The sequence below is a fragment of the Myiozetetes cayanensis genome, unplaced genomic scaffold (genome assembly GCF_022539395.1).
Source record: "Myiozetetes cayanensis isolate MyiCay16 unplaced genomic scaffold, myiCay2020 scf2-11, whole genome shotgun sequence".
NCBI lineage: Eukaryota > Metazoa > Chordata > Aves > Passeriformes > Tyrannidae > Myiozetetes > Myiozetetes cayanensis.
In genome coordinates, this window is record NW_026087411.1 from 25,469,369 (window position 1) to 25,586,564 (window position 117,196).

General features: G+C 37.6%; 4 protein-coding genes across 9 annotated transcripts; 3 read left to right on the forward strand and 1 right to left on the reverse strand.

The window, feature by feature from the left end:
• The first annotated feature begins 217 nt into the window (after positions 1-217).
• PLEKHH2 (pleckstrin homology, MyTH4 and FERM domain containing H2) lies at positions 218-52,155 on the forward strand. Of its 3 annotated transcripts, none has more exons than XM_050314490.1 (31): positions 218-1,905; positions 2,537-2,795; positions 3,894-4,023; positions 16,796-16,858; positions 17,864-18,013; positions 18,474-18,557; positions 20,057-20,138; positions 21,931-22,113; positions 23,802-24,790; positions 25,790-25,865; positions 26,330-26,424; positions 27,054-27,198; positions 29,378-29,514; positions 30,570-30,680; positions 30,940-31,026; positions 31,549-31,707; positions 32,363-32,443; positions 34,937-35,116; positions 35,931-36,039; positions 36,140-36,252; positions 38,405-38,584; positions 40,060-40,157; positions 40,628-40,805; positions 42,733-42,888; positions 43,861-43,958; positions 44,342-44,483; positions 45,216-45,361; positions 46,706-46,835; positions 47,709-47,795; positions 49,485-49,622; positions 50,878-52,155. In XM_050314490.1, exons 3-31 carry the CDS (start codon positions 3,901-3,903, stop codon positions 51,058-51,060), a joined length of 4,503 nt encoding a protein of 1,500 aa, XP_050170447.1. In that variant the 5' UTR covers positions 218-1,905; positions 2,537-2,795; positions 3,894-3,900; the 3' UTR covers positions 51,061-52,155. The 3 variants fall into 3 exon arrangements, with proteins under 3 accessions (XP_050170447.1, XP_050170445.1, XP_050170444.1); XM_050314488.1 differs by having other exon boundaries at positions 2,537-2,768; XM_050314487.1 differs by lacking the exon at positions 2,537-2,795.
• A 4,508-nt stretch (positions 52,156-56,663) lies between these two features.
• Positions 56,664-76,930, forward strand: DYNC2LI1 (dynein cytoplasmic 2 light intermediate chain 1). 2 transcript variants are annotated; one of them, XM_050314495.1, is made up of 13 exons: positions 56,664-56,786; positions 57,628-57,745; positions 58,896-58,930; positions 59,337-59,406; positions 60,388-60,476; positions 62,431-62,617; positions 64,858-64,926; positions 66,298-66,375; positions 67,327-67,403; positions 67,752-67,822; positions 68,219-68,316; positions 69,522-69,614; positions 75,861-76,930. In XM_050314495.1, exons 1-13 carry the CDS (start codon positions 56,773-56,775, stop codon positions 75,924-75,926), a joined length of 1,065 nt encoding a protein of 354 aa, XP_050170452.1. In that variant the 5' UTR covers positions 56,664-56,772; the 3' UTR covers positions 75,927-76,930. The 2 variants fall into 2 exon arrangements, with proteins under 2 accessions (XP_050170452.1, XP_050170453.1); XM_050314496.1 differs by lacking the exon at positions 56,664-56,786 and adding an exon at positions 56,871-57,013.
• A 72-nt stretch (positions 76,931-77,002) lies between these two features.
• On the reverse strand, positions 77,003-92,951 carry ABCG5 (ATP binding cassette subfamily G member 5). Of its 2 annotated transcripts, none has more exons than XM_050314493.1 (13): positions 92,637-92,951; positions 91,843-91,964; positions 91,260-91,396; positions 90,953-91,051; positions 89,884-90,016; positions 88,381-88,520; positions 87,270-87,399; positions 84,720-84,933; positions 84,252-84,457; positions 83,279-83,417; positions 80,800-80,985; positions 79,030-79,142; positions 77,003-77,898 (listed from the first exon to the last, which is right to left on the reverse strand). In XM_050314493.1, the coding sequence occupies exons 1-13, from the start codon at positions 92,777-92,779 to the stop codon at positions 77,702-77,704; spliced, it is 1,959 nt and encodes a 652-aa protein (XP_050170450.1). In that variant the 5' UTR covers positions 92,780-92,951; the 3' UTR covers positions 77,003-77,701. The 2 variants fall into 2 exon arrangements, with proteins under 2 accessions (XP_050170450.1, XP_050170451.1); XM_050314494.1 differs by lacking the exon at positions 92,637-92,951 and adding an exon at positions 92,154-92,374.
• Positions 92,943-106,225, forward strand: ABCG8 (ATP binding cassette subfamily G member 8). Of its 2 annotated transcripts, none has more exons than XM_050314491.1 (13): positions 92,943-93,272; positions 94,679-94,783; positions 95,517-95,673; positions 97,602-97,840; positions 98,230-98,362; positions 99,441-99,710; positions 101,566-101,731; positions 101,825-101,917; positions 102,237-102,436; positions 102,564-102,640; positions 103,982-104,249; positions 104,808-104,935; positions 105,438-106,225. In XM_050314491.1, exons 1-13 carry the CDS (start codon positions 93,198-93,200, stop codon positions 105,573-105,575), a joined length of 2,049 nt encoding a protein of 682 aa, XP_050170448.1. In that variant the 5' UTR covers positions 92,943-93,197; the 3' UTR covers positions 105,576-106,225. The 2 variants fall into 2 exon arrangements, with proteins under 2 accessions (XP_050170448.1, XP_050170449.1); XM_050314492.1 differs by having other exon boundaries at positions 92,944-93,251.
• The last annotated feature ends 10,971 nt before the right edge of the window (positions 106,226-117,196 follow it).

The following is a 117,196-nucleotide window of genomic DNA, read 5'->3' on the forward strand; positions in this document are numbered from 1 at the left end:
GACCGTAAAAATTGCTGTCATCAGGCAAAGGACATAAAACGATCTTGTGTGCTTTAATGTTGTTTGCTGCACGCATTTGACACTGGTCAAATGCAGATGCGGATGAGCCCTCAGCTGTGCCATTTCCCTGGGAAGCCGAGCAGGCAGTAATGAGCTGGGAGCCATCAGCCTGGCCCCTGAAATCAGGGGGGCACGCGGGGGTCTTTGCCTGGGAGTGGAGTGGGGGGGCCCTGGCTGACTATGTTGTTTCACAACAAACTTCTCTGGGGACCAAACTTCTCAATATCTAGGAAGCAGTAGAATGAGATTTCATAAATGAGATTTTGAAGGAAGTTTTGAACAGTTTAGGCTACAGTTTGTCTGAACACAGAATTATGCAAAATGAGTCAAATGGAAAATAAAGTTACCAGTGTTTGGAGGTGAGTAAGGGCCCCGGCCAGCAACAAACTTGAGAATGACTTCCTTGATTCCTAAACAGGTCCACTTTGTATCTCATCATTTCCCTTCTCCAGTCCAACCTTTATGGCTCCAGAAAAATTTGTAAGTGTCGATGAAAACGTGGAAGAAAGGGACCTGAAATTCGAGAGGTATAGTCCAAATGCATTTGGGCTGGTGAACATTTTGCGATGGTGAGGTATATATTTGTGCAAACCCATGCCTGTTGAAACGGAAGAACTTAGCAAGCTTTCTCCAGCATAGAAAGGACATCCAGAACATATGGACAGAATGTGAAGCATTTAGTTAACAAAACACTCAGTTTTGTTAAAAAGAGAGGAAAACACTTGACAGTACGATAAGGAATATGTAAATTTTTTAACATGCTTCAAAAAGCTAGAACACTGTTCCCTCCTTCTCCCTGTAGTGTATTTTGATAATTTCCAAGCAGACGGCAAAGAAAAGGAAATTATATCAATGCCTCTGGGGAGAATGTGACATTCTGACTTCTTGAAGCCTAGAAAGAGGTTTATAAACTTAAAAAATGAAAATGATGAATTTAATCTTTCCAGACTTGTCAAACTTGTCTCAATTAATTTTTGATGACATAATTAGAACTTAAGGCTTTAATGTGTGCTTTTTTAGTTTACTTTTCAAAAGATTTAATTTTTAAAGACTCGGGGGATACAGAGGGCTTTGCGGTGGGAACTGGAGCAGGAAGAAGGGGTGGACTCTGAGTAGGTTTGAGTGCTGATTCAGAGTACTCTATTAAGCCAAGAGAGATGAACTCATTTTTTTCCTCCCTTGGGGAATCGGACAAGAAACAGGAAGTCATTGATTCTAAGTAAGATCATTCACTCTGCAATTGTAAACAGTGTATTATGTGCCTGTAAATATTTTCAGAACCCATTGGCTTGTTGGAAAATGCGAAGTAAATTATTACGATGTCTAGCAAACAACCCACCATAAAAAAAAGGTTATTTTCAATCTTTTTATCTGTAATGTTTATACAGTGGAATATTAATTAGCTTGGACATTGAGAAACTACTTGGCTGGACACACTGTTCACTGCCAGAAATCCATCTACTCAAATGTTTTGTCTGTTGAAAGACAAACATTTTTAACTCCACCCTGTAATATTGTGTCCTACCGAAACGCAAAAATTCTTTCATTACTTGATCCGTTTGGGTTTTCACTGCCACAAACACTGAAATATCCCACTGTTAACCAGATGTTGGCTGCGTCCCTTTTTGTCTCATGTAGCTAAATAGACAATCTAATAGCAAACTGCCACTCCTCATTACTTAGGAGAGCAGCGTCCAGGCTGTCTGTCCAGATCAACCTGCAGCTGAAACTTTTTCTTCCCTCTGTCAAGTAGGAGAAGCTGCTGCTTGGAAGTGCCACCTTTTCCCTTTGAACAGGGGGATTCTGCATAAGGAGAGAAGAGCACGGATTAGGGACAGGACAACGGTGAGCAACTTGCTTCCCTGACAGTCAAAGGAATTTTCTGCCAAGCTTAAAAGATGGGAGGGGAACGGTAAAAGACACAATAGGTGTCTTGGTCACCTCGAAGGATAGCAGTTGAAATGCTTGTGTACTTAAAATTTAGAACTCGAGTGTTGTAGGATTGGCTCAGGAAACTATCTTAATAACATGCATAAATCCTAGTGATTCCGTGGGGATTCCCAAGTGGGAGATTCCTGAATAGGGATGGTTGTAACCTCTGGCTTAGCAGCTTGAATCATAGTTTGCAGGACCAAGAGGAAGAAAGAGCCAAGAATGGAGCAGTTATCTTCAGACAAGTGAATGTGGTGAAAAACTGACAAATTTTATTCAGTTTTTATTTCCTAATTTTTCTTCTAACTTAAGATATGGAGTGAAAAAAACAAGGAAATTAGGGTATGGGACAGGAAAGATTTTGAGCCAGCTTTTCACCTGTTGAGCTATGATGAACTTGAGAGTAATGCAAGACATGGGAAATTTAGAGGAGAACTAGAAAATATTACTGTAGTGAAGTGAAGGACTTTTTGGAATCTTGCTCATGACTTTGATCTGTCTTGTGATGCTTTGCCTTTACCTTTTTTCTTCCTGTTGTCAGAAGCAGTGGAAAAGATAAATGCATAGGTCCAGCTCCAGCTGAGGAGTATCAGCTGGGGCTACCTCCTCCAACGAAACTAGGCTTCTGAAGGACTGGAGAAGTCATGAGAAGGGGAGCTCTCCAAGTTGTTACATATTAATCCATGCTAACTGTGTCAAGACTTGCAGTATGGAGATCTGTATTACACATGATTTTCCTTCGTCACACTGAAAATAGTGGCTACTTGCCTTTCCTTGTGAGGATCTTACTGTTCATGGCATAGGTGACAAACATGCAATATAACCTTATGTAGTTTTTTCTTTGTTGTTGCCTTCCATATGCCTTCCACTGAATGGAGTTTTTATATCTGTTTGTAATTTCTGAGATAAATTGGGTACTTAGATGCTATTCAGGCTTCATTTTCAAAGCAACACTTAAGTGTTCAAAGCTCTGCAAAGGCTGGGGCCTTTACTTAGCAAGAGAACTTCTTGGACTGAATGGTTACATTCAGCCATCCACTTACTCTTTATTAAACTGTCTACAAACATTTGGAACACAGCAGAGCCCAGCCCTTCTGCTTGCACACAGATGATTTTCTTGGCTTCTCTGACTCAAACCATGATGAGCCAGCTCTCATCCTGAATAATTTTTCCAGTACTGCTTGTCCAGAAGGGCACTGAGATTAGTTTCCAGAAGGCATGAGCAGTTAAATGGGGATAAAAGCACAGATTTGAAACCAAAACATGCATGAACTAAGCTGTCCTGAGATCTGCAACACCTAATGCAAAGGGATTGTTTTTCGTGTGTGGGGTCTGTTAGGAACCATTTGCTCACCTGCCTTTGCATTTGGAATCAGAAGCTCCCCTTTGCATCTCATTAAGGATATTCAATTTTAAACCAAATTTGATTAGGCATTAAGAATTTTAAAACACTTTAAAAAGAGTCATCTGCCAAACATTAAACTTGCATAAAACCAAATGTTCTACTAACACACAGGCAGTTACACCTATGTAAGGCATTTCCTAAGCAAAAGCTCAGTTCTCTGCAAGCCTCTGTGTAAGAAAGGATATATACAGTAACTTAAGTTAAAATCTGTAAAGTGTCTCTGCTTATCAAGGAAAACTAATTGCAGCCCCAGAATTTTCAGAGAAATTAAAATGTGATAAATCAAAGTATTAACAACAAATATTTCAGAGTTTGATAGTTATGGATAGGACTTTTGTAAACTAGTGTATTTTTACTAAATTTTATGAAACTGTACATATATAAAATTTGTGCACTTAAGATTTATATAAAATAGGTTAGTATGCATAGTAAAAAAGTCAGGCATTAAATACATACTCAATTTGATATGGGGATTTTTTTCCCTTTCTTTTTCCAGCATAAATATGGCTGAACTTTCGGAGCCAGAAGGTACTGTAAACTGGAAGGAAAGATGTTTAACTTTGGAGTCACAGTTAATGAAATTTCGTCTCCAAGCAAGCAAGATCAGAGAATTGTTAGCGGAAAAGGTGGGTCTCATCATATGAATTTTAATGCTCTATAAATTATTTTATAATGGGGACTGCTCACATGTCGTGGTTTGAGATTACAAGTACTGAGATTTTTTCAGAAGGCATTTTAAAACAAAATACATGGAAAACAGGTATGTTTTAATGCTGTAAAAGAATTTCACACATCAGAATTGCCAGAAAGAAATGTTCATTTTCAAATAAGAGCACACTGGCAACTCTTCTGCAGAAAAAAAGATGTATCCAGTAATCACTTTTACAACATTGAAGTTAATATTTAACACATTTATTATTTAAGATTTAGGACACAGAAATCATTGCAGAGAAAATCCAGTAATATTATTTTCCCCAGTATTTCTGACTGAGTCATGTAATTTACCAGATTTTATTTTCCTATAATAAGACACCTCCGACTACGGCTTATCACCTGAGTCTGGGGACCCAGGAAGTTGGAAAGTATTGTATCATTTAATTTGAAGAATATTGTTTAAATATATACTTAATTGCTATTAGAAAGCAGTGTAGTTAGAAACTCTAAACTGTTTACCTAATCTTGCAATTTTGCTGTATGGCAAACCCTCATTGAAGAGGTGTTGCAGAATATTAGGTTTTGAAAGAACAATTAGCTGTTTAAAAGCCATCCTTTGAAATTTCATTTAAGAATAAAAAAAAAGAATAAAAAAGGACTAAAAAAGAATAAAAAAAGCTACTTGTGTCTTTCATTCCAGTTTGCAAGGCTCACAGATAACCTAATAAGTTACTATCATCAGTCTTGGAGGAGAACATCCATCAAAGAGTACAATAGTGGCTGCTGTAACACTCCACAAGATTATTGGATGCTTACACAGTTGGAGCTGTTAGGTCATACATATCTGTTCTGTCTCTTTACCCCGTTTGGATCACTGCATTTCGGGATTCGGGATGGAAGTCCAGTGGCTAAACAGTGGACATGACTTTTCTGGGAACCTTCCAGCAGCCATAACTACCATGTTTTATGTGGCTGCTGCTGATTATAGTTTTGGCAACCAAAAAGTTAAGATTCATGAACAGCCCTTCACAAAACAATTTGAGTTTAAAGAACAATATTTTAGAAATTTGAATGCTTTCTATTTGACTTTTCACTTTGTTCCTTTACAATTTTCATTTACAGGCTGTTAACTGCTAGAAATATCCCCTTAAATTAACAGAAATATATGCATAATCATATAATTTCAAATATTGGCATTAAAAATCCCCAAACAAACAGAACAAGGGGGATAAAATCACAAATCTTCAGCACTGTGCCTGAAACAAAGCACTCAAAGGCAAATTACGCTCTCATATCTGTCATAAACATGACTTGAGAATAGTTTAAAAAATTTTAAGCACTTGTCATGTTACTGCCCTTTTGTTTTGGTTTGCCTTATCTTTCTCAGAAATTTTAGAAAAAGTAAAGTGTTTACAGGAATTACAAATGGGAGAAACATTTTCTGGCAAAGACCACAGGTCCACCAAGTATTCAGTTGGGATAATTTGATATGCTGTTCTGCAGAGCAGAGCATTAGCAGACTTCCTGAAAAATGATCCTTCTCCTTACTTTGTCACTTTGACTTCATGATATGAATCTTTCACTCACCACCTGGAGTTCAGCAGGGATATGCATCCAAGACTGGTTAGAGCTCAACAAAATGAGATGATATTCATTTGCAAACTTAGCAATCTTGAAGAATTCAAAACCAACCATGTTCAAAAAAGAGAACTAAAGTGTTTGTATGTATTTGCGCGTTGGTTTTGTTTGCCAGTAATCCAGTGGTTATTTTTTCCACATATTTAGTTTTTCAAATGACACAAACAATTCTCAGTATTTGTTAAAGGAAAGATAGACTCACAGTAATTTGAAATTAAACTGCATGGAACTGTTTCTCACAAATATATTTGAGAAATAGCAAAGTGAATAACGAAGTTCTGATTGGCCAGTACTTGATGATCATCCTGATACTAATGATGAGAACAATACAGCTGATGTCAGCTTTTATAGGTACTTCCTAGTACCTATTTATTACCTGTTACAGAATGAAACAAATTGGCAAAGCACACAAATAATTCTGACTCTCACTTTGATTAGCACAGGCCTTTATTTGTGGTTTTGTTTACAATCATCTCTATGCTATGAAATGTGTACTAAAACATTGAACAATAGCATCAGACAGTGTTGCACTTCAAAATAGCAACAGAAATCACAGTACTGTGGCGTGACAGACATAAAACCCTGTGGGTATTATACTATGTAATTGTTGTGTAAGAATGATATTGTGACAAACACAGGTACTCTCTACAGGAAGGTAAGAGAAATGAATTGGTGATAATTCTCTAGCCTTTCTCTGCATGTGTTTGAGAGATATCTCTTCAAGACAGTGAATCAGGAAAAGGAGTTTGCATCCTATTTACGCTATGTGTAGGGATTTTCAGAAACTGCCACTGAGTTTTGCCACTTGTATTTGCTGTATAACTTAGTCTAAAATGAGATTTAAATAAGGGATTGTTTGAATCTATCTATTTCCAATATTTGTATCTGTGACCTGTGTACTTCTGTAAATGTATTCAGGTTGTGGATTAATTGAAGTACTCTTCTTACACACTAGAAATTAAAGACTTCACATAGTTATCTTATTTAATATTGGCCCTGCAAATAAATGAGCAGTCAATATGAAAAGTCTTGAGTATGTTATTCCAGTAGATGTGTTCTGATTTAGAAAAACAAACTATTTACTGGTTTTGTAAGTTTAGTGAGTACTAATCTTTGAACCTTCGTGGTTGAGGAGGTTGAGAAATTTGCATTGTAAATGTGTTTCTGCAGTCTGGCAGAACTTAAACTTTTTAGTGAACTTGGGGAGAAGAAGAGAGAGAAGCAACAGAATACACAGTGTTTTCAGAAAACGTAATCCATTCACTGTTGTTTATTTGTTTGAGTTTTTAATATTTTTTCATTTTGCCAAGTAAAGAGTCTATATTTATAAATCTAACGTGCAAAGAAAGAGACCTTGTTGGAGTTTTAAGCAGAAGCTGCTGCTGTAAGTGGGAGAGGTCTTTACAGGAATTTAAGGAATGATGTAGAAAGTATCCTAGTATGCCAAATTTAGGATGGCTGTGCAACTGAGTTTTAAGCAGAAGCCTTTATTTTAATGCAGCTTGAGTCTTACGTATATGAAGAGTTTACTAAAAAAAAACTTTTTTGAATAAAAGATTACAATATTATACTGAAAGTTAAGCTTCCCGCTGGCATTTCAAGTCATAGGAAAAGTTACTGACCTTCATTGTTTTCATTTTTCACCTAAAATATGTGTGCAACATCAGGTGTAAAGTTAATGTTCTTTCTACTGCTAAAAAATTCTTTTAGTGGGAGAACTACATCACTGTGTTAAATTCCCACTTGACAGCCTCCACTGAATTTCTTTTTCATGAGACCCTGCAAGGACTGAATATGGCACTAACCCAAATGTTGCATTATGGGCTGTCCAGTAATACTCAGCATTCACATGAACATCTCCCAAGTTTGTTTCCTTCAGTGCTGAGGGTCATTATGTTGTGCATTAAGTTATTTTCATATGTATATTGGTTTGTTTGCTTTTAACCTTCCATTTGGATATTCTCAGTATACATGCTCAGCTGGCAACCAAGTGTGTAGACGATAAATGCCATAATATTTATACTTTCTGTGCAGTTTATGAAAACAGAATGATAACCAACTTTTAGGCCAAATACTATTTCTTACATATTCCAAAGCATAACACATTTCAGACTTTATCTTACAAACCAACAGCTAAATCCAGGTCCCACTGTATTTTTATTCATTTCACAGTCCTATTTATGGTATATCATTTGACCTTTGAAAATGAAGCAGATGCAGTATGTTTTGTGATCTCTGGCATGACAATTTCATGTTTAATGTTTTCAGAGGCAAAGTCTATAACATATTTGACTTATACAGTGATTGCTAATATGAAAATTGTAAAAAAAGCACAATGAGTATTTCCATTCAAGAGATTTTGAAGGGTAAGCTAAAAGGGAGCAAAGTACTATTGAAGCAAAATTATTCAAATGAAAGTTATTTTTCAGTATTTCATTGCTCTTAAAAGACTTCTTGTGATAGAAAATACATTCAGATGCAATTAAGAAGATATAGGAGAAAACAACAAGAGTTAAAGAGAATAAAAATTTCTATGGCTAGAGTTTTAGGTCTGTTTACACCTTTTTAATAGCTACGCATTTTTCTTAAAGTTTCATTTTTATGCCATGTCTATTATTAAGTTTATGATATGCCTTTTTATAACAGTAGAGGGGGTTTTTTGTTGTTTTTGTACATCTTAAAACTACATTCTTTCTGAGGAGGCTGGAGATGAAAAAAAAAAAAAAAGAACTCAGGAAGCAATAAATTAGCCTTTCTTGTAGGGGCCTGGCTGGGTAATGGCATGAAGAGCACAGCCCTTGCTGTGAGGCCAGAGGATTAATATCTTCCCTCAGGTGGTATGGAGATAAGGTCATCAATTCTATTCCAACCCACCTGAGATGGGGAAGTTTGTGGAAGCTGTTGATAGTGGGCAGCCACCTGTGCAGATTCTTAGCTGATCTAATATTTGTTTAGCATTTCATTTTTAGAAGCTACAAGATGTTTTTTCTACATTTTTCATGGTAGGAACTATTTTTGCTCTTAGAAATGGCACATTTAATTTTCATTCCCTTGGCAAGTATTTTCAGACTTTAAATATCTGTTGTCTTCAAATTGCAATGCGTAGCCTTATGTATACTTCTAGAATCTCTTGCTCCTTCAACATCTTTTTCCTGAGTGTCCTATACCCTTTAATTTCATTAATAAATTCAGTTTCAGTCAAGTTTTCAATTTGTAAAATGTTGGCAGTGAGTGGTACCTTTGATTCTTCAGCCATCCTCTCAGGCAGTGGCATGAAGACAGGGCCCTTGTTTCAGATGAACATTCATGTTGTGACTCTAATCAGAAGTCCCAATTCAGTGCGACAGAGCTATAGAATTTTCACAGTTGCAGTACAGTGATCAATACAAAACCAAGCAGATCAACAAGCAGTTCTTGATAACGTTTCTCTTTTTCATTTTAAGCACTATGTGAGATTTCTTTTTCCTTTGCTCACCAAAGTGCTTCGTCCCTCCTTGCTAAACTATCTTCACTTTTTTCAAGATTTTGGATGTTAGGGTAGTGTCTGTTTGTGCTAGAGTGGTGGTCTACAGAATTTATATATGATTGTGTCTCTGCAATTTAACTATCAAGACAAGATCTTAGTTGGAAAAGATGAGAGCCAGAAAGAGTGAACATTCCTAGTGTTTTACCAGGCTTAGGAAAGTCCTGTGACTGATGTTGGGAAAAGCACAGTTATTAAGCCAACATCGCATGCTGCTCAGATGTCCTTCACTACACTCACTGCCTCTGCAAATCCCACTGCTGAATTTAACTTTTCAAGTCTGTATATTTACTGACAGCTGTCCTAGACTACCAGTTCTGGAAGAGTTCCCTCCCAGGGCTTTTCTGTTCTATATTTTTAATTTATACAGTTTCCAGAAGAAATCATTAATTTTACTACAATGAGCTCCAATTGGGTTTTTCATATGTACTTTTCACCCACTTAATGGCCACTAGGAAAACCTTTTGAGGAAAATCATTCTTAAAATCATGCTGAAAGAAGTAAAATATAACTCAGTGGTAAAACTGGTCTCATCATGGAGAATGACAGAAATTTTGAGCCTGATCATTTTGGAAACTGGGCAAATAGAGACTGATAATTTTTGGAAGTTTCATTTTGTTCCAAGGAAAGAAAGGCTTTTGTGCTAAGCACAGTTCATCTGAGTGAGCCCAAGTGCTAAAAAGGAGAGTTAAGAGAGACTTGCAGTTAAGAAGTGCCTTTTGCCTGTTTAGGGGAACAGTGCCAGAAGTTGCTGTAGTTAGAAGTAAACATGATTGTGATGAAGACTGTAGAACTATTAGCCATCTGCAGAAGCAGCAGAAGTGTATATGTCTGTGTGTGCGTTTGTGTAGACTTACATACCTATATATATATATATATAACTGACATCAAAGAAACAAATTGTTTTTAAACTCCATATATCAGTGTGACAGGCAAAGATAAAATGGAGTAGGTTAGATGGCAGATTTGCATAGGAATATGCAAATGTCCTATGACACTGCTTTGATAATGAGATGAATCTTAGCCTTTTCCCTTTTAATTGGTATGAAAAATGAAGAAGATGGGAGAAAAAGAAACATGGGAGAGAATTGAAAAGTGGCAGCTTGCAAACTAACAGACTGTGAGCGCTAAGCTGTGTGTTGCAGTAGTCATAACCTAGCTGGGTGTTCAGGTGGGATTTGAAGGCAAAAATAAGGTTGTAACTTTTGGGATTTAAACCAAATAACTAAATCTTTCATCTAAGGATTTTTTTTTTTCATGTAGGAAATAATAGCAAACAGTAAAATTTCATATATTATGAACCAGTAAACTAGTCAAGAAAATTCACCATGCTTGATCTGTGAGTAGCCTAAGGAACATGTGAGCCCCATGGTGACTCGGCCTTTAGCATTAGCCCTTTTGGGGAGATCTGTGGCAAAAAGAAGATTAGCTACAGAAAGTAATTCTTCATTTTGATGACTAAAAAACTGAGTAATATTTTCATAGGTTTTGTCTTGTTCTAGGGAAAAGATATTGTGACAAAATAGTCAATTTCATTTTTCGCTGAAGGCATATTTAGTTTTATAGATATAGGTGAGTCTGAAGTATCTTTTCCTAGATTTATGTGACAAAATATATTTCTATTAATTAGTTAAAATGCAAAGCTGTTCTATTAAAGATAAGTCTTTCTAATTATTGTATTTCCTTTGGGATAAAAAAAAATCAACCAGTAAAGAACAAAGTATTTCTTCCCCAGGGCATGTGCTCATTCCTCCTGTACAAGGTATCTTCTTGTTTACTTTTCCTGTGAAATACTAGTATATTTATTTATACATCTCTTGTTTGTTAGATGTTTCATCTTTAGGTGTTCAGTGGCTTAATGTCAGATTTTGAAGTTTGTTGTAGTTTATAAAGATTTAACACTGCCCTTATGGAAAATACATAATACATAAAAGAGAAATGTCAAGACAGAAGGAATAATGTTTGAAAATATGAATGTAACGTACCCAGCTTTTTAATAAATGAGTTACAGAAGTAGGTGGAATATTACTCTATTTCCCCAAACTAAATCACCAAAAAAGAGACCTTTTTGTAAAAAGAGTAAGTAATGCTTCTAAAACAGTTTTGCCATTGCTTTTAACTAACAAACACATGCAAGGCTTTATACATGTATGGATTGGGTATAACATATTTTAAACCATGAAAACTGGTGGTTGTCATAGTGACCGGCAAGCAGATCACTTGCTTTTAAGGAGTACTGACTTTTCCTGTGGAAGTTCATAGATTTGTTGAAATATTTGGGTCTAAACCTAGGAGTATAGAAACAAAAAGGGACATCTTGGTCACATGCAGTGCTCCGGAATAGCTGGCAGGCATATTCTTTAAACCATTTATAAACTTACCAAGCATAAGATAAAAAAAAGCCAGATCTTTTCCCTTTATAGCTTCTTTCTTACTCAGTGTGAAAAATTAGGATCTTCTAATTGCCAGTCTATGTTTATTCATTACCAGTTTGTATCTGCTTGCACCTTTGAAAGACAGTTGTCAGGTGTGTTTATCCCTCAGTTGCTTCTCCTATTTGTTTATTTATAGAGGCAACCTTATACTCATGTTTCTTTGGTTTTGCTAAGTCCTATATGGTGTGAGGACTGAATCACTGAATCTAAAAATGGTCAGATTTACTACTCTTTTTCTTATGTGGAACATTATTTTTCAACCACAAGTAGTTTGGGATTTTTTTTTTTCAGATGAGAAGAATTGAAAATTTGAAATGCAAGGAAAAAAACCAGACTCTAAACATACCATTCTGAAATCAGTGGAAGTTCTGCACTTTATCAATAGACAGACTGTATTTCTGCTTCGGACACATTAGGTTTTAACTCATTTTTCATTTTGAAAACTTAGACCTATTATCAGCATACAGAGAAGAGAGGTTTTTCTCTTTGTTCATTAGTGATCGTATTTTTCCTATATTTATTTATTTAAAAGATGTCCTATATTTATTTTATTTAAAAGATTTCTAAAAAGTCTATGTGATGAAACTGTGATGTTTATTGTATTAAAAACTAGGAGACAGTGTATTATGCACTGATTATAATGTAAACTTCAAGTGTGAATGGGACAAATCGTTATGTCAAAAGTTGACTTGGGTAAAAAATTAGGGGTTTGTTCTTATACATAACATACATTTACAATATATATATATATGCATACAAAAGGAGTATTTTTGAAATCTATGAGTGATGATTTTTGAGTTTATACCCTTTAGTGATTTCATGCAATACGTGCTTTAATCAAATGAAAATTTCTTTACTTGCATAAAAATATATATGCTAAACATTTCTGAATACAGTCAAGAAACTTACAGGTGACCTTTGAAAAAGAATCATTGTATGATTTGCCTTTGTATTGTTCAGAATTCCCAACAACTATATGTTGTGCTTCAATGCCCAGACCTCCAAGGCAGTACACCTCTTGGTTTTTATTGCTGCCATGTTTCTTCAAAGGATTCAGTATTTATTCATGTGTGGCATTTCTCTGTTCATTTTTTGAACAAAAATAGCTCAGTTTGATGAGTGTCAGATGTAGAGTGGTTATTTCCATAGTAAGTTTAAAAACAAATCTGTTTCTAACAATAGATACTGTTTTCTATAGTTTAGATAATTGATGCAGCATGCACTAATGCATTTTTTTTAAAATTGTAAGAGGATTTTTCACCTAAAGACAGAAGGAAAAAACATTTATTCTTTATATTTAAAACTCTAAAATCAAACACGGTATATATTATGACTGGACATCTCTGGATTTCTTAATCAATTTTGGGAAGAACATGCACCAATCTCATGTGGGTGACAAGAATATTCCTTATAAGAGGTTTGTTGAACTGGGGCATTATTTAAGTTACCTCATCCAGGAAATCATAGAAAATTAAGCTTGAATATACTTCACTTGCCAGATGTTATCAATGCCATGATGGCCCTGCATGTTTCTCCTGGGAAGCCAACTTTATGTCTGTTCACTTTACAGACTGTGGTTCATTCAAGCAATGTCTAGCCTACCAGCTGATATGTAACATTTCAGACCCAGCAATGCTGGCAATTTCTATAGATGTATCTAGAAAAGAAGTTGGTTGGACAGAGGTATAATTTAAATTAAAAATTTTCTGGTTTTCAAATCGTGTTCTGTATAAAGTCAGAGTTGGTCATCAATATTCAGGATGCAGCCATAGGTAAGAGTTCATCTGCATACATAGAGCACATTTGGCCTTTGCCTCTAAATGTGGATATGACTGCAGCTACTTGCCACTTCCATTGTGAGTTTAAGTTGAGGTTTTTTTATTTTTATTTGAGGATAAGCTATCAATCCATGGTCTGAAATTGTCTTCATAGTCATTGGGTAAGGAGGATTTACCACTGCATTTCATTCTTGATCAGTTCAAAGCATAACTTGATTTAAACAATTAGCTATTAGCCCAGTCACAAATATTCACCTTCTCTCATTTCTCACTACTGAGAAGTAGTGCTGTGATCATTGTTATTAAACTCGCACAATTTAAGAAGGTTTTAGGTGAGGTTTTGTTTGTGAAGAGAAATCCTTCCTTTGGAACTAGTTCCAGTCTTTTGCCCTACAAGTTTTATAGCTTTCAGAATATCCTAAAGCAATAATTTTTTCTGTTTAACTTTGCAGACCTATAAAGAAGCAAAGCAGTCAGAGTATAGATGTAAATTTAATTTTTCAGGCAAAACCATTTTGTGGATTGTTTAGAGATTATTTATGCAAATGGGGGTAATATATTTTTTAAGTTTCATTATTATTACAGGACTCTGCAAAACAAATCCATATAAACTCTAAATAAAGAGAAAATCAGGACTCAGTAATTATTATGTATCATCAAATTATTGAAATGCTGGCCAATTTAACTTCACTAGAAGTGCTCACATTTGGTAACTACAGTATTCCATTCTTGCTGAATAATATAGATTCCTTTCTTTTAACAGGAGTCTCCTAAAATAAATTCAAGACCCTTTAGAAATGTTGCAAATAAAATCTCACGTTTAGTTGTTGCCAGGAAGCTGATTGATGTATCTGTATGGTGAGACCATGCAAAGCTTCTTAGCATACCTTCTTGAAGTAGATAACTATAAAAGAAGCAAAAATAAACCTTGTTCTTCCATTTTTAATCTCTGAATGACCCTTCCCTTAGTAATTCTCTCAGCTTCTTTGGCTCCTAGCTTTACATTCATCTTAGCAACAGCTGTATTCAAATCATATTCTTTGTCTACATGAATATGCTATTATGTTCCTGGTCCTGTGCAACAGTATATATACCCAGAAAGAGGTGCATTGTGTCATTTCAGTGTGCAAACATGGGAGGAACTTAGGTCTTTAGTGCACTGTATGATGCAGAATTCGAACTGCTGTGTAGAAGAGCAGCACTACTGCTTAATGCTTGTACAGTGACTCAGTGATAATTAGATACTGCTAGAGAGACTAGCTGTTTTCAGGTTTAAGCCAAGTTGGAGCTAGTTGAGCTGCAGTGGCAACAGAGTGAACTTGGCAAACAACATTTTCAAGTTTTCATTTCATTTATTAAATCTGTCACATTTCTGATACTACCTTACAGGTGAAATTACTTTTACTTACGGGACATAAATGAATTGTCAATCACATTTACAAGTTGTTTGCCTGTAAAAGTTGATGAAAAACTTTCTATTCATCAGTGATGAACTTCACATTATAAATATCTGAAGGAGTTTTCTGTCATAATATTCTAGAGTATCAAGAGTCATAATATTACAGAATATTTGTTCCATATTGATATAATAGCTGCACGTGGTTTAGCATAGTGCTTTTACTGCATTAGAATGTTAGTTGACCATATATGCAGAAATAACCTCAATTTCTGAATCTTCAGCTCACTAAAAACTGTCTGAAAAACTATATTAAATTGAGTCTTGCAAACCTCACTCCTACTTGAATGTAAAACCAGAAAAGGCAGATGGACAGCAACCTTAGAATTCAAAATTCTAAAAATTAAACTCAAAGTTAAAATCTCCATGTGAGGTCATATAAATATGAAATTAAATACATGTGGCCAGAGAGGAACAAAGAAGGCTTATCTCCCTGTCCATCTGCCTGGACTGTAAGTACATGAATGACTGGGAAGATCATATCCTAAGAACTGTTCTTGCAAAACAACTCACCGGGGACCCGACCATAACCATGTGGATTGTGAAATGTTTGTTGCTCTTGCATCAGTGGTGGTATTATGATGTAGAGTTTGGTTTTTTGTATTGTATGAGAAAGTATTAGAAAGCCAGTCACATCTTTTTTTTGGGTTAGTGAAAACCCATTTTCTCCATCTTCAGTTATTGATTGATAGAAAATGGTGAGTCCATGTCTTTGTCTGGATGAGGTGCTGAAAGTTCCATGTGATTGACAACATAATTGGCAAGAGAAAAAAAAGAGATGGAGAGTGAAAAAGAAACTGAAAGATGCCAGAAATAAAGTAAAAAACAGGACAGGGTGAAACTGATTGTTTTAAAACCATTCAGTAAAGTGGAGAAGGAATAAACGGTTTTCATTTGCATTATTTGTATCGTATCCTTTTCTATGAACAATTTTCAATCTGAATATTGAGTGTGCCATATTAATTATTTGATGTTTCATTCTCTTAAGATGAACTGAGGTCTCAGCTAGGTCTTTCCTGAGAGCCAGTAAACCCTTTAAGTCATGGAGTACCTTATGTACTTTTAAGTGTTACTTCAGTTAACAGTTACACAGTTTACTTTTTTAAAAAGTCACCAAAATCAGACTTAAAACATAACAAAATATAAACAAAGTATATCTTTCTGGCCTCTTCTGCTCCATATTCCAATGGGAAGGCCTTCCAAATAAATAATGTAAAATGCAGGGGGTTTCCAAGGCCCTGGGCAAAGGTTGAGCCTGTGATTCATTAGGCAACATTATAAAATAACAGACCAGAGTCTCCCCCCACTCAGAGGTGACCTGAACTCCTCCATGTCACACTCTTTTCTGTCTTCATCCATGGCTCCTGTGGAGCACCTGACTCCACCGTGACCCTTCTGCCACATCCTGCCTTCATCATGCGGAGGGTGGGAATGTCTGGGACAGGCCTCGTAGCATATTTGTCCAAAGGGCTCCATTTGTCAAGTTCAGAAGAATTAGTGTCCAAATTGTGTAATGTGCCTAGTACGCTTTACTCCTGCCAATTTTGGAAGGATATAAAGGAGCTCACTACTTTCTAAGACTCTGAGCCCACATGAAGAAAGTTTCAGGGCTATTGACAAAGGAATTTCTACTCTTGATGGCAGAGAAAAAAAAGAACAGTATGTCATATGGCAGCCACAAAATTATACTATGAAGAAAACTTGATTTTTTTTTTCTGTAGAAGAGTTTTTACAATGTTTTAATACAGCCATGATGATGAATTCTTTTCCCAGTCCAATGCACTGTTTATCCTATTTTTATGCTCCTGCCCACAGCCTATTCTTTCCTTTTTCAAAACAGTCCATGAAAATACCTTTTTCTGGCAACGGGCAGAAGGCATGGCCTTTTAACTATATGTTTTTATATGTCTACAGATGCAGCAGCTTGAGAAACAAGTTATAGATGCTGATCGTCAAGCAGAGAGAGCATTTCAGCAGGTATATATATTGTAAAATATCACTAGCTAATGTGTGTGATACTGTGTGCATGAAGTGAAATTCAGAAAATTGCTATTTCTTCTCAAAAAGGAGAAGACAGTTTCTTTTATGTCTGTTGATTTGTCTTAACAGAGACTTTCTAACACCTTTCTTTGTTTGCTGTCCAGTTCAGGTCAATAAAGTCAAAGCTAACATCACAAATCAAAAACAGATACATGTAATGAGCTTCTTCATTGATGCATCATGAGACTTTGATATGTCTGCACATGGAAAACAGTGACCTATTCTAGATGATCTGTAAGAAAATAAAACAAGGATATCCAGTACAGGTTCTAAATAGGACTATTCTATGTTGTTTGTTCCTCTTGTAGAAATTACATCATCTAAAGAATGAGATCATGGCTAAATATTTAACCAAAGTTGCTTTCCAATTCCAAATGGCAGATATATCTAGTGTAGACATTTTATGAATATATCTCTGGTATTCCCAAAACATTCTTCATATCTTACTCTGAGACAGATAGAAACTGAAAATTTTAAGAATAAAAATGTTCATGTACTAATTTGGAGTTAGAAAACATTCCTGACTACAAGCCAAGTACTTTTAAGCCATTTTTTAGAATGCTGCTGATAACCTGCTGGGTTTTTTTATAGTGTGCAATTGTTTATTTATTAAAACATTGTTTATGAAGCCTAACTACAGCTCCCTGTAGATAAATTGCATTCTTCCCATATTGGCATTCTAAAAGTGTGTGTTACAAAACTAGAAGCCTCTTAACAAAATCTGTATAAGGTCTTCCGGTGTTTTGCCAGTCCTGTTGGTATTAGATGCATAGGGAGACATAATGAACTGTTGAATTTCTTCTCAAATAAGCTTCAAAACATTGCAGGGTTATCTTGAATCTGAGTGTGGAGGCAATTTTAGCGGTGTGTTTTGTGTTTAGGTTACTATCTTTGACTTGGAGTATTATGTTTCTTAAACTTTATATTTGACTTTCCAAATAGGTGCAGGTCATGGAAGAAAAATTAAAAGCAGCAAATGTTCAAACGAGTGAATCAGAAACCAGGCTGTATAAGAGATGTCAAGATCTGGAGATCCTGATACAAGATAAAAATGACATAATACAAAAATTGGAAAAACAGCTTGAAGAACAGGTTAGAAATAATGGTGTTACAAAAGAGGAACATCAATTCCATTCTTAATTACACAAAAGGAAAGTAAAATTTAAGATCAATAGAGGACAGAAAAGTTTAACATAATTTCTGTTGTTTGACTAAAGAGGTTCCCATGAGAAGTATATAATTTGAATAATGTTTATTTATTTGGAAATTGTGCTCTGGCTTCCTTTGAAAGAACATCTAACTTTTAAGAGGGGAAAGAGGTTCTTCCTCTTCACTGTGTCCCCTGAAGAACTTTCATTTTTCCTAGAGGAAAGAGGAACATGAGCCTCTGTGAAGGCCCTGTTCCTTATTTTTTGAAAATTGTTGTTGCAATTTTGCATATTGCCCATGAGCCTGAATTACTGCAAGCAATCTTAGGATTTGTGTCTGAAGATACTACTCAGGCAGACTATATTACTCAGTGAAAAATACGCTTTTGTCAATTTTTTTCCAGAAGCAAATAAGACTGCAAGAAGCAAAAATCATAGAAGAAAAAGCAGCTAAAATAAAAGAATGGGTGACAGTCAAGCTCCATGAGGTATAACTCTTGCTACAATACTTACACAGAAAATATAATGGTGTGACTGGATATCCTTTAGACTTTTTGTTGTGAAAGGCCTTTGTGCCGTAGTAAAATAGAAAAGCTTCCCAGTTTCATTGACCTATACGGTTATTTGCTTGAAAGGGGAAAATTAAAACAATGGCACAGAGACTAAAGGTCCATGTCACTTAAACTCTGATGTCTGATTTGGTCAGCTAGTATGTCTGGGTCTTCTTTATGGAGAAAGGGCCCAGAACTGCTCTCTGGAAGGTCAACTTCTCCACTAATTGAGAGAGCTTAGCTGGCAAACTTGAGCTTGCTCAAGCAGATGCCTGAAGTGTGAATAATCCCCAGAAAGCCGACCAGCTCTGCTGGGACCTGGCAGAAAAAAAGGACTCAATCATTTTTTTTATTTCACAATGCCCACAGTACTCTTAGTCATGAACAGTTTCAGAGGCACCAGCTCTAGTCTCAAGAGACCTGTTGTGTCCCTTTTTTCTCTGCTGTGGTAAGATAACCATGTCTTAGCCCTGCCTAAGGCTGTCAGTTTTGGTGTGCAGCTGTGCTTTCTCCTCCCTGTGTATAGAATTTAAAGTTGCCCATAAAAGTTAAAATCCTACTCTGTTGTGGTTAACTGGAAGTTATACTCACTCTAGTTGAAAAAACAATTGAATTATTGCTTTCATAGTAAGAAAATAGAAGTAACATTTACTTTTAGCCTGTGAGAGGAGTTTTTGAAATAACTTAATAAAAATGCCATTACATTTAGCTAAAATTACCTTGAAAAAGTTTGGACAAAATCAAGTATGATTCAAACTATTTACTTAGTTTGAAACATGGAGAATCTCAAGCTAGTTTCACATATGTGACTGTCACTCAGTGGGAAGTAGAATTGATGGTTCCCCTCTGTGTCATACGGGATACTGAGATTCAAGTCCCTGCCTAATTTGAAGCAGGAGTTTGAATCAACATCTTTTACCTCCCAGTAGTGGTCTGCAGCAATGCATTGTTGGTTTTAAATTCCTTTAGAAAGACTTTTGCTCTGCTCTGTATAAAGTTTGTTGGCACTTTTTTTTTTTTTTTAAATTTTTGCTGTGGGACGGTAGGAGGCATTAGAACCATCGTTCCCTCTAATTCCTTTGCTTGCTCTTGGGTTTGCCAAGTGGCACAGAAGTTTGCAATTCTAGCCCTCTGCTTTTATTAAAAATTCCAGTGCAGATTTTTGTCTTATTTATTAAGGATTTTTAAAGGAGTCTTGGGTTTGCTTGGTTGTGGGAATGATTTTAACAGAAGTTGAGCAAATAATCATTGCAGGGAATTTCATTGTTTGGAATAAACAAATGCCTAGACTGGCATTAAGAGAAGTAGCAGAGAGGAGGTTACTATTTGAACTAGTTCTGTCCTGACATAGGCAGAAATTCAGAGAAAATCTAAACAATGTAATGACTTTAAAAATTGTTTCACTGATGGATGAGATTACATTTATGTGCTTTTAGTTAGAGGTGGAAAATCAGAACCTTCGCTTGATCAACCAAAAGCAAACCAAAGAGATGAAAACTGTACAATCTAAACTGCAAGGTAAATGTACAAATCTTTTAAAAACTTCTCTCTACATGGCATACTTCTTTCTATTCCCTGTTAATCTGTGCATCTACATGACTGAAGATATTCTGTGAAAACACAAAGATTTTAGATGCTATGAATTGACATGACGAAGGGTGTTAGGAAGGAATAATTAAAGTTTTTATTGAAAAGACACACAGACAAGCCCCAATTGTTTTTTGTTGGGTGAACGGATATCTCTGTAATTTAAGAGGTTGTGCAAGTAGTAAGATTTTACTGGATTAATGACAGATCTTTGCTTTCACTTCTTCATAGCTAGGTGGTCTTATCACTGTTAAGGAATATATGAATGTCAGTCTGCACCTGCTTTTCCTAGCAAATGGTCAATTGGGAATCAGAACTAATCACATTCTTCTAATTACTATATTTGATTACAGTGACCCAAAATCTTAATTCAGCCACAGTATTACCAGGTTTCTCCTCAAGTAGATATAGTAAATTTAAAAAATTATAAAATGCAAACAGAAGAAAGAGAAATATCCCCTCCACAGAGCATTATTTCAGATTGAATCAGAGTTTAGAGTTGAATTTTATTTGCCACCATGTTGCCTCTTCACCAACTTTCTTAAGTCTGTCTGAAGGTTCACACAGGCCTCTCCGTACTTGATTGATTGACAATTTACTATAATCTGAAAATTTTGTTAGTTTGCTCTCATCTCTTGATAATATATCTCATATATACATGTAAATACACAGATATTTAGAAACGTGTGCAGATATGTGTGTGTATGCACACATACTATGCATAATATATGAAAATTTAAATATTTATAAAATACATACATATACAATATGAAGCTTTTAAATTAAGTTGCACCTTTCTTTTAATGGATAACCTAGACTGTTTTGCTTCTTTGTTATTTTGTGGATCAGTAGCAATTCTGTACACTTCAGCACTTTACAACTACAGTCATTCTCTTCTGAGAGATCTATTCAAAGGCTTTTTGAGTCGCTAAGAAATTGTCAGCTGGTTTTCAACATGCAGTTACAGAACAGTTACTCAAAAATATTAAGAAATTTATTGCTATTTGCAATGTCCATGCAGGTGACAGGCTATAAATTATATACTGTTTTAAGCAGTTTACAGGTAGTGTAAGGGCCTTTTGTTCCTGGATCTGCCACAGGGATTTTTATGAGCAGGAATGGACGGCGTTGTTTAATATCAGTTTCTGGCAGAATAGATGTCCCTAAGGACAGATTTCATTTTTTTGAGACAGTTCACCAATTTATGCTTTCACTGTCTCTCGAACATTTCCTCCACGTTTCCTTCTAAGCCTAGGAACTTACTCTTACATATTTGCTGTAGCACCTATTACAGATTCTCTTAATATTTTAATCTAAAGGGAAGGCCATCACATATCTTAATACTGTTGTTCTACAGTCTTTTCCAAATTAGATATCCCAGAACAACCCATAGGTTTAATTTCAGTCATAGGAGAATAAAATCAGGTATTTCCACTACGTTTTCATTCTGTATCAAGTGCGTGTTTTATATCTTAACACTGTGGAATTGTTAGTTGTTTTTTTTTCTTCCTATGTTAAAATCAAATTTTAAGAACTAGAAATGTAGCTCTGGGTTTCTTTTGATATGGGGAGTTATCAGATATATTTTTATTCCTATAGTAAATTTTTATTACCTTTTTTACTAAATTCTAGTTACCTTAAAACAACTTTACACTGCAAAGAGAGCAGTAGAATAGCTTGTTGTATCCCATTAACACGAGACTTCTGAATTACTGTTCTTCAGAGGCTACTGGCAAGAAATCTGTTACTTCAACACAAAAACCTGGAGAGTGTCAGCGACTAAGTGGTTTGACTTTTGGATGCTTTTCAAATAGAGCAAGAAGTCCTCAACCATCTTCTAAGTTTGAAGACATAAGCAAGTCTTCGGCTAAAGAGCCAGACTACACTGAAGGCAAAAACATGCCAGGTACCTCGTCACCAATCTGCCATTTTATTCTGACACAAATGGAACACTGAAATCTGCAACTATGTCAGTGTATCCAAACCAGCTGTTTTCAAAGTGCCTAACAGCACTCTCTCCTTCTTCAGTGCTACCCTTCTATTACTAGGAAGAAATCCTGTTGAGCACTAGAGTCTTTGTAATGCCACTGATACATTATTTGGCAGCACACAGTGACTGATGGGTGCTTTGGCTGCAAAGGGAAGACTTTGTCTTGGCTCAGGTTTGCACTGTAGTAGCATAAGGAGTTTATGGCTGCCAGTCCCCCAGGCAGAGCTGTTATGTGTTTATGCCTGGGCAGGGCAGAGTCTCACCTAAATCCAGTTTCTGTATGTTTTTGCTATGCTATCACTGCTGTCACAGTGTTCGTTTTATGCCCTGACTCAATAAGGTCAACTCAGTAATTTTTCAGCAGTGTGATGAAGGTCAGAAGAAACTGAAGAGAGCAGCAGGGTTTCCTGTCCGAAGAAGGAGATCAGTTCACACAATTTCCCTGGCAAGCCCTGATGTATGGTACTGCCATTGGCATGCTGTCATGCTGTTGCAGGCATGAGCAAGTCCATTGCAGTTTGCTACTTTCCTTAAGGAAACAAAAGCTCAGGACTTTGCTTGAATCCCACAGTACTATTTATGACCTCGGTATTTTCTCCATAGTTAGTCATGGTATCTAAAATGGCAAGTTGATGTCTGTAGAGAATCAGAAACTGAATATTTTGTGTATTTGTATTACACCAAGTTCATTATAAAGGTGGCTATGTATTATTATTTACATTTTTATAGATGAGGGAATTGAAGTAAGAGTAATTTTTTTTAAGCAAAAGGATAAAAAATAGAACCTTAGGCCTGCCTAGGTGGAAACAGATCAACTTTGGGGACTTCATTACTTTAAAGTGGACTAAATCAAAATATTACCCAATCAATTTAACTTCATACAGGTATTTAATATTAACCTTCCCAAGTGTCTGTGTAGAAAAACGCTTGTTCTTGCACCTGTTTTAACTTGGGAGCATGCAGGCCTTACTAACACGTTGCAAGCTATAGCTCTCTCTTGCAAAACCAGGTAAAAGTGAACAGCAGAAACAAAGCTATTTTTAATACAGCGTCTTTCCTTAAGTATTTTCCATGAGCCTCTCTTGTATATCCTAAGCATTCACCACTGGGAATACAATAATAGCTTGCAGAAGAAATTTATGTGGATAAATACTGTAGAAATGCTCAGAATACTCAATTTGTTAATTAAAATCTTTTCTGACAAGCCTTTATTAAACTTTAATTTTCCTGGATTTAATAAGGCAGCTATATTTGTATGCCCTTTTAAGTCTTGGGCTTTTTGTTGTTTTTGTTTGTTTGTTTATTTTCATCCATTTATGGTTTACTTTAAAATATGACTCCAGTGTGCTTATCTTTACATTTATTGCCATTTTTAGTTCAGCTACAACTGAACATTTTTTTGGCAAACATAATTGCAACTTTAGTCACATTAAAAAAAATTACAAATGTTCTTAATGTTTATTATTTACAGTATTAAAATTCTTGAATATGCTTACACATTTGAAGTTATTACCTACTTACTATTCTCAGACATGATGACAAAACCCTTTATCAGTCAAGTTTGCTAAAGTCATTTTCTCATGTTCATTATATTTCTCCTCTAGAGAAGGATATCCTGGAAACTACCTTTGATAGTCCTGCACATGAGACAAATAAAGGTCAGAAGTCATTGCAACAAAGTTCCTCTGGTTCAGAGCAGAACAAAAATGTGAGAACAAGCTGTTCATCCAAAGATATAGACAGTGACATGTCAAAGAACTCGTGCACTACCGGGAGTGACTGGAGCTCAGATGAGGATGGAGGAGACAATAAAGGACTGAAATCCAGGTGCGCATCGACTCTTTCAAGCCACACATCTGAAGAGAATGCAAGGTACAGTAGAGTGGCAAGTGAAATGTATTTGACAGCATCTGATGACAGTAGTTCTCTATTTGAAGAAGAGAGTTTTGGTGTTAAGAGGACTCAGCAAAAGAAGTTATACTCCTGGCAGCAAGGATCCCAAAAAAAAGGCCAGAACAATCTGAGTGGAAAGTGCAATTCTGACTTCACAAGTAAAAAGAAAGACCAAGATAGTTCTTCAGATGAACTGAATAAGAAATTTCAATCTCAGAGGCTAGATTATTCATCCTCATCCAGTGAAGCAAATACCCCAAGTCCAATTTTAACCCCTGCTCTGACACCCAGACACCCAATTCTAGCACCTTCTGCAGGTTCTCAATGCACAGCTCTATCAAATTCTCCCTCAAATTTGCCACCTCCAAAGTTACGGACTCCTAATGTTTTTAGTCTGAATTCAGCATTAACGAAGAAACACCTAAGCCAGCCCCAGCTGAGTTCTGACAGAATGTTTGGTAGAAATAGAAATGCCATAAGCATGATACGTCCATGGAGACCTCAGGAAACAGACATAGATCTGGTGGATGGAGAAGATACTGATATTTTAGAGAAAATGGAGATTGGCTGTGATGAAGGAGTGTTTACTTATGACTGCACTGAAGCACAAAATGCTGAAGTCCAGGAACCTTCTGAAATGACAAAAAAGGGTGCTAGCAACAAACCTCCAACCCCTCCATTACATCGATTTCCTTCCTGGGTAAGTGTGATTATGGATATTTTTCCTACTGATGAAGCTAACTTATTTTCATGCCTCTCTTCTATGATTTTTATTGCCTCATATTTTTCTTATTCACTGTTTAATGACAAGACTGGGCGTTACCTTAAGCGGAATTAACACTACAAACGCAGAAGCACGTTTTATTTTAAGCACACTTTTTCTGCCATTGAAAAAGACAGTCACTGTTTTGCACATAAGACCAATATTTTCACATCACATCTAAGTTGCGTATGTCCTTCTGTGTGAGTGTATCAAAAGATGTGGTGCTTGTGACTGCATTTACTTATTTACCTGAATGCCAACACAGCCTAAGAATGCTGGTGTCACTGCCCTTGCTGTAACCACTCTACGACTCACAATCTAGACAATCAAGGTGACAGAAGACAACTACAGATTACAGAAGTTATTGATCCCATTCCACATAAAATTTTAAAGCCATCAGTCAGGATATTAAAATAGATATTACAAAAATTACAGAAAATCCAAAATTAACTGTGTCAAGACTCACTGATTCTGCAGTTCCAGTGTCAGAGATTTATTAATGATTCAGAGATGAATAATGCATTAATGTAGCAGCTTTTCTATGTATATATTTTAGTGCATTTTTTCTTTATAGATTTTCTTATTGTAGTCTTCTAACGCAAAATGATTGAAAAACTGTCTTTTAATGGCATTTCTCTGTTCTTAAGACACAATCTTCCATTAAAAAACATTCTTGTTATAGCTTCTTTGGCACCTGATAATAGTATTTTTAAAAGTAAGTTACCTACAGGGCAAGCATTGTATGAAAAATGTTGAAACAGACTATGAATATGATAGGTATGGCATATAAAAGAAGGATGCATTTTTCAGCTGCTGTCATTTTGTGAACCATTTTAGCATAATAGTTGCACTAACACAAAGACTAGGAGGCTAAACAGAAGAAAAGTATTTGTTGTGTTTTAATTATGTACCATCAAATCCATTCTGCTTGTATAGGAAAGCAGAATTTATGCTGTAGCCAAATCTGGTTTAAGGATGTCTGAAGCTTTGACCCTGGAAGCTTGTAATAAAAGTAAGTGGTTTAGTTGTTCATTGTCTCATCAAAAAAAATTCTATTCTTACGGTGATATGTAAGCAAGGACTTCTAAAATAATTTTATGAAGATTTAGTTATCAGTTATTTAAAACCTAGATTATTGGTTATCTTTCCATAGTCTACCTTACCTCTTGATTTTGTGCTGAATTTGTACATTGTTCACTCCACTTTACTTTGCAATTCTTTTTGAATATTCTATACGAGGTACCAAGGTAAGAGCTTATACTTCCAATTTAAAAAGGAATAGTGTTCATGACTGCAGTTTTATTTACGCTTCTAAAAACCATTGTAAATTTTAAAAGGTTATAAATCTCCCATCTAAAACAGCTTGGGAGTTAGTTTGCTTTTTATAGCAGTTAACACCAAAAAAAATCACATTTGAATTTGGTTAATTGAGGGGTAAATTAAGAAGGTAATTTATAGAATATGTTGCTTTTTCAGGTGCTGTTTCACTAACTTCATGCTCCATATCCGGATTATATACATCCCTGATATATAAGAACATGACCACTCCTGTCTATACCACTTTGAAAGGGGTAACTGTATTATTGTTTAAAGGAAATTTTTAAATACCATGAGGCTTCATATCCAGGAACGTACTGTTTTACATTTGATACTACCATGCCAAGTATGTTGTACATTGATGTTTAGAGATCACAGAACCCCAGAAGTAATAGAAATGTCAAATAGCTAGGGAAAAAAATACTGCTTATGAAATGTTACTAGCCTAGGTCAGTTCTTCTTAGGTTCCTTGCTGATTTTTTCCAAAGGCTTGTTAATTATTAAACAGAACCACATGGTGTTCAATGTCATAATTAAAAGCATGTGTATGTAGAAATTCGTTGTGTCAGTGCCAAAGCTGTTTCTAGTCACATAACCAGCAGTAAGTAATCACAGCGTTGTTTGTTTCTGACAGTCTTTTGTGATTTGGAAAGACCCATGCCTTGAGCTACCTCAGGTTTCTGTTTTCAAGTGTGGGTGTGTTTGAGTATACAGAGGGCAGAGGGAATTCAGTTTCATGTTAATATTTGTGTGCCAAAACTCACAACCCAAGCAAGAAACAGCTTTGAATATTATGAAGCCAACAGAGCTCTGCCACAGTATGAAGGAAATGACTGATAGCCTTTATGCAAGGTATCAAAGAATGTTGTGTTCATTTATGCAGAAAGCAACTCAAATAAGCAACAGCCCATTTATAGATGAGTCATCAGGATCAGAGGAAGAAGACAGCTCTCGGTCCAGCTCAAGGACTTCTGAGTCTGATTCTCGAAGCAGAAGTGGTCCAGGTAGTCCTCGGGCTATGAAACGAGGTAGGCAAAACCATAAGAAAAGGAATTTCTGGCAAGTTTGGAAAACTAGGCAGTTTACGTGATCTTCTTAGAAACTGATTTCTTCCTTAAACAGTGTGGATGTCTTAAGTTTAGGCTCTTATCTCAGCTCTCAAAGCTGATCTAGATCTCGTATTTCAGCAGAAGAAAGGACTGTTACACATGGCTTCTTTTTGTTGCCATTACTATAGATGTCTTTTAAGGCAATTATCTGGTAGCTGGCTGTTGTTGGGGTAAAAGTGACTTGAACATTTAAAGCAAGAAACACCATTCTATCTATACTCTGTCATGCCAAGGGCTTCCTGTGATCTTTAACTGTAGATAAGTAAAAATGATGTAGAGAAAAACTAATTACCATCAGAAAAAACCCCACATATATTCAAGTTTATAAAACGATTTGCACGTGATCAGAAAGCAGGTGGAAAAGTTTCCTTATCAAATTATTTAGTTTTGTCACTTCATGTAATAAGACACTTCTTCCATTTTTATAGTGATTGTATCAAGGTCCCGTGCAAAAATTTAGTTACAACACTTGAATCCAGTAATGTCCTGTGTTTTGTGGAAGACAAATCTCACAGTTCTAGGTAACTGCGTGTTTTCCATCTGCAGAATGAAAATAATGTGCTTCGTAACATTGAAAGATAGAAGTGCTTCCTCATGCGGTGACATTATCAGTGTGATATCCCTGCAAGTATTTCTTCACTGGGTGAATCAAGGGAGACTAAGATTCCAGTGAGGCCAAGTGTTAAGATCCTCCATTATAGAAATGCAAAATAACATGACTTAGTAGTCTCTGTTATACACATTAAAATCCCAGTTAGCAGGAGCTCCGTTCATCCAGCCTGGAGCAGACTGACAGAGCCAGCTGCTGGTCCAGCTGGAGTTTTCCAGTGCCAGCCACATGTGGACTCCAGTCCTGTTTCCAGTGATGCAGTTAAAGTTTTGCTACATTAATGTGAAAAGGACCCATAGTTCCTGCTTTTTAGCAACTCCATCTTGCTGAGTGAAAACCAGTGCCATGGCTGCAGACACATCTCGTGTTATGTGCTCACACAACAGGAAAGCCAAACTGGGTAATTTAAATACAATTTATATCCATGCCTGTAAAGTGGAACCATTCCTTTTGTTCATGCTTTCTTCCTATAAAACTGTCTTTTCATTGTTTCACATGTGGAAACCATTCTTAACCACAAAACATATATGTACTTATTTTTGTTGAGATTGTTTAAAATTCTAGGCAGTCATTTCACATTTCATCAGAAGCATAATTAACTTGCTGCACTTTTGTTATTAAAGATCCTACATGAGAAGTACCCACTCTGACAGTCCAGGTGCTTACAAAGCAATAAATGAGAGAAGCTTTTTTTAAAAACAAAATTGGCAAATTAGTGTGGAAATTAATGAAACAAAGGAAACAAGGCCTCTTCATTTCAATCTTGGAGAGTATAACCTTGCAGAGTAAAAACACTAGTCCTTACAGGAGGACATATTCACATGTATGAAAATACTTCTATGAAGAGTGAGGGAGAGGTTTGAACTTGTATTGCTGGCTCACTAGAATTGAAAACAGTGTGCATTTTTTTCAACATTAAAGCTAATAAACTCTAAAAACCACCTGAAATCTGGAATTCAATTTTTTGAGAAAATCTCAGTATAAAAATTCATACTCATTGCAAAATACAGTCCACTACAGCTTCAGCACAGATCTTGAGCATGGCTTTTTAGTATGCAAGTAGATGCATGAGAAATCCAGATACTAGAGCAAATGATAGAAATGGGAGGGGGAAAGCTGCTTAGTTTAATTAAAGATCCTGTTTTCATTTTCTAGAGAATTAGTATGATGCATGGCACTAACTCCCCCCTTAAAAAAGCTGTGGAAATATAACAGAAGATCATAATATATAGAAGACATTTATTTGTTATTTAATTCACAAGGAACTTAAACTGTTTAATTATGACTGAGAATCAGATATTAGCACTGTGGTAATAGTTCAGTGTGCTGATATTTTAAAAAGTCCTTTGTTCCTGATAGATTTATGTTGATACTTGTGTTTGTCTGCAGATTCTATTCAGATATTCTTTCTGCATGGGTGTTCTGACCTCAGTTGTTTGTAGTGTAATAAAAAATACATTAAAAATTACCTTTCTTCTTTTACCGCAGGTGCGTCTCTGTCTTCTGTGACCTCAGAAAGTGACTATGCTATTCCTCCAGATGCATATTCAGTAGATACAGACTATTCAGAGCCAGAGCAGAAACTTCCTAAGACCTCATCCTCATCTAGTGATAATGGAAAAAATGTGAGTACTGAAGTTCTGTGAAGAAGTCCACCTCTGCTGCTATATGTATATTTATATTTCTATATTCAATCTTGCTGACTCACAGACTGCCTTATGAGTACAAATAGCAAAATACACCAACAATAAGTTAACTGTATAAAACTGTAATTATTGAAGGAAAATGGAGAGTAATTGTGAGCTTTCTATATAATAAAGGAAAACAGGTCTACAACTCCAGAAAAGAATTCAAAGTATTTAAGATTTCCTTTCTTGGAACCAGGTCTAGTATCAGATTGCACATGAAAAACTAAAAGCAGATTAAAATTATTATTTGAATATTCAGGGAATTAGAAGGGCATTCCAAGAAGGAGTTGAAGTTTTAAGTGGAAATCTATGTACAGTAATAAGTTTCTATATTTTCCTCATTCAGGGAAAGCTTTACACATCAAAGAAATCATAAGTAGCATAATATGCAAGGACAGGTCAAGGAAACCAAACCATTATGGGGTATTGGTCTGTCCCCAGGAGTATTTAAATTGCTTCTATTAGTAGCTAGTTAACATACAAGTGTATTGATTGCCTGGTGATGAAAACTATTTTAAGCTTTCTTCACAGAGGAAAAACTGTGAGCTCTGTTCTACAGGTGTACACACTAAAAGTTTGTCTGTGAGGAGCTCTGAATTACAGTGCTCTTTATGTAGTCTGTAGGTTAGGCCCTGAAGCTGGGAAAAAACATATTTATTTTATATTCATTTTTTCCGTGTTTAATATAAATAATTAGAAAGTAAAATCAGAAATCATCATAATCTTCATTCTTTTGTATAGTTTGGGGCAAATCATTCTCCTTCATATACTTTAACTGTAAATAGGGATAGTTACCCCATGTGCATGTCATTTGTGTTAATTGATGCTTGTAAAAATTTTTTGTTGGACTAAAAGTCTCACCATGTACTGTAATTATTATTTAACATTCTTTTAAGTCATTAATATATCTGTGTCTTTATTTTTAAATATTTCTGAGGATATAGGTATATATGTGTGTCTAACTACTTTTTACCTACCTTCTAAACAATCAGGAGCCTTTGGAAAAATCTGGATATCTGTTAAAAATGGGTGGTAAAGTAAAGACCTGGAAACGACGGTGGTTTGTGCTTAAAGGAGGCGAATTACTATATTACAAATCTCCAGTAAGTACATGTAACTTACCTACTGTTTTAAATTACATTTTTTTACTGAGAATATAGGGCTGCTAGAAGGAAAAGATACATTTCTGGTGTCTGAGCTGTTAGAGAGTGATTCAGGACTCATTTCCTCAAGAGGTGTACAAGGTACTCAATGCTTAACTAGGAACTATTTATCCAGATTAATGTTTAAACGAGTTGTATAATTATTTGTTGCTATTTGTTGGTAGGTTTAAAATACTCTTTTTCCATTCTTTCCATACAGAGTGATGTCATTCGAAAACCTCAAGGTCAAATTGAGCTAAATGCATCTAGCCATATTGAAAGGGGTGATGGAAAACAAACTATTCAGGTGCCTTTATTTTCTCCTCTGTTTTTGGCATTCCCTCCATCCCCAGAATCAACTCAGTCCCTATTGTACTAGAAGTCCAAGTGTGGACTTGGAATTCAATAATAAGTGCCCTTTGTTTGAAACCAAAGAATCATTTCAGTTACAGAAAATATAAAAAGGCCATGGAGTCTTGTTTGTATTGCTACAAAGGTCAGTCATCACATATGAGATAGAAATAAGGAGAGTAGTTTTGGGGCCAGCCATTGAGGTTGAGAGAAGTCGTTTATCTGAAAGGAGATAAAATTGAGTTTTCTCAACTTGGTGTCCTGGAACTTTTCAGATAAAGACTTAGAAAGGGTCTGTCTGCTCTGCCTGGCTATGGAATGTTTCTGCCTGGCTATGGAATTAATGAAAACTACTTTGGGGAAAATAAATCCCTCAAAGCTGTGAAACTACATTGGGTAGTATATGTTACAACGCTCTGCACTGTGGGGTTGAATGTATAAAGTTCTTGAAGCTCAAGACTCTTCTGTTACTACATAGCTGACCACAGAAAAACGAACATACTACCTGACTGCAGATTCTCCCAACATCTTAGAAGAATGGATCAAAGTACTACAGAACGTTCTTAAAATACAGGCTGCTAGCCCACTCTTCATAAAGTCCGAAATCAAGCCAACCATGAAAGGATTACTTACAAAGGTAGGAAAATTCTTCTTCCCCCAACCTGCTTTATTCCATATTTTTTAATAACAATAGCCAGAGGAGAATGGCCCTACAATAAAACAAATACAAGTAAACCAGATGTGTATTTGCTTCCTCAGTACTTTACAGTGTGAACAATCCAGAAGGACTACCCACTCACCTACTCTGGGCAATTTTTTTTCCTAGTTGCTTGATTTGATTTGGCTTTTGGTTTTGTCTTTTTAAGTCATTAGTTCCTGTGCTGAGATCTCCATTTGCACTTCAGTGGTATACTAGTTCAGCATATGTGTATAGTGGAGTGCTGTCTTTTTCTGTATTACTCACTGCGACAGATTATTTCAAGTTAATACAAATATTGAATCAAAAGAAACGTTTTTCTTTCAATTATTCTGTTTCCTTAGCTTCCATTAATTTAGGTCTGATTCAAAGTCACATGAAAAACACTGACCTTATGAGGTTTTAGATGAGCATCTCATCTAATGCTTTGATTCTTATGCCCTTAATAGAGTTATGAAGTTTTAATTTTTTGTCTAACAAAGGGGAAAGAATTTGAACCAAGGCATTTATTCCCAATACTGCCAAAGTTCAGAGGTGGTGAAAACTAGTCTGTGTTTTTCTGGCTGTGCTTGTTCCTAATGTTCTGTAATCACAGGTGAAACATGGATATTCCAAGAGAGTTTGGTGTACCCTTGTTGGAAAAATTCTGTATTATTTCCGTAATCAAGAAGACAAGGTAGGTCCCTTACTTGTTTTTTCAATGACTATAGACTTTAAACAGTAACTTATAGCTTAATTAAGGTACAATTGCCATAGGCATTGTGCACAGATTGTCAACTTGGAAGGTTCCTACCTAACTGCTACTAATCCAGGGCACACCCTTCAGTCTCCTTCTACAGGACATGATACATGTTCTGCATCCCATCCCCAGCTGAAGGGGGACACTGATTTGCTGACAATTCACTTGTCCCTTTCTGACAGGCATGAGACTCATTAGAGAAGTCCTAGCTGTCATGTACTTCTGGAAAGAGGCCCTTTCTAATATATGTTTGCAGGGGGCAGTGACTGCAAGTTTCAAGAATTTAAATGTTCTTTTTATCCCTCAGTTGACTTCCAAATCCTGCTCTTTGGTATGTCACTGTACCTCCATAGTGCTGCAAGAGCTAGGACACTGGCTAGTCATAATTTTCACCTGTCCCTTTGCTCCTAAGGCATTGTATTTTGTCAAGAAATATCTTTCTAATGGAGGTGGGTGAGAAACTAGATTTGGAACAGTCCACTGAGCCATTATAAGTAACAGTTAAAAAAATACCCAGAAATTTTCATTTTTTAACTTCTGTCCTAAGCAAATAATCACAATGGAGCCAGTAATTAATAGTTTCTATGTAGAGCTACTTATTCCCTTTGTCATCCTTTCCATTTCTAGCCATTTTGAAACATTCAGCTAAACCTTATTTCAAGAACTATATGCAAAAGATAGCAGTAACCATACATCAAAACATTTTTTTTAAATTAAAACAATGTAATACAGGAGTCAGGAATCACCTAACTAGAGTATTAATCTCTAGCTCATCCTAAAGAGACAATAAAATAAACTCACAATTTCTCCTATGGATAAGTCTCTGTTTTTAAAGTATCTGAATTTACACATTTTTACCATTGAAGATTTTGGGATTATAGCATGCCCCTTAGAAGCATTTAAGAATTTTGCTGGATTCTTGTGAATTTCCCTCACATTTAGTAGAAGTTTGGCTGCCCTTTTAAAGTAAAATTGAAACTAATTTGCTAACTTGTAATAAAATAAGGATGTAGCTTTTGTAAGCAAAATATGTATGAGAAATTTCCAAGGCTAGTTAATTTCTAATGTTCAACAATTTGCTAATTAAGAACATAACTTTCTGTAGCTGAATGTGTCTATGCAGAAATAAATTACACAATCTGCAGTGGTTAATACAGTAATGGAGTACATTTAAAAGGCTTCCTTTCAAAATAGAATTCAAATTAAAAAATGAGCCAACTGTGTTTTAGTTAAACTTGGTAAATAAATCAATCTTGACTACTTCCATGTGAAATGACATCTTTTGCTTCTCAGAATCTTATCTTGTTCAAAAAGTTGAATGCTTCAGAAGCACTACAGAAAATACAAATCACCACATGCGTCTTTAATCCTCACTAGTGAAGGCACTGGAGCAAAGGGCCAGCACTGTGTGATGCTTTCTTCAAATGACAGTATTATTAACAGCTCATTGTAGTAAATCACTGTTCCAAGAATCCCACCTCAGATTGAGTAAAACTTGCCAGCTACTCTCCAGTATGGGATTTTCAATTTTTAAAGAATATTTTTGAGAATCCTCATCTACTTTTCACTGCTGTTGTGGTTTCAAGACAACTTACTTCAGTAACCAATGCTTCTTCACTGCACCATTAAACAACATTCTTTTGAACATCCTCATGTCTGAATGGCTAGAGAAAGAACAGTGGGGCTGTGAGAAAGGAGGGAGCTTTGCATAAAGTAGCCAGTAAGACTGTCAGCCTCTGTCAGTACTGTCACCCAGTTGTGAAGGTTTCATGCTGTATTTATGTTCGTTGTCGCTTCCTGTTAATGGCTATGAAATAATTACTTCTGTGAGAATTTCCCCTTGAATGGCTTTTTAACGTACATTTCCTAATAAATGATGCAAACTACATAAACAACTCAACAACGAAGTACTGTGATCTATCAGACTGGAGAATGAAACCAACTGGAAGGTCTACCACACAAAAAATTTGCTTTCTGAATTTATAGCATGAACAAAACAGAGACATCAATAATACATTACTGCCCTCTGAAATAACAAGATCATAATTAAAGTTCTAGGCTTGATGCAGGGAATTTTTGCTTGAAACCAGGTCTGGAAACTCTGAAGAATGACTTCTCTCACCCTAACAGACCTTTATTGCATTACTTATGTACAGAAGCAGAAAAGAATTTTTGAAAATCTCACCTTCAGACTTAGGCAGTTGTCATTCTCCTTTTGCTCTCTGCAATAGATGGCATATCTGACATTCCTGGGCAAAACTGAAAATGAACACTTACAAATGAGTATTGATGGTAGTTCATGGTTTTCCTTTTATTTGCAGAATAAGAAAAAAATTGTGTATAATAATAAATACAATAATATGTAATATAAAATCAGAGTGCACTGAAGTGAGTATTACCTCTCTCACCCCTTCTCATATTTGCTTTTAGTTTCCTCTTGGCCAAATCAAGCTTTTTGAGGCAAAGGTGGAAGAAGTTGATAGATCCTGTGATTCTGATGAAGATTATGAAGCTAGTGGTCGCAGTTTATTATCAACTCATTACACTGTTGTTATCCACCCCAAAGACCAAGGACCCACTTATCTTCTTATAGGATCCAAACACGAGAAGGTAGTAAATGGACATTTTTATTGAGTTTCAGTAACACGTTTATGGGTGTGGTGCTGTGATATGAATATTTCTTGAGGAGGAAGAAGGAGACCTACAAGTTATATGGCTTGTAGTTTGATATAATAAGCAAGGAGAAGGTTCTGCTTTTCTAACGTCGATCAAAGTTTGTCTATAAATCAATGCTGCTGTGGGTAAGCCATGTTAAAATAGACAAAAATAAGCAGGCTGCCTATATAAGTAGGTGGTGCAGAATATCATATATGCTGTAACTGGAGAATTTTGCTCACATACACTAACTTGTAGACAGACCCGTAGCTGACCTTCTGGAGAGGTTTTAGGGTACTTGTATCCATATTCACTGAAAAGATTAACAGTAGCAAAGACTGTCGGACTTAAGTGAAGGAGCAATGAGAGGTGTGGTTAAAACCATTTTTATTATCTTGCTGCATTGTTCTCAACTAATCTTGTTTTGCTTTCTGCCCTTATCCCAGCCAGATAGCGAGATATCCCAGGTTAGTGGGATCTGGCAGTGATAAAAAGACACTTATGTAAGCTTTTGGAAGAGGAAAGGAAGAATGACCTGATAATTAGATGTGATTTCTGAGGGTAAAAACTTACGAAGAGCACCCTGTCCAATCTTCCTTGCTTAATGTTTGTAACAGAGAGACCATGAATACATGTGTATTCAACCAAAGGCAATCTCCTTTGGGTTTCAAAAGGAGTGCATGGTAGTGTTTGAAGTTGAGAGCAAAATCCTGACGAAGCAGCTCCTTCCAACATGGAATGAGTGAACTGCTCTGTTTTTCTGATTTAGGACACATGGCTTTATCATCTGACAGTTGCAGCTGGAAGTACCAGTGTAAATGTTGGATCTGAGTTTGAACAACTTCTTTGCAAATTATTAAATGTGGAAGGTGATGCCAGTAAGTTTGTTTTCATTTCAACATACTAATCTTCCAGTGCTTATTTACTGAATGTACTTATGTACTGAATTAATTGCAAAACCTTTTTGCATCCTTTTAGCTTCTCAGATTTGGAGACATCCTACCCTTTGCCATAGCAAGGAAGGAATTACTTCCCCTCTAACAACATTGCCATCAGAAGCCTTGCAAACTGAAGCAATTAAATTATTTAAGGTAAAACCATAGCAGATGCCTTTTTGATTTACTGACTATTTTAACTCTTAGCTAAAGAATGGATATTAGCTGGCTTACTAGGAATGTTCAACAGATAAGGAAAAAGAAAAGAGAAGTTTACTTTTATTTTTAGTGGAGGTAACTACTGGACAGAAGTGGAATGGCCTCATATTATCTCACCAAAGACTATCACTTCCGATGTAAAGAGATCACTTTTGGTTGTGAGGAGCAGTTTAGGCTTCAGCTTCTGGCTTTCCTACTTATTTTGTATGTTACTGATAAATTGCAAGTTGCTAGAAAAATCCACGGCCATCATGAATGATAAAATTTTGTCTTGAAGTTCATAGCTCCAAAGAACGTACCAGCTTTGAGAATGGACAGATCTCTGCATTCAGAAAACTGTAGCTGAAATACTGTTGCTTTCATTAAATTCTGGAGGAAAAAATAATAGGCGAAACTTTTGTCACAGATACATTTAAATCATCTGGGAGACATTTTAAAAATCGGAAGAAAAAGCAAAATTTAAGTTTAAGCAAGTTATAGACTACTTCAAATTGAGATAGAAAACAGAGATTGTACTGCTCTTTTTAATAAAAAGAAAATATTTTCCTATGAAGTAGCTATTCTTAAAAGATGGATTAGATATTCAGTAATATATATGGAGAAAATATTCTAGAGCAAAATTATTAAAAGTGTTTCACAACATTTTTTTGAATTCACTTTTAAAGATTTTTATACACCTTTAAAAATATGCATATGTATATCTCCCAGGAGTAGTGAAAAGGCCTTATGACTAGGAGACACATAACAGATCATAACTGCTGAGCCACAGTTAGTTTCTTGAAAAATTTTGTCTGCCACTAAGACCTTACATCTTTCCCAGTTAAAGGCCAGGTAGGTGAGAGTATTATGATGCAATGCCATTAACCTTCTTTCAGGTTATAAAGTCTATTTCAGAGACAAAATAAAATTTTGCTGTTCTTTTTTCTGTATGTTGTGAAAGAAGTTACAATTTGGAAGGCGTGGAGCTTGGATAAATTAATTTTCTCCACAAAACTTGAACAAATCTAAAGACCAAATTCCCTGAAGCGTCAAATATCTGGAGAATTCTGATGTCATGGTTCAGATCTAGAAAGGAATTCAAGACAAGCATTGTATGTTTAGTCACGGCCACTTGTAGGCAAACTTTCCAGATGGTTTCTCTGAAATGTTTGAAAGACTTTAAAGAAGTACATCCATCTTACTTTCTGCAATCCTGCAGCATGAAAGTTTAAAAGGAAATGTACCTATTTGATAAAAACAAATGTACATTTATTTGTAAATCACTTCTCAGACCTAGTTCAAATCACAGACACTTGCCTAAAATACATAAACGAGAGATCACTTGTATGACCTTTACTGAACCTTTGTAAAAATCAATTTTAAAAGTCAGATAAGGAATTTATTTAGAAACAAATCAGGTCATGATTCGGTTATTCAATTGCTGATAAAAAATAGCCTGTGTGAAAATCCACATATTTTGGACTAGAAATAGATTGGGCTTCCATCCATTTCTTGTATTTTTCCTTATGTCCCTTGAAAATTCCATCAACTATTTTATAGAGTAAATGCAATAAGTGATACATATGTTTTCTTCTAATACAACACAACAAAATGCTTAACACATGGCTTTACTGGGGATAGGAAAGTTCATAGTTACCCACAGTAAAAATACCAGGGAAAGCCAAGATGTAAATCAATGGCTCTGAGTTATGCTTTTCCTATCTGTGCATATTCTGCCATGTTGTGCTCACTACTTGCACAAGCATTTTACATTGTCTGCCATTGAGAGCTGTAGACTTTGCAAGCCTTGTAGAGGGTCAGCTTTGTTCAGCATGTCCTTAAACTTGCATACCACGACAACTGTTGCAACTCATGTTAAGAGTTCACTCCATTAGATGCGGCGTGAAAAGCATGGGTTCTAGGAGGTGTTTTTGTCTTAAGTCTCACTACATAGCTTTTCACCCCTTTTTTGCAGAACCAGCAGGGTTTCTTTAGTCTACTGGTAGACTTACTGTGACTTCAGTTAAAGCACACTTTTGTTACAGAACATCTTAAAGATTTGTTGGAGCTTTTTGTATGTAAACTCACTTGCTTATTATTTTATATCTAGACCTGCCAGTTGTTTATAAATGCTGCAGTTGACTCTCCTGCCATTGATTACCATGTATCTTTGGCCCAAAGTGCTTTGCAGATCTGCCTCACACATCCTGAACTTCAAAATGAGATCTGTTGCCAGCTTATTAAACAGACTAGACGTCGACATCCACAAAACCAGGCAGGACCAATACAGGTAACCCAGTATGTATTTTAATGGTAACAATTTCAGCAGCAATAAAGGAACTACATGGCCTGCTTAGAATGGTAAAGAGGCTATGCTCTTCTGTAGCATCTGCTTAATTGAAATTGGATAAAAAGCTGAGCTAATATCTTAATTACTGGAGCAATACCTACAGAACTAGGAGATGGATCAGAAAATGTTACCATATTAAGGCTTCTGTAATGGTCATGTTTTTCTCTTGCCACAGAAAGTAGATCGTGACCAACAGACATACCTACTATCTAGAAACAGCCTCTAATCCGATATGTGGTGAGGCACTGGAACAGGTTGCCCAGAGAATCTGTGGATGCCCCATTTCTGGAAGTGTTCAAGGCCAGGTTAAACTGAGCTTGGAGCAGCCTGGTCTAGGGAAGGGGTTCCTGCCTATGGCAGGGGCATTGGAACAATATTATTTTTAAGGTCCCTTCCAACCCAAGCCATTCTGTGATTCAATTTGTGCATCACAAAACATTCACAAAGCTTTTTTAGCAGATATAGCACATTCATGTCAATTAACACACACTGAAGTTATGTATGGCTGAAGGAACTTAAACTTACTATAGACCTTCTTTGGTGCTTTTCTTACCACTGGCAAGGCCTTCCCTCTGATGCAGATAAATATATTGTTGCAATCGTAACACAATGGAATGATATTTAAGAGCTAACACATTCAGTAAAATGTTTTCAGCCTTACACTAAGCTTTTTAAGTCCTAAATTCATTCTGTAGTCTCCTACCATTGCTTGTACTGTGGTGTATACCTTGATGCTATCCTCCATCAAAGTACAGATATTTGATGAGAGGGAATATCTGCGCCTGTGCTGTCAAATTTCTATTTAATACCAGGCAAGTCAAACAAATCAAGATGGAGAAACACCATTTTTAAAATTTCAGTATGAAGCATGGATTGTGAGAGTAGTTGCAATATTAGTAAGTGTATATCCAGGGTACATGAGAGCAGTCTGTAATAAGTGAAGCCTATGGATATGTATTGAGCAAGAACGATATACCAAAATATTGAATCACTGATTTTTTTCAGTAGTTACTGTCTACTTGGCAGGAGGAAAATGTCTTACGTGTTGCTTCATCATATATGTAACAGGAGAGCTGAATTCAAATTTCACAGGCTTCTCCTCATTTCATAGTGCTTGGCCATGCAGCCTTAGTATTTTTTTCCCTGTGTATTAAGATTTTTATACAAACTGAGCTAATTTCCCATTTCCAGCCCCCAAAGAAACTTGCTGTACACAAGTAAATAGAAAGAGAGCCTTGGCCTTTCAATGAGGTGACATGCTTATTTACTCAGCTTTTTCTCTGTGTTTTGTTTTTTCCATTCGTGTTTCAACAGTCTTGACTTGGCACAGTAAGCTGCACTGCTGGCCAGCAGCCACAGCAGGAAGTTTTACGTTGTAAGATGTTTAAAACAGTGAATGTATTCCTTTTGTTCAGGGATTGCAGCTCTTGGCTCTCTGCGTTGGACTCTTTCTGCCCCAGCACCCATTCCTTTGGCTTCTTAAACTTCATTTAAAGAAGAATGCAGATTCCAGGTGTGCCTGAATATTATAACCCAGCTTGTCAACTAGTCTTTCTGAAATACCTAATTTTCAGTCTTTCCTGTAGTATATCAGATTTTTGACATACATTTTTAAATGAATTTGAGTAGAATTGCTACTAAAATGTAGTACATGTTACTTCTATACATCACTTGGGAAAGTTACCCCTTTTCTCAAAAAATACTCTGCAGTGGAACCCTTGACTCTGTGTTGCAAAACCATGAAACCCAAAATATGACAGTTATTACACAACACACCCTGAGCCATGTTCATCTTTGGCACAATTCTGCTGGTCTTAGTAGACTAATTCTCTTTCTAATTCCACATGCAAAAAATGTGTTGGAAATCTCACAGCGTGAAATCTCAGTGCTCCTCCCATCTGGCATCCCCAGAGAAATTTACTCACAGTTTACTATCCTTTCAATCAGTCCCCAAGGATTGCCTTACTTCTTTTTTTGTCACAGGACCGAGTTTGGGAAATACGCAATCTATTGTCAGCGATGTGTAGAACGTACCCAGCAGAACGGAGACCGAGAAGCAAGACCTTCCAGAATGGAAATCCTTTCCACTCTGCTAAGAAATCCCTATCACCATTCGCTGCCCTTTAGTATTCCAGTTCATTTCATGAATGGCATATATCAGGTAATGTCATGTAGACCAGAAAACCTGAGCTCTCCCAACCCCTGGCTGTTAGCATATTCATGAAGTATTATATCAGGAAGAGAATTATAAATGTTAAGGTAAACCTGGTTCAAATTTCATCCTGTGCCAGTGCTAGCAATGGCAGGCACATGGTACTTGGGATCTGATTTGATCAACGAAGAGTAAAGGTTTGGGGGGAAAATCTTTATGAGAAAATAAAAAAAGCAAGACCTCTTAAGAATGAAAAATACCAAAGTTCTGTTTCTTATTTAACCTGACCACCATCTGAATGCATTAGTCTGAAGGAAAGGGAAAGGTATTAAATTCCACTTCCTTTCATCAGACATCTTGGAAGTTAAATCAGTGAAGGCCTGGAAGCACAGCTGTAACTCCCATTATCAGTCATGAAGGATAACCATATTTGTTACAGAACAAACAAGGCTTCATTCTTAACTCTTGTGGGACTTCATCAGTCAAAGCCTGTAGGAAACTCTTCACAGGCTTCCATGCATGCTGCTTCACATCCTGGTTCGTGTTTGCAACTGTGAGAGATGGCTGAAAAGAATTTTTTGAACAATTCAGAGTATTCCTAGACAGAAAGCAACTTTTTATATGAAATCAAGGCTGTATCAAATAATCTTTTCATTTCAGGTCACAGACAAACTCTGTCTTTTTTTCACTGCTAAGTTTCTTAATTGCTTACTGCTTCCTGCTTGCCCAGTAAAACAGAAAAAAACCCAACATGTATTTAAATCAACCTAAAAGGTTTCAAAATGGAAGTTTGGAGAAGAAAAGGAGTAACTGCTCATTAGTTATTTACTGCTCAAAATTGTATAGTTCCAAGGGCTAAGAAAATTGTAACTAATTTGTAAAAATTGTAATTAAATTACTAATTTCTAAAAATACTAATTTTGTAAAAATGTTAACTAATTTAACTAAAATTCTAACTGATTGTAACTAAATTACTTTAATGGGATCAGCAAATAAGCAACTATAGAGATACTTGAAAACTCCTGTATTCATCTCTGAAGCTAGATTCAGCAGATACTTATTTTAATGCCAGCCACTGAGAAGTACAACACAGAAGTCCAAGATCCATTTTCAAGACATTTTTTACCAAGAATAAAATATTTTCACCAAGTCAAATACAGGAAAACACCCTCAATACAGACTTAAGTGAACATCAACAACTGGTATCTGTATGAAAGCCATTTGCAATCTCTTGCTAAAATGCGTAAATGCTAGTAACAACGAGTAACTACGAACAAATACTAGTAACAATGGACAAAAATTCATATTTGAGGAAGTAAAACTTAGAAGGCTCTGTATATTACTGATAAAGCAACATTTGTAAAATATTTTGAATCTGCCAGACTAGATCTGCCATCTAATATCCCTCTGAAGTTGCGCATGGTGAAAAATTACTAACTGATCTCATTTGTTTCATCACTTGATTGAAAAGTGGAAGAAATCATAGTCTTCCTAGTTTTTCAAGTAGTATTTGTCACAAAAAGCACACATACTAGACTGATACCTGTTACATAGATTTTGTAACAGAAATTCAACTTTAGCATGTACAAAGAAACCACTACAAACAAAGGAAATAAACCCAAAAATACTACATTTGGAAGCATTCTGAGAGTGAATTTGATTTGGTAAACAAAGTAAGAAAAGGTACAATCTGCTGAGAAGTTAGTAATTTTTGGATAGAGAAAAATTCCACTAAATTGACTTGCCACATGGAAATCTTTTCCAGATTCTTTCTGGAAATTTTTAATTTCCAAAGACAGTAAGTTATCCGCAGAGGATGGAATGGGTCTTACAGTCCCACTGTTATTGTGAGGTATTATATTTCAAAATCTTCAGTTTAAGGAAAAGGGGGTGTATAAGCTTGATAAGCAAAATACGTTTTGGCTGCTTTTTTTAGGTTGTCGGGTTTGATGCCTCTACCACAGTGGAGGAATTTCTGAACACCCTGAACCAAGATACAGGAATGAGGAAACCAGCTCAGTCAGGATTTGCACTGTTTTCTGATGATCCCTCTGGCAAGGATATAGAGCACTGTCTTCAAGGAAACATCAAGGTAAACAAAAGCCTTTAATGAGCTCTACATGTAAGAAAACCAAAGTATCATCATTTGACAGAGCTCTCCTCAGAAAAGAGAAAGCTGAAAACTGTCTATAGGTTCTTTCAGGATGAAAACTATATAATACTTTAGTAATGTATTTGATATTTTTCAAGCCTTTTGGCAACTAATGAATAATGAATTTTTTGTACTTCTACCAAAGTAGTCTTTTGCACCCTTTGGCCAGTGTTCACAGCTGCACTTTTGAGTTACAAGTTGTGATACAACCTGGCCTTAGTGACAAACAGTTTGTTATCACAATCAGCCTTCTTCCTGAACCAGAAGAATTACCATCTGGAAAGCAAAATTCCTAAAAGATGTACTTATTTTCTAGGTATACTGAAACTTTAGCAGCTACTCACATTACTGCTTCCAGGAAGGCTCTTTTATGAAGGAACAGTGACATGAGGTCCAGCAGAGCTCTTAGAACCTCTGTTCCACCTCCTCCCCATGTGCCCACCTACCCACCTGCACTGCTTGTTGTGAACCACTCTGGCTGTGTTTTATAACAAACTTCCTACCAGCTTTATAGCAGTTACTGGAAAGGACCTGAAAAACTTGGGCATGCAGCAGAAAGAGAAGGCAGAGATCAAAGGCATTTGACTAATTATATAACAGCTCTGTATAATTACACATTCTCTGGCTGCTGCTAAATCAAGTACCTGGCCTTTCCAAATAAGCATGTTAGGGCTCATTTCCAATGTAGTGTGAGTGTTGCAGGATAAACAAACAACTAAATTGTTAATTATTAAATGCTCCGACTAAGAAATGCAAGTGAAGTTATACTTCAGTAAGCTTAAAAATTCAAGCTATGTATGTTTCTGATGTGTAATAGGTAGAGGATATTAAAATAAGTTGACAATTTCTATTCAAAGGTGTTTTCAAATAGGAAGACATGGCAAAGTCCGTTTTGTATTGCTTTCCTTCTAGATCTGTGACATTATTTCAAAATGGGAGCAAGCCTCCAAAGAACAACACCCTGGGAAATGTGAAGGCACAAGGACTGTCCGCCTTACTTACAAAAATAGGTTTGTTTAGCAAGTATATCTCTGCCTTGTCCCAAGATTTGTTTTTTGGTTTTTGCAGATTCTTCACCTGAAAAATACTGTCTGACTCAAAGCTTGCAACAACAGCAGTAAATGGGTGTAACTGGAGAATTTCTTTTTTAATACAGTTCATTTTTTCTAGTCCTTAAGAGATGAGCCGAACTGGAAAAAAAAAAAAAAAGCCAACACTGAAATCAAAGGACTGAAATTAAATACTTGCCCAGTAGTTGAAGTGCAAGTGTTGTTCTGCTAATGTGTTTTGACACTGACATAAACATGTCACATTCAGAGCAGATACTGCTAATCCTCAGGGCTAACGCATTTCCCTGTCTTCTTTATTTAACAACTTTCTGTCTTTTCTGTAGGCTTTATTTTTCAGTTCAAGTTCATGGGGAGACGGACAGAGAGAAGCTGCTGCTAGTATATCAGACAAATGATCAAATAGTCAATGGACTTTTCCCTGTAAACAAAGAATTAGCGATGGAATTGACAGCTCTTTTAGCCCAGGTAATCTTTATGCATGAGTGACTCACACAGCAGTTTTACAGGTTAAATAACTTAAATAAGCAAACCGGTCTGGGATTGCTTGACAGTCACATGACCTCCACCTTCTACCTATGACAGTGCAGGAAACAGACTGGGCTGGAATCTTCATGTAAGGCAACTCTGGACTTCAAGTGGAAATGCTTTACAGCATAGGCTGCTGGACCATTAGTATGGATAAAACATGCGTTACCTCTTACACAGTCAGGCCTTCTTGAATTAAATACCATGTAGTCATGTCCCTTTTCTTCATTCACTATTCCTTACATAGTTTCTGCAAGTTAATATTCCAAAGGAACAGCTGTTAATGAAAGTCTAAGACTCCTTTACTAGTCATAGTCTTGATAAGAGCTGTGTTACATTTAAAAAATTAAAAGCTCAAAGGAAGGTTATTAAGAAAGTTACTTGATGTTGTTATTCAATAAATGTAAACTGCTTTGTGCTAACTGGAGATCTAACAATCTCAGAGCAGAACTAGTATTATATTTGTACAATTTATATTTGATGTTTAAATTTTCTCCATGGTAAATAAAAAATAAGAAGATTATTTGTATAACTTTTATATTGGTGAAAAAGCAATTGACAAACTGGTTTTCATCTTATACTTGGTAATACAGATTAAAAGACAGTTCATAATATCCAGCTAGAAAATTACTCTGGAGTAACAAAAAATTTTCTTCATGGACTTCCCCTTAGGTAGAGATTGGAGATTTTGAACGGCCTTTCTCAACTCCAGCAGGGCAAGTTACTTCCCAGTCCAAGTCCAACCAAACACTGAAACAAGTTTTGGAGAGATTCTACCCTAAGAGATACAGACAAGGTTGCTCAGAGGAACAGCTAAGGTGAGATGTATTTTGTGATTCATATTCTCTAAAAATCCAGGAGTGAAACAAGGAAGTTTTAAACTGTCATTGGGTACAGTTTACTCTTGTGCTGTATTTGCCTAAACCTGTGTTTGAAACTCATTTTTCTTGCTAAACTGAAGAACCCATTTCGTTTGCATGTTTCTAATCACAGAAAAGGACATCATTAAGCACACATTCCAGCAAAAGCTCTACCAGTTACTACACAGTGTTACAAAACCCAGTGATTTTGAAATTCTTATTTTCTTTTCAGCAAATCTAAATTAAGTCTGTGCACGCACTAAAGAGTTACTGAAAGTAAAGGACATGAGGATCTGACCTGTTTGCTATTCTAATGTGCAATCTCTGGCAGCCGGTCAGATTGGCAACACGTTAACTTAGTGGACTTGCTAGTAATGTATCACTTCATTTACAATTAATAACCTTCAAGTTGCTTGAATCAGCGCCTACTAACATGAAAACGAGCAGAACAGTGTCATAAATTATCCAAAGTCAATGATACAGCGGTTTTGAAGTCCAGCAAACATCACAGAAATGTTTTCCTCATTCTTCAGTACAGAGTTGAGAAAACTGAGAGCTATTATCATATGCGCATAGTGACATAGTAACATTATTACGTTCTCAGAAGACAACAAGGGCATTCAAATGTATATGCACAACAAAGAGAAATTTATGCAATTCATTTCAAAGAACAAAGGATAAGAGGTCCTGGGTTAGACTAAGTTATTGAGGATAAGTCAGCTATCTCTTGAACTGTTCAAATAGTCCCTAAACTACCAGCTGGCAGAGATGGAAGCCTGTGGCAGGGAAATAATCACTCTATATCTGCCCTGTTGCTTGTATTCTTTTGCCAAGGGTGCAGTGCTGATCAGAAGCAACCTTATTGCTAGCAGTGCACTAAAAAAAATAAACCAAACCCAAACATATCTTCCACATCTACTGCTAGACACAGGTAAACATATGTGCTAAGCTGGATGGATTTTTGGAATGACAACTGATATAGCTGTTGAGTACTGATAAAGGTAGATTGATTCTCTGTAGAGACATATTAAAAGCTGTCCCAGACTTTTTCCCTTTATGCTGCAACTGCTACATCAATATTTAATCATAATGTTACAGAAATTAGAAGATACTTCGTAATGTTCATGTGCATTAAAATATTAAATGACACTCTGGGTTTATTTAATACTGTATAAGTGATAGTTGTTGTATTAACTTAAATTATCATTTTAACAAATGGATTATTTTTTTGCTCATTAAACTCGCTATGGGTAAGCATTTAAATTCCTTTCAATAACTAAATTACATACTTCATTTCAACAGACAGCTTTGTCAGCGGTTGTCTACAAGATGGATGGCTCTCCGGGGGCACAGTGCTGCAGACTGTGTGCGCATTTATCTCACTGTAGCCAGGAAATGGTCCTTCTTTGGTGCCAAACTGTTTGCAGCAAAAGTAAGAACCTTTATTGAGTTTGAGTGGTGGGGGTTTTAAATATAAATATAATTTGCAAATAGTAATACCCTTTTGTTGACAATAACTGTGTTGTATATGAGCTGATTGAATCTTTTGTGAAATTACTGATCTGTTTAAGTCATATACTGGTAAAATATAATAGTACTAAGTATACCATAATAGTAACTTTCCAATACACTTACTGCTTGTTTGACATTATTAATCTAGGTAGTATCATTCAATTTCCTTATATCTTGGCTTGAGATGGCTTTTTAATTTTAGCCTTTTTTTACCTGATAACTAGTAGAGCATTGAAAAGACATCGTTAACTGGCTACGAAAGCTGAACCTTGCAGAAGTACTAAGTGTTAAGGGTATTTAGAGCACTCCCTTCTGTCCTGGCCTACCTTCACTTTCTCTTACACCTATCTTAATTCTCTTGATTCAAGTGACATCTGCGTTAAACAGAACTGTCACCTTATGCCTTATGTTTTATTAGGTAATCCCATTGTATCTATTATATACATATATATATATGTCTATTAAATTGCTTATCAGAACTCCAGTCTTTGTTTATATACACATATGAACTAATAAAAAAATGTTAACACCTGACTTTAATAAAGAGACTATACATTTTATTGATCTGAGCACCAGGGGAGGCTTCAAGAGTATTAGGTTGAGTTCATAATTCTGCCACTGGCTGCCTACATGGCTTTGGGCAGCTGTTTTAATTTCTTTGCTGAAATTTACACTGAGAGGCAACTGATGTAAGATCTGTGGATGGAGAGAGCTCTATAGTAGATGAGAGTTAATAATTATGCACATACTGGTTCATGTTGAAATAGTAATTAAAGAAAATTTCTCTTTGTAGCCTCTATCAACATCCTCAAGTGAGAAGTCCTTCATCTGGTTTGCTGTACATGAGGATGGCATAAGCATCCTGGATTACAGTTCTATGGTAAGTGAAGTTTCTCTTTTAATTTTGGTCAAAGTAGATTTAACAGAGTGTATGGGGAGATTCATCACTATACTACATAAAAGATGGCATTATCCTTCCATGCTAAGTTATCTTGTCTTTCTCTTAATTCCTTCCTTTCAAAACGATTTAATGTTATCGTCATTATGGTAGCGCTAACAACAGAAATAAGTAATGAATTATTTGCACAGAATTTATTTTTGTTTATACGACACAGTTTTTATATCATTTAATGAAATGTTAATGTTTTAATCATTCAGATGTCAGGAGATCCATAGTTACAGTTCTTACAATAACATTAATTTTCTTTTCCTGGAGACTTCATTTCCCAGTATTATTCATAATACATAGACTCTGCAAAGAGCAGTTACTTTAAAAGATTGTTATTTTCATTGTATTATTTTTGTTTAATAGTAGTTAATATAATCCATGTTATTTAATTATGTCATTTTTGGCTCTGATTTCTCTTTGATTTGCAATACAAGTTTTTGCAGAAAACTCATGGTAATCAGTGAAAAAAAGCAGTGCCTGAGAAGATCCCTCCTTTCATTTATATCCTGCAAAGAAACAGGATGGCACGGTGCTATTAGCAAGTGCTAATATTGAATATCAGAAAATTAAAATCTCAGCTTTACAATTTACTGATAGAGGCCTTTTCATTACAGTTCTTTGCAGTTAAAGAAATAATAAAACAAAGAATATGAGGAGAGCAACCAGCAGCTCTCTATAGGGAATAAGCAAAATGAGTTTGCATTAGACTGCAGAAAGCTCTACAAACACTATCTACTCCTAGAGCTATGGCATTTCTGTAGAGCACTGCCAGTTTACAGCATCAGCAGGCCTTACTTGTTGTTCAAGAAACCCTCAGTTTCCAGGGGTTATTCTGATTTTCTGTAGGAAGGATCAGGGCTATCAGAAATGATGTTACAAGGGGTAGAGAAAATACTATTTCGAAATCAGGGCAAAAAGGGGTTTATTAACCAAAGGACATGCTCAGTTATTGTAAAAATACTGTCTGACAATGAATTTTAAATGTGAACATCTGCAGCAAATTGATATGAGTTGTAATGATAAATTAAATGTTAATCTTAACTTGAAGGCCACTAGTGTGGTTTTACACATTGAACAGTAACAACCAAGGCATGGAAAACTGAGGAGCCTTCAAGAGCATTTATTTTTCATCAGGGATGTTGAAAAAAGAGAACAGAATTCAATTTGCGTGTATGCAAACTACATATTGCTGCACAAAAAGAAGTCCTGGAGTTTAACTCTTTTAGATGTCTCATACTCTGCCATTTATTTAGACACTGCTTTAATTTCAAATGGAATTGCCAAGATTAACTTCTCTCAAACTCAGTCAAGACTTGTGTAAATGCAATTACAGACCTGAGTTGAAACCTGCTTGTATCTTTGATCTAATTAATTTGGAATAGAAACAGAGGTCAAATTTTTGTACAAGAGTTATCATCTGCAATGAAAATCTCTCATCATGAAGGTCTGAATGAAGCTATCCCAAAATTCAGTTAATTTCAAGATTCATAAGAGGCTAACGCCCTCAAAAAATATATGTGTAACTATATTTTTTAAAGAAGAATTTGTCTTAATGTGTTTTACTTGCACTGTCCTGCTTAATAGCTTTTGTGTTTTGTTTTGGGGATTTTCTTTTTTAAGCGATTAACAGTTACATATACATATAAGAGCCTGATGACTTTCGGAGGCTATCAAGATGATTTCATGTTGGTTGTTAACAATGCTCAGACGAAGGACAAAACAACTGAAAAACACCTTTTTGCCATGACAAAACCAAAGGTTGGTATATTACCTGAAACAGTTTCCCACCACCTGCTTTTGTGCTATGTCTAGTGGGTAATCCTTAACAGATGTGAAAGATGAAACACTTTCTTTAATCCAAGCACTGTCAGATTATTGACTTTTGCCAGATGACTTTGGAGTGCAAAACAATTAGTAATGTAAGAGCTAACTGTGGCAATACTGATGTGTTTGTTTTCATGTCCGTTTCTCTAACATTGCAGGTTTTTCACAGAAGGACAAAGAAGGATAATAAGGACAGAAATCACATGCAGTACCTAAAACCTAGTCTGTTTGCTTGATGAGCAACAGAGATAATTTTTTTTAAAGTATGTTTGTGTTCTGCAGTGAAATTGTAGAACACACCATCTGAAAGATCAGTCTTGTAAAAAATCCTAGGATATTTTTACCTTTGGTAAAATGAAATTTTCATGCTTTTAAAATCTAGATTCTCTCCTTCACTGGTAAGATTGACTATATTTCTTTAAAAGAAAAAAAATATTTTGGTGTTGGTCAGAAAAATTTATGAAACAGAATACAAGATTCCACCTATAAATTGGGGTCAAAACATGACTCTTCATAAATAAGCGTAGTAAAATACATCTGTTCAAGTTCCCCTCAGATTGTGCTGTTCCAGAATCACAGAATGGTTTGGGTTGGAAGGAACTTTAAAGATCACCTAGTTCTGCCCCTCCCTACCATGGACAGGGACACCTTCCAATCGCCCAGGTTGTTTGAAGCCTCACTGAGTTGGCCTCGAACACTTCCAGGGGTGGGGCATCCACAGCTTCTCTGAGCAACCTGCTCAGTGTCTCATTAAGGTTTGTATGGATCAAAAAGAGAAAATAGGATAAAAAGCTCTGGGAAGTCTTTATTCCCTTTATCTACTCTGCATCTTGACTTCTCTGAGCACTGGAGATTTTCTGGCAAAACTGAGGGACCACACTGTGAAAGATTTTTCTCAGAGCATCATCCTTTGGACTCAAAGTGAAAGAAGCCATCACTCTGAATCATTTAAGACTGTGAGAGACAAAGTATCTTTGATATGTACTGATGGGAATAACATTACATTATTTGCAAGGAGCAATAGAAAAAAGCTTTATTAGGTATCTCCTCTCTCCCCATCATTAATTTGTAAAGTGCAAGTACTTTTCTAGTTGATGGTGATTGTCACTTGCTAAAAAGTTAGCTATTTTTTCAGCAGTCAAAACACATCACTGTATTTTTCAAAGAGTTTTGTATGTTCCTGTTATAGATTCTTGAGATCACTCTACTGATTGCCAGCTACATTAACAACTTTCATCAGCTGAAAGGAGCTGCTCATCACCTCTCTGCTCCAGCATTACTGGCACCTCAAAGTGGACAGAAACTCAAGGAAATGGGGAGTCAGCCACTTCTGACAATCAACAGACCAACTAAATGTCCCACTTTGTTATGAAAGGATTATGTATCATGATAATCTTCATTAGAGGGTTTCTACACTGATTGAAAACCTTCTGATGTACAAGACATGGAGCATAAGCAGGTCCATAAACAAAAGAAAGGTGGACAGGTTTACATTCATTTCAGTGGCATGTAACAGGAGTAGCCCTTTAATTAAAGCCCTGGCTTGAACTGGAATGATGATGAGCCACTTTAAGGATTATGCTTTACTGGTGGTCACTCGTGCCCACAATTGTTCCCTGGCATTGGGAACAATTGTCTAGATTTTAATAGATTTTTCCAGATATATACTCAGGGACCAAACTCTCTTCAACTCTCTTCAGCTGTTCATCTCTACTTTTCAAAATTATACCAGTTGTATAACCTTCATTTTGAAAAGGAATTTTTGTTTAAAAAAACAGTCAAATACAAAACTATTTCCACTTCCAGAACCATTTTTATTTGCAATACAAGCACCGTGGGACTAAAAAGAATGAATTGTGTGTTATTGTTTCTCCTTTAAAAAAACCCCAAGCATAAGCACATTGTGTAACTATTACAAAAAAGAGTATTCTCATGATACACTCTAGGCTTTGTTATACAGCTATTTTACTTGGCAAATCTTCAGCCTTGGTCAGGTCAATTTCTAAATAAATCCTCTCTGCTCCAGCCTTATGAAAAAATCTAAATTGGATGGGCACTGTATTTAGTACAGTTTTGTTAAACAAGATCCTGTATCTAATTTCTTTAATTCATAATAATAATATAATGCAGATGGCAAGAATGACTCACAATTCAAAACACAAGAATAACACAGAAAACCATTGCTTGAACTGTTGTGAGTAAACCTGGAGACATAAAATCCATGTATAATATGTTTAATGTATATACATTGATTCATAATATTATTTTGTAAAAGTAATGCTTTTTTGTTGTTCATTTGTATTTATACATTTCATATTATAATACAAATATAATGTTCTTGCACACTGAAGACATAATGCTGCATCTGCACTATTGGACCTTGGAGCACTTTCCAGTTGCCTTTTTCAGCTGCAAGCCTCAGCGCTACAGAGGGTCAAATGTATAGAAATTACACACGATTTTTTTTCCTTCCTGTCTTCTTGTTTTCATTTCCATGCAAATAAACTACTTCTGCAGGGTCTGAAATGGATCAGCAGCATACTCCAATAGATAATTTAGGTTCAGCCATAAAGAAGGTATTCAGAATAAATCACTGATTTATACAGATTTTACAGTTTCCACTTCTGCTCATGCTAATAATCATGGATCATTAACCACTTACTGCCAACCCTTACTGGTTTTTGTTTGGTTTTTTTTGATTATTATTGCTTAAAACTGGAGTAATTTCACAACTGAAAATCTCTGGCTTATGATATTTAAATATTTCAGATATTTATACATACATACTCATAGTGAGAGAAAAGGAATTTTCAGCTATTTGCCCTCTGTGAAAGGTAGGGAGTATCCTCCCAAAGAATTCAAACAGACTGGAAGGGAGATACAGGCCATGAAGAGAAAACATGGTCTTAACTGGAAAGGCAAACAGGCAAGCCAACTTGATAAATACATTTCTACAGAAAGCTTTCAAAGGTCTTGCCACAGCTACTTCACTCCACCCACAGGGCTCAGACACCACTTCATGAATGGTACCACGGGCCAACACTTTGTCTTGAAAATTACAACCAAATAACACACATCCTTATCTAGATGCTTTCACAACTGCAAGGTGGAAAGAACTTCCTGGTAACTTCCACTCCTTGGTGGTGATTGTGGCACTAGAACCTTCTCTTTGAATGAGGCAGGGCCAGCAGCAGGAGGTTTACCTCCTCATAGGCAGCCAGTCTCCTGCCATCATCAAGGGAAGCATACTGGGAGCTACAGGAGACCCTGGCACCAACTGCAGCATCATTTTGTGTCACACCCTGTGTGAAGTGGTACTGATACCACAGTGAAATTCATTTAGGAATTAACACCTTTGCCATCAGCAGAATAGTTACATTTCAGATTTGAGGTTGGCAGGGTGTTTACAAATTCAAACAGATGCTACTGCACCACTTAGGTCATAATCTAAAGTTTCTCAAATATGACGACTAGAAACTTTAGTTTACAAACACAAAAGTCTTCATATCATCATGAAATTATGATAACCTAGAATACTCCAACTAGCAATTCTTTTCAGTTTCAAATGATTGTGGCTGATCAGGTTGTGTTATAAGAAGGCAAAAAAAGTGGAGCATTTTGGTAATGAGTTTGTCATGTAATTTTTAAAATCTTTGCTAAATTTTGAGACAACATGATGTGCAACACAAACAGCTGATCTGCAGATTCGAGTTTTTTAAACAGCTTTCATTATCACAGCCTTACAGACAGTTATTTTATAAAGCAGCATACAATCTATGAAGCAGAGTATGACCTTCCTGCCTCCCTCTGGGGAGGTAACTCTAGACACTGCTTTGCTTTTTAGTGTTCAGCTCTTGCTGCTGCAGAAGCAATTCATGCATTAGTTTCCCTCTTTATGGCAGCACTTTCCAGACCTACTACTACCAACTGCTCATTATAGGTCACCATTAATCCTGTACAGCCACATTAGCAGAAATGCTGTGTTAATTTTTATGAAATAAATGCACTCAGAATCACAGTTACCGTGACAACACTGCCTTAAACAATGGAGCTTCTTCCAGGATTTTGATTAGCAAGAGTGAGGTTTCTGTAGTGATAGTAAGCTCAAGCAGACGCTTTCCTTCCAAGAGTCAGCAAGTGGAGTCTCTTACACACGCAAGTACATTTCCAAACAGAGCTGTGCATATCTCAGAGGACTTGCTCCATGTTAATTGAGCTCCAGAGCTACCACACAACACAAGACAGAAAAGCTGAAAATTTCAGAGCCCAGGCAGATAATCTGCCTTCCTGCCTAAGTGTCATGAGTAATCCACATCTCAGTCTTAACCTTGAGCCATCCACCAGAACAATTCATACTGTGCTACCTAATCCATGACTAAAGCCCAGGTGGGAACTAGACCTTTCTCACCTCCTGATCTTCAGCAGTGATGATACTGTAGGAGCTGCCAAATGAGCAGGAACTTCTGGGACTGATGCTGAAGAACTTCCCATTCTCAAGGCTTGCAGAACCCAGGTTGTAAAAATACTGTCAGGATGAGATTAATATGTCACTACATGCAAGGAGACTTCACCTTCTGTCATGAACTTAAGAACACCTTTTGTGCTTGCTTTGAACTAGGAGTCAGAAAGCAATATTTAGAATGCAATGTAAATTAATATGTTACTTGAACTTCACTTTGCTTTGTTAGCTTTTGAGCACCAGTATTAGTAAGAGAACTGCTCATTTCTAAAACAAGCAAGACCCACTTAACCCCTGTAGTACAGCAGGCAAATGATAAAACTTTTGAGTTTTTAATACAATCCACAACATTATTCTTCTTTGTTGTGTTGGATTTATTTTTTAAATAGAAGCTCATATTTCCCTATAACAGAAGGTTATAGGGAAATATGCTGTTGGAGTCCCTGGTCAGACTACCACAGTTTTTATAGGTTGTAATTTTTCCTGAAGGAAAGAAGTCATTCTTGCATAAAGGAATGCAGCACTTAAAGCCTTAGGTAGAGCTTTAATAGTCTGTACAGTTTAGTGCAATCCATTAGCTTGAGTTAACTTTAACTAAAGTGATTAGTAACTCAGTAATAATGAATTAGGAAGAAAAAAATTTGTGTTTTTTGTTGGGTTTTCTAACAGTTTCTTAGGGCAAAAGAAATGAAACTGAGAAAGTTGAAACATAAAATACTGAAAACTCTAATTTAATTTGGGCTCAAATACACTTAATAATTGCACACCCTTACACAGAGCTTCCCAGCTCAAATCTGTGCTGCAGCATCTTCCAGATTTGCCATCTCTATCACTGAGTAAATCACTGTAAAAATGCTTCGCTTTTCAATGTTATACTCTTGCTATTGCAGTAACACCTGCCTAGGTTATAGTGCCAGGAGCGATTCCTACCATAGCTTTGCTATATTTGGCAGAGCAAGACCAGCTTTGTGCAGGGATTTTACTACATCTAGCTGCTGAGTATAGATCAGCATTGGCTTTATAGATATACCAAGATACCAGAAGTGTTCTATTGAACTTAAATTGATGAAAGAAATGCACTTAGAAAGGCATCAGCATGACCTGCACTGTACAATGCTAACCAATGAGGTTTCTTTCTGGATTTTAATTAGCGAGACCATGGTTTCCATAGGAGTTAAGCAAATTCTTTAGAAGATGCATGTAAAAACCTGGAAGTAAATAAACCCAGACTAAAGTCGCCATATGAATGCTTCTGGTACTGAAACTGAGTGATTATGCAAGCTAAATTTAGAAAAAAAAATCTTATGTAAAGAACGGGCATTACTTAGGTCAGTGGAAGGCTATATCAGCCTTCTTTGGGTAGGGAAGAAGGAACAGTTAAAATTAAATCTGAGTTAATCAGTATGAATGAGTCCACTTTTCCTGGTTTTGATCAAACAGATCAAATTCTTTCACTTAGATTTTTCTATCTCTACTCTCTCAAGACACAAAGCAGCTACTCAGCTACAGAAGGTAGCTGTAATTGTTGTTCTGGATTTTGGGGTCACTTCCCTGACGTAGGACATCCTATACCCCTTTCATATTCAGGGTCATCCTGCTGTTTTACTGCACCCTTTAAATTCTACTTACTGATCCAAGCCTAACATGATTTTTAAACTTGATTTTTGATAGATCTTGTTTGAAATAATCTAGCTCCTGTTTGTTACAGCATCTTACTCTGTATGCCCCAGTAGCTACAAAATCACAGAATCCCAGAATGGCTAGGGTTGGAATGGACCACAGTGGGTCATCTGGTCCAACCTCCCTGCTCAAGCAGGGTCATCCTGGGGCACATGGCACACGATTGCATCCAGACAGTTCTTTAATATCTCCAGTGAGGGAGACTCCACAACCTCTATGGGCAATCTGTTCCAGTGCTTGGTCAGCTGCACAGTAAAGAAGTTCTTTCTCATACTCTGGTGGATCTTCCCTGTACTCCTACGCATCTGTTTCTGCCCCTTGCCTCTTGTCCTACTGTTCAGCACCACCGAGAAGGGCCTGGCTCCATCCTTTTGGCACCTCCACTTCAGATACTTACAGACATTGATGGGGTCCCATCTCAATCGTCTCTTCCGGAGGCTGAACAGGCCCAGCTCCCCCAGCCTTTCTTCGGAAGTGAGATTCTCCAGTCTCCCAATCACTCTCGCTGCCCTCCGCTGGGCAATAAAATAATTACACAACAATTATTCTAAGATAATTTCACTTTCTTGTACAGCAGTCCTGTATAGGGGAACTACTCATGTCTCGTTTCATTCCCTCCACTGGCAACAAATCTCACTTACGGACCATGAATAGTTTATCAGGAGCCAGTGCTTAAGGCTGAGCTCAGATAACACTCGCGCCATTTATGACTTGTTTACTCATCCCTGGTTTCCTCCACAGCTGGAGTATTTTGCCCCTTCACGAGAGGGGCTACAGTCGAGCTGTCCTGGGTGCGGCAGGAGGGCGGGGGAGCCCCACAAACTGAGGCAGCCGGGGCGAGCCCAGCGCCGGGGCCGGGCCGGAGTGCCCGCGGAACTACAGCTCCCGGCGCTCCCGGCGCCGTTCCCATGGACACGGCGAGCCGGGCCCGCGCCCCGCCGAGCCATGGCCAAGCCCAGGTACCGCGGAGCCCTGCCCGGGCTCAGTGACGGGGACTCGATCCCACTGCCGCGAGGGGAAGGAGCCGGCGGCTGGGGAGCACAGACTGGGATGGAGAGGGAGGGAAGGAGGGAGGGAGGCGGGCTTAAAACGGGCCGTTCCGGCCTCTGCCCCGAGAGCGAGCGCGGCCGGGGGCAGGAGGGGCACGCCTGGCCCTTGTCCGGTTGCTGCTGTAAGGGACCCACGGGTGAGTGACTCTGAGAGCGGGGGAGTCTTCGTGGCCCCGAGCAGCAGCTTCCCGGGACACCGAGGGCGGGTCCGGAGCCCTCCCGAGCGCACCGAGCCGTGCTCGGCTCCTCCGGGGCCGGCGTGCGGGATGTGCCGCCTCCAGAGGCTGCCAGCCTCCTGCAGGGTCCTGCGGAAAGCCTGAGTCGGCAGAAAACCTTTTAAACGTGCCAGATACCGGAATGGGCTGCCCGGGAAGGCGGCGGTGTGACCGTCTCTGGAGGTGTTTAAAGAAAGGCTGGACGCGGCGCTTGGTGCTATCGTCTGGTTGACAGGGTGGTGTTCGAACATAGGCTGGACTCAGTCTCAGGAGGTCTATTCCAAGCTAATTGATTCTGTGATTAAAAGTACTCAAAGCCTCCCACCGCACAGCGGGTGTTTGCTCTGTGTGTGCCACATAGGGCAGCTGGGGTTACCTGTGGAACGTTAGTCTGGTTTGGTTAAAAGCAGAGGGCATGCGATGTGAAATAACCACAATAACAATATACACCACAATAGCCTTCATTTAGATGTTTTCAGGAATAATGGTTCATACTCTTTCTCTAATTATTCTCCTCTTATTTTTTTTCCAACTAGTGATACTTTGTGGGATCTTGCTATAGCTGAAGTGAAGAAGAGGGCAAACCCTGATGACGATGTCAAGCAGGGGGAAGTTTGCGAAAAATCCATATTATTTATGGGAAACAAAAATGGGGTAACGCTAATTACTGTACAGTTATCCACCTTTCAAACAGATTTTGTGTCAGGGAAAATATTTGGTATTTTCACATGTTGAAGTTCACTTAACTTTAAAGACAAAATATGTCATGGTCTCATTCTGCAGAGAGTGGACATTCCGCACAGTGTGAATTCAAGTTTATGGATAGGGTTATCAATGATGTGCTGGTTCTTTGAGGTTTGGCTTCATTATTTTTTTAAAGTAACTGCCAGAAATAATGCTACTCTCTTTAATTGTTTTCCCTTGTAAAGGTTTAACTGGTAACAATCCAGTTTAAGTGCGTTGATACCATATTTGTTGTAGAGCAAGGCCTTGACATGCCACAATGAACTGGGTCTGTATTATGTCAGACCTAATTGAACATGCTGTATCACTGATTACAAACTCATGATTCCATATACCTGCAGTTGTTTTAACTCATTGTCCCATTAAGTGTCCCATAAGTTTGTCACTGGTAATTTCATATTTTTCTTTGGTTAGCATTTATTTGTAAAGTTAATCAGGAGATATCCACCTTTTCGATGAATTTTTAAGAAGGCCCAGTGTATGTGCAACCTCTTAATCAGCAATTTTAAAATACTTTTTTTCAGAGAAAATACGACTTTTCATATTTACCTGAAATTCACTGATTTTTGAGATGGGAAGTGACACAGTTAACTGTAGAAGTGCTACAGTGTGTCGTGGTAGTCAGTGTCTGAATTTTAACAAAGCAAAGACGTATTTTTCTGTTCTTTATTTGTATTTTAAGCAGTCCTTTTGTTTCCATCTCATTGGTAATCATTAATTCCAGTGGAAACCACACATTATATAAATGTGTTATTAATAATTAAAAACTGTTAAGCAGTTTAAAAGAGTTGGTCAAATTGATCACTAATGTCTAATTTTAAATATGCTGTTCCTATTACTGTATTTTTCATCTCTAAGTTTATGATTATAAAAATGGTAATATAATTTGATTCTCACTGAAAGTTGGAGTTAAGCTTCCACTATAAGGCTACAAACAATTACATGCATTTGCAACTTTCTGGTACTCTATTACTGGAATGTTAAATAACTTGATTTAGTGATACAACTTTTATGCTTTACTGATAGTACAGTAGGGTTCTTCTTTGTTTTTAATTTCCAGGGAAAGACCACTATTATACTGAGGTGTCTTGAGAGGTATGTGTCAAATATTTAAAGGCAGTTTTCACCTGTAGATTAGAATTTTACATGGCAGTTATATTGTGTGATAATTCATACCGTATGCATACAGATGTGTTCTGTAGCTGGTTGGTCACTTATGAATGAGCTTATTTACTTCTTTACTTCTTTACTGCCTGTCATCTGACCCTTTCAGTCCTTCTCCTCCAGTATTGGAGAGCTGAAATGGTCCATCTCTTTAGAGTGGTGCTGCTGCTTCTCCTGTCTTTGGTACCTGAGACCACCTGTCTTGAAGTGTCCTCGCTGTACTGCTGTCTCTAAACCAAATTCCAAACTAACTGATAAATGTAATTTAGTAACTGTAGAATTAACTTCCTTTATTTAGAGGATCTTGACAAAATTAAGGGTTTTTTTCGTTGCATAGGGAAGAGACTCCAAAGCCAACAATAGCCTTGGAATATACCTTTGGAAGAAGGGCAAGGAGACACAACGCAGTCAGTATCCAGGAAGTATAATTTACCATATATACATACATATCTGTATACATATGCATAAAAATAATGTTTGTTTTATTTTTATATATAAGAATCTTAGAGATTTTAGCTTGTCTGTGAAGCAAAAAGGGGGTTTAATATAATTTTATTTAACTAGCTTAATTCTGTGTTTTAATCTGTAATATGTTTTTCCCCCCTCACTAAAACACAGTTCAGAGACCAAATTATAACACAAAGCAATCAGATTTATCTACAAAAACTTGAGTTGTGTTTGAGTGCTTTTACTTGCCCACTGGAACATAGTACGCATGCCTTTAACTTTGTCTTTAACGTACAAAATGAATAAAAACCAATGATGTGAGAGAAACAGTCATCTTGGAGGATGTTAAATAATAATTAAGTGTTTGGGTTATGTCTCGACATTGCTAAACTTTGCACTGCAGATTATGTTAATGGAAATAGTGAACCCATTCCCACCACAGCACAACACTGCTCAGCAGCAATAACTTGCTGCAGGGAATTGCTGTTTCAGATGCTGAAGTGGGGAGTGGAAAACCTGACTCTGAAAGATAAAAATCACTTAAAACTTTTCCCAGAAATTGAATCCAAAGGTACAGATTCGTTACTTTTCCAGTTGCACACTTCTCAAAAAGCATTAGTCTTAAGCTGCAATAAACAAAAAGAAAGTAAAGAGAACCTGATTTATTTATTTTTAACGTTTATCAGTAATCATGTTGCTTCTTTATTTTTATACTTTACAGTAGTCATTTATCAAGACAGTCATAGGCATGCCAGGAGTTTTTCTAAGTGTTATATGGGATTACTTGAACATGGGGAATTTTGGTTTTGGTTTTAGAAAATACTAGTGAAATGTGTTCTTGTTCTGAATCACTTGCATGAAAAGCCTGTTTACCAGATAAAGAATTTTTCTTGCTATTGCATGGAGGCACATGTTTCTAACATTAAGAGACTCTTTTACAGCCTAAAGATGTAGCTCATTTTTGGGAACTAGGTGGTGGAACCTCATTACTGGAACTCATTCGAGTACCAATCACTAGCTACAACGTAAGGTGAGTGTAAATATTACAATTCCAGAGTTAATTTCAGCTTTCCTTCAAACATAAATAAATCTCTAGACCTTTTATTGTGAAAATTTCTTTCAAAATGTAAGATAGAACATTTATGATTTTTTCTAAATATCATTGTAGTACCGCTGATACTTTGATTTTCCTTTTCATGCTTTTCTCCTAATAAACCAAGTTCACAGTAATCTCAACCAAAAAAAAGTGGTAACATGAAGGAAGTAGGTTGGCCCTAAGCACATACAACAAGACATACAGAAAAAGAGAAGACATAATATCTTTATGCTCAGTGAAGGAGCAGAAAAAAGCAACTTGGGGGCATGTGAAAAATAAAATCTTGCTTCCTACTTCTGTATGCAAACATAGATGCTCTTTCTGTGAGAGAGGGTATTTTAAGGTGAAAAACAAGGCAAAAAATTGTGACCAAAAGAATCTTTGGATGTTTTGGAAAGGACCATCTAATGAGAAGATCAAGTAACAGAGAGATGATGTTTCCAAGTGGGACTAGAGCTATTGAACTTTCTTCAAAACTAAAGGAAACAGGAATTTAGATCAAATTAAGAGAATGGAGTGAGAAAAATCCATTAAAATAATGGAATAGCATAGGAAGAAGAAATGCATGAAAAGTTGCATGAAGAAATGAGAGGGTGTTTAGGGGGTGCGTTTTATGGGGGTTTTGGTTAGGGAAGATGGAGTTTAAAGTGGAAGGGGAGAAAAGGATCAGACGATAAGTTTTGTATTATGGTGCATTGCTTTACTTCATTTGTAGTGAGCTTTAGCTTCTGTGGGGAAAAGAAAAGGAGAGATACCATTTTTATCAAGTAGATTTGCTACTGTTTTGGCTATTGAAATAATGCCATTATTTGCTGAGAAACTAAGACAGAATAAAAATAAAACATGACATGTGAGGCTCTTTGTTTCTAGAAGAACTTGGGAGAGAAAAAATTAACTATCATCTTTCAGCCCTTGTAAATTAAATTAACTGATCTTCACCTCCATCAGTCTTTTCTTCCCTTTTTGCTGATGTGAATAATCTTAAGATTCTTTGGTGGGATAGCAACATTCTGTAAGAACAATGAACCTCTCTTCATAAGGCACTATTTTAACATGCTAGGAAAAAAATCCTACCATTTCAACTTAAGTGCTTTTCACTGGCTTTCTCATCTCTCTGCAGTCAAGCAATTTGCTTATTTAAAAGTTCCATGAACTGTATCTAGTTTCATCAAGAGATTTTTCACCAGATTTTTTTCCACCCACAACATTTTAAAGTGAAATTGGACATTCACTTTGCTTTATAGCCTTTCTAATACCACTGTGGTCTGGAATCCCCTTTTTCAAGCCAGGCTGGAATGTGATGGAATGATTGTATCCATTCAAGTGACTGCATTTGTGGTGTTCTTTACAGTTGCACTTTAATGCAGTTAGTGTTTTGGGGAGGCAGCATTTTGGAAGGAAAGGAGATTAGATGTAAGACATTTCTCATTTCCATTTCATATTACAAAAGAATAATGACAGTAGAGAACTTTTCAATATATTAATAGTTAGGAAAGATCCTAACTATTTGCTAACAATGCTTCATCTGGGATTGTAGAGTTATGAGATGGCAGGGATACATGACAGCATAAATGCCTGGTCATACAGGAAGAAGGAGCTAAATGGGGTGAAGATACTTGCATATTTTACTGCTTTAAAAGAATGTTTGATACATGCAATATCCCCATGATCTCTGATGGAAACTTGCCAAAATAATAGTTCTGAAAAAGAGACAAGGGAAAGGTTTCTTCAGAGTGCTGAGTGCCCTTTGAAGCCATCTTCCTTTGCTGTCACATTTAATTCTCTCTCAGCATTTGTTTGTTCACATTTGTAGTACAGTACAGTTTTATATGAAAATGTTGATTGCCTGATGCACTAAATATGTGACCAAATAATGCCTTTTTAATAGGTCCTTTTCTGTAGTGCTTGTATTGGATCTGTCCAAGCCTAATGAACTCTGGGCTACTATGGAGAACCTCCTGCAGGTCACCAGGAACCACGTGAACAAAATTTTAGCCAAACTAGAAAAGACAAATCCTAAAGTAGCTGCTGAACTTAAACAGAGGATGCGGAACAATCTGCAGAGGGATCACCCAGTAAGTTACTTCTAATATTTTCTCCAGATGTCACAGGCCTTTATACAGTTAAAGATAATGCTTTTGAAAATCATAAACAACTCTTTTAGATTTTTATGCATGACTGAAAATCCATTTGATGTAGATGAACCTGTTCACTGGAAAATTATAGCAATTTAATAAAAATTCAATAAGAGCAGAAACAAGGAAAGAAGGTTTCTTATATCTTTTTGTTAGATATCTAATGTGATTGTTATGGCATGTTACACCAATCAAAAGAAATAGTTTTAGAGTAGCAGTTTGCTTTTTTTTCCCCTCATCTTTTTAAAATGAAGATGAAAACTAGAATGTACAAAAGTCATCTAGCAAGAGACTAGCTGAAGGTACAAATTTAAGCAAAGAATATAGTTATAACAGCCATCAACATGACTATATACTTTGCATTTATTTAAATGTCTATCACAAACTCAATGCCTTTTGATAATCTGACAACTAATTAAATTATAAAGTTTCAGAAATGTTAACATCAGTCCTTTAAACATAATTGCTAACTAAATCTCTGGAAAAGCTAAACTAGATTATGCGCAATAGAAATGAAAAGTCATTGTGCATTAAACCTCTGCAAATGTTGTGTGTATATAATGCATAAATAAGTATTCAACAATTCAAAGACTTGGCATGTAAATCTACTTACTGTACCTTCTATAAAATGCTTTAATACAGCAAAAGCATATAAAGCCCAGAAATTTAAAAGTAACTCAAAATTTACGAGAAAGCGACATATGCAACACTCAGTATATTTAGAGGATAGGGTTTGAGATCTGAATTATGATTTTGTTTTTTACTTTTAGAGAGGGTAATATACAAAACCAAAATGCCTACAACCGCATTTGGCAATAAATAATGACCACAGTGTCCAGTTTACACAAAGGGGTTTACATCTCAGAAAACTGCAAGCTTATTGAAATAAAGTAAAAATAATAATGCCATTGATTGTTAAGAAGAGAATTGTTATTCTTGCCCGGCAGAGAAGACAATTATACCTTCTAAACTAGAATTTCTATTTATCTTTCAATGCAAATAAAATTTTTTGTTACTCCTTGGTTCTCTTTTTACTTTCATCATTGTTCGAGGAAAATTTGTGTCAGTTTTCTGGGAGAAAATACTGAGTTTTATAGTCACGTTAAATGGCAGTTTATGCGGATTTTTATTTGCCTTTTTATAGCTAAACATATTTTTATGATAAATGGGAACCGATGAAATTCTTAGATTATATTTTTAAGGATTAGATATATTCCATTGGCTTGGCTAAAGAATTGGCTACGATGATAAAGCGTATCAGTTGCAGACTTTGTTTAAACAGGCTGAATGTACCCAAAGTACTCCATAGTCAAAGATTAATTCCACAGTCAAAAGATGCTTGTTTTAACGTTTCTGACATTATCCTAATTTCTCCTCTCAGTTAAGAAACTAAAACTATTCTTTTCAGTTCTATCTTCTATATACTCAGTTTTAAGTTACAAAAATTTTGCTCAAAGCTCTTGCCTTCACAATGTATGAGTGAAGCCATTATTTTTCCTCTCCAAGAAGAGGATTTTCAGTATGTTCAGCTTCTTTTCAACATCCTGATTGTCATTTAACCTGTATGCAAAATAACTGGTTTTAGAAGATAACAGTTAGGCCAACCTCTGCTACAACACACCTCTTTTCCATTCTGCTGCAATCAAAGCAGCTTGAATAAATAATTTCATGAACACATGAGGGGATTATCTCATATGGACTACAGGAAAACATTAAATATTTTTTAAGAGTTTAGGCAAACATGACGTAGGAAGGAAAAATGTGTGACACAAGCAAATCATTCACTTATTTTTCTTGAGATTTGGTCTGTATTCCTTTAGATATTATGCGAGGAACGTGTCAAAAAGCCATTTCTAGTAATCCAGTCTGGCTGGAATACATGAGGTTCTTCCTCTCTTCCCTTCTCATCTAATGTTGGAGGTGCAGTATATAGTGTAAGAGCCCTTTTATGCCAGTAAGAGTTCTGACTGCTCACAAGGATTATTTCCTGACCATTTATGAAGAAAATGAGAAAACTGTAGAACATCATATGGATATTGCATCAAAGTTTATTCATCAAATTTAACGTTTTGAAAACCTTGTCTTCTGTGAATTAATTTTAACCCATTTCAGTTGTTTTAACAGCTGTAGTCTTCTTCAGTTTGTTTACACTGCTTAACTGTCCTATATCTTTTTAATAGGATTATGAGTTAGTTGACCCTTTTCCAATACCCTTGGTGATAATTGGAAGCAAATATGATATTTTTCATGTAAGTAATACTTAAATAGATTTTAAGTAATTAAAATATTCCTGGTAAACATTCTATACCCTAAAATTTCACTAAGATAATAGTAATCTTTTGAATAAAACTATGACCAGTCAGCATTCTACCACAATATAAAAATATTTCCATCCAAGAGCATTAAGGAAGGCATACTGTCATTCCTTCACAAAACACCCCCAAACTGATAATTTTTGAGATGTGCTTGGAAAATGTTGAGACACAAGTGGCTGCAGACCAAAGAGGGAAGCAAAAAACCAGCATGTTGGTGACTTGCTTTTATAAAGAGAAAAATCCAGCTCTAGGTGTCCCTTCTCACAGCACCTCTAAGTATGTGGCAATGAAAGAGGGGTGTCCCTCAAGTCAGCTGATCAGATCTTTTGGTCATTGTGGCAGCACAAACAGTAAACTATCATTTTGGTCTGGAACTTCTTTTAAAGTACTTTTTAAGTTTTTAGAGACAAGGGAGTAAGTACTTTCATCTTTTATGGGGGAGAGGGAAAAAAAGTCATAGTACTGCTGGATTCTCTTGCAGGATGTAAAAAAATCCAAACAAATGCATCCTCACAGCACTTGATTATGAGAAGCTAGGACAGTATGTTGGGTTTTCAGGTATCGTGCTGGCAGCCTGTGCTTCTCTGGATGACTGCATAGTGCACTGATACCTGGCTGACTCTTGGAGTTACTTAAGTCTTTATTAATAAGGGACTTGCCTTCTCTCATACTGAAGCTTTATGCTGAGCCACAACCTCTTTAAAAGTCAGTGACTCTCATGTAATAAGCACAACTTAACAACCTTGTTCCTTTGGGATCTGTGGACAGACTCGTGCAGGCTTCATTTGGACCATGTTTTCACCCACTTTATCCAGAGAAGGCCACCTGTATGATCTTATATTAAAGCAACATTGATGAAAAGATATATTTATGCACCTTTCAAGTCTGGCAGGTATTATACTTTAAAGAGCATATACCCAAAGATTTACTTAAATATTTTCACAAAAAGAAAAAAATCCTTATTCTTACAGTAGGCAGCATTTCTACTTCTAAAAATTTAAAACAAAATCCAAGTAATTGAAAATTGAACACACATTCCCAATTAAGAAACTTTTTCTGGACTAACATATTGCCTGAATTAGGCTCCCTCTGTAAAAAAGAAACAAAGGGAAATTGTGACATTTCTTTTCAGAGTAGGCTGTTACTGATTCTGTCTTAAGATATAATTATGCTGACAGCTGAAAGCCTCATATATTGTAGACTAAATGCTTTGCAGTTTATACAGAAAAAAAAAAAAGAAAAGTTCTAAATGTAATATTTTGGGATTTGTTTCTTACATATATGTTCCAATATTAACTTTTCCAGGAGTTTGACTCTGAATTGAGGAAAATAATAAGCAAGACACTTCGATTTGTTTCACATTATTATGGAGCATCATTAGTGGTGTGTACCTTCACTTTCTATTTAAGCATAGAGAAGATGAACAGTGTTTCTGTTATAATACAATATTTTTAAAAAATACAAATGTAAAACTCCCAGCGAAAATGGGATTTAATTTGTTTTACAGTAGCTTTCTTCGTAAGGCTACCTGTTAATGAGGTACAGGCACTGGCAGGGGATGGATGGACGTACTTTGTGAACAAACAAGCTACAGTACCCACAAAAACTAAAAATAGTTGTCTGTTAGCCAACTTAGTTCCTGTCTACTGTGTATTTGGCAAATTTATTTTTGGTCCAAGAAAGGAGAACGGGCAAAAGTGATTGTTAAGGCAGAAACATGCATGCTGAGATTCACCATCCAAAAACACTGCCTCCTGGGCCCACTCTGCATCAGAAGATGGGTCTAATTCTATTGACTGTCGTTTAGGAAATAAGTAATACTTAATAGTAGCTTAGTGATTAGCAAAACAACTTATGTTTGCTTTAAATTCTTATAATCACAGCATGTCCTTTTGCATCCATGTATACCCATATAGCCTTTTTTACTTTGATGTGAATTGACATGAATTCATCTATTGTTAACTGAGAATATAACTGTCTTGATTTTTTTTTGAAGTATTTAACCATTTTTGTAATTAAAAATTAAAAATTAGAATCCTAAAACTCTTTGGCTGCTAAATCGTGATTCTCACTGAAATGAGTGGGAGAAAATTAATTTTCCATAATCATTATACTGTTGTTCATTTAATCTTTCTTGATCAATATATTCAATAAGAAATACACTCATATTTTGGAAAGGGAGAGTGAGATGCTTATTCTAGTAAATTCAGTGAACATATACCAGATTTATTGAGGTCAGGACTCAGCAAGGCTCTATCCTCTCTGTAGATGGCATAATTTAATATTTCTATGATGGAAGGTCATAATGTGTATTTTGTTTTCTGATTCATTTAGTTTACCAGTAAATCTGAGGCTCTCCTGCTGAAAGCCCGTGCTCTTATTAATCACTTGGCATTTGGCTATGATAAAAGGTAAGATTATTGTTCAACTCTTAAATGTCTTGCCCAGAGTCTAAAATGACTTAATAAAAATATTTTAATCATTGAAACTTTTTTTTTCTTAAATATGATTTCTGAAAGGTTCTTGTTCATGGACTTGGAGTCCTGTAACTCGACTGCCTATGCCTGCACAGGACAGTGATTGCTCCTTTGTTTGCGATCCCCAAAGCAATGATTTGGTTACCACTAGAATTGAGAACCTTTTTATTTACATGTATTTGTATGCAGAGCCCAGTAAGAGTCTAGTCTTGGCTAGAATTATGTAATCTTGCATTGATTGCTAAATGCTCACTTGATACACTTTTCTTTTTTTCTGTTTAGCAAATCTGTATCAGTGGATCCCAGCAAACCTCTGTTTATACCAGCAGGCCTCGATTCGCTGAGCCAAATAGGTTAGGACATTCCCTGTTCATTGTGTTTGTTGCTTAATTGTTTTGAAAATGAGAAGAACATTTTAACTAGATAAAATAATTATAGCACATCAGTATCAGTTATTGAAGGAAAGGGCTTATAAATTTTAAAATCATGATTCAGTATATTATTGTAATTATTTGTACGGGTTTTTTAGGTAGTTTAATAAAATCTCAGGACTGTGTAAAATACTAAAGTACCAATAAAGTTCAATCTAAAAGAAAATACAATATATGATGCCTCAGCCCTTTTCATGGTAGAAGATCAATGTTTTTTTTCAAGTTGGTTGTATCTTGTCACTGTAGAAGACAAAATACTAAATTAGATGGATCATTATGCAAAATTATTTTATATTTGATGCTGTTGTGAATCCTTAGGACCACCACCTGCCTCTGATAGTGATATTGGAAAGATGCGTGCAAAAACACCTTTGGAACTGTGGAAAAAAGTATTTGAGAAAACGTTTCCTCCCAAGGTAGGTATTTCTTACATGCCAGATGCACAGCTGCTTTTTTTACAGAATAGTAGTAATATCCCTACTGATTTTTTTGTCTTTCAAGTCCACTGACTGGAATTTCAGTCTCACTGAGCAGTTCCCTTTAATCCATTTTTAAAACATACAGATTTGTATGCAGTGATGCTTTGATTATGAGCTTCTACATCTTCAGTCATCTGTCTACATTTAGTAGTTAGGAAGATGCCATTCTCCATATAAGATGCCCTGATAAGATACAGACTAAACTTTACTTTTCAGAAACTATACAGAACTGTTATTTTTTAACATTGTTTTTCCTCATAGCATTTAAAAACACAGTAAACAAATATCTCTTCCCCCTAATAATGTCTGAACTCCCTCTGAAACAGCTGGAGAAATGAATACACTTCTCACCTTGCAAACTCTATCAGTGTTCATTGGTGTATCAGTCTAATTAAAGATTTAAACATTTGCCAAATAGATTCCCAGTCTTCTGTTTTGGTTCCAAAGTATGCTTGAAACTCTAAAGCTGTTTTTATGCATTGTAAATTACTTTTCCCATTGCCTCATCTAAGAAGTATAATTCTGCTTTATTTGATTCCATGATTGGTGTGATTGCCTTCTTGCCATTTTCCATTTGTTATAAATAAGGAGAAATGTGCAGGACAACATTTAAAAAAACCCACCTCTTTATTTGATAGTGTTTCTTTCTATTAGTTTATTTGCTTCTTTGGAATTAAAGTTATAGTTCCCTCAAGGTTAGTAAACGAAAATTCAGATATTTGGTAAAAAGATAGTAATCAATTTCTCAGCTATTGAAGTAAGGCTTCTGATAACCAGAACAAAGTTCCAGTCATGAATATTAAATACTTTAGCAAGAGCAACCTCAACTATGCCCAAATGTCACGGGCCAGAAAAGGTATTTTCATTTTGAGGTTTGAGAATAATAAACAACTACCAAATAAGTATATTATATTCTCTTCTTTAAGATCTAGCTGCAGTATTACTTCTTCATCATTTTACTAATAGAAGAGCTCTTTTAACTAATCTGTGTCCTGTAGCACAAAATTCTTCCATAAATGCAAGCTTTTAATATTTTCATATTAAAAGCAAATACCTCCATTGGATCTACAGTGTGGCATTTTCTTATTAAAAGAACAGAAGATAGATTCTATGATTTGGGTTGTTGTCTTTTCTTCTTTTAGAGTTCCTGTGATTTACAAGATGCCAAGAACCCTGCACAGGATAGACAGTACGCTGAGTGTGAAATTGATATCATGAGAGCTGAGAAAGACCAGGTGTGTGGTAATTCTCCAATTGCTGTTCACAGTCAGGTATTCCAGAACCACCAGCATTGCTGAACTAATTGTAGAATATATTTGTATTCCCCTTTTTGCCTTTAAATAACTTAAGCTTTAGATTTCAGCTTAGGTTGTGTGTTTGGGTTTTTTTCCAATGGTAGATATTAAGCTGGTAGAGCATTGTCAGATCTCAAAGCTTTTGGCTTTAATTTTCTTTAGAAATTAATCATTCAAATTTTCCCTCTGTTTTCTGGAATTACTTCACTAAAATAATACTGAAGCAAAACTTCAAAGCTTTCTTGGCAGTCCTTTCTTCGTTTCTGCACCCTGTACTCTCATTTGGGTGTTCACTAACAGAAAGTCTAGGAAGCAATATCAAGGTCTGGGGTGGGGACTGTTTACTTTTTTTTTTTCTGTTAACCACATGGTTTAACCTCTGAATTCCAGGGGAGACCTTTAGCGGGGAAAGGGTCTTTTATTTTTTTCTTATTAATGTTGAGGTATTTCTGCATTTCTCTAGATTAGTGGTGAATTACTTTTATAGAAAAATTCTGTGGCAAACTAGATGAAGGTTAAAGCACTGCCTTATAGCCATCAGTATATAACAACATCTGAGGAGCAATACTGTGTGTAATAGTCTTCATCCATATCCCAGGAACGGGTCTGTTAAAATGAATCCAAGATTTATCCAAAGAATAAAGCAGTTTCAAGAGTTTTCTGCAGCCTTTGAACTTGCACATTACCTGTAATATCCTGCTAATGTAGGCATCAGTTCTGAATTTCCATTACATCAAGTGCAGTCTTAAAAATCACTAAAATCTCTAAAGCCCTCTTCCTTTGGAATTTATAATACAATCTCATACTCAGTATATCTACATATCTGAAAATAGCTATATGGTGTACTAGGTTTGTTATTTTTAGATAATAATGTCTTGCAAAAGAGGATACTGGTATGCGTTGATTAAATCATAGAGGAAATTATTAATTTTCTAGTTTTAAACAAAAGAGACTGGCTTTTAGAATCTTAATCTGTTCAAGGGCATTGCAAACCAGTGTAGCTTCTTTTAGTTGGACTAAGACAAGTAATTTGAGCATTAAAGAGAAAATTACTTTTGTTATCTGCAGCTATTTCCTAAGTTTCTCTATCACGGAGTTCAATTTTTACAAGATTATTTGCACATTATTAAATGTTTTATACTCCCAAGAATTTGAAATGTGCCAAGATAGAAATGTACATCTAAAAGAAAAGAACTCTCTAACTGCAGTGGTTTTTGAAGTGTCTTTGTATTTCCCAGTTCAATGAAAAGTGGCACAAAAATCCTGGTTTTAAAGCAGCATTTTAAATGCTTCATAAGTCTGACATTCTTTATAGAGTCTCATGGTATCTGTTGTAGGAGGAACAGTATATTAATATGTTTAATATGCAACATGTTGCTAATGAAATCATGGGACATAATGCAAAATTAAAGTTTCATGTGATAACAGCGGATGTTTTCATGTTATCATTTTTCTCGGTTACTTTCGGTTAATTAATATGTTACTTTGGACTCCAAGTGATAACCAGTTTGCTTGTTTATCTCAAAGATAAGCTTCAAAAGAAAAATAAACACAAAACCAGCAACGAAAACAAAATACAGCCTCCGTCACTGCGTCTGATAGTAGAACCAGAATACCTGACTGACTTGTCAGGATTGCTCAATAATACTGTAACAGATTAAGCTTTGTATTGCCACAGTTATCTCTAAAAGAAGTAATTTCCAAATCTGTAACCATGGTTGAAGGGTTTACCTGAATTCCAGCAGAGTAAAAGGTTGAATTCTTGAGGATAAAGTTAGAAAGAAGTTTTTTTAAAGAAAAGTACAGAACCGAGAAAAGTACCCAGGTACTCGTTGTCAGCAAGTACTTATCTGAGATGCTTTTTGGCTGTAGAAGTTTAGAGTTCAGCTTATCAGAATTCAGCCTCAACAGTGTTTTCTTTTAGACCAGATTATTTTGCCTCCTTAATATTTCCAGATTTGACTATGATACATGCCACTCTCTTTCTAAACGTTTTTGCTCTGGAAAGCTCTCTGAGGCCTTTCTTCAAGATGGAGCACATCTCTCTTTCTCAGCTATGCCTTTTCAGAATTCTCTTCCTAGGTCTTGCCCCACAGACATACATAGCACAGGTTTACATCAAATCATGCTGTTGCAATTGTTTACTGCCTTTTTATTCTCTGCAGTTAAACTCTGAGAGAGAGAATACAGCACCAGGGACCCTTTTGGAATTTACATTTCTAATGTAATTCTTAACTTGCAGATTCTCTCAAGGATTTACTGGACTTTTTTGCTCTTTGCACAGGGCTTTCAAGATTCAAGAAAAACATTCATTTTGCATAGTTACTAGGCCATTAATGTCTAGCTTTTGGTTAACTCTTCATCCATAAACAACATGGGAAACTTGTCATCCGTTTCTCTCCATTCCGTCGTAGCTTTTTGGCTTTTGATGCCTTCAGGTCACATTAATTTCATTTTTGGTACACACATAACTTGAACAAGAGTGAGATCTTTAAAAATAATATTGTTGATCAGAGCTACACTTACACCACCTATATCTGTAAGCACCTGTGCGGGCATGAAAGTCTTGTTCCTTAGTTCCTTCTAAATGTTTGTGGCAGTGAAATGGCACATGGGGATGTCTGCTCTGTTTCCTTTGGAAATGCTCTGTGTCACAGATATAAGTTTTCTAAGATGTCTTTTAGGAGGTTTTTCTTTGTTTCCTGTTATACCTTCACTGCTAATACCCAAAATAGGTACTTGGACCTTTCTGATCTGGACATTTGACTGCAGCTTCATTCATTGATGCAACTGATAAAGCCAACCTTGAGCTCAAAAAACTGCAGAGCCTGCACAGGTAATTAGGTCATCCAGTGCCAAAGTTCACACTGACTGATCCTTGTTACACAGAGCTATTACTTAGGGATTGGTGCCAGTTTTAGCTGAAGCCTCATGCCATTGAAGTATACTCCAAAAAAGTAGATACCTGGTGCCATTTGGTGTGAGCTAACAAGAAGTAATGGCAGCAGATCTTAAAGGACAGGGTGGTAACTCTTAAGACTTTAACAAGGCATGAATTCAAGAAGGTTCTACCCCATCTCACAAGGAAGAATAGACTTATTTCCCCTAAAAGTGGAGGGACCTAATTAACCATGTCACTCAGCTAAATGTCACCTCTGTGTCAGATCTGCAGCAGTCTGTCTGAGACGGGGACTGGACCGGCCAATAGAATGAGAACCAGGTTTTTTTGGCATACTTTGATGACATGGACATAGTGCTGAACTTAAGGAGACAATTTCAGTCTTATTCAATGAAACAGAAGATTGCATACTGTGCCATGAACCTCCTTGGTCAGATCAGTGTTACTGGACAGAAAAGCATGACAGACACCTAGTTTAACCTGGGTGTTAACCTAGTTTAACATGGGTGTTAACCTAGTTTAACCACCTTTCTTTTTCTCTTCTTAATGTGTGAAGAAAAAGTAATTTAGGATGTTTACTCAACTACCAAGAACAAGATTTCTTGTTTTCACATGAAAACATGTCCAAAGGGGTAAAAAAGATTTCATTTTTAAACCAATCTAAAAAGCACCAGGTGCTGAAGATTTTTAATCAGTATTTCAGTACTTGGTTGTTTTCACCATGCTCCAGATTGAGGGCAGTTCTAGTAAGAAGCTGCATGAAAAGTAAAGTTAAAGCCGTATCAGTCACTCAGAACTGAGGAAATGCAACAATTAAGGCTTTTCCTACAATCTTAATTTTTCCTTGTTTGTAGACATTACGATATTGTCTTTAATTACATGATCATATACTATTTTGCTGATGTCTCAACTCAATTGTTCAGTATTTCTTTTCATCATCCTTATTCTTTATGTACCTTATTTCTCAACCTGCCATTCAGACACTTCAATGAACACAAAAGTATTAATTTTTTTTTCTCTGAGAATGTGTGGTAATGTTATCTTATCTGAGTGCCTCACAAACATCATTTAAGTCTTTCTTCCCAATCCCTTTATGAGATTAGGTGTGATCTTCCCCATTTGACAGATGAAGAATTTACAGACACACAGAAGTACAGAAGCATTAAGGTTTAAAAAAAAATTTAAATCCACTTTATGCCAGTGTTGAGACATCTGTGATAATTTGCTAGCACTAATAATGTTTGAACACTCAGAACACTCTGAAAGCACATTTAAATTGCAATTGTTATTTCTTCGTAAATCTGATCTCTGCCCCCTATACTTACTGCCCACAAATCAAACATATCATAATGCTAGCATGAAGATTTTGGAGCACTTTAACATATATTATTTTAAAGGACCTTCTTTCACTTTGGAGAGAAGATCTCTTAGCTGATTGCATCATTGCAGTATATTCCACAATTCTGCTTATGTTTGTAGTATAGAACTTTCTGAGCAGGAAGGTGCCCTTTTCCAAGAGGGTCTCTCGAGTGATCTTTAAACGGTATTTGAAAGATTTTTCCATTACATTTCTGACTTATGGGGATGTATTTTACTTTCTGTTTTGCACATAAACTAAGAAACTGTGCTTTCCTGGCAGCGTTTTTCCTCCTGAATCACTGAGATTTGTTAAAGATTATTTTTTCTGGTAAATATCCTCCTATTCAATCCAATTTTCTTTTTCTTTCATTTCTCATCGTTTAAATGTTGGCCTTATCTAGATAAACATCCAAACCAAATTTTTATAATTTTGTTCTGTAATTCTCTCTGTAATGGAATAGCTGTACAATCTTAATATATGCTGTGGTTTGACAATTTGCATTTTTGTATTGCTTTGAATTAACTTTACACTGAATTGCTTTCTAGGCTAGCTAAAATTACAGCAAAATAAATTCTGCTAAATTATCTGCCTCTCTCTTGAAGTAGTTTAGTCAGATGATAAGTCTGTAAGGCTAATTATTTAGCCAACACCTGTAGACATGACCCCCAGACAGCATTGTCGTTATATGTAAAACTTCACTGTCTAATTTTACCCCTTCCTGAAGCCTTTGAGAAAGTTGTTACAATTGAAATTACTTACTTAGCATAAAGCAGGTTACACGTGCTCCTTAAAATATCACAGTATTCTTTCTATTCCTAACTGCTGGCAAGTTTCCAACAGATCTGTATGTTCCAAGATCAAAATTGCTTTATATTATTAGTAAGGGAGTAAAAATACTGAGTAAAGACCAGCTTAGGGAGAGAACAGCTCGGTACTACTGGAGTTGTATCTAATAATGTGACTTACTAGATTTAGACTAGACACAGTATGTTCTAAAGTAACTATTGAGTTAAAAACCTGTCAAATTAGACTCCTGCAAGCATCAGGAAGACTGTGCACTAACTAAAAATCTTCTTACTGCTCATACATCTGTGGTGTTTTCTGAAAACTTTGCACTGACAAAGCTGCTAAAGTTATTTCCTGAGAGAAAATTCCATTTATTATTTTCATACAATCTTAAGATGATTGATTGCTCTTTGTTGCCTTTATTTTCTTCTTCCTCCCTCTGTGCTCTGGATTAAGAGTTAATACTAATATTAAATTCACCAGGTGGGAATTTTGTTATTTTTGTCAGTTCTGGTACCTGCATACCTACAACCAGACCTCCCTTCCTCCATCATATTAAAATACTCTATTAAATATAGAATTCTATATATAAATATAGTCTATTCTATTACAATCAAAATAATGATCATAAAATACATGTCCACTTTTGAGGGTCTGCACTACATTTATTCTAATCACTGGTTTATGTCCACCTCTTTGCCGATCTAAGTAAAATGTGGTGACTTTTCTTGTCTTGCAAGCACTACCTGCTTAGATCTAGCAGTACCTTATTAGAGCATCATCTTCCTGCAAATAACGTTGGAAGCCTTATTCTTAAATGAATGAAAAGCTTCCTTAATTAATTTTTTTTTGCTTAAAAAACAATCTTCAGAAAGAATTCCTGACAGAAAGAATTCCACTACATAAAACTCAGCAGAGGAAAACTGTTGTTTGGTAACGTTGGGTTTGCAACTCCCTACGTGAGAGCAAATGTGGCAAAATTTATAGCACTTTTAGTATCATTTTTTTAAATATGAATGTAGTACATTTTTTCTACATTGAAAAGTTTTTATACATACATTACCCAATTAAAAATTTAAATTTCTTGCAATTTTTAATAATGAGAACATTAGTTTAATATGTATTTATGTTTCTGTTTTAGGAACTTGAACAGTACAGAAGAAATGCCTCTAAATCCTGGAAAGAAATGGATTTTGACTCTGATTGATGAGCTGCTATAGGTGTCTTCAGTTTAACAACATTTACAAAATTTTTCTAACATTACACTAGCAATTTCATCTGAGGCATTTGAAAATACATATTATCAAACTACAAAATTAGTATTTATTAAGCATCCCTGGTGATATTTTTCATAAAAGAGCTGTTCATTCAGTCCAAATTCGTGTATCTCAGCACTGACACAGTTTTAAAAAGTTTTTAAAAGTTTTAAAAGTCAAGAATTCTAGATTGTTCACAGGTGGATTTGAACATTAGGACTGGCATTAGTCAGTTCAACCTGTTTTAGAACACATTATTTGTTTTATTTTTAAATATTTCTGCCCTAAACATGTATTTGAATATAAACAAATTTTCACATCCAAAATATGAAACTGTGTAGTAGAGTGTGGTGGGCATCTTTTTCTTGTTCTTTGCCTATATAAGTAAAAAGCACATTTTAAGAAATGCCTGGTTCATTTTTTTATATATTTGAATAAATAAATAAAAACCTGGCAGAATAAAGTGTATAACATTCTTTGACCTCGATCCAGATCTGTTTCAGAATCATATAGCTTAATACAGGAATTATTTCTTGCAAAGTATAATGTTGTAATAACTTTGCACAGAGTTTAGAAGATGGACATTTCTGTCATATAGTCAAATGCTAGAAGTCATCTAATTAATTTGACAGATATTTGGGTAGTGCTGGAACTATTATTGATTGACATTCAGCCTAAGCTTGTGAAATGGTAGCTTCAACTAGGTATGGGTTTTGTCCATGGATACCCTCCCTAGTATGAGATGGACTGAGTGTTTTGGGAATACACAAGACAACCTAAAATAAAGCCAGAGGTGTCTTTTGAGAGTTAAGACTATCATATAAAGCTAACTACGTAATTATGGAATTTTAAGATACAAATATACTTGAAGAAATCTCTAGCGATCCCTCTGCAAAAAAGAATTTCTTCACTGAACATGCAAATAAGTTACAAAATTTAGGAATTCTGTGTCTCTTGTGCTTTCAGTTTTGAGAGGCCTACAAGAATAATTTCTGAAGACAAAAATGACATTGCTACAATTTTATACTTTTCTCTAGTTAAATTGACATTTTATTAAACAAAAACAAAACATGATTAAACAAATTTGTTTTCTAGTAATTCACAAACTGCTTTCAAAACAAGATTTAGAACTTGAAAGAAGATATACATATAAATAACTGTGTTCACTGATTCACCATCATTCACAAGGCAAAAACACGTTGGATAACTTTGATACTGCTTCAAGATCTGCACTTATTGGTTGTATAGTGTGTGTAAGATTAAAGTGGAGTGACTGCATTCTGTCTTGACACATATTTGGTTTGTTTCCTTTCTACAAATCCATAAAATGGTATCAAAGCATAGGACTTAAAAATACTAAGTCCTCAGAAATGAGATTTACTAGCAGTTGTACTCCTCTGCTTTTTGGTAATAGTCAAAAACCAAAATAATGAGGAAAAAAAATTAGTGCACCATTGCTACATTGTTAGAAATTGTCAGCAACAGCTAACAAAATTAAATTTAAAAAGTGCTTTAAAACATGAAATACTGTTGATTATGGCTGATCTGGGAGAGGAGTGGGAATACCAATATCTGAAAGCCATTCAAACTCCTAAGACAACATTGTTTCTCAAACATGAGATGAATGTTTAATCACTTAAATACTATCTAAAATCCAATAATTTAAGCCTTTGGTCATGATAAAGTTACAAGTGTAGCATTAGACATCATTGGAGGTCCTACTTTTTTATTGCCTGTCAATAATTCTCTCTCTTATTTTGAAGCTTATAATTGCTATAATGGCAAGTACTGGTAGAAAAGCATAAAGTATTAGGAAATCGATTGTGAACCGGGACGAGGCACCAGGGAAGTTTTTCTCAATGAACTGAATGCCTTGAGAGAAGATACATGCAGCATTATTTGCAGTGGAACTGTTGGCTCCACCTGTCAAAATAAACAAATCGTTTCTTCAGTAGATAAGTCAGTAAAATTAAAACTCAGACTTCATTATCAATCCCATGCGTTTAATACACCCAGCCCTGATATAATTTCAATGATTAACTATACCCACATCAGTAATTGTCAGCACTTTGGAATAAGAACAGACAAGCCATATGTTTCTGCAGTTAATCTATGCCACACTTTTTGAAGGGAAGAACACAGGGTCACTAGGAGCTCTGTCTTTTGTTTATGCCAAACAAAGATTTATGGCTTTTCAGGCACATTATCTGGAAGGGCCTCGAGAAGAAATGTGCCCCATGAGGTAGACTTAGAGGGTTCAGATGTGTTGAGTGGTTCCAAAATGCAAGAAATGGTGACTGCCTGAAGGGCACATCAAAACCAAGCTGTTCGTTAGTACTAACAAGTCATGGATTCATTTTCTAGCGGTTGCTATTTTTGCTCTTGTAATAAAGAGGGGCAAGAGAGACTACTGGGTACAGAATATATGGCCTTGGAGAGGAGCAGAGAGACCTGGCTACAAAGCCCCAAATATCTTAGGAAGGTCCAAAGCTGTAAGTTTTATCCCCATTAATGGATGTTAGCTACTAACACTGACAACCTGATTGATTCTGATGTTTTGCTGCTTATCTTGCTCACAACCAGCAAAGCACAGCGCTCAATATGTACCATGGTAACATATACTTGAACTGAAGCCTCACTAGTATTAGAGGAAATGTGGTCAGGTGTTACCTGTCAGTACTCCCTGCAGTGATGTTTGATCTTATATTTTGCAATTCTACTCATGTTCTGTTTGTGTAACACTGCTCTGCAAAACTTTGCAGCCTGTTACAAACTTAGCTTCCAAAATGCCCCCAAAGACAGGATAAGAGAACAGGTGAAGAAGATGAAGAACTGGGAAAGAAGGAGAAATGGTTGGAACAAAAGAATCAAACTCTGGTCTGGCTTGCTGATGGTGCATTATAGTCTTTAGTAATTAATTTAGCAATTAATAAGCTTTTTTTAACAACTCAAAAGTTACCTTTATTTTATCAGGATACATGTATGTAGAAGGAAAATAAGCTTCAACACCTCATTAAAATTATTTATAATGGACTTCTTTTTTTGAACACTTACCACATGTGAAGTTTAGGCCATAAAATTCATTGACTATAAGAATTTCACTGCTGTATTTTTGAAAGGTAAGAAAACCGAGCAGTTTAAAAGGTGTTGGCATTTCTTCGATGGTCCTTAAAGAAACAGAGAAGTTAAACTGGCTTTTGCTACATTCCAAGAGCCCCCAAATTAAAACAAGCTCTCATCATTGGTTTTAGCCTGTGACAGAAACAGTTCTTGTCTGTACCTATAGGTTTTTCAAACATAAAGTCCATTTTTAGGGTTAAGTGAGAAGACAACCATGAAGGCTGTCTCTGGCTTTGGTGCAGTGTCATAACATTCAGCCCTGACGTGTTTACGGACAGTCACAAATAATTCTCTGGTTGGTTGCTGTTCACACTGCAGTGATAAACTGAAAATGACAAGACCCAGTATAAACCTTAGTTGCCAAAATGTATTTCTTCCAGAGTAAGAAACCACCACCCCCTCCCTCCATCTTCAAAACCAAAAAAGATTGAATAGCAATTCACTGGAGCAATAATAACAAAACAAGAATGAAGCAAAAAAAATGAGGAGAAACATTTAGAAAGACTGGGCAATTCCAGCACCTAAAATACTTCAAGACTTTATAATTATAAAAAACCAAACTAACAGAATAAAACCCAGCAACCCAAGTCTCAATGCTATTTTTAACATCCTTCATTGCCTATGAAGATTAATCAAAAATATTAATTAGCATTGTCTCTACTGTAAAATAAGTTTAAAAACCATTCTAATGCTTTTAAAAGTTATCATTAAGGCATTAGACTGTGGTAGCAGGAATAGTCGTCTTGTCACTATAAACATACAACTTCCTGAAATTAGGCAGGGACCAAAAAAATTAGGCATTAACCTAGCTTTATTTGATAAGTATTAACTGGGATCTACTTTGAAGAGACAAAGCATCATCAACTTTGTAAAGACTCATGGTTTTCTTGAGGAAAACTTGACACCATTAGGCTTTCTTCATTTTCACTGGGAGGGACTCAGGTGAGCATCTCTTACTTGCTCTAAACTAAAGGAAACTTTGTTTGACAATTACACATTTACTCTGGTTAAATTCTTCAAAAAACCCCAGTAATTTCACTATTGACAAACACAAGGGGAAAAATGTTCAAACTTCATGCAATTACAATGTAAAACCATTTATGTGCACAGTAATAGAGCAAGTGGATCACAAATTTCCCACATATTTACTACACTACGTTTTTATTTATCATTTTTATTCAGTTCAATCTGCACAGGTAGAAAAAGTGACTGAAAAGTTTACTGGCCAAACTGGAGAATAACACTAGTAAGATAGGTGAGAACAACTGCTTTTTTAAACCATCACTACCAGTGTTTAGTGTCTGATAAGTTTCAGCAGGTACTAAAAGCTGTAGGAATGGTTTCCTTGGTAGGCTGCGTTAATGAGGACAGCATTTCACATCATAATGTCAGCATCAGTGAAAGAATTCAGGTGAGCTAATAGATATTAATTGTCCCATTTTATCTTCCATTTGTTTGCAAACAGTGGGGGAAATCTTCAATATCCTTGTTGATATCTAAAGATACTAAGTGTCTCGCTTGTGTACTTGGTACAATGTCTAACAGGATTAGGTAGTTCTACCTCTGAAGGAGCACAGTTGCACTTGCTTTCCATTACGACCTCTGCATTATTGGATTTCTGCACTACAGAATGTTCAGAAAACTCTTCTTTAGGTAGTTCATTTTAACAGTAACACTATAAAAAAAGAAGATTTTTTTTCTTACCTTACTAGTCCTGTTCCCACTATCACACCAGCTGAATTAAGTAGCACCACTCCACTTTGGACTATATTTGGGTTTTGAACCACGCCGAGTATAACTAGTGTGAGTAGTTCACCAATTATATGAGACGCTAGAACAGCAGCAAAGAAAATTCCAAATCTGGAAGCATCAGGATACAACCCTGTAGTCCTGTACGAAAATGAGAGAAACAACATTTAGAAAACAAGGTTTGGGTACTAAACTTGGAAAGTTTAGTATTTTTGTCTCTGTTTTTGTTTTTTTGCAGTTACATCTCCTTAAGTAAACAGTTTATGCCTTAACCCTTAGTGTGTTGTTTGGAATCTTAACATAAAGGACATGCACTTAATATTGTGATGTAAGTGCAGATATATTAGGTTTCCTCCAATTAGATTAAAGAGGGTTATGCAAAGATGTAATTGTTGTAGAAACCCATGTTGTTTCAAGACAACCACCATGGCTTTTACAATTCCTTAAATTAACATCCTTCTCCTTTTAGAGTCTCTGCAGTGGGAGTTATTCATGTAAGTCACATATTTAAAGAGCATCTTTATGCAGATAATTAACAGATGGGATTTTGCACTTCTGACACTGTGCATGCAAATGTAAATATGGATATAGTAAATTAAAAGGAAGGCTAATTAATTTGCCACCCATGTAATTCTTATAATTGGAATTTCCTCCATACTCCTGCATTCTTTAATAGAACATGCTGTTCCCAGTTTTCCCCTATCTAATCAAAGGGAAAGAGTCCTCTCAATCTGTACTAAAGATTAAAAAGTTAAAAAGGGCCAGCAATTGCTTGGTATGCTTAATTCAGCCTCATAGTGTATATGACAGATGACAAAACCTTTTATTACATGGTGAAATAATACTCTTTTTCCAAAATAGGTCGTACCAAAATTGCCTTACACTAGGTGCACGCTGCATGCTTTGCTTAGCTAACAAGCAGCAATTCCACATTTAATTTTCTTTTCCTGTTGCTCAGTGCAAGGCCCTGTAACTTGTTTTATATCCACCATGTTTGAATACGGTCTTAAAATAGAAGTAATAATTTTCTCCCAGGTTTTCCTGTAGTGTTTGTCTTAACACCAGAATAACTTATAAATAGACGGATGAACACTGACTCTTCAAGTATTAAACAGTCAACGAGCTTGCAGGTATTTAACAACCCTTAAGCACAGATTGATGCAGAAGAAACAGCTTTCCAAGTCCCAGGGTAAAAGTATCACCTTCTCTGAGCTGCTCTAATACTTTAGACAGAGCTATGTAGACAGAGACTAGCAAATCTGGGGTAGGGACAGAACAGAAGAAAGCCTAAAATAGAAGAAAAAAACCCAGCTCAAAGAGAGAATATTACAGTAATAGAATAGTAGCATGATGTGAACTGTCAGAACACTTCCCAGAAGCATCTTCAGTTAGGAAAATCTGCATACACACAGTACATTCACTTGATTGTAAAAGAGGCTCTATTTGATCTCAGCCAGACCTGCCTTGTGTCTGATGAGGTAAGAGTTTGGGTCTGTCTGACCCGACTGCCTGACCCTACAGAAACAAACTTTGTGAGAAATGGCTTGTAGGAACACATGCCAGGGGCTGTTAAAGCCTCTCAAAAAGTTAGTCCATCCAGGAAAGTTTAGTCCTCCACTGTACAGGTACAACTGCCAAAATTTCATAGAGAAACTGCTTGCCCTAAGAGGTCTAAGAGCACTGCAAAATCACTTTGACACATCACCAATGGCTTCCAAATAACCACAAGATAGGGAAGGTATGTGGAGGTTAATATCTGCAAATATTATCCATTAACTGGAACCGCACTATTTATTGTTGGTTGTGTTTGAGGCTGCCAAAGCACCGGGGCAAAGTCTCTGCCTGTAAGGATTTCCTGTTCGTTACGGAGTGAGCATGTCACTGAGCCTGAAAAGGTGCTTTAATGTACTGGAGAGAAAAAAGGAAAGCTTTATAATCAAACACTTGCTCACACTTATCAGAAGTCCTCTTGGGTGCCTTTTTCTGAAGGGTGTAAGAGAAGGATCCAGATTGTATCACTTTCATATGCTGTAGCTAAGCCCCAAATATCCCAGGACATATGAAGTTTTGTTACTGTCACATACCTATGGTTGACTTCCTCACTCCTTTTCTTTCCCTTTTATTTCCTATTTTTCTAAATGTAATGTAAAATGACACTTCCTGCTTTCAGCATGACACAAGAAAGATAACTGTCCCAGGTCCATTAAAACTTTCCAAGTTACCTAGAGAGCTGGTAACTTACTTACTCTGAAAGTGTTTTTAACTCTGCCTGAAAGAGCAGAGCTAAATTTGTGTCATTTTTCCTTAAGTTTTCTCTGTAATCATTCTGAGAGACAATAGCAGGAAGCCATGCCAGGAGGCCTGTTGCTGACACGGTAATTGAAACTGGTAACAAAAAGAACATGACAATCCAACAGACTGTACAGGTGCTTACCAGTATATAAAGACGCTGAAAATTGCCACACTGATGACACTGAAGGGCAGGAAATGTAATATATAAGCTAAAAGCATTTGCCACTTCTTATACAGGCCATCTTTGCTTTCTTGGTCGCTGATGGCACGTAAAGGTGAGACTGGATTAAACATATAAGGAAGAAATTAAATTGCCATTAAATAGAAAGAGCAAGACTTGTTGCTAGCAGAAATGACCCAAAGCACAGAGACAACTTTGAGAATATATCAGAAACATTCAGCCTAAACCACTCTGATCACTTTTCCCCCACTATAAATGCCAAACATGCTCCCTTCAGATTGCAAACGTTGGTAAGCTTAATGAAAGAGGCCTAACTTGGCAGCGTGCAGGACAGCCTGCTCTTTTTTGCACATACAAACTAAAGACATGAGAAAACCCATTGTCACTGGATAATTCATTGAGGCTACTCTGATTTAAAGGTGATGACAGCAGTGTATGTTCCCAACATGAGCAGAACAATTTTTAGGGCTGCAAATAGAAACTGCTGTTGCTCTCAGTATGGCAGCTGTACGAGAAACACCCTCTAAAAAAGTGTAATCATCACATAACACTCATAAACCCTATTATGGTTAATTGTTGTCAAAGCAGTTTTGCACTTCCATCCTTTCCATGTGTTTGGTTTTGTTCTCACTTAGGATGTTAACTAGACAAAGACTTTGTCCTGGCTTTATAATGTTGCACACAGGCAAATTAAGGTCTTTTGCACAATTACGAAATAAACCCTCCATGCACAGGCCAGCTGTAAAAGGGAGAGGGAGGGATCAAGGCATGTTCCTTCGAATTCCACTGAATTTCGTGCTTCTGTATCAACTCTGACATTGCCTAAAACCGTGAAGATCCTTTAAACTACTGCCTTAAAAAAAATACATTTTCCTGTTTATGAGATAGTGGCAGCAGTAGCTGCTGCTGCACATAACACAGGACAGAAACTCACAAAGGGCAACAGCATTGAGCATCCCTGTGTAGGGCGGGGCACTCACGCACTGGTAGACAAACCCCACGCGGTCCTGCACAGCTCCTTTTACCAGGTCATTCTGTAGCCTAAGAAGGAAGAAGGCTATAAACAAGCCAAACAACAGATTCTGGAGGAGACGCATGATGATGCCTATCTTATCTCTGGAGAAGTTTCTCGTTGTCCTCCTGACAATGAAACGAAACAGCAACAATATACACTTGTTAGCGATGACTGACCACAGGTTGGTAGGGTATTTAGCTTTGAAAAAATCTTATACAGACAGTGCTCACAAAAAGTTATTATATTAAAAAAGGCAGGGACAAATACAGTGGGAGAGCAAAACTACCAAGAAAGTGCATTTATATATGGGGCGGGGGGGGGAAGAGTGGATGGGACCTGAAAGATTAGTGGAAAAGAAAAAAAAATTTTCTTGAAAAAAAGTCTTACCGTAAAAGAACGCCTATTTTGTAAAAGGCACTGGGTGAGTCTTTATTTTTGAGTGGTATTGGTGGCAGGTCTTTCATACACTTTGTTTTTTCAATGGTTACCAGTACTTTGCTGAAGATCTCTGAGTTTTTGTAGGATGATACAAGTTCCTGAACCCTGCTGTAGGTTTCGAGTTCACGTTCCTTGCTCCGGGTGTCCACAGATGTCAGATCCACTGTAAATTTACAAGGCTTTTACTATATATACACATCACTTTCCCTTCCTATCTCTCCCCCCCTTGCAGCTAACTTATCTCTGTCTCCATCCTAAAATCTGCAAAGAAGAAAAGATCCATTGAAAGCATTCAAGGTTTCTTTTACTCCTCCCTTCTGTCAGGTGCAGCATGAATGAATTACTCTGCAGCCACAACAAATCTGTGTTTTGTGGCCTCTGTAGGACCCTGCAGTTCAAGGCCTTGATCTGGAAATGCAAGGCCTGAGTGGTGTGCTGGTCAGACCTTTAGCCTTTGCCCTGCAGAGCACAGAGCTGTTACTGCATTGTTGGGCTTCACCTACCTCCTTTGCAGACATACTTCTATTTTAATATGAAGACTAGAAGATGTTCAGCAGGCAAAATTCCCCAAGCAGGCTCAGCCCAAGCTAAAGGAAATATTACTGACTGCCACGGAACTTAGGAAAAGTAGATACTTCACAGAGTTAACGTTCCTTTCTAATAAATCCACCTAAACATATTCCTAACACCAGCAACTCTTTCACTGGCAGATGGGAACTTTGTGTGTTCTATGTTCACAAGTCATACACATTCAGCAATTGTGCTAAAATGCCTTAGAAATTTCCCTTTTCCCTAATAGCTAAGGTTTCAAAAACTGGACTGTTGTTCTCAGGAATCTTTGTTCTTATAGAATTTTAAATTACTCTTCTACATCTGGTAAGATGTCTTCATTTTTTATTTATTCCTAAGGTTTCTCTCATCCTTAGATATCAGTGTTGCAATGTTTGTTCAACTTGAAAATACAAATTCAACAAGAGAAAAGGAGGCTTTGTCCAAGATTCTTAACCTGTCCTCAAAACCTGAACTAAGCTTAATAGATCTCTGGTGTTCTGAAAGCTAGAATTCAGCAGAATTGTCTTTAATGGTCAACATATACATAATGAAGTCTTCACTTTTGTGAATATGAACATCTGAAACACACAAACACTTTTTAAATTTGGTCAGTGTGACTTGCTAGAAGTGACACAGGAAATAAATGTCATCCAGGTGTGTTTTAAAAGAATTATAACACCGACAACTAACTAGATCAAATAGCTAATGTCTACCATGCATTAGTATTTTTTTATAAACACGTGTGATAGTTCAATAATATAATCCACACTCAATACATAGGATCTATTTTCCTCTGCTGGTGTAAATAATATCAGAATCTGTCCCTTCATTCACATCAAATTGCACAAAAAATATAAACTACCAATTTTCCAAAGACTAAATATTCTGATGATTCTTTGCTCTAAACTGTATTTTTTCCCTTTCTTGTCACATTCAAAGGTTGACATTCGAAGAATGCAGCACTCTCTTCACCAAGCTTTTATAAAAGTGGGTCTAAAATTTAAATCATCTATGCTTTTCAAGACTATTCAAATTCATGAAGGCAAAATTATCCTCACTGTCATACCAGTATTTTCAGCTTCATCCCATTTAGCTTTATGTCAACAACCATCCTCTCTTCTCACTGAGTTTAGGATGCCATCTAGACAACAGTAAAACACTGCCTCCTCTGAATGCAGGTTTTTGGATTGGTCAAATTCCCTGGTTACTGCCCAGCTGGTGTTGTCAGAAATCAGCTTTAACAAGAGAGTTATACACACGTATGTGCATGTGTACACATATATGCACACACACAAACACGTACACATTCTCTTCAAACGTGTACCTGTATGGAGCAGGCACATGGATGTCCTGCAGACAACACCAAGCCTCATTTCCAAAGTCTCATGCTGCCCCATTTTTTCATCCTGAATTGGTAAAACAGTACTCTACAGCTTATGCCAGTAGCCTGCTGTCATCAATTCCTGAAGCATCCACATGCTCTGTTCCACCTTGGTATTAGCAACTCCCCAAACTTTGGGAAACCTCAAACTCAGAATCCCTGGAAGCTGATGCCTCAAGTCATCCCATATTTATTCTACATCCATCCCTCCACGCAACAACTGTTTCCTATTGCTTGGCCTCACAGAATCCATAAGAGCATGGGACTTTCCACAGCTTTGGGATCAAATTCTTTTTCCAAAATCCAGTGCACAGCCATAGAGAAATGCCATCAGGAATCCACAAGTTTCATGAAGTTTAGATTCCTTTTCTATTGGTAGTTTACTCCTTTCTGCTGTGTTTCAGGCCTACTGCAAACTTGGCCATGTTATGGAGTCAGCCCAGCCCTCTCTCTGAGCTGAATATAATTACAGAGTTGGGGAAGAATACAAACACATTTCCATCTCTGGAAAAAATTTAATTTGGTGAAGAAAAACTGTTTTACCAAAACAACATAGACAAACTTACCATAGTAGTCAAAAGGATTTGATTGTTCAGGACAAGAATAGCCACAGTCACTAAAAAATGTGATCATTTCCATAGGGTTCCCACAGAAAACCATTTCTCCAAAGCTCATAATGGCTATTTTGTCAAATAACTGTCAAAGACAAATTAATATATTAGCAACATGTACTGAGCAATGCATTAATTCTTGAGTACAGCTACTGCCTTGGTAATAGAAATGCTTTGATGGGAAAAATAATTTTGACACATTCAAACTTCCTTAGTACATTTCCCTCAAAGGAAGTTTGTCCTTTCTTTCACTCCTTTCGGTGTTTATGTAAAATGACTCATCTTTCAGCTTGTAAAACTAGTGCTTCTTAAATCTGTCAGCAACAGCAGCATACAGAGATAATCCACAAACAGAAATAGGTGCTGGGGCTTTATGACTTCACTTCTAATGCACCTTCACTTACTGACTGACTTCCTTTGGTGCTTAATAGCCCCAGTCTGTAAAATCTCCAAGTTGTTGGCAAGATTATCCCGAAGTGCTTAAGGACTTCTGAAGAGCTTAAGCACTGCTCTTTGGGTGAACATTTGCCAGGGCAAGGCTCCCACCAGCTATGATCAGTGTTCCCAAGGCACCAGGACTGCTTTCAGTCCAGAAAAACACTGTTGCTCCCCTCTGGCTCCATGACCACTTCCATTCAGTCAGCCAGGGAAGAGGTTTCTTGCATTCACATGGAGGTGGTGGATGTGTCAGAAGAGAAACAGTGGTGGGAAGGGAGAAATGCTCTCCACAGTACAAGCCTTGCAAGGCAGGCCAGCCCCACCCCATGAACAAGGGGTATCCACATCCCTTGACGTGGCTTCTCCCAGTGGTTTTTGATTTTGCAAACACAACACAAAGGTTAGGCACACAGTCAGGGTGCATACTGTTTTCACAGTGTCCCAAATTGCCCTGTGACTGGCAGAAGGCCAGAGTTGTAAAGTTCAAGACAAGGCTGTATTTATGCAAGGGGAAGGAGGAGACCCTATGAAGGCAACTATACTGGATCTTGTACTTCTGTCCTGAAAAGAACCTAGGTATTAAAAATCTTGGTAAAAAAACCGCCAATAGTGAGTAGACATCGTTTACCCTGAAGAGTTCTGAGCGAGGCTGATGAATTGTAAGAATCACAATCCTGCCTCTGTGTGCAAGCTGGGAGAGAAGTAAGACAAGCTGGTTTGCAGTCAGGCAGTCCAGCCCTGTCGTTGGCTCATCAAGTAGCATGACCTCTGTCAAATGACAAGGAATAGCTTTAAAATTCAGGTAAATGAGGAAGAAGTGATACAGCTTCTGCCTTTTTAAAAAAAAGCAAACAATACAGAAATTACTTTACATGTGAAGTTCCACATGTAAAGTAGAGTATGAATGGATCACCATGATGGGATCTTTCAGTTTAAGTTAGTTTCAGTGGTTCAGTTACAATGATTAGGAATAAGGACATAAAAAACTAGTGCAGGATCAAAGCATAATCATTTTTTTCTAAATTCAGGTAAAATGTGAAAATTACCAAAATAGAACTGATGTATACATCTGCTTCTAAGAACAATAATGATAAATTTCAGCATGTATGTAAATGTAAATATAACTGACAAAATTAGCAAGAAGTTATAATCTGAATTAAATCTATATATACACACAGAATTTGTCATGAACAAACCAAGAGTTGTTAAAATACAGCATTTCTAATTCCCTAAATGGGAGCTGGAGGGGGATTACTGCATTTTCTTCATTATTTTATTGCAAATGGAAAGGAAAAATTATAGTCAAATCCATTATCTTTGTATAGATGAGACATAGCACAGAAGAGGGCAGTCCAGCCTTGATCGGGGTAAGAAGGGATTTATCACTATAGGTTTATCTACACAATTACTATAGTGTTTACTATAGAGTTTAGTGACTTTCTGAGCAATAACTACACCCAGTGAACTCCCCAGAAGTCACAGGCAGCAGTGATACATCTTACTTTACTATTTAAGTGCTCCTTCCTGCCTGATATGCAGTTCTAGCATATCTGCATTGCTACAATAACTCCAGCATACAACAGATGCCTGCTGTACATTTACTCCATAAGATTATGGCAACTTCAAGAAACTATCTCAAAATTGACGTAATTTACAGTGATTTTTTTCCCCCTGGATAATCCTTCTATTGTCATTTTGCTTTGATTTTCACTCAGTGGAATATTTTTGGCTCTAGAACATATGTGGTGCTCATGCATTCACAGCTCAGTGGCATGGACTCCACTGCAAGGCTCAATGCTTGCATATATATGGTTCCAATGTGCTCAAAAATTATGAATTAATGGGTCACCCAACCAACATGTGAGCCCAGTAAGACTTGAAATGGATAAAATGCAAATCTAAACCTATATGCTCAATCCCTAAGGTTTTTTAATTGTCTGCTTTCCAAGATCAGCTAACAGATTAATGGTAGACTCCAGTTACTATTTTACCCTTTTCTGTTATTATAAGATAACTTTTGCTGAATTACAGGATGTAAATGCTTTTGTATTTTAAAGTGTTTTATGGAAGCCTATGGTAGGAGTACAAAGAAACACAGTTTTATTTTGAAAATCCATGCAGTGGTACTTACTGGGATCTTGTAATAGCTGGGCTGCAACTGATACCCGACGCCTCTCACCCCCAGAAATTCCTACGACATTACGGTTTCCGATTATTTTGTCAGCCATGTGGCTGAGACTCAGCTCAGTCATGACTGCATCTACCTGAAAAATAATTACAATTTTAAAAGACTAAACACAGTCCAACTCAGATACCTGTGTGCAATGGTAAAAAGCAGGGAAGAAAAAGACATAATTTTAAAATATAGCTTTCCCAATATCCTGTTTGCATCCATTCTAGTTGGAGGGTATACGGCCTCATTTCTACTTGATTATTTTTCATATATTATTTAAATTATTTTTTAAAATTTTATTTTCATGTATTCTGAAGTGAGTAAAGTTTTGCTTCAGTTGACATTAAGAGATGAAGAGTTCAGAGGTGGGACTAGAAGTTAAGGTATCAGGTATAATGTGCTAGTCTGGCTTCCAAAACTGGGGAGTAGGAAGGCATATCCATCCTGAGTGGAAGATCGGTGAAGAGAAGAGACAAAGAACAAGAGCCTTTGGTCAGGAATATCCAATCTTTACGTTCAAAAGGGTCCTCTAAATAAATCTGAAACATACCTATTTTATCAAGAAAATAGCTTGTAGGGGGCTTAGTAGACCAGTGCTTTTTGGAGCTGTTCTGGTTGGTGAGAGATGTCCTACAGGAGCCAGAGCAGTGTCAAAATCACTTCTGCTGTCCATGAGACTTGCCAGCACACATGGCAAGAACTGGCTTTACCAGCTGGGAAGGGGGAACTGACCTCAAAGCCAACATCAGCATCTCCTGCAGCAGTAACTGCTGCAGCTTTGGGTGGAGGGTTTTATCCCAGCATAATGGTGACTCTCTGGGATGTCAGCACAAGCCCCTTGCACAGGGGGGGGAGCACCAGAGAGCTTGGGTCCTACTCCTCAGCAGGAGGATTTCTCCCCATTTGCAGAATGAGGATTACAAAACCTCATAAACATAAAACACAGCCATGGATGGAAAGTGGTGCTGGTGAAAGCATTACATGACATCATGTCTACCTTTCTGGTGGAAGACGATAAAGTACAGACCTTCTTTTTGATGAAGTTGTTGGAGCATTTCTTAAGAGTTAGCAAAGCTGTGTAAGTCAAAGACTCTTGTACAGTGAGAAAGCTTAACAAAGTGTCACTCTGAAAAACACGGAAAGAAAAAGAAGCAGTTAATCCTGTAGTAATTTCTTATCTTGTCACTCCTCATGCAAGTTTAGTTAATACATGCAGTTTAATAACTGATTTGTCCCAAATTTACTTATAAAATCACAGTCAGATTGCATTACTGCATTACTTTTCTTCACACGAAAGGAAGAACTGTACACAAAAAATAAATGTAGAAATCAACCTGTGGTACATAAGAGAAGCAATCTCTAAACTGTTCCTTCTTCAGCTGACGTCCATTCACATACACTTCACCAAAGAAGTTGTCTTTATGTGTCAGTCTTCCTGATATTGCATCCAGAAGTGTTGTTTTCCCAGAGCCTTTCAAACAAAAGAAATGAATCAGGTGATGAGAGGAATGTTACAATTCCAAGAGAGGTAGCGTGATTTGAATGGAGACATATGAAAAGAAGCAAGACTTTTTTTCTCAGTAACATTAAAATAATAGTCCTGAATATGCAGCTAGTTAAGGGGAAAAAAATTGGAAACCAAGAATGTAAGTTAGCGTTCACTTCATACAAATTCACACTTTGCAGTGGAACATTTGAGTTTAGAACTAACCTTTTCTGTTACTGAAGTTATAATTGTTAGTTAGATGACAGAAGATTGAACTCTGAAAACCAAGCAACAGAGTTTTACAAAGCAGAAGTTAAAATGAGCCGCAATTTCATTATTTAAAACACAGATCTCAGTCACATTCAGATCACTGTGAAAGTAACCAGTATTAACTCCAGTCTTATTTCTTTTAAAGTTCTGGAACAACTTACCAGAATTTCCTAAAATCCCCATAATCTGGCCACTCTCTATGTGAAAAGAAACATCCTTAAGTATTTGCCGGGTCCATTTTTTACAATATAAAGAAAAGTTCCACCATGGGCCAACACGTTCTCTTGAAAACAAACATCAATAAAAATTAAATAGAGAATATTTAAAAATCTAGCATAAAGCAAGTGAATGGTTTATAGCTACTTGCATGTGAGATGGGAGCCTGCAAGGATTTAAAGATATGGAAAAATAAAAATCAAATCATTTTCTCCCTTCCCCTCCCCAGGCTTTAACTTTCTAATTTCAGCATTACCTGCAAGATAAAATGAAGTCTGAACACATTTTCCAGAATAATTGCTAAGAGGCTTTTGGACTACAACCAAAGGGGTAAACTTGAACTGTGGCTTTATTTATTGACGATGTTTGCCAGCAACTAATCCACCTGGCCATATTCTTAGGGCCTATGTTATCCTTCTGGCAGCAGCAAGAAGGGCAGTGGGAAAGGGCAGAATCTTTGGAAATCTCCTCTAACACACGTCCTCCAGAGACATCTGAGGGAGAATGGGTGAGCCCCCCAGAGGACAGGCTGGCTGTGCCTCTCTCAGGTCATGAGCTCTGCTCCTGTGGCAGACGTCCCAGTGCCATGAGGTGGGCAGCCTGGAAACATCCCTCCCTCTCGGACTGGGCTGAAGCCAAACCCACAGACCGCCAGTGCCAGCCCCGCTTCCCGCAGTCCCTGGGGTTGGAGCAGCTCTTGGCAGGCAGGAGCCCTCCGTACTGCCCTCCCCAGCCCTACCTGATGGTGTAGGAGACACCCTGGACACTGATGCTGTCGGACGGTTGTACCCCAGACTTCGCCTCGCCTGTCTGCCCAATGATGCTGCTCTTTTCCAGGGCAGGAGACACTCTGCCCAACATCCTCAGGTGCTGGGGCTCCATAGCCTCCTTTCCTCAAGCCTCTGGCCAGGTGCCTGGCGCTGCCACCACCATGCCTCCAGCAGCGCCAGGCAGGGGCAGCCCCCTCTGTCCCAGGGTCACAGCAGGTCGCTGCCCCCAGCACTTGCCACGTCAAAGAAACCAGAGGGGCTCCTGGTCCTTTCTTTTTCCTGTGAACAAGTGATCAGCGATTAGCTGAAGCCGCTATCTGATGTACCTTTAGCCCGAGCTGTTACTGTCCCAGAGGAGGGGAATATTTCCCTGTCCACGGGGTCACGCCAGCTGCAGACACACAGCACACCAGGAGATATGGTGCTGCGGTGAAGGTGCCTGGAAAGGACCGAGTTCCAAACCAAGAGGAGAAGGATTTCTTTCAAAGGGAAGAGTCAAACCACTGCAAGGAGTGAGACCTTCCACCACCATGATGAAGGAAACCACCGAAAATGTCTCTCTGGACGATGCCGGCTGGAGCCAGGTGACATGCGAGGGCTTGCCAGTGAGTGAGACCTACAGGGAGTGGGGAGGGACCTGATGGGCTCAGCTGTTCTGCAGCTACAGCGCTTGCTGGGAGCTGGGAGAGGCGGGCAGGCAGCCTTCCCACAGGGCTTTCACAGCTGGTGAGCCCTCAAGTCCTCCAGCTCTGAAATGGGGAGCTGAAAGTGTCCACACCCTCCACCAGAGCACACGGGGGATGAGGCCAGTGCTCAGATGCCACAGCGGTGGAGAGGCTGAGAGAGGTGATCTCCAAATATGTGGATGGAGGAGAAAGCCCCTGAGCATGGCCTGGACTGGTTTTGCCAGGACATGCATTCAGACTGATACCCACATTCGCCGGGGAGCACTTGTTTTTAAAAATCAGGTTCAACACAAACAAGAGCACCGAGTGCTTTGGCAGCAGCGGGAGTTTGGAGGGCTTTCATGTGGCTTTTCAGGCTGCCTGGTGTGACATTGCTTTCTGCTGTGTATCTAGACTGAAAAGATTAATCAGCCCTGTTTGCTGTGAGGGTAGGTGGTGCACAATAGGATCGTGGTCACCAGCTGCCAAAGATACCACAGGCATAGATAGGGTCTGCTAAAGAGGGAACAGGTGCGTTTGCATTGGCAAGGAAATGAGTCTGACCCGTAAGAAAAGCACAGGGCTGTGGTAGAGATATGGCTGTCTGGTGTAAAATCTGCAGGCATGCACACGGAGTTGAACCCAAATTCAGAAAGCTGCCTCAGCAACGAGTTCATAATCGCAGCTGTATGCAAAAGGTTAACCAAGCCAAGTAGAGACTCTTGTTATTTTAACTGATACCTCAGAACACTAAGTTTCACAGTTGACAAACTGTAAATTTAAAAAACAAAAGAGGAGAAATATATATATATTATATAATATATACTTGTGGTTGCATACCCACTTGTTCACAAATTCTCCAAGTTAAGGAGTCCATGTGAAATTCAATAACAGACATACTTCCAGTGAATCTTAATTTTTAGCTGCCATAACTTATGAATTACTATATGCACCATTTTGATCAAGTAGACTAACACTGCTGAAGCACTATTTCTTTCTTCCTCAAAAAAAAAAAAAAAAAAAAAGAGTCTAATCTCTTTATAGTGGCATGACATTTATCTCCATTTTGAGTGACCACTTTTAAACTTACAGCAACTAGAAAAGCCCAGCACAGCATGTTTGGCCCTCATACATGTCACTAGAACAAAGTACATTTCACACTGATTAACAGATAACAGATAACTTATTTCAACCCCTCAGACTTTTGCACTACAGTAATTTATCAATAATATTGTTATATCTTCTAAATATATTTACCTTTGTGCTTCGTCTTTTCTGAACTCTGATTTTAACAGTACTTTAGTTATTGTAATTAACTGTTGTAATTCACCCAACAACTTTTCCAGACCAAGACCCAGGACACTATTTTTATCTCTGAAGACGATAACAGTCTGTATTTCACATACAGTGGAAAATCAAATGTTCTTGAGGTCAAAGAACTCAACTACCAGGTAAGAATTGTCATTGAAATACCTCCCTTCAGCAGGAAGCATATCCAGCAATGCCTGTTTCTATACACAAGCCATTTGAAAAGTCAAACAAAGTCGAAAAAGTTCACACAACTCATGCACAGTCAAATACATGGTTTTGTGAGTAGAATCATACTCTTGGCTGCAATACTGACAACAGACTAACCCCTCCACTGTAAATATATTTAGTAAAGCTAGGGGGTAAGACAGGAAGAAAGATCTGTTTCTAAGCTCTGCTTTTTATCAGTCTTGAGCAAAATTATTCCTCTGAGGGTTGGGGCAGAGGGACTTTCTGTTGGGATAGGGACGCTGGGAGCCCTTGCTGGCAAAAATGAGTATGTGGAAAGAGATAAGGAGAGGATGACTAATAAGGAGGATTTCAAGGGACCGTGAAATTTTTCATCTCCTTTGTGCCACCATGGCATCTGAAGTAGATTTCACAATTTTCAGTTTAATGGAATTTCAAATTATATTAAAATTTTTTAACATTTAAAATTTACAATAGCAATACATTTCTAAAGTAACAGAGGACAGAGAGATTTAGTGGTTAACAGAACGAGAAGCAAAACACAAACCCCATAGATGGCTGCAGAACTTCTTTCCATGTATTTCTGAAGATTAACAATAATATTCTTTGCTTGTAGCATCATAACTTTGAAGATATTTGTTGCTAAATAGTTTATTGCTTGAAGGGACTTGTTTATTTCTTTGTTAGGTTAACGCAGCATCCCAGATTCCCTGGTATGAAAACCTTGCACAGATGAAAATGCCCTGGACCTGGAAATCAGATCCCCGTTCTCGTGTGTCAATAATCCAGAATCTGAATTTAAAAGTTCGAAGTGGTCAGATGCTGGCTATTATAGGAAGCACTGGTAAGAGCAAACAAATTTCAGGATATGATCAACTCTCAGATAAAATGTACACAGCCAAGAGCAACACTCTGCAGTCTTTTTAATGTCAAAATCTAGTTGAGAAAAAAACTATTGGCAATGTGTCACTTAAATACAATCTTTAAGTGACATGATCTTTGATGAAACAAAGAATGATATTGGGGGGGAGGGTGGGCATAAAATTGATTTTCAAACCTTATTTTGTTACGCCTTGCACACACTTGCTATTTGTTTCCTGAGGTGTAGTGGGGTATTGTTATAGTTGTGGCCTTGCAGCCCCAGATCTGCTGCACATGAATCAGCTTCATGGCTCAGATTCAAACCAGGCCAACTGCAGACTTACCCAGAAAACATAGCAGACAAATGAGGACAGACCCCATCAGAAAGATTGCCAGCTTGCATAGCCATAAGCAGAAATTCCCTTTGGATCGAAACAATTCTAACAGGACAAAATACTGCATTTGGGTTAAATAAGAGAAACTTACACAGAAGAAAAGACAGTTCCACCTCTGTTTGGGGTCACTGCTTTGCAACGTCTTCTTCTTTTCTTCTTTCATTTTGTGGTGGGACTGGTCTAACCTTCCCCACAGTGAGGTCATCTAATGGAGCTAAGCTCATCTAGGAAGATAAGAAGTAGACACATGATTGTGTTAAATTGAAGTAAAAATTACTTTACTTTGGAAGGAAAAACCTCCATGCTGTGTGTCCACTAGACTCTTATATATCTCAGTGATTCAGTGAAGATGCTCTCTCTCAAAGACAAGGTATATTTGCCAAAAAGTTTTAACTTTATTTCTACAAAAAGCGGTGTTTCTTCCTTATTGCCATGGGATTTTTTTCTTAGTATATATCCTTAATGTAATTGAAGCTGTACCTTAGAGATTCTCCCAAAAATAAAAGGAAAAGCTTGTGATGAAATAACATACAAAGTTATAGATATAGCACCTTTGTAAGATAACATACACTGAGCACAAACCCCTTTCAGCAGACTAGTCAAACTATTTTCAAAAGCTGTTTATCATTTATTTCATCAAATGCCTTAACAAAATGGATTAAACTGCTGATGGGTTTCACATTGTCAATGGCAATCAATATGTCACTCTTAAACAGAGCGATACGTGGTTTACAGATGGATGGGTTTCTTTTTTTAAAATATATGTATTAAGAAACAAATGTGGAGTTAATCTTTCAAGAGGGAGACTAGAAATAAATGACATTTAATCATAATAAGAGAGCTCTGTGTGTTTACATACAGTATCATACAGCAAAAAGGAAAAATTCATTTGCTATTTAACTCCAAATCAGGTTTTGTTTTCATTGTTTTACTTTTCCTACCTCTGGTTATGAGCAATCTTTTCTTAATTATTTAACTGTCTTTTTGTCTTATTTAAGTCATAATAATTCTTATTTCAATCATGATTAAGGTTCTTATTGTCTATATAATCATTCAACACCTTAGTCGTTCAGCTGATCCAGCTGATGTATCTGAATTCACAAATCCCTCCACAAAGAAAGCTCTTGCTCAGGATTTGGGTGTCAGCCTTGCAGCCAGGGCAAGACACCACCTGTCACCTATGTTTCAAAAGTGAAAGAGAGGTAACCAAAATGATCTTGCTTCTTGTGTTCATGGAGCTACCCTCAGTGCCCAACCTCCCAGTTCTGCTGAGAAATGACAAGGGTTAAAGCCCCATACTCCATTCCAGAGGGGAGAGGTTTCCTGAACATGAGCTCATAGTCAGTATTTTCTTTGAAGACCATTTGAAAGCCACTCTGTGGCTTTGGAAAAACTGCAGGGAGTGTTGTGTAAGAGACACTAAGGAACAAAAATTTCTGTCCTCTGTCTGTGACAAGACCACTTTTCAAAATGATCCCTTGGAAATTAATTTAACGTTCAACTTTGACTTTTCTAGCTGGTGGAAAGACATCCTTGCTTGACGTGATAACCTGCCGGGATCATGGAGGCAAAATCAAGTCTGGTCAAATCCTGATCAACAACAAACCCAGCACTCCCCAGCTTGTTAGGAAATGCATAGCACATGTGCGGCAGGATGACCGACTGCTCCCCCACCTGACTGTCAGAGAAACACTATTGTTCGTTGCCAAACTGCGCCTTCCGAAGTTTTTTTCAGACTCACAAAGGAAAAAAAGGGTAATTAAGCTGTTGGAAAAAAGTAAAGTTGTCAAAAATGTGTCTGACAGGAATTATCCAAGAGATCCTGCGTGTTTGGAGTCAGAACAGCTAATCTGGTATTTTTTTATGTAGATTATGAATTATAAACCTTTTTCATCTTTCAAGATAGAAACCAGCAATTGTTCCGAAGCTCATAAAAAATGACAATCTAGAGAAAGCATTACAGAGGCTGAAAGACGAACTCAATTTTTGATCTCTGAGTCTTTTTTAATGTTATCTCTAAAATCAAGAGTGTCTCTTGATCAGATAAGCTCTGAAATATCCAGACGAATTTTAACCAGTTTTATCTATGCACAAATGTCCAAATGAACACTTGCTTTCTCTCTGTTTCCCTTCGGATCCCCCAGGTAGAAGATGTTATAGCAGAGCTGCGTTTGCGCCAGTGTGCAAACACCAGGGTAGGGAACGAGTTCCTCCGTGGTGTTTCGGGAGGCGAGAGGCGGAGAGTGAGCATCGGCGTGCAGCTGCTCTGGAACCCGGGTGAGCAAAACCCCAACACCTTCCTCGTGCCTACCACAGACCACTTGGGGATAATGGGCAGTAAATGAAGGTAGGAGCTTTCAGGGAACAGTCAGAAACAGTGCCCCGGGGGCAGCTCAAGGAGTTCATACTCAGAACACTAAACCTGGCAGCACCCTCTGCCAGAGGTTACCTCTCCACAGCGCAGTCAGACACAGTGACTGAGTGCTGGTCCATTTGCGCAAATTGAAATCAGTGCTGATCACAGATAACGCTGAGATTATTACAGCAATAATTCGGTAAACAGAGTGGTTTTTAGCAGCTGGCCCACTTACGTTTCTGTCACCTTTGCCAATGGAAAATCGGAGGTAGGCCAGTGCAGAGCCCCCCAGGGAGCCTTCACCTACCACTCTCACCCACCCTGACAAGAAAGTTGCCTGACGTTACCCTCAGGCAGTGCTCTGGTCTGTGCATATCTCGCTTGTTTTTTATCTGACCACATGCCACAAGTTACTTTGGAAGGCTGCTGGCCTATTGTAACATGGAGATTGTTTTCCTTTCCTCTGACCCAGCCCCCATTTACATGTGCAGTATTCACAGGGAAGGTAATTTTCTTGGCTGTATATAGTCAGTCCTTGCAGTCTTGTGCAACTCACTGACGTGGCTGGCTCCCGCAGCAGGTGAACTCGAAAGTTCCATTCTCTTTAGCAGAAACAAAACATGAGGCTAAATCCACAGCTCATTTTCCAGGATTGAATCCCCTATCTGACCTTATATATATCAAAATCACTACTAACCCTGACCGAGCCTCTTGTTAAGCAAGATTTGACATCATTTTTTTCACTGGGAAGTGGATTTGAACAATTTTTGCTTGTATAGGAATATATTTTTGTGATTATGGGGAAAGCAGACGACTTTTTATTTTATAAAAGTGATGCTCAGAAATAAGTGCACTGGTACTGAAGTAAAAGACTATAATTTTTTCCTTTAAATTAAAAAATAATCAGTGACATTTCATGCACTAGCACCATTTCATTTAGAACATATTTTCCAAATCAAACATGCTGCTTTCCACAGCTAAACTTATTGTCTTTGGCAGGAATACTCATACTTGATGAACCCACATCTGGACTGGACAGTTTTACTGCACATAACCTCGTGATAACATTATCCAGACTGGCCAGGGGAAACAGATTGGTTCTTCTTTCACTTCATCAGCCTCGGTCAGATATCTTCCAACTGTTTGACTTAGTTCTTCTGATGACTTCTGGACTCACTGCCTATTGTGGAACAGCTAGAGACATGGTCCAGTATTTCACAGAACTAGGCTATCCCTGCCCAAGATACAGCAATCCTGCGGATTTCTATGGTCAGTATCAAGCACTGCCATAAAAAAAAGGTTACTGGAAATTATTTGCTTTCATAAGTGTCTAGCTAACATTGATTTTTATAGACAATAACTGTCTTAGAAACGCCTTATAACTGACTCAAATCAATATTGCAGCAAGTTCTGGTTTTAATGAGATCCCTATTTCTCAGTACAGGAAATGTAAGAGAAACAAGAGGTACGGACAAAATAAATTTTTAAAAAAATCCTCCTTCTAACCCTGCCAGGTATAAAAACTCTTCCACATGTTCAGCGCACTTAACCCCATGTTTTAGCTGGTTAAAACTTTCATTCTGACTGGGAAAGACACAGATAAACTGATGAATTGCTTTATGTAGCCAGTTCTCTGACTTCTCATTCAAGAAATGTAGGAGCTAGTTTCTCCAGAGTGAGCAACAATACGGACCTGGAACAGTAAATGGGAAAGAGAAGTGCTGCCCAACAGAGCACACCAGAAGGGAGAAAAAGCTAACCCTAAAAGGCAATCCTTTTACTCCTCAAAGAAAGTTTACATGGTTTCAAATCCATTCTTCTTCTGGTTTTTTGCAACGTTGAGAAAGGGAAATTGGTCACTGTTAATCTAATGGGCAGGGATCTCTTACCAGAGGCTGGTTCAGTTGCAGCCCTTAGGTCTTTGCACTCAAGTTGGCCAGGAAACCTCATACAGACACCAGTGCTCTGGAGTAACCTCTTCAGCTCTGGAGCACAGCCAGCCTCAGTGCTCTGCAGTAACCTCTTCAGCTGTGCCTATGTGGCAGGCAAAGTCAGCTGGGCAGAGATAAACAGAAGTTGAACTCGGTGTCAAGCCCTGCAAAAAGACCTTTGTCACCATCAGGGTTCAGAGCCAAGGACAGCCTCAAGGAAGGCTTGAGCACCCCTGTAGGGGAATGGAGAGACAGTCCTGCAGAAACTTGTAGCTGCTGCCTGTGGTTACAAACGCCTGTGACATGGAGGTAGGGAGGCATGAGAGGGAGGAGGGAGATCTTTTAGCAGGATGCAGAGTCAGCACCCATAGGAAGAGAAAAGAAATATGGGCAGCATGAAGGTGGAAATAGGACAGGGTGGCAGAGGATCCACAGGGAGAAGGAGCATGTGGTGGAAGCACACAAATGCTGGCTGTGTGTCTGGTAGAAAAACAGGAGACCATGGTAGAAGGGAAGACAGGGCAGACTGAAATAATTTCTGGTGGACTCCTGCTAAGGAGTGGCTGAACAGAGATGATCAGCCCAATGCAAGGAATCAGGAAGTGTGCAGCAATAGCTCTCTCAGAAACCATCTGCAAAACATCCAGTACTGTCACTCTACACTGAAGGTCAACATGGGAAAATATTAATATAAGTTTAGATTTTTTTTTAAAAATCATTTTGTTAAGTAAAAAACCAATGCTAAGTCTCTACTGTCTCTCTGACTATATTGTCCTTACATAATACTCCTTTTGGATTTTTTCAGTATCCGGTAAAGTTTATGGCACCTCCATAAGATACAAATAAGATGATAACTGTAATTTTGGAGATGAAGAAAGAAACATGTGATTTAAGTCAAAGTCACATAAAAGATTGTAAATACCCACATGCCAGGAAGGAAAGTCAAATGGTTTTTTTTTCTCAGCACTCCTCTCAAGGCACTATGAAATTTTGACAAATCTGAAATAGAGTTTATAATATTATAATAAGCAATTACGTCATCTCTCAGTGATTCATTAAATGACGGGGTAAGAAACATACACATGAACAATCCGTTCATCTCTAACTCCCTAAAGTAACTAATAAAGTTTTAAGCACATCATAAAGTTATCACTTCTATAGCATATGGACTTACATCAAGTAATGTCTTGCAGTTGATTTGACCAGTATCGATAAACAAACTGCAGAAAAGGAGATGGAAAGCCGAAAAAGAGCAAATACCCTTGCCAACTTGTTCCTAGAAAAAGTCAAACATTTTGATGATTTCTTATGGAAAGTTACTGAAAAAGACAACGTTGCAACCACAGTTGGCCAGCAGAGGTAAAGAAAAGAGTGTCATACAGAGGATCTGAAACAACAGCTAACAGCTTGTACTAATTTCAATTTTTTTTTTTCTCTTTTTCTTTTGGACAGGTCCCATTTAAATTCAGAGGAGGCTATCAACATGCCTCACCATTCCAGTGATCAGTTACCAGGAGCCTTAAAGCAGTTCACTGTATTATTAAGGTAAACTTATCTTCAGCATAAACAGTTATGTATCGTGCCCATTTGTATTCTAAATCGTAAGAAAGAAGCACAAAACGTCCCACATCCACTGCCTTCCTTCAAGCTGTCAGCATTTCAGACCTGAAATACTCAGTGGCTACCGATGGTTCATAGCTTTGATGAGGGAAAAGCCTTTACAGAAAGAGGCAGCCCAACTTCCATCACAGTCAAAGTCAGCAAGTTCCATTAATTGATTTTAACAGTGTTTGGGGCAATGTCTCTGAACGTGACTGGCATTATTAAATTCTATATCTTACGGTCAATGTTGCTGTTTTCCTAGTCGTCAAGTCTCCAATGACTTCAGAGATCTTTCAACGTTATTAATCCATGGATTTGAGGCCCTTCTTATGTCATTATTAATTGGATTTTTGTACTATGGCCACGACAAAGATGGACTCTCTATTCGTGACACAACAGCACTGCTGTACATGATAGGTGCCCTAATCCCCTTCACAATAATTTTGGATGTTATAGCCAAATGTAAGTGTCAGTTTTCTTGTAAACATTATAAGCAATCAAAATCAGAAGATTCCTAAATTAATGAAAAAATTAAACTTATTAATACAACCCAAGGTCTAAAACAATCTATTTTTTTCCTCTTCTGCAGGCCATTCAGAAAGAGCAATGCTTTATCATGACTTGGAAGGTGGAATGTACTCTGTCAGCCCATACTTCTTTGCTAAGGTAATTGGTTTTATTGCCAGGAAATACAAACAGCTGCCTTGAACATTGAAAAAAACACAAGCAAATCAAAGACTTGTTGTATAAACAATCACATTCATATCAGATGTTGTTCTTTTGTGTCTGCCAGCTAAGGCTATCGTTCTTGCTTCCTTGGCATTAATAGATTAAACCTCACACTACTTTAGATCTGTTGCCATAAGTCATGGCTGAGATCCCACACCAGAGAAGCCAAAGAAGAACCTTTCGATGGGCTGTTTGGCCAAAATTTAAGAAATCTCAAACTCAAATTTGGGGGTTTAGGCAATTTTATGTACCTGTATAATTCACTGAAGCACCTCTGAAAGTTTGCTTACTGCAAAACAAAATATTTGCATCAAAAGCTAAAGCAAAGGTAAAACAGAAATTACAAACTCTGATGTTTCCAGTTGTTGTTTCGGCCTGTGCTGGTCAGAGATAAAAGAACTGTATTAAGTGCATAAAGAGCCAGAGTTTCTGGAATTAAATTTAGAACTTTTTTAAAGAAATTACATTCTCTTTTTCACGAGGGTTTAGAATAATCTCTTCTTTGTGATGTTGCCTCTGTTAGATGAGTTCTGCCTGCCATGGCATCTGTAATTTAGGTTTCCATTTCTGCACAAGATTTTAAATGCTTATTAGTAGTTGCCAGAGAAAAATATTCTTTGCATTGTGTCACAAAGATTGCACATTATTCACAGAGAAATCGATGTAATTTGTTACAACCTTAGTATTACAGGATAGTAGCAACCCTCTTAGGAAGAACTAATGCTCTCCATAGACTCTTCAGATATTTGAGAAAATCCTATTTATGCCTTTATTTTACATTAAATTAAGCTGCTAACTGGAATGCCTTTGGGACAAGGTGGGGAATGGACCAACAGCCAAATTTGTCTCAAATTTGATCTCACACTAGGTTCAACCAAATTGGGACAAAACATACAGTAGGCATGAGTCAGTCACGGTATTGCTGTTAACAAGCACACCAGTTCTCAGGGAAAGCCTCTTAAATTCTTAGAAACTGCCCAAACTGTAACAAAACAAGACCTCTAACCTAAAACAAGAGTCCTCTCCATTTAACAATAAGTTACAAGCAATGTCACAACTGGAGAAAAAATTAGCGTGGATTTCAGTTTCTGCTGCAGATTGGTCTTGCATGTCACTAACAACCCCTAACAGGGAGAGGATTGCGTTCTAAGGGAGTATTTCCTGTAGTTTTTATAAGAAGTCCGTAAGTACATTAAGGCAAATCTCATGTGGTTTTGTAATTATCATTCAACTCATTCTCTTTTTTTATTTAATTTTTTTTTCCTTCTCCCTGAACAGATTTTGGGGGAGCTCCCAGAACACTGTGTTTTTGTTATAATTTATGGGGTTCCCATCTACTGGCTGGCAAACCTCATTCCTGAACCAGTGCATTTCTTGCTGAACTTCCTCTCGGTGTGGCTGGCTGTGTACAGTGCCCGTGCCATGGCACTCTGGGTGGCGGCGCTGCTGCCGACCTTGCAGCTCTCAGCCTTCCTTGGGAACGTCCTTTTCACATCCTTCTACCTGAGTGGTGGTTTTGTGATAAGCCTGGAAAATCTCTGGACAGGTGAGACGAATTTCCCACCATCCCTCCAAACCGAAACCTCAGGGGCTTTCATCAGTGACTAGTTGTTGTGATGCTGCAGAGTGTATCCTGTGCAGGAAAACTCAGCTTTACTCTTACCTTTGCAATTATCTTCTTGGATGGTGACAGTGGAGTCAGATAATTCATTCCATCTGAAAATGAGGGAACAGGAAGTTTGGTCAAAAAAGCACTAGTGAAAGGTTTGATTCTTACGTGGTTGCCAAACTTTTCAGTAAAAAGAATTGCATTCAAAAGATGAAGATGGAGCTCCAGGAAGACTTAGCTGACAGTAGGAGTTTGATGGATATGGATATTATCTCACTCCTCACTTCCCATCTCCATGTAACAACATAAAGTATATCTGCTATTTTGTCCAATAATAAACTCCTACATGTTTACAGTCTCTGGCTGTCAAGAAATGAGACAAACCTGCTGTATTTGGCAGCAGCACAGCAGTTTTTGAGGTCTCAAGTTTTGTGTATGTGTATCCATTTCTTTCATTCTGTTTGTGTTGTGTTTTTTTTTTCTTCTTTTTTTCAGTTCCTTTTTGGGTTTCTAAAATCTCTTTCCTCAGATGGAATTTTCAAGGAATGATGCAAATTCAGTTCACTGACCACATATATGAAATGACTGTTGGAAACACTACTTTTAAAATACCAGGGAAATTTGTAAGTCAGTTACAAAAATTGTTACAATCATTTGATAACCAGGTGGAATGCTATTTATATGCCTGTCATATTTAAATGGCATTTAAATGTTGTAGGTCCCAAATTTGGCAAGTGCCAAATCAGTGCATGAAGTCGTGTTACACTTGGTATATTGTAAGTTTGTCCTTAAAGATGTCCCTATAGCAGTCACTCACATGCCTTTCTTTTAGTGGAAGGGAAAAAAATAAGGAAAAAAAAAAAGGCAAATAATCGTGGGCCACTATTTTCTACACAAGCCCCAACTATGCACTTGCTGAAATTGTTCAGAAGCTGAACTGTGCTCCTCTGAAATAGGAATAGGGTAGCTGCCACCTGCTACCAAAACACCCCAAAAGCTACACCCAGCTGGAAACCAAGGGGAAAGATGGCATGGGCCAGGGGAGCTCACATGAAAAACGCACTTCACAGATTCAGCACAAAAATTTTGTGCCTTTTCCCAATTTTGTGTTATTGGTCATTACAGATCATTCACTCTCTGGGCATGGACTCCCATCCTCTCTACGTGAGCTACCTCGTCCTCACTGGTATCATTTGCAGCTTCCTGCTTTTATACTATTTATCTCTGCGCTTCATCAAGCAGAAGTCAACCCAAGACTGGTAACAGCAGAGGCGGCAGCAGGTGACCGCGTCCCTTGCAGGAAGGCAGGGGAAGAACGAGCCCAATTTTGGTTCCCCCCCCTCCCCGCCCCGGGAAGAGGCGGGCGGCGGCAGCGCGGCTGCCACAGGATGGCAGCAGAACCCCAGGAGTCGGGACTGCGGCTTCAGCCTGGGCTGGGGGTTTGGGGTGGGCTTTGGGCTTTTTTGTTCGCTTGATACACGGTTTTCACAGGTGACGAGGCACTTGTGAGTTCTCCACACCCGGGTATGTTCTGAGCTACAGGCCACCGATTTTTAAGGACCCGTTGCACATGGTAATAGCTGATGTTTTAGTACATAATGTTTGAACATATAGTGATCACGTACTTAATTCAGAGAACTGCGAGAGAAGAGGATCAGAACACTACTTTCTGTGGCATGTATGACATTCAGCACTCACGAACACAGCGCAGAGGAAAGCAACACAGAAGATTTCACAGCTGCTTCAGGAGAACATGCGCAAGGATTGAAAATACAACTGTTAACTACTCTGTGTTGTTTCTAATTGCTTATGTATTTTAAAACTTTGCCTTTGTGTTCCGCTTAGATGCTGATGATGCCCAAAATGGGTATTTGCTCACTGCAGAGATGATAACAATAAAATTATCTCACCTTCTTGGGTTTATTTTTACAGTATAAATACATACTAATTGATTGTTATTAACGACATCTTTCTCCACGGCAGTACAAATCATAGCAATTCACCAAGTTTGCTTCCTAAGGTTCTCAGGTAGAAAACACCAACCTGCCCCTGAGTAATTAAAAATCTAACAATGCAATCTATTAAATGCTTGCAATTGTGCACCTAGTTATGCTCACAGAAAATGAGTATCAGTAAATAAATGGCCGTAGTTCACACACAGTCATGGTAAGTGCATGTACACATTAGGTGTACAGTTGCTGCGAGCACTTTATAAGATTAGCTTCCTGCTTTTAAATGTTTAGATGCATATCTCTGTTCTTATATACAGAAACCCAAAGCAAATCGACCACTTGACTTTCATTTACATGTTGCTCACAGTGGAAAACTCCTCCTGTAATCGGCTATAATGCCCCAGATACTGTTACGTAAATCCCAAGGCTTGGTTTGGCTTTTTTTAAAGAATTAAGAATGAAAGATCATCCATATTTTATTATTCAGTTTGGCAGTCAGGACTGCCACATTACTTTCCACAGATTCCATGAGGTAATATATTCCCAGGAAGACCTTGTTCTAAAGGTATTAAGCAGGTCTGATAAAGTAAGATCTTCAGCCCTAGGCAGTAGTAGGAATCCAAAACACTCCAAGGTTCTTCTAGGGCGAATTCTACCATATCTTTCTGGTTCTGCTGCATTTGATTTCAAAAAAACCCATTTGATCTGATCTCAGTGCCATTTTGAAATTATCAGATTTTCACTGCCTTTTAATGGCAAAGCCAATTCTTTCAGTCCAATTCAGCATCATTAAATTGTCAGAATAGCAGCTTCCTATTTGATTCTTAATTATTCCTTTTTATTATATTTAAGACACTTTTTTTTCTTTAAATGGTTTACTCTTCTTTGTAATGATCTGTTGTGATTAGAATCTCTTTTATATTACACTGAAGTTTTAAGGGTATATATTGGTACTTCTAGTCTAAACCTCTATTTTCAAGGTATTTAGAGGATTAAATTCTAGGCTGACTCTCTGTTGTGAATTCACCTTGATGTTTAATAAAAAAAAAGGAGAGACACAATGGGAGAAATTAAAGACATAAGGGACAGCTCTGAATTTTAGGGGCATATTGTCATGCACAGAAATCTTCAGGCATCTAGATAAGAATATACCATAGCCTTAACTTTGAATTTCCTTCCTTTTGTGAAATTAGTCAGGCTGCTGACATTACTTAAACAGCCTTTTTCAATTTAAAATTCCACCCTCTTAACATTATGCAGCAGGACCAAACGGTGTGAGTATTTCAGAGGTGGTGTTATGACAAGGGTAGATGTATACATAATGGGGACTTGAGCAGTGAGCCGGGGAACAGCCAGCGCGTGGAGTGGAGGAAGAGCTATCATAGGAGGTGGCCAGGCCTCTGTTTACATAGAAAAAGCTCATATTCTATATACTACAATTACATTAGCACACTGCCTGTGATCATATCTTGTTTCCTTGATGCCGAGAGATGGGGAATATAGGCTGTGATTATTGTTACAGGCTTTAGCAATAAGAAGGTAGGAGCCTTGAAATACCAGCAATTAGCGTTCACGCCTAACAATAGCATTCTGTGGGGCTGTGTACGGAGAGGAGCACAGGGAAGAGTGGGTGGATGACACACAACCTGCCCCACTCGCGCTACCAGGAGTTGCAGTAGTGCAGGTTTAGGGAATTATGCACCTCTCAGCCAGTGAAGCTCATGCTGGATGCTCTGGCCACTGCTCACACTTCCAGAGTGGAGCTGCTGCTGCTGCAAAATCAAACGGTCAGCGAGGCAACAGAAACCTTCCCATGAGTTCTAATCAAGTGTGCTGCTTTCAGCTGGGGTAGAGTTAATTTTCTTCACAGTGGCTGGTATGAAGCTGTGTTTGGGATTTGTGCTGTACACAGGATTGATAAGATAGAGATGTTTCTGTTATTGCTGAGCTGGGCTTACACAGAGCCAAGGCCTTTTCTGCTTTTCGTACTGACATGCTGGCAAGGAAGCTGGGGGTGCATGAGAGCGTGGAAGGAGACACAGGCAGGAGAGGTGACCTGAACTGACCCTAAGAGTATTCCATACCATATGACATCATGCTCAGTATATAAAGCTGGAGGAAAGAAGGAGGAAGTGAGGGCATTTTGTCTTCCCAGGTAACCATTACACATGATGGGGCCCTGCTCCCGTGTAGACGGCTGAACACCTGCCTGCCTATGGGAAACAGCAAATTAATTCTTTTGCTTTGCTTGTGTACATGGCTTTTGCTTTTCTTATTAAACTGTCATTATCTCAACCCATGAGTTTTCTGGCTTTTGCGCTTCCAATTCTCCCCCCAGTCCTGCTGGTGGGGAAGTGAGCCAGCGGCTGCATGGTGCTTGGCTACTGGCTGGAGTTAAACCACAACACCAAGGCTAAAAGTCATCACTGAATTTCAGCACAACTTTGCTCTCCAGGTTTCAGAGTAGCCGTTCTTTTTCCTCTGACTGGCCTGTATCAGCAGCAGCTCGCTGTGCCCTCCTGTCTGCACTACCTGTACCAATGTAACCAGAGTTGCTGCAGTCCATAACAATCTCAACAGTACAGAACACAAGGAAGACGCTGCCCAAAACTCACTGTACTGCCTGTTCCACACACAACATTCAGTTTGTTACCAACTCTAGCAATGTGGTTGAGGCAGATATGCCACTCGAGCAGAGCACTGCCCGCTAGCCCAACAATGCCACCATCCCAAGGATTCACCCACTGCTATCTTTGCTCTCCCTGACCTCTTCAGAAAGGATCTCTATCCTCCCTGACCAGCTTCAGAAAGGATCTCCTCAGCTGTAAGTCATGGTCTCCTGCAGGCAAGTCAGTGTAAAACTGGTTTTGAAATGGCACCACGTTTAATTGGTCACACGGTTTCCAGGTTGTTTTGTCCAGCTACTGTTTGAACTGCCCAGGGCACAACAAAACTGCAACAGGCTATGGGGCTTCCAGTCTGCAGACGTGTCAGAGTGGGGAGAGGGATTATCAAATATAAGCAAAAATAGTATTTGTAAGGAAAATTCACCAAATTTAAAACCAAAAAAAAATTCCTGATTACATAAATACTATAAAGTACTGTCTGGACAACAGAACTGTGTGTTGTTACAATACCTCTAGAGGAGGTATCCGATCTGTAAAGGAGCAGGTAAGACAAATTTGTCATTATTACTTAAGTATTTAATATACAGGCAGAGGCAGGAAGATCTTCCCCAGTTTCCCCTCCAAGTTTATGCAGTCTCTCCACTTGGCAAATGAGCAAACTTTTTCAGCACTGGAAAATGGATTACAGAAACACTGCTCTACATATTGGCTTGTGGGTAGTGGCAGTCCTCCAAAATACTTTTAACTCGTCCTTGGGAAAGGATTAGCTTTCATTATGGTTAAGCTAAATTAATAAGTAGCTGTTTCGTCCCATATTTGTTGATTGCAAAATCCGTTGAGAAATGCTAAATAAGTAACAAGTATCAATAGCCATTCCTTTCAGTAACACTCCATGAAATTCCTTTAAAAATAAATCACAGACAATACAGTATACATGGAGATCCTTTGGGTAACAAATCGCAGGTGTTGGTATGTCCACTTGTACCAGAAATAACAAACCTTTCAGGTTTTTAGCCATAATGATTAATTTTAATGGCAGTAGACAAGAAATAGTGTACACAGAGCTCTGTGACATGCTGCCTTTTTTTTTTTTTTTTTCTTAATACTCGGAGAGCCAAGACAAGCCCTTCATATGTTAGCAGCTATTAATTAAGGCAACAATGTTTAAGCAGTGGGTTGAGGTAATTTTAAAACCGCTTAACCCTTTTAAGAACTGACGAGCTTCAGAAAGCATATATATGAGTTTGTGCTCACATTAATACGTAGATGTAGAGGTATCTGCATGAATGGATTACATACATATGTATATACACACACAACTAATGCCTATGATTGCTTTTATTTTTTTTTTTTAGGGAATATTTAAAAAGCAATTCAGATCCATAATTTATAGAAGTGCTGTTGCCAATTTATATAATTAATTATAAAACTGTTTGCTGACACTTATTTTGTCATTAAATCAAACTTAAAGGTTATTTTGAATTGCAAATTTTGTTGGCATTACTTTGCTTTCATGGTCACAATTAGATACTTATAATGTTTCCAGTGCTAAAAAACTGCAACTTTAACCCTTCAATCCTCACACCATGGCTCCCAAATCAGTTTCTTCCATCAACAACATATTTGTACCTTTTGCTCCTCTTTAAGAACTTGATCAGATTTTGCTAAGATTCCCAGCATATCTCAGTACTGTATCTGCCCAACACAACATTTTTTCATGTCTAACAAGTGGGTTTAGAGGCACAAATGTTAAGGTACTGGCCAGATCAACATGGTGAGTAAACAAGCAATGCCACTAGCCTCAAAAAAAAAAAAAACAACAATCTGTATTTTGTAAACAAGCAAATTAACCCAAATTTTCAAGCAAATTCAGAGGAATTAGAAATCTATGAACATTTGCTAATTGTCAAAACCCAAATGCACAGAACAGGAAATTTTCAATAAACTCTCAGTGCCTTGCAACAATACACAACTGTACGAGGTAACAGGTAACATCACCAGCCTTCAAGACAGTACCTTTGCTCACTTTCATTTACTGGGGACTGGGGGAAGAGTTTAAAAAAACAACAACAAAAACTTCTTGAAAATAAAAAAATCCTTCATGTTCTACTGAGAAAGTCAGAAGAAAAATCCCCCAACAGCATAGCCCCCACTCCTTATGCCTGTGTAGCCTCCCCCAGCAGCTCCAGCCTGACACAAGTAAATGTTGTCCTTCTCACGATTCAAGTCACGATGTTGAGAAGACTGCCCTAAAAGGACTGAGTATTATTCCTAACAAACACCCCAAATCTTCTACGACTCCTAGTTAAAAATAGCTAATCGCTTTGTGGCAGTGCTTCAACTGAGGGAGGAAAGGCATGAAGCCAAAAAATGGGAGTTCCAAACCAGGCAGCAGCAAAATGTGGTACACAAAATGAAAACTCTGGAAAATGAGACATGTGCTGCCCTTATTAGCTGCCACCAGGTTCTGGATGTTATGCTACACAAGGCAGTCACTGTATTTTCAGGTGGGTAAGCTGGAGGTCAAACATGTGGTAGCCATCACCCGAAGAGACTCTGATCTCAGCTGAGAAAGGCAGAGCACCAACAACTTCTTTACTCTTTTATCATCCACTTAACAGAATCATTTAATCAACTTTTTGGAGTGTAATTCCTAGGAATAGGGGCACGTGTTGCCATCCCCTGCGGAGCCACAAGGGCATTTCAGGCCTGTGGGAACAGCCAAAAAGCCAGCCCTGTCCCACCAGTCCCACAGTAATTCTGTGCACAGTAGCTCTGGCCACCCTCACCACAAGCTTGTACCTGCTTCCCACCTTTCCCCACAACTCCTACAAATACTCATGTCAAAAGGCATTTTGGCCAGGTATCGTTGTTACCACGAGGAGCGTGCTGCCTGGTCACAGCAGAGCTAAGCACAGCCAAACACTTTGGACAAACTTGCTCCAGGTTTGTCCCTTCTAAAGGCAAAACAAAAGAAAAGTGAATGAGCGTTTTTAGCTTTATGTACTTCCTAGGGAATTTCTAAGTGCCTTTGTATTAGAAGAACGCCTTGCAGCTCTGTAGTATGTTCAGTGACAGGCGTGTGATAAATTTCCACTGGAAAAAACCCCTGAACGTGACTGACAACAGTAAAGCCACAAATTACCGTAATTTTATGCCCCCTGCAGCTAGTGGTATAAAACATAGTTTTCAACCTTGTTTTTACTTGCTGAATTTAGACAAATTTATGTTATTGATGACAGTGAGAAAGACACTCAAATACAGAAATTGTATTCCTGGGCATAAAAACAATTGCAGTACAATATTTTATACGTACTATAGGCGCTGAAAAAAATACGGCTGCCATTAAAAATATAAAAAAAGATGGAAAACTAAAAGGTTCAAAATAATTATTTTCACATTATAAACATATTTATTTTCAGATATCACACTTGATCAGATTTTTTTCCTCCTCCCTGGAACACTGAACAGTTAACCAGGTGTGGAATGCACTCTCTCTCTCTGAACATTAATGTTGGAAATACAGTCTGTGTCAACAATATCATAAAGAAAAGCAAAAACCTTGTTTAAGCAGTCTACAGATATACAGTTCCTAATGGATTTTCCAATGGGCATACACTTTCTCTTGTATTTCTAATTTTTAGAGTGTAATTTTATTTACAAAGGGTTCCGAGGGCTCTAGAAATGGGCAATTGCTAGAGATGATCAAGCTTTACACACACAGGCTGTTTGAGCTACTAACTAAACTAATGGGAGGGAAATCCCAGGGAATTTTGCAAGTAACAAGGGCAACTGTATGATATATTTTTGGTTTAGGCAGAAAGTTTTTCAGAGTATGGCTAGGTAGTGGGCTCAGCAACCTGACACAGTTGCTTCAGTTACAACCTCACCTCAGGCTGCAATCTCAGTATCAGAACATGCAAAGAAATGGTGATGGCCCCAATGCCACACACTGTCCTGTATTCGGACTTCTCTTCAGAACCACCCCAAATTATACTAAGATTGTACTTACTCCTAACAGCTGCTTTTGAATTTGAGGAGAGGTTGAAGAGGCTGCTGCTGGAACAAACTTCCTTTGGTATTTGTGGCACATGAAGATGTTCCTGTTCCTTCACTTAGGACCAGGCTTGGCTCAGCAGCTCTGAGCAGTCCTTCAGGGCCTTGTCCTTCACTGAGCTGGGCTTAGCAGCCAACACACCCTTACAGTCCTTGATGCTGCTACTGCCTTCTCCAGCAAACCTCAAGAAGTGGTTTAAGAGAAGACAGCGGGAGTCATAAGAAAGGCAAAGATCCTTGGTGATGCATCATCGACCACAGCAGCCAACAAACTGAGGGCTTTTCCTGGCCCCCTCATGGTCCTTCCCTCCCAATCCAAGCAGGTCTAAGGCATCTCAAGGAAGCTGCTGAACTTGTCTTAATGAGACCCCCAGTACCAACACCCATCCTTCCCACTTCAAAATTTTGCCCATACTTCCCATCCCTTCAGAGTTCCTCTGCAGTGGTCCTATACTTTGGCAACCATTCTTCCCAGCCCATCTCCCATAAATAGAAATCCAGAACCCAAGAAGCATTTCAGAGTTGCCTTTGCTAGCCTCAAAGGAGGTTGGCCAGGATGACTTTGTCCTGTCCACATCCACCTGCTTTCTCTCCAGCCTGTTTTCTATCTTTCTATCTTCCAACTGTTTTCTATCTTAAAGTCCACCCTTTACTCTTCCCCTCATCTCTTATCTACAACTCCACCTTTCAGATCTGCCCTGGTTTCATGGACTATGGGAAGAACAGCAGATGCAAACTACTTGCAAAACCAAGAATTAAACTTGCTGTTGATTGTCAAGACTCATCACTGTGAGAGACTGAGGTTTGCTGCTTTCTGAAACTTGAGTTCATTGGCACTTGCAGCTGAGGGAAATTAAGAGAAACACAGAGCTACAGTGAGATCTGCTGCAATCACTGCAGACAATCTCAGTTCTACAAATACCACTGCTTTATCATGGTGTTCAAGGGTAATCACGTGAGAAACTGTGAAGCATTAGCCAACTGCAGTGTAGAGGTTTAAGAGTATCAGAGAGAAACCTTGCATTAATAGCTTTATCGAAAAGTAGATCAATGTGGAACCCCCGTCTATAGCAGGCACTGCATTAGACAGTTTCTATTATCTCATTTTCTTAATTACAGGAAACAGTAGAGAAAACTCAAACCTCAAACTTCCATATCTGCTCTTATTTCCATATCTAATGGGAAACCCAGCATTTTGCTCCTGTAGCTGAGGATCTACATACTCACACTTAGAAAGATGCCTTCGGATTAAACTGCAGTCTCAGTTGGAGCCACTGACCTAAAACGATATTCAGTTTCCTCTGATTACTGGTTCACAGAAGCACTGGCAAACCACCAGGGGCTGAAGCCATTCTGGAAAGGAGATATCTTTTGGCAGTTGATTTTGCACAGAAATTATGAGAATAATTTTAAGAACTACAGAGAAATCTTCGCTTTAAAAAGGGCTAAATTCAATGACAGTCTCAGCTTTTTCTTTCATGTTTACCTTTTTCACCTTTACAGCAACACTAAACTGGTGCAGGAAATTGGACATTCCTTCTAGATGCTGACAAATTTCTCGCATTGAACGGCAAAACCTCCTGGTCACATCCATCACTTCTGTCACTTTCTCCTCCGCTGTGTTCCTGGGGAGCCCAGAAGCATAACACGTTCAAGAAAAGCAATAAATACGGTAGTACCATGGTGAACGCACTACCGGTCTACTTCTCTGTCAATATGTGCACACCTGCATGGTTATGATCCTCCCTTGTCATGTAAACCTCAGCTGGAATCCTGCTGACTCAGGCATTCAATCTATAAAAACCCCATGACTCTCACTGCCAGAGACACAATGCATTCAGCTACTCCATTTTCAACAGTGGGTAGATATTAAGGAAGTCTAAAGACAGCTACAAGCCTACCAAGCTACAGTTCTTGCCACAGAAAAGGGTCTCAGGAGACAACGAGTTGAACGAACTGTTTTAGTAGATAAGCATAAGACTACAGCATGTAATTATCATGATGCAAAATGACTATGTTGGTAGTTCACAAGGAAACTTTCCCCATGTTGATCTTGAAACCCCAAAAGTCTCCTCCTCCTGCCGCTTCCTCAAGGGGAGTGGGGGAAGAGGCAAGTCCATAATGTGGCGCAGGGCACAGAAGAGGGATTAAGTCATCTCAATTCAAGCAGCAAGCTTCTTCCAGTCCTCTCAAGCCCAATCAAGACATATGATTATGCGAACACATACACACTCCCACAATTTGCTTTCTACAGTAAGATGTCAGGTCATTTCATGTCAGCAAGCTCTCAGCTTCCCACGGAGGCCTCTGGAAAGGCAAGCTCCTATCTCAGACACCGTACCTGGTCTGGATCTCGCACAATCCCAGTTATCCACTAGCCGGTGGCAAATAATTCTATTCTGCTTTAGAGGGGTGCATGCTATGGTCAGTGTGACAGAGTATGTTTGGTATCTGGACCAGTAAATCACCATGACAAGTTTGCAAGGCTGCCATTCTCCATTTTGTCACGTTGCAGGTTTCTCTCTCTGAGTACGAAGAAATAACGAAACCGCCTACTTATTTGGTGAATAAATGCCAACCTTCTAAACTGCACTTTTCTTCATGCTTGAAATGGCTGAGTCTCAGCACACCAATGCACAAGAAATATTATCACTTCAAGCGTGTTCTTGAAGAGTTGGCACAAATGTCGATTCCGCAAAACCTTCCCGGTATAACCTTGTTTCAGACTGAGATGATTGTGTCCCAGAGTGGCACAAATCCCTCACTGGCCCACATTTTAAAGACAGGAGAGACTGCACTCCTCTGCATAATCATCCTTTAACTGCATATGAAACATTTACTCCAACAGGGAATCAGAAGTAGTATCACACAACAGCAGCCCATCCTTTGAATTATCTCTGCCTTCCCATTTACACCACAGAGCTTCATGGGTCCGGGCAATTCCCATGTGATTCCAGATGATCAGCTTGTCCTTTTGCCTATTGCCCTGTCACTGCTGCCATGAAACCCTGGTTCTGTTCAGTCTCATGCTCCTGCAGCACCTCACTGACATTTAACCAGCTCACCAGCTGGCACACTCAGCCCACAACTTTACATGAGGACACTCAAATGACAATTTTGGAGCTGAAAAAATGTCATCTATATTTTTCAGTTACAGGCTATCAAATTTACTTTCTATTTCCACAACTGCAACGATTCAATTATAGGGCATGATTCTGGTAGAACTTGAGTGAAACCAGCTAGAAAGAAAAGGCAAATCCTAACTCACACCAATCCTGCAGTCGGACCCCACCATGGGCACTGGCAACACACAGCCATTCATCTGGCTGCAGCCTTGTGTGCTGCTTTTCTGTCTCAGAGGGCAGCAGCCAGCAAACATGACCTGTCGGTGTCACAGCACAGGCTACTGACGGGTGCAGTGGCTGATCCACCGCCACATGAGATGCCACCTCCTTGCTAAAATGGGAGTTAAGATCCACAGATTTGCTCTTAACTTCCTCTGTGATGACCTGGTGTTTGCTCCAAGTAATAGTCTATTCCTTATTCCCTGTGCTACTTCAGCTCCAGCAGCACACATGCCCATTACCTCCAGTTACATTCAGCTGTGACTCCATTTACAGGAACACGTGAAACGGAGGGATTCACGAGATGACCTCTAAAAACAAGAGCTGTGGCACTAGAGAAAGGGTTGCCAACTAGTTGACACAGTCTTCAATTATGCTGCTATTACACTGAAACACATGTAATGTAGCTGCAGCTTTAGAAAAAAGAACCATCTCCATTTGTGAAATGAAATAAACTGAGTCCTGCCCAGGCTTGCTTTCCGATAGGGCACACAACCATTAGGCAATGAATGTAATTTCAAATGTTAATGCCTTATCTTGACAAGCCAGGAACAAAGGGTGCCAGACGGTTAGAGCCACGTAGCTGCCATATGTTGTTGAGCTGTGGCTTGTGAAGTGATGAAGGTCACTGTAAAACCACACCATGGAGCAGGCACTGCTAGCATTCATCCTGGTTGCCTGGAACAAAAAACTTACCATTTTCCCTGCTCCTGATCTGCCAAGTCTCATTTTTAAAGTACAGCAGGGTTTTTTTTCTGCGTGCTTTTCAATATAATAGTTAATTAAATTTTAAATTTCACTTAAAAAAATTGGGTCCCAATTTCTTTTTTAACTTCAACACATTCAGATTACTGTATGAGTCTTGCTAAATTTTGCCAAAACCTTGTGTGAGCACAAGAATTTTT

Coding starts and splice junctions, on each gene's coding strand:
- DYNC2LI1 (XM_050314495.1), top strand. Junction 60,477..62,430: donor ATCACTAGCTACAACGTAAG/GTGAGTGTAAAT, acceptor CCTTTTTAATAG/GTCCTTTTCTGTAGTGCTTG. Junction 62,618..64,857: donor ATCTGCAGAGGGATCACCCA/GTAAGTTACTTC, acceptor TCTTTTTAATAG/GATTATGAGTTAGTTGACCC.
- ABCG5 (XM_050314493.1), bottom strand. CDS start 92,779: ATGGAGCCCCAGCACCTGAGGATGTTGGGCAGAGTGTCTCCTGCCCTG. Junction 91,397..91,842: donor GGGGATTTTAGGAAATTCTG/GTAAGTTGTTCC, acceptor TTTGTTTGAAAG/GCTCTGGGAAAACAACACTT. Junction 88,521..89,883: donor CCAGCTATTACAAGATCCCA/GTAAGTACCACT, acceptor GTCATTTGACAG/AGGTCATGCTACTTGATGAG.
- PLEKHH2 (XM_050314490.1), top strand. CDS start 3,901: ATGGCTGAACTTTCGGAGCCAGAAGGTACTGTAAACTGGAAGGAAAGA. Junction 4,024..16,795: donor GAGAATTGTTAGCGGAAAAG/GTGGGTCTCATC, acceptor ATATGTCTACAG/ATGCAGCAGCTTGAGAAACA. Junction 22,114..23,801: donor TGAAGGCAAAAACATGCCAG/GTACCTCGTCAC, acceptor TTTCTCCTCTAG/AGAAGGATATCCTGGAAACT.
- ABCG8 (XM_050314491.1), top strand. CDS start 93,198: ATGATGAAGGAAACCACCGAAAATGTCTCTCTGGACGATGCCGGCTGG. Junction 97,841..98,229: donor ACTCACAAAGGAAAAAAAGG/GTAATTAAGCTG, acceptor CGGATCCCCCAG/GTAGAAGATGTTATAGCAGA. Junction 98,363..99,440: donor GCAGCTGCTCTGGAACCCGG/GTGAGCAAAACC, acceptor TGTCTTTGGCAG/GAATACTCATACTTGATGAA.